General features: G+C 47.1%; 2 protein-coding genes across 12 annotated transcripts; both read left to right on the top strand.

The window, feature by feature from the left end:
• The first annotated feature begins 41,789 nt into the window (after positions 1-41,789).
• Opn4 (opsin 4) lies at positions 41,790-52,850 on the top strand. Its single transcript, XM_042690335.1, has 10 exons — positions 41,790-41,933; positions 43,328-43,470; positions 45,222-45,355; positions 45,682-45,885; positions 46,515-46,686; positions 47,330-47,485; positions 48,338-48,445; positions 49,385-49,565; positions 50,300-50,443; positions 52,812-52,850. Exons 1-10 carry the CDS (start codon positions 41,790-41,792, stop codon positions 52,848-52,850), a joined length of 1,425 nt encoding a protein of 474 aa, XP_042546269.1.
• A 3,164-nt stretch (positions 52,851-56,014) lies between these two features.
• Positions 56,015-130,685, top strand: Ldb3 (LIM domain binding 3). Of its 11 annotated transcripts, XM_042690291.1 has the most exons (15): positions 56,021-56,113; positions 67,973-68,124; positions 68,584-68,659; positions 75,455-75,477; positions 77,070-77,273; positions 79,712-79,726; positions 82,854-83,023; positions 83,774-83,810; positions 100,078-100,260; positions 102,259-102,401; positions 111,714-112,206; positions 114,750-114,930; positions 116,267-116,387; positions 124,716-124,831; positions 130,596-130,685. In XM_042690291.1, the coding sequence occupies exons 1-15, from the start codon at positions 56,021-56,023 to the stop codon at positions 130,683-130,685; spliced, it is 2,097 nt and encodes a 698-aa protein (XP_042546225.1). The 11 variants fall into 11 exon arrangements, with proteins under 11 accessions (XP_042546230.1, XP_042546225.1, XP_042546224.1 ...); XM_042690290.1 differs by lacking the exon at positions 79,712-79,726; XM_042690293.1 differs by lacking the exon at positions 100,078-100,260.
• Positions 130,686-142,165: the final 11,480 nt, after the last annotated feature.

Here is a 142,165-nt window from a genome sequence, read left to right as displayed (position 1 = left end):
CTATCCTGGACCCTTGGGAACCGGGGCTCCTGGAAGGCGCGTGGCTCGGTGGACCCCCGGGACCCAGGTCGGCAACCCTCAGTTCTCATGCACACTTCCTCCGCCTGCACACGCCGTCGCCTTCAGCCCCTCGGTGGGCCCGAGTCTGCAAAGCCCTCTGCGCTCAAGCCCTTCACACCGGGAGATCCGAGCCCAGGTGGCGCGGGCGGATCCCGCCGAGGCTGGCCGCTCCGGCTGGCTGCAGGGCGGGCGCGCCGCGGAGCGGGCCAGGCAAAGCCTCGGGCCCTGCAGTCTGGCTAGGAAGTGCCCAGGAGGTCATCGGCACTACAAAGGCGGCCCCTGTCCGGCAAATACCGGATCTGTACCCACCCCTAATTCGTGCCGAGTGGTACCCCAAGAGAAGCAGGCGGGGGGTTCCCTTCCGCCCGCGGCACCCCAGCGTTCATTGAAATGTTAATGTTCAGAAGCGTCTCTCTCCGCCCAGATCCCTGACCTTCGCCCGAAACCTGGGGGGGGGGGGGAATAAAAGAACCACCCGCTGGGTTGGGAGTGGGGTTAACTGTGGTTGCTATGGGGGGGGGGGAGGGGCTTGGGGTCTCCCGGCACACACGCCGGGAGCTCGTTACACGGCCCCACTGTTCACTTTAAAGCCTCCTCCGTGCAGTGATCCCCAAAGTGGAAGAAGTTTCCCCAATCCCAGACCCTTCCTCGCGTCTCCCCAACACCGGACAGCTAAATCCCGGGACTCCCACCGTCCCAGGCGCGCACGCAGCAGCCCAGGCGGAATCCAGGTCGCTGGCGGAGGGCGGGGCGGGCTGGCGACCGCTGGAGCTCCAGCGGATCTAAACTCAAGCCCCGCCCAGGCGGCGGCCTCGCCCGGTCCCGCCCGACCTGCACTCCACTCCAAGGTCGTCCCCAGAACTGCCAACGTCCTTGGCCTTCCTTCCTCGTGGCGGGGTTGGGACAGCAGGCCCCGCGCCCTGGGGGAACTCTGGAGATTTGCACCTATGGAGATTTGGGGGGGGGGAGGGGTTGGGGGAGGGCGAAGGTTTGGCGTCCGCTTTTCAGTCCACACTCTGCAGTGTGTGGAGTTATCTGCCCAAATTATCAAGTCGAATTCTTTGCCCAGTCCAGCTGCCAGTGATGGTGTAACAGTAGCTGCGAACGCCATGGGAGATGACACCCTGCCAGATGCTGTTTGAAGCCTGTCACCGGGACTCATCGAGGGTGAGGCGACAGGATCTTTCTGTTGTCTTGAACGCGTGTGACATTTGTTCTGCACTTCCCTTGTTGGGTGACAGCAAACTGGAAAAAGAGCGGATCCATTTGCACGGATTTGGCTAGGAGCAGCGCTAGGCTGTCTGTGTCGTGAGTGGGCTGCTGTAGGTCACCAGACTTCATTGGGTAGTGGAAAGTGTGCAGGCTCCCTCCAATTCTCCAACTTCATCGTTCTCCAATCCACTAATTTCTCCAAAATCCTTTGCCTAAAGCTGGGAAAACCCAACAGAATATGATCCCCACCTCCCACCCCCGCGCCCCCCCCCCCCCCCCCCCAGCGAGAAGCCCATCTCATCCATAATGAAGCCAGTCACAGGAAGGGCAGAATTCTTTTCCCACTCTCCTGGGAGAGAGAAGCTCACCCGCTGGGACTCCACAGAGCAGGTCACACTAGCCAAGGTATGGGTCAGGCTGGAGGTGGAGGGGCTGGGGGCATACTCAGTGACCCTTCCACACACGGAAGTCTCGCTTTGTCACCTGACGAAACCTCAGTCTTAAGGCTGGGAATGCGGCTTAGGTAGAGTGGTTGCCTAACATAAATGAGGCCCTGGGTTCAATTCCTCAGTACCACATTAATTGATTTTTTTTTAAGATAGAAACCTCAGCCCTAGTTATTCCTAAGTGTTTCTCAGAAGTCTCAATGCAGCGGCTCACATCTGGAACCCTAGCTACTAGTGATGGGAATGTTTTGTTCTTTTTAGGTCAAAGTTGCATGCTGGGCTTGGTCCAGGACAACCCCCCCTCCCCCCACACTTCCCTAACCCCAACATTCTGGTGTCATATCTAAGAACCCTACTTCAGTCCCTCCACCCTCGCCCCCAGCACCGGGTGGGGTTGGGGGTGTGTTGGGGGGGGTGTGGTATCAGGAGTCTCCAGACTCTTCTCTGTTCACCTTTAGTCTCCCTTCAACTTGCCATTAAAAATGGTCTGGCCGGGTGTTGGTGGCTCACGCCTGTAATCCTAGCTACTCAGGAGGCTGAGATCTGAGGATCACAGCTCAAAGCCAGCCCGGGCAGGGCAGGAAAGTCCGTGAGACTCTTATCTCCAATAAACCACTAGAAAACCGGAAGTGGCACTGTGGCTCAAGCTGTAGAGCACTAGCCTTGAGCTGAAGAGCTCAAGGACAGCGCCCAAGCCCAGAGTTCAAGCCCCACAACCGACAAAAAAAAAAGGGTCTGATCCTTTGAATTCACTTTCTGCTCTTTCCTAACAACTCAGGAAGCTGAGATGTGCAGATTGCTGTTCGAAGCCAGCCCAGGCAGGAAAATCTAGGAGACTCTTATCTCCAATTAACCACCAGAAAACCAGAAGTGGAGCTGTGGTTCAAAGTGGTAGGGCACTAACCTTGAGCAAAATAGCTCAGGGACAGCTCCCACAGCTGATAACAACAAAAACATCTTTTTTATTCTCATGCTTTGTTCTTAGTGGCCCAGCTGAAGGACCCTGGAGCAAGAGGAGCATCCTATTCTGGGGACAAGCTCCTTCTTCATCATTAAGATACATCTTTAGGGCTTTTTGTTTGTTGCTTTTTTGTTTGTTTTGTCAGTACTAGGTCTTGAACTCAGGATCTGAATGCTGTCCCTTAGCATTTTTGCTGTAAGCTGGTGCTCTACCACTGTTCTACCTCTGCTTTCGGATTTTTTGGTGGTTATTTGGACATAAGACTTACAGACGCTCCTACTATAAGGGTTGGCAAAAGGAGATTGCCATGCAGGTCAGGCAGAAAAGAGTTTATTAGGGGAACCTCAGGGCTTGGGGGAATTCCCATTGTCCCCATGTGCACCAGTTACCTGGCTTACAGGTGCTGGGCAGGGACTTCTAGCATGGAAGAGAAGAAAGGGAAGAGACTATTTTTCCTGGGCAGACCTAACACCTACCTGGCTGGTTTCAAGCCCTAATGGTCACATCTCAACTAGGATTATAGGCTTGAGCCACCAGGGAACTGGCTGAGATACTACTGAAAAGATGAGGAGAAAGGGTCTTCAGTAGGGTGATTTTTCTCCATGGGTCAAGAAGTATGGAACAGGGTGCTGGTGGCTCACACCTATAATTCTAGCTATTCAAGGGTCTGTGATTTGAGGATTGTGGTTCAAAGCTAGCCCAGGCAGGAAAGTCATATTGAAGTAAGGATGTCAGGTTGTGCTGGCGCCATATTGGCCTCGGGTCTGGCATCTTGTATTCATGCCTGGGGAAGGAAACCCCGCTGCCCATCACCTGCCTCCCAGGTGATGAGTGTGCCCCGTTTCCTGGAGACAGGGGTGGGCACCTCACTGATGGGTTACTGAATCTCAAGCCAGTGATTGGGACTGGGAATTTCCTGTGGACCTACCTCCTGCTTGCACCCTATTTAGGTCCCACCCAGCCCAGCCACCATTATACCATGCCACTGTCTCCTGGCTTGTCTCTGGTCATCCAGGTGTCCCGATTCACCTCTCCATCGGAGCTAAATTGGTTTGTTGGTATTATTTTTGTTTTTTCTTTCTCTCTAGCCTGTTTCCTAACCTTGTTAAATGTATTTGGGGGTGGCAGGCCTTATAATAACTGGCTGCCTGCTAACTGTATAATAAAAACCCCAATATTCCAATCTTCCAAAATGTGGCTTCTAGGATGATTCACCTTACAACATTTTCTCCAACTAACTGCCAGAAAACAGGAAGTGGAGCTGTGGCTCAAAGTAGTAGAGCACTAATCTTGAGTGGAAGAGCTCACTCAAGGTCAGTGCCCAGGCCCAGAGTTCAAGCCTCACAATTGACAAAAAAAAAAAAAAAAAGAAAAAGGCTGGGAAGGTGGCTCAGTGGTAGAGCACTTGCCTTGCATGCATGAGCCCCTGGGTTCGATTCCTCAGCACCACATAAACAGAAAAAGCCGGAAGTGGGTGCTGTGGCTCCAGTGGTAGAGCACTATCCTTGAGCTGAAGAGCTAAGGGGTAGCACCCAGGCCTAGAGTTCAAGTTCCATGATGGACCAAAAAAAAAAGGAAGGAAGGAAGGATTATTGTGGGGCTTCTCCCAGAGAAAATAAAGCTCTTCAGTAGAAGAAATTTCCACATGATAGGTTTGGAATTACATATTGGTTCAGGCTCAGTCATACTGAAGTAACAAATAGCTCCATATGTCAGAATTTTATAAGAATAAAAGTTTCTTTCTTCAGTGTTCACCTTGAGTGGCTTCCAGGTCATCTTTGTTTACATACCAAGGCCGATGGAGCAGTCCCAATCTGTATTTTCCATAAGAGAAAAAAAATTTAAAAATCACACATTTGCTCTTAAAATCTTTGCTTAGAAGTGACTTGAAGCCTCTAATTTATCACCAAAAATCTGGACATGGAACTATGGCTCAAATGGCAGAGTGCCAGCCTTGAACAAAAAAGCCAGGTGAAGTCAGGTGCTGCTGCCTCATGCCTCTAAACCTAGCTACTCAAGAGGTTCAGATCCAATCATCAAGGTTTGAAGCCAACCTAGGAGGAAAATCCATGGGACTCTTACCTCTAATAAACTACTAAAATAGCTGGAATGGAGGGCTGGGAGTGTGGCTTAGTGATAGAGTGCTTGCCTTGTATGCATGAAGCCCTGGGTCTCAGTACCACCTAAACAGAAAAAGTTGGTAGTAAGTAGCACTGTGGTTCAAGTGGCAGAGTGCTAGCCTTGAGTAAAAGAAGATCAGGGACAGTGCCCAGATCCTGAATTTGAGCCCCAGAACAGAAAGAAGGAAGGAAAAAGAAAGAAAGAAAGGAAAGAAGGAAGGAAAAAAGAAAGAGAAAGGAAGGAAGGAAAAGGAAGAAAAGAAGGAAGGTAGGGGAAAAAAAAGCTGGAATGGAACTGTGGCTCCTGTGGTAGAATAAACACTAGGCTGGGGCTGGGAAGGTGGCTCAGTGGTAGAGTGCTTGCCTTGCATGCTCAAGGCCCTGGGTTCGATTCCTCAGCACCACATAAGCAAAAAGAAAAAAAAGCTGGAAGTGGTGCTGTGGCTCAAGTGGTGGAGCGCTAGCCTTGAGCTGAAGAGCTGAGGGACAGCGCCCAGGCCCAGAGTTCAAGCCCCATGACCGGACCCAAAAAAAAACCAAAAACACTAGGCCTTGAGCAAAAAAGCTCAAGGCAGCACCTAGACCTGAGTTCAAGCTTGAGTGATGCAAGAGACAAGAGCATGGTGGGTTTTTGTTCTCCAGTAATATTGAAATAATAGCAGGAAACATGATCACTGTTTAAAAGAGCTTATTTATTTATTTTTGTCGGCCATGGGGCTTGAACTCTGGGCCTGGGTGCTGTCCCTCAGCTCTTCAGCTCAAGGCAAGCGCTCTACCACTTGAGCTACAGCGCCACTTCCGGTTTTCTGGTGGTTTATTGGAGATAGGAGTCTCATGGTCTCTCCTGCCCGGGCTGGCTTTGAACCGCGATCCTCAGATTTCAGCCTCCTGAGTAGCTAGGATTACAGGCGTGAGCCACCAGCGCCCGGCGAGAGCTTATTTAGTAAGGAAAGTAAAGACCACTCAGAAGAATGAGCAGAGGGACCTAGAAACCAGTTGTCCTTCCTTGGTTTATATTGTATCTATCCTTCCCCCTTTTTCTCCTTCCTTCAGACAATCTGTCAGATTATGATTGATCTGTTTGAATCAAGGCAGACTTTCTTCAGGGCAGTAACCACAGAGTAGCTGCCTGGCCTAGCTCAGATTGGTTTGTTTGAAACAGGCCAGACCAGCTGGTCACCAGTGGCTCAAGCCTGTAATCCTAGCTTCTCAGAAGGCTGATATCTGAGGATCACAGTTTGAAGCCAGCACAGTCAGAAAAGTCTCCAATTATCCACTCACAAATCCTCAGTGGTACTGTGGCTCAAGTGGTATAGTGCTAACCTTGATCACAAAGAGGCTTAGGACAGTGCCCAGAACCATTTTGCTAATGTCCTCCACCAGGACCAGCCTCCCTCTGCCCCCACCCCACTCCAAAAGCCAAGTGGGAGCTCAAGGCTCTATGTTCAAACCCCAGTTCTGGAATAAAAAAAATAAATAGGGCTCTAAAGGTAGCTCAGTGGTTCAGTGCTTGCCTTGCATGCATGAGGCCCTGCGTTCGATTCTTCAGCACCATATAAGCAGAAAAAGCCAGAAGTGGCACTGTGGCTCAAGTGATAGAGTGCTAGCTGAGGAACAGCGACCAGGCCCAGAGTTCAAGCCCCACGACTGCCAAAAACAAAACAAAAACAAAAAGTGACAAGCCACACACACACACACACACACACACACACACACACACACACATGTACACACACACATATGTATTTCATTAGCCAATGGGTGCTCTATAATATATCACAATTGGCATTTCTAGACTAATATTTGGCCAGTTTCCAGCTTAAACACCATTAGTGTGGGGAAGACCTGATGGGTCAGAATCAGGCTAAAGCACCATTTATCAGCTGACCACCAATAAAGAAATATTCTAACTCTCAGAAAAATTTTTTGGGTCGGGAGGACTGGTCCTAGGGCTTGAACTCTGGGCCTGGGTACTTTCTCCAAGCTTTTGTACTCAAGGCTAAAGCTGTACCACTTGAGCCACAGCTCTAGTTCTGGCTGTTTGTGGTTAATCAGAGGTAAGAGTCTCATGGACTTTCCTGCCCAGGCTGTCTTTAAACCTTGATCTTCAGATCTCAGCCTCCAAAGTAGCTAGGATTACAGGCAAGAGGCACTGGTGCTTGACCGGAGAAAGGGTTTAGAGCTCCTAGCCTATGTCCAATTATCTCAGTTAAAATTATTCTCAGCTAACCACCTCACAGTTGCTATGGGAAGAGCCTGTAGGTGTACAATTTCATTTTTCCTGTTAATATTGAGTCTTAAACTCAGGGCCTAGATGCAATCTCTTAGATTTTTTAACTTAAGTGTGGTGCTCTACCACTAGAGCCACACCTCCACTTGCAGATTTTTGGTGTTTAATTGGAGATAAGAGTCTCACAGACTTTGCCTGCCTAGCAATCCTCAGATCTCAGCCTTCTGAATAACTAGGATTTACAAGAGTGAGCCACCAGTGCCAGCCTCTTATTATTCTTAGTATGTTTCCTTATGCATTCAGATCTTTTGTGTAACGCATCTTCCAACACTGCCACTGCCACAATAAGTGCAGATGCCCAACTCAGACACACTCCAAATCCACTCATCAGTCTGTCTCTCATACCTACCTACAGGATTTGTTCATTTTACTCTGGCTCTACAAACCCACCCAGATTGGTCCCTCCGTGTGGATGCCCTTTGTAGTGGTCTGAAATAGTTTAAAATTCGTTAAGACTTCTCCCATCAAAACAAAAGGTGTAACCTAATTCCCCTCCCTTTTACTGGGGGCTGGATTTGGTGACTCACTTTGAATGAATAAAATATGATGGAAATGATGCTATCTCACCTGGGTTAGATTGCACCAGGAGATAGCCTCTTCCTAGCTCGCCCTCTGGGATCAGCCACTATGGGAGAAACCAGTTGTTATACTGTGAAAACACTCAGACAGCCCTTGGATGGGGCCACAAGGGGAGAGACCCAGGGGAGAACAGCCAGCTTGCTAGCCTTAGCTTTCCAGGTATGAATGAAATGAGTCACCCTGGAAGCAGATCCACAGCCACTCATCAACACTTTTGATGATTTCATCTCTCCCAGCTCTCTGCCAGGCAAGGCCCAGATCTTGCAAACCAAAGACAAGCTATTCCTTCTGTTCACTGGCAGAGTTCTTGACTCTAAGAACTTGACAGAGTAAAAGATTGGTGTTGTTTTGATCTGCTACATTTCTGTGTGTGTGTGTGTGTCTTTCTGTCTGTCTGTCTGTCTGTCTGTTTATCCTGGGGCTCAAACTCAGGGCCTGGACACTGTCCCTGAGCTTTTGTGCTCAAGGCTAGCACTATACCACTTGAGCCACAGCTCCACTTCCAGCTTTTTTTTGGTGGTTAATTGGCGATAAAAAAGTCTCACAGACTTTCCTGCCTGGGTTGGATTCAAACTGTGATCCTCAGATCTCAATCTCCTGAGTAGCTAGGATTACAGAGGTAAGCCACCAGTGTCTAGCTTGATTGGCTACATTTTGAGATGCTATTTTTCCTTTTCTTTTGTTTCCCTCCCTCCCTTCCTTCCTTCTTTCCTTCCTTCCATCCTTCCTTCCTTCCTTCCTTCCTTCCTTCCTTCCTTCCTTCCTTCCTTCCTTCCTTCCTTCCTTCCTTCCTTCCTTCTTCCTTCCTTCCTTCCTTCCTTTCTTTCCTTCTTTCTTTTTCTTTCTATATTTGCCTTTACTAGGGCTTGAACTCAGGGTCGTGCATTATCTATTAGCATTTTTGCTCAAGGTTGGCACTTTACCGCTTGAGCACAGACCTATTTCAGGCTTTTTAGTGGTTAATTGGAGATAAGAGTCTCCCAGAATTTCCTGCAAGGACTGTTTTCAGTTCAAGACCTCAGATCTTTTTTCTGAGTAGATAGGATTATAGGCACAAGCACCTGGATTCTGGTAATTGCTTATGCAGCAAGAAATAATAAATATAAGCCAGACATTTGTGGTTCATGCCTGTAATCCTAGCTACTCAGGAGGCTGAGATCTGAGGATCACAGTTGGAATCCAGCCCAGGTGGGGAAGTCAATAAGACTCTTTATTTCTAGTTCACCACAAACACACACACATACACACACACACACACACACACACACACACACACACACACTTTCACCACCCTGCCCAGGCTTTTATGCTTCTCGATGTTTTTCTGTGATTCCCATATTACATACTTAATCATCAGTGCTATAGTGTTAAATGGGTCTTCTGAGAGTCTTCTGAATGAATAAATAATGCCATTGGAAAAAGGGTTTGAGAAGTCCATCCCTTCTCTCTTGCCTTTCCACCTTTCACAATGTAAGGGAGCTACAGGAGGGCCCTCACCAAGTGCTAGCCCTGGATCTTGGACTTCCAAGTTGTGGGGTTTTTTTTGCCAGTCATGGACCTGAACTCTGGGTCTAGGCGCTGTCCCTCAAGACGAGAGCTCTACCAGTTGAGCCACAGCACCACTTCTGGCTTTTTCTGTTTATGTGGTGCTGAGGAATCAAACCCAGGGCCTCATGCATGCAAGGCAAGCACTCTACCACTGAGCCACCTTCCCAGCCCAAGTTGTGTTCTTGTCATCCCTCTCAGACTCACCCACCCTTATTTTGGATCAGCTTCCTGTGCAGATGCCCCTTTCCCCATGCTTGGATTCTGACTCTCCAGGCCAGGCAGCCCTCCTGACCAAATACCCCATCCCCTACAAACTTATAGGAACTCATACTTATTATCTCACTACACTGATGGATTGGGTGTCTGGGCCAAGGTTATCTGTGTTATCCATGCCAGAGTCTTTCATATTAGTTGAGGCTGTGATCTGATATGAAGACTTGACCAGGGAAGAAGCCCATTTGCAGTGTTGTTCATAGAATTCTGCTCCTTATGAACTGTTGGTCAGTAATCACCCTTAATTTCTTACCATTTAGAGCTTTCCAACAGGCCAGTTTGATTTATTAAAGTGGGCAAACATAGAAGGCCAGACAGGAAGGTGGAAGTATGTTGTAACTTAACCTGCAAGTGATATCTCATCCCTTCTGCCCTATTCTATTTGTTAAGAGCAAGTCTGGATTACACATGAACATGAATACCAGGAGGCAGGGATCTTAGCTATATTAAAGGCTACCTACCCCAATTACTCTCATCCTTATCTAGAGAGGACAAACAGCCTCAGATTTTTCTCCATTTCCCTGAGAATCTGTTGCTCATACGTCATTCTGTATATGAATTGCAGGTCTAGTTAAAATTCTTGGTTCAAAATTAAGAAGTAACTCTGGTAAACTTAAGCAAAATAATCTTTATAAAATCAAAACTGGGGTTTTTAAAAGTTCTTTTATTCTCAAAAACAATCACTAGAAGGATTTTTATAAATGAATGAATGAGAAGAGGAATGTATAAATTAATGAATCAAGAAATTATCCAATAGTTGGTGCATATTATCTGCTGGCATATTCATTTTGAGAAAACTTTAAAAGTAGAGATCAGTGAAAATTTTTGGGGGGATGGGATTTAATTCAGGGCCTGGGCACTATCCCTGAGCTTTTGTGTTTAAGGCTAGCGCTCTCCCACTTGAGCTATAGCTCCATTTCCAATGTTTTGGTAGTTAACTGGAGATAAAAGTCTCAGGGTCTTTCTTGCCTGGACTGGTCTTGATCCCTGACCCTCAGATCTCAGCCTCCTGAGTGGCTAAGGTTACTTCATGAGCCACCAATGTTCAGTTCAATAAAGATGTTTTATTTTACTTTATTTTATATCGATTGTGAGGCTTGAACTCAGGTCCTGGGCACTGTCCCTGAGCCGCTTTATGCTCAAGGCTAGTGTTCTACCACTTGAGCCACAATGCAGCTTCCAGTTTTTGAGTGGTGAATTGGAGATATTGTTAGGTAAGAGTCTCACAGGGACTTTTCTGCCTGGGCTGGCTTCAAGACTGATTTTCAGATTTCAGCCTCCTGATTAGCTAGGATTACAGGTGTGAGTCACCAGCACCCTGCTAATAAAGATGTTTTAAAAACCAGAATATCTTTCTTTACTCACTTGGAAAGTTGTCAATAACATAATACTAAGTGGAAAGCACAAAGAAATTAAAATACATTTAATTCAACAAGTTAACTTTTCAAGTTTCCAAGAGCATAACCCAGGGCAAAGTCATACTGTAACTATTTATCAATTGATGATTTGGAGAGGTGTGTGTGTGTGTGTGTGTGTGTGTGTGTGTGTGCGCGCGCGTGCGGGCACGCATGTAAGTGTGCGTGTGAGCCCATACACTGCTACTGAGGCTTGAACTCAGGCTCAGGTCCTGAGTACTGTACCTGAGCTCTGTTGTTCAAGTCTACCACTCTACCACTTGAGCCATACCTCTACTTCTGTTTTTTTTTTTGTCAGTCGTGGGGCTTGAACTCTGGGCCTGGGCGCTGTCCCTCAGCTCTTCAGCTCAAGGCGAGCGCTCTACCACTTGAGCTACAGCGCCACTTCCGGTTTTCTGGTGGTTTATTGGAGATAGGAGTCTCACGGTCTCTCCTGCCTGGGCTGGCTTTGAACCGCGATCCTCAGATCTCAGCCTCCTGAGTAGCTAGGATTACAGGCGTGAGCCACCAGCGCCCGGCTTACTTCTGTTTTTTTGATGGTGAACTAAAGATTCAAGAGTCTCAAGGTCTTTTTACCTGGTCTGGCTTCTAACCAGATCTCAGCCTCAGCTCTCAGCCTCCGGAGTAGCTAGGATTCCAAGGTGAACCACTAGCACCTGGCAAAATTTGGAGATTTTTAAAAAGAGGATTAGAGAAGAAAAGTCATCTAGAAAACAGAACATCCAAAAGGCAATCAATATTGTTGGCTCCGCCAGTCTATAAAGAAGAGAACTAACCAACTTTTTATTGCTGTGCACACATAACTATAGAACTTGGCAGCTTAAAAGAACAATCAGTTTCTTTTCTCCTCCCCCCCCCCCCCCCCCCCCCAGTTTCTTTTCTTTCTGTCCCCGACATTGACTGGGCTCAGCTGGCAGAGCTGGCTGGGAAGTCTCATGAGGTTGCATTTAAACCCGTAGCTGGGCCTGAAAGCTTGTTTGCAGCTGGAGAGTCAGCCCAGGTGTCAGCCGCATTGCTTGTGTGGTGCATGTGGTCTCAGCATGGCAGCTGGGCTCCATCAATGAGTGTGCCAAGAGGGGAGGGCCAGGTGGAAGATGGTCAGCCTTTAGGACTGAGCCTCATACTTATACTGCTTCAGTCCTTTTGTATTGCCTATTACAAGCAAATTATTGGGGAGAAAAGGAATTAGATTCTACTCCTGATGGAGGAGACTGATGTGTGGACACCTTTTTAAAAAACCTCAAAGCATCTGGTGCCAGTGGCTCAGACCTATAATCCAAGCTACTCAGGAGGCTGAGGTCTGAGGATTGCACTTCCAAGGCAGCCTGGGCTTGGATTTCCCTAAGACTCTTATCTCCAGTTAGCTACCAAAAAAGCCAGAAGTGGAGCTATGGCTTAAGTGGTAGTAGCGCAGGGATAGTGCCCAGGCCCTGAATATAACTCAGGATCAGTACAGCACCAAAACAAATAAAAAATTGTAGTGAGCTGGGCACCAGTCACTCATACCCTGGCTACTCAGGAAGTTGAGCTCTGAAGATGACATTTGAAGTCAACCTGGGCTGAAAAATCCATGAGACACCATCTCAAATTAACCACAAAACAAAACAAAACACCCATAGCTCAAGTGGTAAAGCACCAACTATGAATGGGAAAAAGCCAAGGGAGAGCACCAGGCTTTGAATTCAAGTCTTTCCACCAGAACAAATAACAATAATAAAAACATCATAGGGCTGTTAGGTTAGCTGCTTCTTGCAAGCAGAGGTTTGTAACCAGGCAAGTACAATGCCAGTGAATATAGGCATAGTTTGTTTTATTCTATTTTGCAAATAATACGTTGTTCACAGACTGAAGGTTTGTGGCAACCCTATGCTGAGTAAGCATATTTTCAATCAGCTCAGATGATTAAAAAATATATTTTTTTTGTCGGTCGTGGGGCCTGAACTCTGGGCCTGGGCACTGTCCCTCAGCTCTTCAGCTCAAGGCGAGAGCTCTACCACTAGAGTCACAGTACCACTTCCAGCTTTTTTTTAATGTATGTGGTGCTGAGGAATCGAACCCAGGGCTTAATGCATGCAAGGCACACACTCTACCACTGAGACACCTTCCCAGCCCTCAGATGATTATTAGATCTTAAAAAAAATGCAACACCTGTAACCCTCTGTATATTATCTTTAATAAAAAGGAAACAAAATTCTAAAAATCTAATAAAGCAATAAAGTAGTTCAAAATCAAGGTATGTGTTGGTAGCTATAATATTATTACACACTTAATATTCTTCAGTATAGTATAACTTTTATGTGCACCAGGAAAAAAAATCACATGACAGGCTTGATTGCAATATTTACTTCATTGCAGTGATCTGGGACTGAACCCGTCCATAGAATTTTCAAGATAAAAGACTACAGTGAGGATGATACATTACCAACTATAGGAAAAACAGACATAAGAATCCTCCCAGGGCATGCTGTGGTCCAGGACATGGGACAGAAGGGTTTAATTTCCAGCCTGTAATCCTAGCTACTCAGGAGGTTGAGATCTGAGGATCGTGACTCAAAGCCAGTCTAGGCAAGAAAGTCTATGAGACTCATCTCCAATGAACTACCAAAAAGCCAGAAATAGCTCTTGGCTCAAAGTGGTAGAGCACGAACTTTTTTTTTTTGGGGGGGTGTCCAGTTGTGGGGCCTGAACTCTGGGCCTGGGAGCTGTCCCTCAGCTCTTCAGCTCAAGGCTAGCACTCTACCACTTGAGCCACAGCGCCACTTTCGGCTTTTTTCTTATGTGGTGCTGAGGAATTGAACCCAGGGCCTCGAGCATGCAAGGCAAGTGCTCTACCACTGAGCCACCTTCCCAGCCCTAGAGCACGAGCTTTAAGCACAAAAGCTCACAGACAGTACCCAAATCCTGTGTTCAAGCCCCAGGTCCTGAAAAAAAAAAAAGTTTATTTCCTGAATCCAGTGCTGGATTTTATTCCAAACAGCCAACCTTGCTGGCTCCTCTAGCAGACTCCTCGGGCAATACTGTCTAATCTGGCAGAAGCAGCAGGCTTTGAATGTAGAGAGACCTGTTTCCAAGCCTGCTTATGCCACCCACTAACACTGAAGCTTGGGTGAGCCATTCCCATCTCGTTAGGGAGCCTATCAGTCAGGTTCTGGCCGAGGACAGATGACACACACGATTGAGTAATCTGAGGAGAGTTTAATAAAGAGACTATTTGAAAAGGTGAGGGCAAGGTATAAAGTAACCACTGGGGAGAGGGCAATGTTCTGGGACTCAGGACTAGGGACAATAGATCTGTCACATCCCCTGGGCCTGAGGGCGCCAGAGAGAGAGAGAGAGAGAGAGACAGAGACAGAGAGAGAGAGACAGAGAGAGAGACAGAGAGAGAGACAGAGAGAGAGAGAGACAGAGACAGAGAAAGACAGAGAGAGGAGTCATTTCTACAGCATGGAGACAGGGAGGGTGGGTTAGGACCTGCCAGGTGGAAATGGGACATTTGGTGGCTCCCATAGCCAGTCAGGAGGAGATTCTTGGACGGGAAGGAGGGGACATTAACTGTCTTCTACTTGTCACCTCCTGTTGGAGCTTCCCATTGGGCAATCTCAAGGGGAAGCCAGAGGGGGAAGGAGCTCACCAAAGCTATGGCAACTGCTCAGCTTACAAAGGCCACACAGTGGCTGCAGAGTGGTTGAGGGTCAGTTTATCTCGACAGGTAAAACAAAATGTTCCACACAGAGATTAAACAAAAAAGGACCCTGGCATGATGGCTCACAGCTGCAATACCAGCTACTCGGGAAAATGGTGGATGGAGGTCAACCCTGGCGAAAAGTTACCAAGACCAAGGCTGGAAAGGTGGCTCAGTGGTAGAGTGCTTGCCTTGCATGCATGAGGCCCTGGGTTCAATTCCTCAGCACCACATAACAGAAAAAGGCTGAAGTGGTGCTGAGGTTCAAGTGGTAGAACACTAACCTTGAGCTGAAGAGCTGAGGGATAGTGCCCAGGCCCAGAGTTCAAGCCCCACAACTGACAAAAATAAATTAATTAATTTATGTGTGTGTGTGTGTGTGTGTGTGTGTGTGTGTGTGTACAGGGGCTTGGAATGTGGCTTAGTAGTAGAGTGCTTGCCTAGCAGTCATGAAACCCTGGGTTTGATTCCTCAGTACCACATAAACAGAAAAAGCCAGAAGTGGCACTGTAGCTCAAGTGTCAAATGCTAGCTGTTAGCAAAAGAAGCTCAGGGACAGTGCCCTGGCCCTGAATTCAAGCCACAGGACTATCAAAAACAAAAAAAGGTATTGGGCTTTATTTTGCATTAGAATGTATCAAAAATAAAGGTGGCTAGTCACCTTTATTTGGGTTTAACTTCAGGGAAAAGAAAAAGAAAGAGGCTGGGAAGGTGGCTCATCAGTAGAGTGCTTGCCTTGCATGCATGAGGCCCTGGGTTCCTTTTATCAGTACCACATAAGCAGAAAAAGCTGAAAGTGGCACTGTGGCTCAAGTGGTAGAGTGCTAGCCTTGAGCTGAAGAACTCAGGGACAGTGCCCGGCCTAGAGGCCAAGTCCCACGACCAACCAAAAAAAGAAAAAAATCCACATCTCTGTGTCTGTGTGTGTGTGTGTGTGTGTGTGTGTGTGTGTGTGTGTGTGTGTGTGTTCAGTACTAGAATATAAAGTCAGAACTTCAGGATTCTAGGCAAGTGCCCTGCCACTTGAACCACTCCACCAGTTCCTAAGTATGTCTTTTTTTTTTTTTTTTTTGTCAGTCCTGGGTCTGAACTTGGGCTAGGCCCTGTCCCTGAGCTTTATTACTCAAGGCTAGTGCTCTACCACTTTGAGCCACAGCACCACTTCCAGTTTTCTGGGGGTTAATTGCAGATAAAAGTTTCATGGACTTTCCTGACCAGGCTCGCTTTGAATGGTGATCCTCAGATCTCAGTCTTCTGAGTAGCTAGGATTACAGGTATGAGCCACTGGTATTTGGCTGTAAGTATGTCTTTTTTTTTTTTTTTTGTTGGTCCTGGAGCCTGAACTCTGGGCCTGAGCACTGTCCCTCAGCTCTTCAGCTCAAGGCTAGCACTCTACCATTTGAGCCACAGCGCCACTTCTGGCTTTTTCTGCCTATGTGGTGCTGAGGAATTGAATCCAGGGCCTCATGCATGCAAGGCAAACACTCTACCACTGAACTACCTTCCTAGCCCCTCTATGTCTTTATATTTATTTATTTATTTTGGGTCTGGTCGTGGGGCCTGAACTCTGGGCCTGGGGCGCTGTCCCTCAGCTCTTCAGCTCAAGGCTAGTGCTCTACCACTTGAGTCACAGCACCACTTCCAGCTTTTTTTTTTCTTTTTGCTTATGTGGTACTGAGGAATTGAACCCAGGGCCTCAGGCATGCAAGGCAAGCGCTCTACCACTAAGCCAACTTCCCAGCCCCTAACTATGTCTTTATACAAGCATCTTTCTGTGAATTTCTGACAGTGCCTACTTCAAGGAAGAAAGGCAAACAGATCTTGTTTGGGAACAGATCATAGTCTATAGCAACATCTAGTGGTTGTTCAATAGATGTTGGAAATCATGAAAATTGGGGGAACTCAGGATATCCCAAACAAATGTACTGCTCCAAGGAGTTTCTAGCTGAGTGCTAAGGGCTCACAAATATAATCCTAAACTACTTGGGATACTGAGATGAGAAGATCACAGTTTGAGGCCAGCCTGTACAGAAAAGTTCGAGAGACCCCCATCTCCACTGAGGGAAGTTGGATGTGGCGTCTGTCATTTCAGTGATGGTGGAAAACCTAAAATAGGCAGATCGAGATCCAAGTGTGTGCTTGGACAGGAAGTGAGATTTATAGTAAAAAATAACCAGTAAAATGAAGACTAGAGATGTGGCTCAGCAACACAGTCTAGGCAAGCATGAGACTCTGAGTTTAAATCCCAGTATAGAAAAAAGAAAAAGAGGGCTGGGAAGGTGGCTCATTGGTAAAGTGCTTGCCTTGCATGCATGAAGTCCTGGGTTCGATTCCTCAGCACCACATAAGCAAAAAGAAAAAAGCCGGAAGAGCTGAGGAACAGCGCCCAGGCCCTGAGTTCAGGCCCCATGATCGGACCCAAAAAAAAAAAAGAAAAAAGAAAAAGAAAAAGGAATGGTTTTCATCCAAATGTGACAGGCTTGTGCAAGATTTTAGAATTTAGATGCTATAATTTCCACGCCTTGCACATGTTAGCCATGTTCTACTACCAAGTTACATTCCCAGCTACAGATACCATGTTTTTGTTTGTTGGTTGGTTGGCTGGTTGATTGTGTGTATGTGTGTATGCTGCTACTGGGGCTTTAACTCAGACCCTTGCACTATTGGCTTTTTCCTCCTTCAAGGCTAGCACTCTATCATCTGAGCCATACTTTCATTTTCAGCTTTCTGCTGGTTAACTGGAGACAAAAGTTTCACTTTTTTTTTTTTTGTTGCACAGGCTGGCTTTGAACTGTGATTCTCAGATCTCAGCCTCCTAAGTAGGTAAAATTGCAGACATGAGCCACCAGCCTGAGTGGGGCACAGTAGTGGGCTTGAGTTCAAGTTTCAGGACCAGTGCAAATAAGTAAGCAATAAATAAATGGATGAATAAAGAAAGAAAGATTTTTGTGTGTGTATGCTCATCCTAGGGCTTAAACTCAGGGTATGGGTTTGAGCAAAAAAGCTCAAGGCTAGCACTCTACAACTGGTGCTTCACTCCTAGCTTTCTGGTGCTTAAGTGGAGATACGTGTCTCACAGACTTTCTTGCCCAGGCCGGCTTTGAACCATAATCCTCAATCTTAGACTTCTGAGTAGCTGGGATTACAGGCATGAGCCGCTCAGCTATAAAGGATGTCACAAAGAATACAGATGAAGAGCCATATGGAGTAGGTGATAGAGTAGGAAGTTAGGGGAAGCTTCTACATCTTCCCCAGGTACATAATTCTCTAGGTACTCCACAGGTCTGCTACCTTGAAACATTCTGAAATCTGTGCTTTGGGGATTATATAAAGGCTTTATTACATAGGCATGATTGATTAAATCATTTTATATTGTTGATTAACACATTAACACATTAGTAGGGTTGGAGCTGACAATCTCAACCCTCTAATACTGCTATGATTTCTGGTGACCAAGTTATCTAGGACTGGGGCCATCAGTCAGCTTATTACTATACAAGAAGACACATTACTTTAAGCATTTCAAGCTGGGCACCTGTGGCTCAGGCCTGTAATCCTAGCTACTCAGGAGGCTGAGATCTAAGGATCATGTTTTGAAGCCAGCATGGACAAGAAAGTCTATGAGACGCTTATCTCCAATTAACCACCAGAAAACCAGAAGTGGTGTTGTGGCTCAAAGTGGTAGAGTGCTACTCTTGCACAAAACAGCTCAAGGACAGCACCCAGACCCTGAGTTCAAGCCTCACAAACAACAACAACAACAAAATTCCAATGTTGTTGGGTGCTGGTGCCTCATGCTTATAATCCTAGCTACTCAAGAGGCTGAGATCTAAGAATTGTGGTTCAAAGCTATCCAGGGCAGAAAAATCCAGGAAACTCTTATATCCTATTAATTAGCAAAAAGCTGAAAATGGAGATATGGCTTATGTGGTACAATGCCAGCCTTGAGGTAAAAAGCCAAGTGAGAATGTAAAGTCATGAAAACCCCAGAACCATTGTGTAAGGAAGGAAGGAAGGAAGGAAGGAAGGAAGGAAGGGAGGGAGGGAGGGAGGGAGGACAAGAAAGAAAGAAAGAAAGAGAGAAAGAAAGAAAGAAAAGAAGGAAGGAAGAAAGAAAGAAAGGAAAGAAAAGAAAAGAAAAATTCCAAGGATTTTAGGGAATGAAGATGCTTGGCATCTTCATGAAGACCAAATATATAATTTCACGGTATTATATATTTGAGGGTGCAATCAGTCAAAAAACCCCAGCAAAGGATTGGGAATTTCAAAATCACCATGGGACACGTGGTCTGACATAAATAAGAACTGATGATGAGTGGTCACGTATCAGCTGACCTCAGTGAAGTAGCTATTTCACTGTGTCATCTCAGAGATACAATAAATATGTTGTTGAAGAAAATAGTGTTATTTAATTGCAGCTACGAAAAGTTAACAAGGAAATTTTTTGAAAAAAAAATTGGGGGGGGGGGGAGGGGAACTGGTGCTGGGGCTTGAATTCAGGGCCGCAGCATTGTGACTAAGTTTTTGTGCCCCAGACGAGTACTCTACCTTTTGAGTCACAGCTCCACTTGTGGCTTTTGGTGTTTAATTGGACGTAAGAGTCTCATAGACTTTCCTCCCTAGGTTGGCTTTAAACTCTGAGCTTCAGATCTCAGCCTCCTGAGCAGCTAGGATTACAGGCTTAGAATCTAGTATTGGACTCTGTTGAATTTTTCTTAAGAACTGGGAAAAGGAAAGTGATAGAGAGGGTGAGATTGATTGACATGTACCATAAACATGGGTGGAAATATAACAGTGAAATCCTTCTTTGTATAACTAATGTAAGCTAATAAAAAAGTGAATTAGATTAGCTAACTTTTTATTGAACTGAATTCGGTTATTAACCTAAAAAAAAGGAAGAAAATCATAGCCAGGCATGATGGTGCATACCTGTAATTCCAGCTATTCAGGAAGCAGCCAGTACAAAGTTATTTAAAAAACAAACTAAAAACAGAAGAACTGGAAGTGTGGTTCAAACAGTAAGCCTGATTAGCAAGCACAAGTTCTGAATTCAATTATCAGTAATGTAATAATAAGTAAAGAAAGAAAAGAAAATCATCTATAATTATCTATCTATCTATCTATATATATATATATATATTTTTTTTTTTTTTTTGTCAGTTCTGAGGCCTGAACTCTGGGCCTGGCCTCTGTCCCTCAGCTCTTCAGCTCAAGGATAGCACTCTTCCACTTGAGCCACAGCACCACTTCCGTTTTTTTTCTGCTTATGTGGTGCTGAGGAATAGAACCCAGGGTCTCATGCATGCAAGGCAAGCACTCTACCACTGAGCCACCTTCCCAGCCCAAGCCAGCATTCTTGTAAGGAAAAAATAGATTAGCAGGACAAAAGTGTAATATACTTATTTGATTATGATTTGATGTGGCAAGAGAACCTTTAGACTGAAGACTCTGTTATCCAGAGTAAACCATCCTTCTTTTTTTTTTTTTTTTGGCCCAGTTGTGGGGCTTGAACTCTGGGCCTGGGCGCTGTCCCTCAGCTCTTCATCTCAAGACTAGCGCTCTACCACTTGAGCCACAGCACCACTTCCGTTTTTTTTCTGCTTATGTGGTGCTGAGGAATCGAACTCAGGGCCTCAGGCATGCAAGGCAAGCACTCTACCACTGAGCCACCTTCCCAGCCCAACCATCCATTTTTTTTAACCTAGGTTTGATGACACAGGGACAGCTGAGAGGAAATACGATTGGTGAACAAAGGATATAATCGGAACAAGAACAGAATGAACTAGGGAGCAGTGGACAGGGCCCCAGCAAGGCTTCTGGGACTGGATCTCTTCTCCCCTCTCCCTCCATCTCTTGTTCTCACACTGGTCTCAAACTCATGATTCTCTTGACTCAGTCTTCTGAGTGCTGGGATTACAGACAATACCAACCAACCTAGAAAAGGAAGGATTCTGGTTTCTATGAGCTACTTTGGAGAAGCAGTTTGGGGAAGAGGAATTCTAGTTTCTAGTGGCTCAGGAAGCATTAGCAGTGAGAGACAGGAAGGCAACAGAAAGTCACAGAAAAAGAAACTTTGTTTCTTGGGGTTTCATTTTAGGGTACAATTTTCTGAGCTTCAAAGAAGTTTCAACAGAGTTTATAATTACCTTTTTTTTTCTTCCCAATGCTGTTCTGGGGCTTCCAAATCAGGGCCTAGGTGCTGTCCCTGAGCTTTTGTGCTCCAGGCTTATGCTCTACTACTTAAGCCACAGCTCCACGTCTAGCTTTTTGGTGATTACTTGGACATAAGAGTCTCATAGAGATTTTCTTAACTGGGTTACTTTGAACTGCAATCCTCAACTCTCAGCCTCCTGAGTAGTTAGAATTACAAATGTGAGCCATCAGCACCCAGCACCAATCTTTAAGCATTGTCTACTAGATATTGAAAGAATATGCTGCCATTTTTCAGCATTCTCCTTTTTTTTTTTTTTTTTTTGTCGGTCGTGGGGCTTGAACTCTGGGCCTGGGCGCTGTCCCTCAGCTCTTCAGCTCAAGGCGAGCGCTCTACCACTTGAGCTACAGCGCCACTTCCGGTTTTCTGGTGGTTTATTGGAGATAGGAGTCTCACGGTCTCTCCTGCCCGGGCTGGCTTTGAACCACGATCCTCAGATCTCAGCCTCCTGAGTAGCTAGGATTACAGGCGTGAGCCACCAGCGCCCGGCCTGCATTCTCCTTTTGTATATTTATTCTACATGAGTTTTGTCTTGCTGTTTTGTGTTACTATTTTTATGAAAAAAAAATGTTCTCTTGGAGTGCTAGTACTCCAAGAGGATTGAATTATTGTTTTCACTTAGCTTTTTCTCTTAAGGCTAGCCCTCTACCACTTAAGCCACATCTTCACTTTCAGCTTTTTTTTTTGCTAGCTAATTGGAGATAAGAATCTAGTAAGCTTTTCTGCCCAGGCTGGCTTTGAACCTCGACCCTTAGATTTTAGCTGGGATTATAGACATGAGCCATTAGTGCCAGGTTTCATGGACATTTTGATACAAACAGTGCGCTTAGAAACTTCTTTCCCAAAGTGCCTAAAGTGGGATTTCAGGGTGTGGACCAGCTTTAGGGGTGGCTTCTGTATTCACCAACCCTTCCCGTCCCCAACCTCAGCAGTCATGTTGTAATGTGGAACCCACATTACAACAAAATTAGCTCCTTAATCTGGGAACTGCAAACAAAATCTTTATTTGATTTTACATAAAAGGAGCCTAAAATCAAAAGTTATATCAACACACTATCCTCTCCTTGTATTTCCAGAAACCTCTGCAAAGCAAAATTGAAACCTGGGGTCCCCTCTCCCTAGCAACTTCACTTGGAGTTTCCCCAGTCTTAGTTTTCCTTCCTTCCTTCCTTCCCTTTCTTTCTCTCTCTCTCTCTCTCTCTCTCTCTCTCTCTCTCTCTGTCTCTGTGTGCATAAGCACCAGTACCGAGGCTTGAACTCAGTTTAAGGAGGGTGCTCTACCACTGAAAACATGCCTCCACTTCCTGTTTTTTGCTGGTTAACTGGAGATAAGATTCTCAGGGATTTGTGTGCCTGGGCTGGCTTCAAACCTTGATTCTCAGATCTCAGCTTACTGAGTACTAAGATTTATAGGCCTAAGCCACTGACGCTTGGCTTCTTTTCTTGTCAGTACTGAGGATTGAACTCAGGGCCTGGCACTTGCTAGGCAGTTGCTCTTCTGCTTGAGCTACACCCCCAGCCTGAATTCAGGTTTATGATTTTCAGCCTTCAGTGGTACTTGTGAGAAAGAATCCAGGCTTAGGGATCCCTGAGTATTCTGTTCTCAAGTTCATGCAACAGAGCTAAGCTGCATTTGTTTCCATCACAGGTTTTTCCTAGCCCTGCTGCTGGTGAGTACCTCAAAAAAGCTAGGTTCTGAAAGCTTCATACTGTGAGGATGCAGGGGTGAGGAGGTAAAGGTGGAGGACCCTTCCTAGGCTGAGTCTAGATGAGCTAAAATAAAAGTTTTTAAAGAAAAATAGCACAAAAAGTATTACATAAGATTATATTTGGCCTAAAGTTGCCTTCAAAAAAATGAGTGAGAGAAGTATGGGAAGGGATGGGAAAGGGAAACAAAGGGGAGGCAACAATGCTTGATAAGAAATGTACTGGTTATCTTGCCCATGTAATTGTAACTCCTCTGTACGGTATTCTCACACACAAAAAAAATGAGTGAACTATGACATAACTCTGTGTGTGTGTGTGTGTGTGTGTGTGTGTGTGTGTATGTTTCCGGAGACTAAACCCAGGTCCTCATGTGTGTAGCCTTCACTGGGTTATACCTCTAGCCTGTAATCCAATTTAACCCAATACCGGTTGTGCCAGAAGCCGGTAGCTCATGCCTGAAATCCCAACTACTTAGGAGGCTTAGACCTGAGGATCGTAATTTGAAGCCAGCCCAGGTAGGAAATCTATGAGATCTTTATCACCCATTAAATACCCCAAAGAAGTTGGAAATAGAGCTGTCACTCATATGGTAGAGTGATAGCCTGAGCGAAAAAGCTAGGGGAGAGCACTTAGGCCCTGAGTTCAAGACCCAGGGTTAGCACATAAACATGCAAAAAAAAAAATGCCTGTGTATTTGCAGGGATAAAGACTATTACAGCCTTGCACATGCTAGGCAAGCCCTCTACCACTGAGCTACAGCCTCACCCCCAACCTGAGTGAATATTGAAACAATCTATAAATTGTACTTGGCAGAATAGAAAGTCTTTTTCCTCCTCGTCAGATGGGTCATAGCCAATACCTTTATAAGTAAAGACTTCGTCAACAAGAGAAAACCATAACAAATTTATTCAAACTGTTTTTTTTTTTTTTTGGTCCGGTCATGGGGCCTGAATTCTGGGCCTGGGCGCTGTCCCTCAGCTCTTCAGCTCAAAGCTAGCGCTCTACCACTTGAGCCGTAGCGCCACTTCTGGCTTTTTTCTTTTTGCTTATGAGGTGCTGGGGAATCGAACCCAGGGCCTCAGGCATGCAAGGTAAGCACTCTACCACTGAGCCACCTTCCCAGCCCCTGTTTTGTTTTTTGTCTCCTGGTACTGGGGCTTGAACTCAGGGCCTGGGTAATATCCTGGAGCTTTTGTTGGTTAATTGAAGATGACTCATGGACTGTCCTGCTCAGCCTGGCTTCAACATGTGATCCTCAGATCTCAGCCTCCTGAGTAGCTAGGGTTACAGCTGTGAGCCACTGGTGTCCTGCTGAATTTTGGTTTCTATGACTCACTTTGAGGCAGAATGAGTAAGAGGCAGGAAAGCAGAAGGTCAAAGAGGCTATGGCTGTGACATTTCCAAGTGCCATACTTCTGGGGTACCATTTTCTAAGTCCCAACAAAACAAGTCACTGAGTCTGTTCCTCACAGCAGCCAAACTTTCAGCCAATCACAAGCTGCAAACACGGACAAATCAAATAAGGCAAATGCTGAGATCTAACCAATCAAGCTATTTCTGTATGTCACTTCCTTTTTCTCTTTGTAAGTACTCCTAGTCCACCACTAGGTGGCGCTCTCTTGAGCTTTACAGGTACTAGGTGCTGCTTGATTCATAAACCATTTCTTTGTTTAAATAAACTTTGCTAAGATTAATTTGTCAAAGTTCTTTTACCAGAAGTAAATAATGCATATCCCAATAGGCAAGTCCAAGGCACCCTGACAGGGCTAAGATACTTGTCTGATTAAGAATGTCACTGGTTGGTGCCGAAAACAAGCAAGAGCTCACTGTAAACTGCATTTAGGGACTGTCCCTGTTCCTGAACTGCCTGGCCCTAACCTTGACTCAAAACTGGCTCCTGGCCAAACCTGCACCCAGAGTAGTGTTGAGGTGGAGCTGACTCAAAAGAAGTCCATAGTCCCAAGATTCTTGTGTGTGTGTGTGTGTGTGTGTGTGTGTGTGTGTGTGTGTGCATGGCTTGAACTCGCTTGGGCACTATCCCTTAGCTTTTTTGCTCAAGGCTGGCACTCTATCACTTGAGTTACAGTGCCACTTCCATTTTTTTTGTTGTTGTTGTTTTTGCTTGTTAATTGGAGATAATAATCTGCAGGCTAGCTTTGAACTGTGCTCTCCATATCTCAGTCTCCTGCGTAGTAGGATTACTGGCATAAGTCACTCACATCTGTCTTATTCTTTTATTTTTTGTTTTAATATAGGTAATTGTTATATAAATGAGCCATTGGCTTACTTAACCAAATACCAATAGACACTTAGAGGAACTTCTGGGATTTTGTTAGAAAAACAATCTTTTTTTGTTGTTGTTGTTGGCTGTGGGGTCTGAACTCTGGGCCTTGACACTGTCCTTCAGCTCTTCAGCTCAAGGATAGTGCTCTACCACTTGAGCCACAGCAACACTTCCGGCTTTTTCTGCTTATGTGGAATCAAACCCAGGGCCTCATACATGCAAGGCAAGCACTTTACCACTGAGCCACCTTCCCAGCCCTAGAAAAACAAACTTAGAGTTAATAAATTTTGCCTTATAGTAAATAAACCATAGTAATAGAGTAAGTAATCTTATGGTGGGTGAATCAAATTTAATTACTTTATTTTGACTGTATTGATAGCTCTACTGGTATAGGGTCTCAGAGGTGAAATTGCTGGGTTGATATACACGTGCATTTTTCAATTCTGTCAGAGGTTGCCCAATTCTTGTCTATGGAAGAGGTCCCATGTACCTGGACCAACTAGGTGTGTGTGTGTACCTGCTTTCCCACAGCCTTAGTGAATGTGTTCTCAGCCTTTTGAATTTTTTTCCAATCTGATATATGAGGAATATGATCTTAGCATGGTTTAGACTTGTACTTCTTTCAGTGAAGCTGAATATTTTTTCATATATTAAAAGGTAATTTGTCCTTTATTTCTTCTTTCCTTCCTTCCTTCCTTCCTTCCATTAATTAGGACTGGGACTTGAACTGAAGACCTTGGATTTGCTCAGCTTGCTTGGCTTGCTTGCTTTGCTGGCACTCCACCATTTGAATCACACCTCCATCCCTGCTTTTTGCTGATTATTTTGGAGATGGAGTCTCACAGATTTTTCTTTCTGTGATAGCTTTAACCTGAGATCTTCCAGATCATAGCCTCCTGAGTAGTCAGGATTCCAGGCATAAGCTACAGGGCTCTTGGTAGTATTGCTTATTTTGAAAACTGTGCATAACCATTCTGCATTTTCCTATTATATTGTTCTTGGAATTCCTGATTTCTAGAGGTTCTTTACTATTAGAGAACTTGTGGTTTGAATTATACATTTAAAAGAGAAAATTTATAATCAACTTGAAGTATAATCTATGAAACACGCCTATTTCAAGTGTACAGTTTGATGCATTTAGGGAATACAATTCCGTAAACAAAACAGCACCACAATCAAGATGTAGAACATTTTCATCACCCCTAAAGATTCCCTGTGCTTGTTCTAGGCACTACAGATACCACTTTCTTTCTTTCTTCCTTCTTCCTTCCTTCTTCCTTCCTTCCTTTCTCTTTCCTTCCTTCCTTCCTTCTTTCCTTCCTTCCTTCCTTCCTTCCTTCCTTCCTTCCTTCCTTTTGTTGGTCAAGGGCTTGAACTCAGAACCTGGGTGCTGTCTCTGACCTCTTTTGCTCAAGGCTAGCACTTTACCACTTCGAGCCACAGCTCTACTCCAGTTTTCTGAAGGTTAATTGGAGATAAGAGTCTCATGGACTTTCCTACTTGGACTGTTTTTGAACTGTGATCCTCAGATCTCAGCCTACTGACTAGCTAGGATTACAGGAGTGAGTCACCAGCGCCTGGCTCAGACACTACTTTCAAGCCCAGAAAAATTATTTATCTTCTATTTCTGACTATAGATTTGTTCTTGCTGACTTAGGATAGCCAAAGCAATCCTAAGGGGATAAAAAAAGAATTTCTGAAAATCTAGTAATCCCTGACTTTGAATTACACTACAGAGTTGTAGTGACAAAAATAGCATGGTATGGCTCAAAACCAGGCACAGACCAATGGAACAGAAGACTCCACCCAGATACAAGCCCATACAGCTACAACCATCTGATTTTTGTACAAGGCACCCAAAACACACATTGCAAAAAAGGTTTTCAAGCAATGGTGCTGGGAAATTAGATATCCACATGTAGAAAACTGAAACTAGACCCCTGTCTCTTATATTGTATGAAGATCAATTCAAAATGGATCAAAGTCTTAACATAAGATTTGATTTTATTAGCCGGGAACGGTGGGTCACGCCTGTAATCTTTGCTACTCAGGAGGCTGAGATCTGAGAATCGAGGTTCAAAGCCAGCCCGGGCAGGAAAGACCGTGAGACTCCTATCTCCAATAAACCACTAGAAAACCGGAAGTGGCGCTGTAGCTCAAGTGGTAGAGTGCTCGCCTTGAGCTGAAGAGCTGAAGGACAGCACCCAGGCCCAGAGTTCAAGCCCCATGACCGACAAAAAAAAAAAAAAAGATTTGATTTTTTTTTTTTTTTTGTCAGTTGTGGGGCTTGAACTCTGGGCCCATGTGCTGTCAGCTCTTCAGCTCAAGGTGAGTGCTCTATCGCTTGAGCCACAGTGCCACTTCCAGTTTTCTGGTGGTTTATTGGAGATAGGAGTCTCAGATTTTCCTGTCTGGGCTGGCTGTGAACTTGATCCTCAGATCTTAGCCTCCTGAGTAGTTAGGATTACAGGCATGAGCCACTGCCAACCAGCTTATTGTGGATTATTTTAAAGAAAATTCTACATATTATGCATCTATTGAAGAACTTTTTAAAAACATAGCCACAATGGGCTGGGAAGGTGGCTCAGTGGTAGAGCGCTTGCCTTGCAGGCCTGAGGCCCTGGGTTCGAATCCCCAGCATCACATAAGCAAAAAGAAAAAAAGCTGGAAGTGGTGCTGTGGCTCAAGTGGTAGAGCGCTAGCCTTGAGCTGAAGAGCTGAGGGACAGCGCCCAGGCCCAGAGTTCAGGCCCCACGACCGGACCCCCCCCCCCCAAAAAAAAAAAACATAGCCACAACACTTATTTATAAAATAAACAATGGCTCCTTAAAAATATCTCATGTCCAAAGCCTGGCACTGGTAGCTCATGCCTGTAATCCTAGCTATTCAGGAGGCTGAGATCTGAGGATGGCTGTTAGAAGCCAGCCTAGGCAGGAAAGTCTATGAGACTCTTATGTACAATAAATTACCAAAAAGCCACAAATAGAACTGTGGCTCAAGTGGTAGAACACTAACTTTGTGCAAAAAAGAAGCTTGGGGCAGTGCCTAGGTCCTGAGTTCAAGCCCTAAGACCAGCAAAAAAAAAAATTTCTAATATCTAGACAGGGATCAACTTTCCTTGATTGTTGCCAAATGTTTATTTCATTTTGTAATTAAGACTTACGTTTATTTTCATCTGTCAGATTTCACCCCTTTTTTCTTGTATAAACAATCCTTTTAGATGCTCTGTGAGCAGTGTGTGTGTATGTGTGTGTGTGTGTGTGTGTGTGAGAGAGAGAGAGAGACAGAGATAGAGAGACAGAGACAGATAGAGAGACAGAGAGACAATGTCACAAATGCCAGGGTTATTTGCTTTTCCCACCCTTTAGTATATGTTGTTTGGGCTTTTCCCTCAGTGCCACACTAGCCTTACACCTCTGCTGAGTGGCAGCTGGTTCTCCATTTCCATCCACGATAAGTGCATCATGTGAACACTTATTTCCTCCAGACCTTTACCACAGTAAGTAGGGAGTTAGACTGCTCACAGCTTTCAGTCTTGGAGTTCTCAAGAAATGAATTTGTTTTACTTTGTGCATGCTAGGTAGGCACTCTTCCACTGAGGTACACTACTAGTTTGAATAAATGAGGTTTTGCCAGGTGCAGGTGGCTCATGCCTGTAATCCTAGCTACTCAGGAGGCTGAGACCTGAAGATTGCAGTTCAAAGCCAGTCCTGGCAGGAAAATCTGTGAGACTTTATCTCCAGTAAACTACTCAGAAAAAGTCAGAAGTGGAGCTGTGGCTCAAGCAGTAGAGCAGTAGCCTTGAGCAAAAGAAGCTTAGGGTCAGTGCCCAGGCCCAGAGTTCAAGCCCTAGGATCAGAAAAAAAAAAAAAAAAGCATGCATTTATCTACCCAGGATGGCTTTGCATTGTAATTCTTAGATCTCAGCCTCCTGATTAGCTAGAATCACAGGATGGAGCCATTGGTGTTTTGGCAGGCAGAGGTTATAGAAATCAAATTGCTTCAGGAAATTGTGGGTTCTGCTGAAAACTTCCTTTTCACTTGATGCTGTTAAATTTGTGCTCTGGTTTAGATATGACTTGTGTTCTCTAAGCAATCACTGTGAAGGTTTTGTCCACATGATGGCACTGTTGAGTCAATGGACCTTTTGAGAAGTGGGAGGGGCCTTCTTTACCCTCCCCCCCACCTTTCTCTTTCTCCACTTCCTTTAGTGGATATTACTTGTATCAAGAAGTTTCACTGTGGTATTCACATATGCACACACACACACACACACACACACAGACACACACACACACACACACACACACACACACACACACACCCTGGAGATCAACCTGTTATATGAGAAAAGGCAAGCTCAAAGAGCTAAATACCACATAATTTTGCAGAATCCAGATTTCAGGGGCATACATGCATACCTGTCTGTATATATACTTGCAGGTACCTAACCTGACTTTAACTAGAAGGCTTAATGCTAGGATAACAGGTGTGTGCCACTGTGCCCCTCCCCAAGTATTGACACTCTTTTATTCTAGTATTTTCCCTTCTCTTCTGTTTGGATTTTGAGTTTGAGCTCAGGATTTTATGCTTGCTAGGCTGGTGCTCTATCAAATGGGCCATACCACCAGACCTTTTTGGCATTGATTATTGTCTGGATAAGATCTCACTTTATGTCTGGGCTAGCCTGGATGGAAATCCTCCTTCTTCTGCTTCCTTGAGCTACTGTGATGGCAGGCATGTGCCACTGTGCCCACCCATTTGTTAAAATAGAATATCTCGATGGGTACTCTACTACTTGAGCCAAGCCCCAAATTCAATATAGAGTCTCTCAAACATAAGTTGTTTTTTTTTTTTTTTGTCAGTTGTGGAGCTTGAACTCTGGGCCTGGGCGCTGTCAAACATAAGTTTTTGGCCCTGGGATAGCCTTTAATTATGATCTTCTGATATAGCTAGGATTATAGACTTGAACCATTGCAATTCATTCAGTTATTTTTATTTTTTGCCAGTCCTGGGGGTTGAATTCAGGACCTAGGTTCTGTCGCTGAGGCTCTTTGTGCTCCAGGCTAGCTCTCTGCCACTTGAGCCACAGTGCCACTTCCAGCTTTTTCTGAATAGTTTATTGGAGATTAAGAGTCTCATGGGCTTTCCTGCCTAGGCTGACTTTGAACCCTGATCCTCAGATCTCAGCCTCCTGCCTAGCAAGGATTACAGGTGTGAGCCACCAGTACCTGACAGTTTAGTTAATTTTTATGGACTGTCTACAACTGCAGATATTATATATGCTTAGTCGTAAAATTTACATTTGGCTCCTTTCCTCTTTTCCCCCTTCCCTCCACTTTTTTTTTTTTTTTTGGTCTTGGGGCTTGAGCTCAGTGCCTGGGCACTCTCCCTGAGCTTTTTTTGCTCAAGGCTAGCGCTCTACCACTTTGAGTCACAGTTTCACTTCTGTTTTTCTGGTCACTGATTAGAAATAAGAGTCTCACAGACTTTCCTGCCCAAGCTGACTTTGAATTGTGATCCTCAGATCTCAGCCTCCTGAATGGCTAGGATTCCAGGAGTGAGCCATCAGTGCCGAGCTTTGGCTCTTCTTTTTAAAAATTATGTTGCTTGGCACCAGTGGCTCACGCCTGTAATCTTAGCTACTCAGGAGGCTGAGATCTGAGGATGGAAGTTCAGAGCCAGCCCAGGCAGGAAAGTCCGTGAGACTCTTATCTCCAATAAACCACTCAGAAAATCAGAAGTGGCACTGTGGTTCAAGTGGTAGAGCGCTAGCCTGGAGCTGAAGAGCTGAGGGACAGAGCCCAGACCAGAGTTCAAGTGCCACAACCACCACCACCACCACCACCAAAAAGTTTTTTTGGGGGCCTAGGCATTGTCCCTGCACTCTTCTTTTTACTCAACGCCAGTGCTTCTTTTTACTCAACGCTAGTGCTCTACCACTTGAGCCACAGCTTCACTCTTGGCTTGTGTGTGTGTGTGTGTTTAATTGAATCTCACAGACTTTCCTGACCAGGCCCTCAGATCTTAGCCTCCTGAATAGCTAGGATTATAAGTGTGATCTGCCAGCACCAGGCTAAGATCTGTCCTTTTCTTTCTTTCTTTCTTTCTTTCTTTCTTTCTTTCTTTCTTTCTTTCTTTCTTTCTTTCTTTCTTTCTTTCTTTCTTTCTTTCTTTCTTTCTTTCTTTCTTTCTTTCTTTCTTTCTTCCTTCCTTCCTTCCTTCCTTCCTTCCTTCCTTCTTCTTTTATCTTTTCTTTTCTTGTTTTTTGTTTTTTTGTTTTTTTGTTGGTCGTGGGGCCTGAACTCCATGCCTAGGTGCTCACTCTCAGCTCTTTAGCTCAAGGCTAGCACTCTACCACTTGAGCCACAGCACCACTTCTGGCTTTTTCTGCTTAGGTGGTGCTAAGCAATCGAACCCAGGGCCTCATGCATGCAAGGCAAGTGCTCTACAACTGAGCCACCTTCCCAGTCCCATATCTGCCCTTTTCTATCCCCCCATACACTGTGGCCCAGCTCTTCTGGGGTGTAGTGGGAAAGTGAGGGTACCATGTTCAAGATACAAATGGGTGGCGACACCTGGAAACAAAGAAAGCAGGAGGTAGGAATTTGTGGAGCAAATCTTCTTCCTCCTTCAAGTCTGACTCAGGGGAGCTGTGATGGTTCATCCACACTCTCTGGTGACATCTCAGTAGGTCAAGTTGTCTTGGTTGCTGCAAAGCTGTGTCTAGCTCTTTCCTTCCCTTGCGGCCTCCTTTCCCTTTTGCCTGCCTCATTGTCACTTCCCTGGGATTTGCACGCCCACAAAGTGTTAGCATTTAAGCTTCAGGGCCTATTTTCCAGGGATTTCAGGCTAAGGCAGAACTCTGTCTTCACACCTTAAAAATAAGAGTCTGTGTGCCATCAGCTTGGCTCATGGTTGCTCAGCACTTCCTCCTGTGTGGGGAATAGTGGGGACACAGTCTCCAGACCCTCAGGAATGGAAACAGCATGGAGGAAAACAAGGTGGACAAAGATCCCATTACATTACAAAGCAAGGAAAGGCCAAAAAACAAAAAGACCCCCCAAAACCTCCCAAAACTTAGAAGCTTCAGGCCTTTTCTATTGTTAGAGAATCCTCAAACTTTGTGAGCCCCAAATAAGTAGATTCTTTAGAAATTCTACATACAAGCTAGGTGCTGCTGGCTCATGCCTATACTCCTAGCTACTTAGCAGGCTGAGGATCACAGTTCAAAACCCCAGACAGGAAAGTCCATGAAATTCTTACCTGAAAAAAAAAAAAAGCTGGAAGTGGAGCTCAAGTAGTAGAGCACTAGGTTTGAGCATAAAAGCTCAGAGACAGTGCTCAGGCCCAGAGTTCAAGCCCCCGGACCAGAAAAAAAGAAAGAAAAAGAAAATTCTACATAGGAGGCTGAGGGCTTGTGGTTCATGCCTATGATCCTATGTATGGGGGAGACTGAGATAGGAAGTATCATGGTTCAAGACCAGCCAGGCAAAAAATGTTCAAGAGAAGTTCACTGACGTTCATTCAATGAGAATTTCCTTGTCCCTTAGGCTGTGGGCTGAGCTAGAAGAGCCTGGCTTCTAACCAGGCAGCTTATCACAAAGAACTGCGAATGAAGGAAATCTCAGCTCCCTTGCCTTGACACTGGCTCAATCTTCAAGGGTAATTAACACTCCAGAAGTCCCAGGCTGGGACTTTGCCTAAAATTGCACCTTCGGCTGCTTTCCCTACTCTGCTCCTACCTTGCCATTTCAGTGTTCTTGAAGTCCTGAAAGTTCTGAATGAAAACTGGCAGAGTGTGGGACCCTCTAGACCTGGTACAGAGCACCCCACCCCCGCAGTTCTGTGTAGGCAGCCAGAGGGCAGGACTAGGCAGCCAGCAGAGTGCACTAAGGGACTACAGCAGTGCCAGCCACAGGTCATCACCTTGTAATACTGCACAGCCCAGGCAAGAAGGCTCAGGGAGCCACGCCTGGGCCTCTCCCAAGTCAGTCCCACTCACACTGCTCCGGAAGTGGATCTGGATAGCGCCAACCCCAAGCCCAAACTCAGGGCTGGGAGAAGATGATGGAGCAGAGAACTCCTGCTGACGTGGCCTTTCATGGGGGAACATGCATGCTTAGGTGTGCTCTTCTCAATGCCTAACATCCCCTGAAGAGAGACACCAACTCTTTTGGTGTCCCCAGCTCCTGAAGGTCCTTGTCACTGTGTCATGGGCAGGTACTGACTGAGGAAGCCAGCCTTGACCGGGCACTTACTGGGGACAGGGTGGGTCTCAGAGTCCTTAGCATTTTCCCATCTCAGCAGAAGATTGGAGGAGTGTGTGTGTGTGTGTGTGTGTGTGTGTGTGTAGTGTAGTGTGAACTCAGGGCCCTGTGCTCTCACTTGGCCCTCGACTGCACTCACACAGGTAGAGTGGTAGCACTCAACCACTTAAGCAACAGCTCATCTGGCTTTTTGGTGGTTAATTGGGGAAAAGTCTCACAGATATGTCTAGCCAGGCTGGCTTCAAATCTTCTGGAAGATGACATTCTAATGTCTCAATTGAGGTCACATCTGCAAAGTAAAGAAACAAAGAGACATTGTTACAGAAGCAAGAAACAGTCAGATACAGAATCTAACCAATATTGAGATACATAAGCAAAAAGTTGTTGTTGTTGTTTGGTTGGTTGTTGGGCTTGATAGTGCCTGGGCACTATTCCTAAGCTCTTTTTGCTCAAGGCTAGCATTGTACCAGTTTGAGCCATAGTGCCACTTCTGCTTTTCTGGTGGTTAATTGAAGATAAGAGTCTCACTGGGGGCTGGAAAGGTGGCTAAGTGGTAGAGCGCTTTCCTTGCATGCATAAGGCCCTGGGTTCGATTCCTTAGCACCATATAAGCAGAAAAAAAAAAAAGAAAAGCCGGAAGTGGCGCTGTGGCTCAAGTGGTAGAGCGCTAGCCTTGAGCTGAAGAGCAGAGGGACAGCGCCCAGGCCCAGAATTCAGGCCCCACGACTGGACCCCCCCCTCCAAAAAAAAAAAGAGTCTCACTGACTTTCCTGCCTAGCCTGGCACTGAACTGTTATTTTCAGATCTCAGTCTCCTGAGTAGCTAGGATTACAGGTGTGAGCCACCAGCACCTGGCTAAAAAGTGTTTAAAATTTTTCTAAATTGTTATTATAAAGGTGATATACAGAGAGGTTACAGTTAAAAAGTATTTACAAAAATTTTTATATGCAATTACAATTTGTGCTTGTCATGTGCTGACGTTATACACATCCATAGAGGAAAGTGTGAGCAATGAATTTTGAGGATCTGCGAGATCAGGAGGAAGAATGACATTTGCAGTGTTTTAACAAAGTTGGATCACTTGGCAATTGTATAATACTTAGTAATTTGTAAGGCAGGCAAGCTACATGAACAAAAACATGGTGTGTGTGTGTGTATGTGTGTGTGTGTGTGTGTGTGTGTGCGCGCGCGCGCGCCAGTATCAGGGCCTGGGCATTGTTCTTTAGTGTTTTTGCTCAAGGCTAGCACTTACCTAACTCCTTGAGCCACAGCTCCACATCTGGATTTTTGTGTTTATTTTGTTTGTTTGTTTTTGGGTCCGGTTGTGAGGCCTGAACTCTGAATCTGGCGCTGTCCCTCAGCTCTTCACCTCAAGGCTAGCGCTCTACCGCTTGAGCCACAGCACTACTTCCGGCGTTTTTTTTCTGCTTATGTGGTGCTGAGGAATCGAACCCAGGGCCTCATGCATGCAAGGCAACTACTCTACCACTGAGCCACTTTCCCAGCTCTGGAGTTTGTTTAATTGGAAATAATAATCACCCAGACTGTTCTGCTCAAGCTGACTTCAAATCACGATCCTCAGATCTCTAGCCTCCTGAGTAGCTAGGATTACAGGTGTGAGTTGCCAGTGTCTGGCATTCCCTTTTCTTTTTAAAAAAGTTTGTGGTGGGTTTCATTATGTTGTTTTCATACAATTTATAATGTGCTCTGTCATATTCATTCCCTCCATCATCCCCTCCTTTCCCCTTCCCCACATCTACTGGTTCACCGCCCCCCTGCCCCCGCCACCCAACAATTCCTCTTTTACAATTATATCATATTTTTAGGTCTACATTCTACATGTGCATAAAGACATATAGTATTTGGCATCCTAAATTTGGCTTATCTCACTTTAATATGCAGACCTCCAGTTCCATGCATTTTCCTGCAAATGACATAATTTCATTTTTAATGATTTTCTGTTGTAAATATGTACCACATTTTATTTACACAATTATTAATTATTTGGCACCTAGGATAGTTCCATATTCTGGCTATTGTGAATATATCTCCAGTCCTGGGGCTTGAACTCAGGACCTGACTACTGTCCCTTTTTCTGCTACCACTTTGCCACTGGAGCCACAGCTCTGCTTACAGCTTTTTGGTGGTTAGTTGGATGTAATAGTTTTTTTTTGTTTTATTTTGGTCCGGTTGTGGGGCCTAAACTCTGGGCCTGGGCGCTGTCCCTCAGCTCTTCAGTTCAAGGCTAGCACTCTACCACTTGAGCCATGGCGCCACTTCCAGCTTTTTTCTTTTTGGTTATGTGATGCTGAGGAATTGAACTCAGGGTCTCAGGCATGCAAGGCAAGCGTTCTACCACTGAGCCACCTTCCCAGCCCCTGGATGTGATAGTTTTATCTTCTTTCCTGTCCAGGTTGGCTTTGAACTGTGATCCTCAGATTTGAGTCTCTGAGGATTACAGGGGTGAGTTGGACTTCCACTTATTAAACTCTTTCCATTTTTCAAACTCTTTTATTGTCGGTCGTGGGGCTTGAACTCTGGGCCTGGGCACTGTCCTTCAGCTCTTCAGCTCAAGGAGAGTGCTCTACCACTTGAACCACAGTGCCACTTCCAGTTTTCTGAGTGGTTTATTTATTTATTTATTTATTTATTTTGTCGGTTGTGGGGCTTGAACTCTGGGCCTGGGCGCTGTTCCTCAGCTCTTCAGCTCAAGGCGACACTCTACTGCTTGAGCTACAGCGCCACTTCCAGTTTTCTGGTGGTTTATTGGAGATAGGAGTCTCACAGTCTCTCCTGCCCGGGCTGGCTTTGAACCGCAATCAGATCTCAGCCTCCTGAGTAGCTAGGATTACAGGTGTGAGCCACCAGCACCCCGCTTCTGAGTGGTTTATTAGAGATAAGAGTCTCATGGACTTTTCCTGCACAGGCTGGCTTTGAACTGCGATCCTCAGATTCTCAGCCTCTTGAGTAGCTAGGATTATAGGCGTGAGCCACCAGCACCTGGCTTCAAACTCTTTTTTTTTAAACTCAAGTGCTTCTACTTTTGAACTCTCAGGTGAAATCACCTGCAGGGTTTGCCATATAAGCAACACAGCCCCAGAGGCCCAGGGTGACACTTCCTGTTCTGGCAGTCCCTGGAACTCTGGAGCCCTGTAAGGCAAGGGTGTACCATTCATGTTCTTGCTTAGAAGGCACTTGGAAGCTACATGAGGCAGATGACACTTCAGCCTTGCATTATTAATGCCATGGATGCATCCTAAGAAGTGTGTCACTAGGCGATTTTACCATCATAGATTACACTCCATCAGAAGGGATACTGTCACCAGGTGATATGATCTCAGAAGCCCACTGTCTTTTATGCAATCTCTTGCTAATCAAATAATCACATCATGTAACTCATGACCCTATTTTCATTCTCTGGACTAAGGACAGGTCTCAGAGACCTTGTGGCTCTTTGTCCCTTCCCAGATACTTGTGGCAGATAAGGGCAAGGCTGGAAGACCAGCCAAGGTCAGCCTTACTGCCAGGCCTGATGAGAAGGAATTTGCCCTGTTCACTGTGTTGGAATTTTACTGGAGAGCTGACGTGTCTGCAGTCACACCACGAGGTAAGAGCAAAGCTTCTACTCAGAATGCCTCCAGGACCTGTGGGGTGATCACCCAGCACATCCAGCCACACATTTATAGCATTGCTCCCCACCTAGGATGTCTCTGGCATTCCCTGGAGACTTCCATTCTGTTCTTTTTTTCCCTCTCCTGATTCTTTTGCTCTTACAGCCACCAGAAATAGCTCTGGGCTGTCATAAATGGAAGAGGAGAGCTGGGTGCCTATGGGTCACGCGGGTAATCATAGCAACTCAGGAGGCTGAGATCTGAGAATCTTGATTCAAAGCCAGCCCAGGCAGATAAATCCAAGACTCTCATCTCTAATTAACCAGCAAAAAGTTGGAAATGGAAGTATGGTTCAAGTTGGAGAGTATCAGCCTTGAGTAAAAAAGGCAAGCAAAAGCACAAGTTTCTGAGTTCAAGCCCCAGTACCAGCACAAAAGTGAAGAAAAAGGTAACTTTCTTCCTTCTTCTCTTGCTCAGACAAATGCCTACTTTGTAGAAAATAACTTGGATATTTGGTTAGAGTCAACAAATATGTTATTATATTATAATATATAAAACATATGTTAGCTGATTATATGTTATGTAGTATATACCATATAATATCTATTGTTATTGTATATTATATATAATATATATGATTATATATATGTATATATTTGTGCCAGTACTAGGGTTTGAACACAGGGCCTGGGTACTATCCCTTAGCTATTTTTTTTTCTCAAAGCGTGTGCTCTACCATCTAAGCCAGCTCTACTTCCATCTTTTGATGGTTATTTGAAGGTAAAAGTCTCATGGACTTTCCTGCCCAGGCTGGCTTTGAACCTTGCTCCTCAGATTTCAGCCTCCTAAGCAACTAGGATTACAGGCTTGAGACACTGGCTTCTGGCTCAGCTAAAATACATTGAGGAGGAAAATGACTATTCCTGTTGTTCCAGTGTGTTACCAAAGGATCCTTGGAGTATCTCAGTTCAAGCCAGCCCAGGGGAAATTTAACTCCCCTCCCCCTATCGCAACAAATAAGCAGGCATATGTAGGAGGATTATGATCTAGCCCTAGGCAAAAAAGCAGAAGACCTTAATCTGAAAAATAACTAAACCCAAAAGGTCTAGATGAATGGCTCAAATGGTAGCATGCCTACCTAGCAAGCACAAAGCTGTGAGTTCAAATCTCAGTACTGACTCAAAACAAGTAGACCATCCCTGGGTATAGAAAACTCTTGGCCTATGTCAGGAAGCTCTATGCACAAACAAGGAAATACAAACAATGAAATGTCTAAGGCTCTAAGGAATGGACTGCATTTTTTAAATCCAGTAGCAAGTGATCACTTTCAATGGGGAGCTGGGTGTGCCCAAAGTATGTGAAATTGGACCTCATACGTGGAAAATTCTTCTACTTTCACATGCCTCTCTTTGGTGTGTAATTAAGTTTCAAGTTAAAATTTGTTCTTTGATCCTTTCTCCTGCTTTCCCTTGATTTTCTATTTCCTACGTCATCCATCTCTCCCTCTCTCACCTCACTCCCTCCACAGAAGCCCGGAGCGGGAGTGAAGAACTGACTGCTTTCTGGGGACGACTCTGTCACTCTTCCCAATTAGATGTCACATTCACCTGGGTCAGAGGCTGCATTTGATGCCAGCCTGGGCTGTGGCATACGGCTAGGGGTTTAATGAATGCTCACCTTTCACAGGGGATGTCTCAACAGGATTCATTGAGACAATATATGCAGTAGGGTAGGACCAACATCAGAGACACATCTGAGTGCCTGGGGCCAACACTCCAGGCACTCATGGCTCCACCATTAGATGCCACAGGTGTTCTGTGGGACCAGAGCACAGATGTATAGACTGCAAACTCTGCCATTCTCTCTCTCTCTCTCTACCATATTCTCTCTCTCTCTCTCTCTGTCTCTCCTGGGAACCACAGATGTTCCTGGTCCCTTTTGACTAGTGAAGGCTCCAGGTGACTCACTCATAACAGGATCTCTGGGTCATGTGTCTAGGCCTGATGGACAGGATGACCTTGGGCTAGGGTTGGAGTTTGGCATCTTTAGCCCAGAACAAGTTTGGCATCTACCAGCCCAGCACAGGGCTGGTACAGATTCAATGGCATGATCAGCCACACCGTTCTGTTTCTGTCTCTAAACCTCTCCCCCGCCCCTCCCCGCACTGCCCCAGGCCATGGGAGGAGATCCCATTCTGATGGGTGTACCAGATTGCAGGTAAGGGAGGCCCCAGGTGGGTGACTGGCCAGGTGCCCTTCAGGACTAAACCTGTGAAGGAGACATTTAATATTCCCCTGGCAACAGCTCCTGGGAGTTTCCCAGGAGTCTCTAGGTAACTCAATCTTACAGCCCCAGGATGAGGAAGCAGATCCAATCTACAGAAGAGGGCAGGATAGCCTGGGACCAGAATTACAGTGCTGCTGTCTGTGCTGGGCCAGCGGCAGAGAGACCTGACTCAATGGATGCTATGGATATAGATGCAGATGGAGCGTGTGTGTGTGTGTGTGTGTGTGTGTGTGTGTGTGTGTCTGGGGGGGGGGGAACCCTCCTACCCTCCTGGCTTTCTTTATCAGCTTGCCTTGCAAGGGCTTTTAGGAATTTATTATAGAATTCTGGGGGCCTTGTGCCCCCCAAGGATGGCTGCTTGATTCCCTCTCCCAAAAGTTCAAGTTATGTGTCGTCTGTCCAGGCCCTGCTGTTGAGCTGCTTCAAACACTTGGCCTACTTAACATTAGATGGTATCTGTCCTCTGTGCTGGCTCCTTTCAGACCTCCTTCTGCCTCTGTCCCTGCTAAATCCTCACTCCCCAGTGATGAGGGATCTGGAAAGCTTTTCCCACCTCCAGCCATGCCGTGGAAGTGTGAAGAGAAGATGCCCTGGATGCCTTGGTGCAGAGTGGTGGACAGGGCCTCTGGGTACCATGGAGGACACTTAGTCCCTGGTCTCCTAGGCGAAGTGGATGGGGATGGGGTGGGTGGATGAGTGAGGGTCGACAGATGTGCAGGCCAGGCTGAGCAAATGGGGTAGTTGGAGAAGTTCCAGGGACCCCACAGAGATCAGGTATGGGAGAGCTGGCACCAGTGCTTCTTCCAAAGCTTGGGCTACCATTCCACTACTCCCAGCCCCTGCACTGGGGTAAGGTGCAAGGAGTAAGGATACCTGAAGGTCCCCAGGTGCTGGTGGCTCATGGCTGTAACACTAACCACTCAGGAGGCTGAGAGCTGAGGACTGCCATTCGAAGCCAGACTGGGCAGGAAAGCCTATGAGACTTTTATCTTCAATTAATTACTAAAAAGCCAGAGATAGAGCTGTGGCTCAAGTGGTAGAGTGCTAGCTTTGAGCAAAAAAGCTCAGGAACAGTGCCCAGGCTGAGTTCAGATGTAACAAAAGAAAACAAAAAGCAAACAGGGAACCCCATCTTTGAAGGCCACTCAGACTTTGATGTAGGTTTGGTACCTGCCAAAGCTAGGATAGACCAGAGAGGAGAGCAGGGACCCAGAAACCCCAGGCCTCTTCAGAGTGCCCTCCTCTGAGGCTCCTAGCTGGACAGCACTAGCCCCTAGAATCATTTATTTTTATGTTTTATGTTTTTTCGGTCGAGGGGCTTGAACTCTGGGCCTGGGCGCTGTCCCTCAGCTCTTCAGCTCAAGCTACGCTCTACCACTTGAGCCACAGCACCACTTCTGGTGGTTTATTGGACATAAGAGTTTCATGGACTTTCCTGCCCGTGCTGGCTTTGAACCGTGATCCTCAGATCTCAGCCTCCTGAGTGGCTAGGATTATAGGAGTGAGCCACCAGCATCCAGCGTCCCTAGAATCATGAAGACTCCCTGTAGTCCTTCCAGCCTGAGGCATCCTGCTCTCACTAATCTCTGGTGGCTACAATATTCCTTCAAATCAGCATTCTATCATGTATTACCACCCTATAAAGTCTTCTGCAGAGTCCTGATCAGTCCCATACCGCGCCCTCTGCCCCCCTCCAGACATGTGATGTTGGGAGAGGGCTGGTCTGGATTGCAGAAGAATGCTCTCTGTGTGTATGTGTATGTGTGTGTGTGTGTGTGTGTGTGTGCGCGTGCGTGTGTGTGTGTGTGTGCGCGTGCACGTGTGTGTGTGTATGTGTGAATCCGTGTATGTGTGTACACCTGTGTGCTGGTCCTGGGGTCTGAACTCAGGGCCCTTTTGCTCAAGGCTAGCACTCTACAACTTGAGCTACAACTCTACTTCTGGCTTCTGGTTAATGGACGGTAATTGTCTCACAGACTTCCCTGTCAGGGCTGGCTTTGAACTTCAATCTGCAGCTCTCAGTCTCCTGAGTAAGTAGGATTATAGGTATGAGCCACCACCACCCAGCTCAACTCTTTTATTTTTATATTACTACGATTTGAATTAAGGCCTCATACATGCTGGGCAACTGCCCTATCACTTGATATCCCCATTCCCCTTTTTCTTGGGTTATTTTTGAGATAGTGTCTCATATTTTTGCCTGGACTTTGATCCTTCTATTTATGCATCCCACATAGGTGGGATGACAGGCATGAGACAGGTATTATTTTGTTTTTGAGGTAGGATCTTTCTAACTCTGTTTGGGCTGACCTTGAATTGCCGATCCTCTGGCCTCTGCTTTCTGAGGAGTTGGGGATTATGGGAGTGTACCACCACATCCAACAGAAACTGTTCTTGATGAACCCAGGGAAAAAAGAACAGAGAGGGCTCAGTGCAATACCCAGGTGCCAAGCCTAGCAGTGCACACGCACATACATACCCCATCATTATATCACCAACATCAGACCTTAGGGGGCAGACAGCAAAGACCCATGTCTGAACCTAGAGACAAAGAGTCACTGAGCATGTGCAGCCCTTCTGTTTAAAGGTGCAGGGGGACTCTGTGGCTGTGATGGTTTTAACTGTAACACTCATTCTTCCCACTTCACTGAACACGGAATAGCCATCAGCTCCAAGAGCAGCTCTAGGTTCAGCCTGCACTGGGAGAGCAGGCAGCAGGTGGACTGGACCACAGCACTGAGTATGGAGGAAAGCTAGGAGGTTGGGCACAAAGTCCTGAGCTCCCCAAGTCCTTGACTTCTCTGTGGACTTGAGCAAGACCACTCTGTCTCGCGATGAACCCTCCGTCAAGGCCAAGAATCTCTCCAAATCCAACCCAGGAGCCCAGCTTTGCTGCCACCCCAGCCTCGCCTGGCAGATGGGACAGTACCCAGAGCAATGTCTCCACCCCCGGCCAGCTTCCACCCATCAGCACCACGGTAAGCCCACAGAGCAGGTCCATGCTCAGAGCCTTTCCTCTCCAATTCTTCGTCCCCTTCCTCAGCTCTGCTATGGGAACCTGGGCAAGTCGCTGGACCTCTGAGCCTTTTCTACATACTGGCTGAAAAAGAGAATACAGGCCATTGCCGGCCACTCCCCCCTCTCCCCTTCAAGAGTGCTGGTGGACCAGAAAGGCTGGCCCTGATCACAAAGGGCTGGAAGAACCAGGCTTGCCCTTGGTTATATCCACTTCTTTAAAAAAGTTGGCTAGATGCCCAGTTGAACCTTCCAGAGAGGAATACAAACTCTGGGCCCTGGGCATCTGGAATTGTTATGGTCAGAGTAAGATACTGGGCAGGACAGAGATCAAACCACAACATACCCATACTTCCTTGGAAAGGGGCTAGTGTGAAAGGGATCCTCAGATCCCTCTAAGCTAACCTTACCAGTGATGGTTTTCTAGCATTCTTTATTTTCTCATTCCCTCCCTCCCTCCCTCCTTCTCTCCCTCCCTTCCTTCCCCTTCAGCTAAAGAGCTCAGGGACAGCACCCAAGCCCAGAGTTCAAGTCCCATGACCAAAAAAAAAAAAAAAAAAAGAGTTTCATGGCTTTTCCTGCCTGGGCTGGCTTTGAACCTCAATCCTCAGTTCTCAGCCTCCTGAGTAGCCAGGATTACGGGCGTGAGCCACTGGCGCCCGACTCTAAAGGACATTTTTTCTCTCTCCCTCTTACCAAGGTTCAAGATCAGCATCACCCAGTTCCACTATGGGGAATAAAATTTCTCCACTGAGATTTGCTAAGCATTGTCCTACTTTTAGAGAAAGATAGACAGATGGGTTGGCAGGAGGAGTCAGTATCTAGGAGTTGTCAGAGTTCCCTAAACATCTCCCTGTTTTTCAGGCACATGTTTGTCCCACCAGCCTGTCAAGTGATCTGAGCCTAGCCTTAGAGCCCCAAACACCTGTTTGTACTGGAGCTTGAGTTCAATTTTAGGAAAGTATGTACTTCTATTTCAGTTTGGCCACTAGCTTCTCTGTGGTCATTTCCTTACCTGCCCACAAGGACCCTACCTCTTCATTTTCAGGGATGTTTGCAGGTGATGGGTATAATATAATCGTTTTCTCCTCTTCCTTCTCCCTCCTCCTCCTCCTCCTCCTCCTCCTCCTCCTACTCCTCCTCCTCCTCTTCCTCTTCCCCCTCCTCTCTCTCTCTCTCTCTCTCTCTCTCTCTCTCTCTCTCTCTCTCTCTCTCTCTGTATGTATGTGTGTGTACTGGTCCTATGGCTTGAACTCAGAGCCTGGGGGCTGCCTCTGAGCTTTTGTGCTCAAGACTAGGGCCCTATCACTTGAGCCACAGCTTCCACTCTAACCCTTCTTTTTCTGTCTTTCTATAGATGGCTGGCACTCAAGCTGCCCAGGTCCCCTTCCCTACAGTTGATGTTCCAGATCACGCTCATTATACCCTGGGCACGGTGATCCTGCTGGTGGGGCTCACGGGGATGCTGGGAAATCTGACCGTCATCTATACCTTTTGCAGGTATCTGGCTGGTCGAACCAGCCTCAGGGCATCAAGAGTGGGGGCCTGGCCGTGTGAAACAGGGCTGAATGCAATGTGGAGATGTTGTGTCATTCTGCTCAGTTGAGACTTAGGTGAGGCCAGGGACAAGTGTTCCATAGTCTTGGGGCAGAAGACTCAATCTTCAAGCTTAGATCTGATTCTTATTGTATTGTATTGTATTTTTGTCAGTCATGAAGCTTGAACTCTGTCAAGGCCTGAACATTGTCCATGAGCTTTTGAGCTTAAGCATTCTACCACTTTGAACCATAGTTTCACTTCCAGTTTTTAGGTGGTTAATTGAAGGTAAGGGTCTCACTTACTTTCCTGCCCAGGCTGGCTTTGAACTATAATCCTCAGACCTCAGTCTCCTAAGTAGCTAGGATTATAGGCACGAGCCACCAACACTGGGCTTAGAACTGAATCTTTAAGCTCAGGGAATGGTGGAGGCTGGGAGGGAATGGTCCAGGGAAGTTTAAATGGTACCTGCTGGTTGTTGGATTCTGGCACACCCTGTATGTGGAGCTGGTACCCTAAGGCCCTCAGATCTCTGCTCATTTTGTCTTGTTCTTAGTTTACCCCTGTCATCACCTGCCCCCAGGGAGCATCCTTTTTGTGCTTTGAGGAGCAGCCTGGACACCCAGATGCTGAAACCTGATGCCCTCAGCAACAGTCCCCAGACTTCCTTCCTCATCTTCCCCTCTGGAAGTCTGATGGCTGAGACAGGCGGATGGGGAAGTGAACAGACTGAGGGTCTCACAGTCCCTGGCTCCACAGATTAGCAGAAGGGCTGGGCCAGTCATTTATTGTCTTTGAGCTCACTCTTTGTGAAAGAGATTTGTGATTTCTTCCTTGGAGTCCAGGGGATGATTGAGTAAGCGAACTGGCTGACTGTGCTAGTTGCTGTGTTGTGTGACTGAGAGTGAAGTCACTTTTGTAAAGGCTTCCGTGATCTCCCCTGGAAAATGGCAACCACATGCCTCCCTTCGGGTAGACGCAAGGGTGGCTGTGACAGGAGATGAGCTGTGTGGTCACAGTCACCATTCCCTTGGCAAAGACACTTGTTAAAGAGGACAAGTGGGGAGCCTGAGGAAGTAGGAGCTGGGAGGGCAATCAGGACACATGGGAGGAGCTGCTGGGGAAGCCACTGGAGAGACGAAGTCTGGAGAGATTTGTCTAAGGAGAGAATGTGAGTCATACAGACGCAATCAGAAGGTGAGAAGAGGAACCCAGTCTCCCCTGGGTGGCACAGCACACTGTAGAGAGACATTATTCATTACCTCTTTCTGAAGGAGCTTCCATAGGCATCCCCTTCAACCACTGGGGTTAACTGTTGCATAGGTAACACCTGCTGGACAGACGGCTAAGTCTGTGGCCCAGCAACCTTAGCCTGTCTGAATGTGCACGTACATACATGCATGTACATGCAGGTGAACACATACATGTATACTAACAGGGACATGCATGTATCCACACATGCAAATACGTGCATATGTTGTGTGGATACACACACATATGCCCACATGTATTCATGAATGTGAACATATGCATATGTGGTTGCATGTGCATTGCACACATGTGCTATGCATGTGTTAACTGGTGTATAAATGAATGCATTTGTGCATATATGGGTGTGGGGTGTGTGTGCTTATGTGGGTGTGCGTGTGTGCATGTATGAATGTGTAGCATGTGTGTGCTGGGAATCATCCCTTTACCACTTCTGACCCTTACAGGACCAGAGGTCTGAGAACCCCCGCCAATATGTTCATCATCAACCTTGCAGTCAGCGACTTCCTCATGTCCTTCACCCAGGCCCCTGTCTTCTTTGCCAGCAGCCTCCACAAGCAGTGGCTCTTTGGGGAGGCAGGTAGACACTTGGGGATACCTTTTGCTGGATGGATGAGGGATGATTTGACCCAAGGATGCCCATGGAGAAGGGTGGCCCAGGGGAAGCCACCTTCTCTGCCCTTTGTGGGCGGAGAGAGTGAGCAACACACTCCATCCCAAGAGTAAGCAGGGAAAAGGGAGGTTCTGGGCTTGAGAAGCTTGGCCAGACAGGGTGGAGAAGGCTCAGACCATTTTCTCTAGAGGGCAGAGACAGCGACTAGCTTTCCCCATTTCTAGCCCTTCCTCTCATTGGGTAACTGAGGGGCTCCCTTCTCCAAGAGCTAAAGGCAGGGGCTGTACCCACAGGCTGCGAATTCTATGCCTTCTGTGGAGCTCTCTTTGGCATCACCTCCATGATCACCCTGATGGCCATTGCCCTGGACCGCTATCTGGTGATCACACGCCCATTGGCCACCATCGGGGTGACATCCAAGAGACGAACTGCATTTGTCCTGCTGGGTGTCTGGGTCTATGCCCTGGCCTGGAGTCTTCCACCATTCTTTGGCTGGAGTAAGTGGTTTGGTGGAATTGGGGGAGGGGCAGATATGCTGGCAGATATAGTTGAAGGGGAGAGAGATGACCTCGGGGGGAGATCAGTGAACTTGGGTTGGCAGGCTGGCAAGGACCTCGTCAAATGGACACCTGGAGGGTAGCACGAGCAGTAGGAGAAACTGAGCGATCCCTCAGGGGCTGGAGAATCATCTGGGCAGCCTGTGCTGCAATATGGGAGTTCTCAGATACAGTGAAATGACTGCTATGTCTGCTGCAGGGTTTGCAGCAAGTCAGATTAGACAGGGGGCTGTGATGTGAGGTTCCACAAACAGGAGGGGAGGCAGCAAGGCCCTGGGGCTACCTGGAGGCCTGGTTTACCACTGGGCCTCTACTCTAGCCAATCAAGAACAAGCAGCAGCTGGTTTTGCCTGCTGTCTCGTCAGTTGATGTCACAGCCAGAATCAGGTTGGAAAGTTTCCTCCACATCCCCACCCTGCCACAGGATTTCTCAAAAGTGGGCAGCTGGGAGAGTTGGGGGACTAGGGTTGTTTATAGGAACCCCAAGCTTCACACAGAAAGCCCCTAGTGGACAAGAAGCTTTAGGCAGTGCCACCATGAAGGCTGAGCACTTGGCCCTTGGCTTCCAGGTGCCTATGTGCCCGAGGGGCTGCTCACATCCTGCTCCTGGGACTACATGACCTTCACCCCCTCTGTGCGCTCCTACACCATGTTGCTCTTCTGCTTTGTGTTCTTCCTCCCCCTGCTCGTCATCATCTATTGCTACATCTTCATCTTCAGAGCCATCCGGGAGACACGTCGGTAAGTACCTAGCACAAAGGAAGGGCTAAAGGAGCAGGCTTTGTTTTGCTTAGTAGAGCATACCCAGCTCCAGGCAGGAAAAAACAAGTGAATAGGCACATGTGATTTGAAGTTTTTTGTTTTTTGTTTTTTAATTTTTGGTGCCTGTTCTGGGGTTTGAACTTAGGGCCTGGGGTTGCTGTCTTTGAACTTGTGTGTCTGAGCCTGTGTGTGTGTGTGTGTGTGTGTGTGTGTGTCTGTCTGTCTGTCTGTCCTTGGGCTTGAACTTAGGCCATGGATGCCATCTCTGAGCTCTTTTGCTCAAGGCTAGTTCTCTACTACTTTGAGCCACAACTCCACTTCTGGTTTTCTGATGGTTAATTGGAGATAAGAGTCCCATGGACTTTCCTGCCTAGGCTGACTTTGAACCACAATCCTCAGATCTTAGCGTCCTTAGTAGCTAGGATTTCAGGTGTGAGCCACCAGTGCATGCTTGGAGACCATCTTCTAAGTCGGGACAAAGAAGGCATCCACATAGAACCACAGGAAACCTGTTGAGACTTTGTGAAACGAATACTTTGTGGAAAGGATGGACAGTCCAGGCCCATTCTGGCACAGTAGCTGTGGCCCTGTATTTGCTACAACATGGGTTTGCCTTTCTTAGGGCCTGCGAGGGCTGTGGTGAGTCCCCACGGCAACGGCAGCAGTGGCAGCGGCTGCAGAGCGAGTGGAAGATGGCCAAGATCGCACTGCTGGTCATCCTCCTCTTTGTACTTTCCTGGGCCCCCTATTCCACTGTGGCCCTGGTGGCCTTTGCTGGGTGAGCAGGGACTGAAGGGATTGGAAAGGGGAGGGACCCCTAGGCAGCCTCTCCTACCTAGGTCAACCAATGGGACGGCATAAAGCTAACCTCCCAGCCCTGCCTTCTCCCAGTGTGGCATGCCCCACCCCAGCGGCCCTGCTTACTTCTGGAGCTCCAGGGTACACATTCAGATCCAACCCCTCTGGGGAACACACAGCTGTTCCTCAGGTCCCAGTCCTCGCCTTGCCTGGGCCATGGATACATAGCTGGGGTGCTGTCACCTCGCATGGATTCCTAAGAGCTGTCCTCTAGTCCTTTGCAGCTATTCTGGGAACTTTGATATCTCCAGCAGCGTGGCCAAAGGCCAGACTTCAGAAGTACTTTGGGGACAGTGAGAACTATGACATCTTAGAAGTGTCTGGGTCTGTATCTACTTGTGTAGGAATGGCCTGGATCCCTATAGAACCTACTGTGAAGTCTCTCTCTCAGAATGCAGGGGAGCAGGGGGCATGTCATGGTGTGAGAATTGCTGCACAAGAGGGCCAGGGCCAATGGGGAACAGGGGGAGGTACTACCAGCATCATAGGATCCAATGGACAATGAGGCCTGGCAAACCCCACCTCAAGCCTGGTGAATCTTCCTCCCAGAGCCCCGTCCCCAACAATCTCATAGCTCCATTCCCATTCCATCAGAATTCTCCCTAGCACTGCTGGGTTGAATTATTTATGTTGGTTTGGGCTGGGCTAGGATTTGGGCCTTGACAGGTCTGACCCAGAGGAAGAAGGTTCATGGGTAAAAGCTAACTGGGGGTGGTGGGGAGAGGTGAGGGGTGTGGGGTAGGGATGAGTGAAGGAACCTCCTCCCTCCTAGGTATGCACACATCCTGACGCCCTACATGAACTCAGTGCCAGCCGTCATCGCCAAGGCTTCTTCCATCCACAACCCCATCGTTTATGCCATCACCCACCCCAAGTACAGGTGCAGTACCCTCCAGGTCTCCAGGTTCCCTCCATGTGGGCGTGGAGGGCTTGGGCCTGCAGATATGTGTGTGTGTGTGTGTGTGTGTGTGTGTGTGTGTGTGAGATCTCTCGTAGGTGAGTTGAGCAAGGGCCATAAGCATCTAGGAGCAGCCAGTAGGATCCAGAGTTGACACAATTCTTCTCTGGCCTTAACTTCGCAGAGGGCTCTATTTGGAGGAATACCAGGAATTTTTTTTTCTGGGCAATGTCTAGCTTTAACTCTGGGATCTTCAGAGTTGGTGATTAAAGGTAGGCAGGGTTACTGATAAGCAGTGCTGCTACCCACCCTCAAAAAAGACACTGACATCCCAGAAAGATCCCATCTAGGAGTTCTTTGACTCTGCCTAAGGGGCCCTGGCAGGGTCCTGAGTGGTTGTGGCCAGCACAGCTCTACTGATAAGAATCCCAACAAGGTACTTCTCCCTCGAGGCCCCCAGTGCTTCCTATAGCTTGGTGGTATCTATCACTCATCACCCTCCTGAAGTTGGTTGCAGGTCTCAGTCAGTCCAGCCTAAAGGACACAGGAAGTCCCTGGTCCCTATCAGCCAGAGATGTCCTTTTGGCCAGCCATATGAGGGCTGGAAGCAATGTCCACCTGGTTGAACCTTCTATTCCAGGTTCTCTCTCTCCACATGCATGAATCCAGGATCTGTTATCTGTCCTAACATCCCTGCAAGTCTGTCAGACTCCTGTCTATCTGTTATCCATTCCATTATTCCTGGGTCCTGTCAGACTCAGCATCTATCTGTCCCCATCATCCAGCATCTGTCTGTCCATCTTCATTACCTCCAATGACTCCTAGTGGCTATCTGTTCCCATCACTAAGCATCTATCTGTCCACTCATCCTGTATCAGCTTGTCTTTCCCTTCATCCTAACCAGATGCATGACTCCTCCAGGGTGGCCATTGCCCAGCATTTGCCCTGCTTGAGAGTGCTACTGGGTGTGTCAGGCCAGCATGATCACCCCTCACTCAGCTTCCGCTCTACTCACCGCTCCACACTGACCAGCCAGACCTCTGACCTCAGCTGGATCTCTGGACGGAGACGCCAGGAGTCCTTAGGCTCTGAAAGCAAGATGGTAAGACTTCTAGGCCTTTGTCAGCTGATACCTTACCACCCTTTCCCTATGCAGCCCCAGACCTCTAGGAAGTCCTAGGTCCTGGCCAGGCTGCCACTGAGATGGGGTGGGAGGGGTGGTCAGCCCCTCCCAACCTTATGGGTGTCACTCTCTTGTGACTAGCAGAGGAATTGGGGTGACACAGGAATGTATCATTCTACACATGGGTCTTCCAACTCCAGGGCATCTCTTTTTCCATGCTAACACTATCTCCAGAGCAAAGATGGAATCGATTCGCATTCTTGGCCTTAGATGGGCATCTAGAGACAAGGCATGAGCCAACTTAGACCCCTTGGTCCCTCAGCACTAAGCTCTCTCGCATAGGGAGAAGGGGTGTCTCAAAGAATCACAGGGGCTGGGATGTAGCTCGATGGCAAAGTGCTTGCCAACAAGTGCAATGTCATGGATTCGATCCTCAGTACCAAAATAGAAAAGACAAAAAATACAGCCAAAGAATCACAGGATACATAATACATTCATAGGAAGGTGCATATCAATCATAACACTAACATGCACTCTGGTCCAGGCATGTGAGGTTTGCAGGGACTTGGTGATTGAAACTTTACAGTTAATGGCGCCATGAAACTGCCATAGATACCTGTGGTAATGCTGGGGAAGGACTTGTCAGGGGGTTGGGGAGGGGCAGGCTGCAGGGGGTCAGTCTTTCCTCACAGTTACGCTCCCTCTTCCCCCAGGGCTGGACAGACACAGAGGCAGCAGCTGCATGGGGGGATGCCCAGCAAATGACTGGACAGTCTCCCTGCAGTCAGGACCTGGAGGATGGGGAAGTCAAGGTTCTTCCCAGAGCCCAGAGAAAGGAAGCCAAGACACCCAAGAAGGCGATTGGATCCAGTACCTGCCAATCTATGAAGGGGAGGGGAATAGGGAGAAGTAGCCCAGAGAGTGGCCAGGAACAAGGCTTAGTTTAGCAGGCAGCATAATGTCCTCTGGGAATCACCCCTTCCCCAGACATTCCAGCTTTCCCTCAACAGCTTCAACTGAGTATAGGCTGTGGCTGTTCTTGGTGTGTTGTGCATGACTGTGTGGCTCTATGAACACCTCTAGCAGTTGGTGTCCCTGGTTATGCCTTAGTAAGGTATGTGAATAATTGTGTGTGTCCATGAATGTGGGTGATCTGTGCAGCCAACAGAGCATATAAGTCATACATGAATGTGACCGTGTGTCTGGCATATGCTGTCATTGTACCACATGCAAGTGTGTCTTTGTGTCTGTCCGTGGGTGCGACTGGGTGAGGACAGTGCATACCTCTTTGTGTGATTTGACGTTGGACATACCTGGGAGAGTGGGTTAAGGGCCATGAAGTGCTCACAGAGAACACCCTGAGACCAGGATGCCACCCAGAATACTTGTGGCTATTAAAAGAAGACCAGCTGTCAGCCCAAGTGCCTATGGAACGCAATGTTGATGGTGATAGAGAAGGCTGGAAATGCTGTGAGCACAGGCAGCCCCTCCCCTCCCCTTGCAGCTCCCCACCCGGCCCTTCTCTTACCCACACACACACAGCTCAGGACCTGTCTTCCTCTTCCTCCTGCTGGCTCCCCATAAGTTCACAAGAGGCAAGCACTCCCTGCCCTCCCTACCCCTACCCCATTCCCCAGTAATTTCACCATCTGGAAGCACCACTGCCCAATTTGGAACCCAGGGACTCTATAGCCACTAAAGCAAGGAAGGAAGCAGTCCTGACAGTGACCTCCAGGCTGGCCAGGCAATGGTGAAAGACACTGCCTGTCCTGGAGGGAGGAGAGGCCAAGGAGGGACGCAGGGAAGGGGCACGGGCAGGGAGAGCCAGCCACCAGTAGTCATCAGACATTCTTTATTTTATTTTGTGCTGTTCTTAGGGCTTGAACTCAGGATCTGGGCACTACCCCTGAGCTATTTTTTTATTGTTATTATAAAAGAGATGTACAGAGGGGTTATAATTACGTAAGTCAGATAATGAGTACATTTCTTTTTGAGCTATTTTTTGCACAAAGCTAGCACTCTACTATTGGAGCCACAGCTCTATTTTCAGCTTTTTTTTTTTGATAAGTAATTGGAGCTAAGAGTCTTATAGACTTTCCTGCCTAGGCTGGCTTCAAATTGTGATTCTCAGATCTCAGCTTTTTGAGTAGCTGGGAGTACCAGCAGAAGTCACCAGCACTCAGCTAGAGCAGATATTCTTGATAAGTGCTGCCATTGAGTTAAGAGTACCCAACCTGCCGGAAACGGAGGCTCATCCCTCAGGACTGTCAGGGAAGGTAAAGGCCACAGGGGGATTCCAAGATGCTGGTGGGCACTGAACAGTACTGTCCATGATCTTGGGTAGATACAGAGGGTACAAGAGAGGAAACTTGGTTTGTCCTGGAATAGGATGTCTCTCTGGGACCCTGGGACCCTCTGTGACCAGTGGGACCCTGGGGATGGCTGAGGAGGCATAGAAGAGAAGAGGCAGAGAAAGTGCTGGAAGCCTGGGGGTGTTTCTAGACCTGACCCTGGAGGACAGGGAGCCTTGGGAGGAGATTTACAGAGTAGCTAGGCTCCTTCAATGTATCTTGAATAGTAAATTGAGTTGAGTGGAATAATCAAGTAGTGACTCAGGGCAGGAGGAGTGAGAAGAGACACACATGTTCAGGAGTGCAGAGAAGAGATGCACGGAAGTGTATACGAGGAGCTCAGTTCATCAGATCAAACCCCAGGAGTGCCAGGTGCTCGGGGCTCACCCCTGTGATTCTAGCTATTCAGGAGGCTAAGATCTGAAGATCCAGGTTCAAAGTCAGCCCTGGCACAAAAGTCTGCAAGACACCTCTCTCCACATAACTAGTAAAAAAAAAGCCAGAAGTGAAAGTGTGGCTCAAGTGGTAGAGCACCAGCCTTGAGCAACAAAGCCAAGGGAAAGCAAGAGTCCCTGAGTTCGAGTCACCCTACTGGCACATATAGACACCCACATACCCACACACCTACACATGGAGCTTAGGAAGTTGAGGATGTCCTAGGAGTCATCCCTAAACCAGTGATAGATATTGTCTCTGGCTCCCTTTCCAAGATCTGAACCTCACTCAACAAGATCTGTCCTCATTGGACCTCAACCTGGCCCTGCCACTCACCATGCCTTCATCTCTTGGTGACCTCAAACCTGAAGGGTCATTGGGGGAGTGGTCCCTTTGGGATGCTCCTCAGGGTAAACAGATGCATGCTATTTATTTTCAGACCAAGGGAGAACTCCCCAGCCTGGACCCCACGATATAGGATATTCCTCATTGGCTCTTTCTTCTGGGACATGTCCAGCTTCATCTTCTCTCCTGTCACCATCACCACCACCAGCACCACCAGCACCACAGGATTATTCCATGAGCCTTCAGGCTCTACAAGTGGTCTCATTGCCCATGCTACTCTGGATTCACAACCACAGCCCCATGTTCCCCTTCCCATACCTTAAAACCCCTCCCTGCAGCATGGTCTACACCCACTCTTCAGCTCAGAAGTCACGTCCAGCCTGGAGCGTGTATCCTCAGGCCCTCCTCTTTCTGGCAGTTGCCTGTCCTCAAAGGCTGTGTGCTAGGGATTGTCTAGGCATTGACAGCGATGACAATAGCAATGGCTCCAGGGAACACATCAGCTGTTTATGAGCCAAGCTTCTTGGCCAGCCTGTGTGCCTAGGCTGGGCATTTTACTGGCCAGCTGAACACAGTCCTACCTGTGCACAGAACACACACACTCATCTCTGGCTTATTTCCCCTCACAGGCATGCCTGTACTGCTAGACACCTCCCCTCCCGCACCAGGTACCTATTTATTTACATGCACTCAGAACACATGATGCACGTTCTGCTCCTGTGGTTTATTTTGCATGAGTGGTCTATATTCCTCCTGGATTATGCCTCTCATAAGGGCAAAGGAAAAAATAAAAGGCAAAGAAGTTCTCCTCTGACAACTTTGCTGTCTACCTGTTGATGCTGTGATGGGAAAGAGAACAGAGCCTGGCCGTGGTGCCTTCTGTTGCTTTTTTGCATTTTCTTGCTTGCTCCCTGCTCTCAGTGAGAGCCTCTGGGTCACTTCTGAAGACCCATCTCAAACGGCAGCTGGGAAAAATACAGGAGGGACAAAGACCAGGCATGGCCCATCATACTCCTCAAGGATATTCTGAGCCCTGCCCAGCCCATGGGTACCAGCTGCTCTCTGGCTTCACATCTCCCAGGGGAGGCAGATGGAGGGAGGCTGGCTTTCCCCTTTAAGAGCATCTTCCCTGCTGCTCCTCCCTTCCCCCAGAGGCCACATCAGGCAGGCAAGAGCCAGAGTCCAGAGAAAGAGCCTGCAACAACAGGTACAGCCTTGCCTGGGTTCCCCAAGAAAGGTGTCCCCCCTCCCTCGTCCTTCTGCAGCCTTTTCCTTTCCCACACTGTTTATCTCCTGCTTCTGAGACCGTACCAGCCTGGCAGGACAGACACTCCTACTAAGACAAGGCTAGACTTATGGATGAGGGCGTGGGGCCCATAGGGACAGTGACTGGTATGGATGCTGGCTTTCTGGGCCAGGCCAGATGGGGTTCTGGGTACAGGGGAGAAGGGTTGTTGAAGTTGGGGAGGGAAGAGCACTGTTCCCTCCCTGGCTTCTTTGACTTGCTCTTTTTGTGACCTTGGATAAATCACCAAATAGTCTTGTAACATGCACATTTGTAGCACATACCTTGCATGTGCCAGACCCTGGGTATTAGGCTGGAGTCCTGGCACATTAGAAATTACTCACACCCAGGCCTGCATCTAGTCCTCAGGGTCCAGCCCAACTTCAGGCCAGCTCTCTGAGAGAGCGAGCAAGTAGCCAACTCAATCTGATCCTATTTTCCAAGCCTCAGTTTCCACAGCTAAAAACCAGAATGGGGGGCTGGGAAGGTGGCTCAGTGGCAGAGCGCTTGCCTTGCATGCATGAGGCCCTGGGTTCGATTCCTCAGCACCACATAAGCAGAAAAAGCCGGAAGTGGTGCTGTGGCTTAAGTGGTAGAGTGCTAGCCTGGAGCTGAAGAGCTGAGGGACAGCACCCAGGCCCAGAGTTCAGGCCACAAAACCAGCAAAAAAAAAACAAACAAAAAAAAATAGAGTGGGCTTCAATCTGTCTCTAGATCACATGGAGCCTGAGATCGCTCTTGGAGGAGGGTTTCTAGGGTCACTCTGATCAAAGACCACACTGGCAGGAGTCTCATGGGGCCAGGGTCCCCAGTGGAACACACTGTCTCTGGGGTATGGATGGAACATGCTATGCATGCTTCTCCTCCCTGCCCCTCTGGCATTGTGTCCCAACAGCTGAGCAAATGGCACTTCTTCCCTCCTCCCTGCCCCCTGCCATTCCTGCGCAAAGGGCACGGGGCCTGGCGTGCAGTGCTGGCAGCTGGAGATTTCCATGCTACTGTCAAGTTTTCCAGGGCACAAATGAGACAGGAGAGCCAGGAATAACCAACTGGGCCCCAGAGGGTCTAGAGGGATGGGCCTGCCTTAAAACTGCTGTCAGACCCTGTGCCAAGGTGGGCAGGCAGAAGTCCCGGTGCACCCCACCCCCACCCCCAGGCAGGGCTTTAGGAGATGCCTGCAGCCACTGACAGCCCATTGTCTGTCATGAATCCTATTGGAACAAGCCCAGGTTCCATCCAGTAGGCCCTCGTCCATTCTCTGTGTGACCTTGGGGAAGTTATTTAACCTCTCTGAACTCTCGTCTTCCAAGGTAGCAGTTCTTGGGACCCCAGGGACAGTGGCATGAAGGGCACCATTCTGAACTTGACGATGCCCAGTTATTATGCTATTATATGATCATTTTTATGACTGGACAAGCCCAAAGCCAATCGCTGGCCTTCTGAGTTAAATCTTTTCCCAGACTTGCTGAGAGCTGAACTCAGCCCTAGGCACCCCCAGGGCCTCACACTCGGTAAGGCATCATCTCAGGGTCCCTGAGAGACAAAATCCCTGCCTAAGGGAGCCCAATCTACAGCCTCCTGGGCTGGAGGTGGGTCTGCTGAAGCAGAGCAAGGGTGTATGGGTTCTGTAGAGGGCAGAAGGCAGGCAAGTGCTCCCTTCCTGCCCCCAAGGGGGGGGGTGTTTCTGGGTGCCCCTCCCCAGGGGCTATATTAGCTTGGTGAGTCATGGTGGACGGCTGGGAGGCCGCAGGCGGGCGGGCCTAGTGTAGGGTTACAGTCCATTTATGGGCTCAGCAAGGCAGATATCAGTGTCGATGGCATTCACTCCCAGCTATTCTTAGGAGCCTCCCAGGAGCTCCACACAGCTAGGCCAGGCAGTAAGGGACACAGCAGGCAAGACTGGGAGTCCAGGGTCGGGGGTCGGGAGCTGAGGCGCGGGCTGGGGAGGCGGGGTGCGCTCGGGCTCTCTCACCTGACTTTTCCCTTTCTCCACACAGGTGACCTCTGTCAACACCAGCATGTCTTACAGTGTGACGCTGACCGGGCCTGGGCCCTGGGGCTTCCGTCTGCAAGGGGGCAAGGATTTCAATATGCCCCTTACTATCTCCCGGGTGAGTGTGCCCTGCCATACAGCCCAGCTCCCGAAGGGGCAGGGAACTCTTGGAAGAGGGCATGTGTATGTCTGTGTCCCATGTCTGTCTGTCTATCTGTCCTTACCAGGGAAAAACCAGAGCATGATCCATCCCATCTGAGGACTGAACTGGTTTTCTGGTCTTGGCCACAGCCAGGGCTGGCCCACTCAAGCTTGTACCCCCTGGAGTTTGCCCACCTGAGTGAGACGTGATGGGCAAATGGCAGGTGTTTTGAGCAGAGCAGGAAATGCTGAGTTTGCAGGGTGGAAGAAAGCACAGCGCTTTCTTTCTGGCAAGGTGGGCTCAGGTTGCCTCCAAGCCTGGAAGCAAGCAGAGGTTTTGGGAAAAGAATGCTCCTAAGAAGGGGAGGATGGGTGACAAGTAAACAGATGCATGGGTGGACAGATTGCTGCCCCTGCTATCATGATGTGGATTGGGGTTGAACTGGTTACTGGGTTCTAGTACTTGTTCTATCCTAGATCCAAAATACCAAGCCTGGGTTATGAGTTTCTCCTCCTCCTGCCACCCGGGTCTTCCAGGAGCTCCCTTACTGTCTGGCTCACAGAGCTGGACCTCCCTCCTTACCTGAAGCAGGGGCCTGCCTGTCCTGCCTGACAGTGTCATGTCTTTTCTCTCCATGCTTACCTGAGAAAATGAGGTCCTCTATTGCCAGGCTGGAGACCCCAAAGCCCAGGGAAGCCAAGAGGTAGACATGCTTGAGAAGCAGAAAGGAAGGACTTTATCTTAACTACCGTACATTCTCAGCATATAGGTCACAACTAGAACACAGCAGGTACAGTCAAGGTCTGTCATAGAAAGGTACTGTCCAGCAGTCCTGGCAGAGCTGGAGCTGGAAACCGCATGTCTCAGAGAGACTGTGAGGCTTTCAAGGGGCAAAGACAACATGGGTTGGGTGGCTGAAAACCTGCTGGTATTTCCCTGGGCCTGGGGGCAGGGTGAAGCCTCAGGCTGTCACTAGAGGATCATGGTTAGACAGGAGAATCTCCTGGGTGGCTTTCTCCCTAAGAAGAAAGGACAATTTCTTCTCCAGGGCAATAGAAACTTGTCTTGGGCCTAGGAATAGCACTTGGTGAGTAGTCCAAATGGTGGTAGGCAGAGGGCAGAGGGTCTCACTTGGTTGTTGAACCTGGCTTGGGCACTAGGAGTAGTCCTTGGCCTTCACTCATCAGCTGGAGGTGTGAAGGCTCCACCTTTCAGATCTCCTACCCCGAAGACTATAGGGTCCCATACTGAAAGGATCATATTGGTGGTATGATGACAGCTTCATAATGTGGTAACAAATGCCTATGAGTATTTAAGCCCAGTGGCTACCCCAACTCCATCTCTTTGTACAAGGCAGAACTGCTGTCATAACCCTTCTAGCATCCTATATCTAGAGCTGAACCCCTACCTCCCCCAGCCCCACCATTCTTGAGACTTGCTGCTGGTATTCTCTGCCCCATCCTGTAGACACTAACTCGTCTTCAGGCTCAGTGACACCCAGGATAGCCAATGACCTCACCCAGGACCTATGCAGCACCTGGCCCTGGATGGCCAGGGGCTTAAATGGCAGTACAGAATAAGCTAGACAGCAGGAGGAATGTACTCACTTGGGGAGGGGGTATGTTGGGATGTACTGGAGCCACTGACAAGCGGGGATTAAAAAAAAAAAAAAGAATCCAGATAGAGCACTGGATGGAGGATGGGCATGGTGAGCTTTTAGCTTCCTTCTGAGACAAGCCTTGAATCACCTGGAGAGGGAGGACTAGACGCCGGAGCCCTCCTCAACACTGGAGGTCCCTTGAGAAATGCCTCTGGCAGGTGACAGATCTCACGGGCTCCGTGCTTATGGCCAAGCAGATCTCATGGGCACCAGGGCTGTGATATTTCTGGCTGAGGCTCACAAGGACCTCTATTACCAAGAACAAACCCTCAAAGGGATGTAGGACCAGAATTTTCTGGAAGAGACCTATTCTACTTCAGATACAACCCACGTCTCCTAATGGTCAGTAGGCATCACTTGGAGTCCTAGCTTAAGCCTTTGCTGTGGAGACACCACAGGCAGTGGGCAGTGGGGCATGTGGGAATTAGCTAGGCAGAGCCTGCTTATATCTTCAGCAGGTACCCACAGTACTGGGGCACATTCACTGCCTGACCACTGAGGGGGAGGGGTCACCGTCTCACCTCACAGCCAGGCAGAACTGCAGGTTACACTTATTTATTTATCTATCTATTTATTTAGTTATTTTCTACTAGTGCTAGGGCTTGAAATTTCTGGCCTCCCACTTTGGCTTAGCTTTTTTTTTTTTCCCCCCTAGACCTGGGCTTGAACTCAGCTGGGAACTGTCCCTGAGCTTCTACCACTTGAGCCACAGCACCACTTCTGGCTTTTCTGTTTGTGTGGTACTGAAGAATCTAATCCAGGGCTTCATGCATGCTAGACAAGCACTCTACCATTAAGCCACATTCCCAGCCCTATTTATTTATTTATTTATTTTATTTTTGCCAGTCCTGGGGCTTGAACTTAGGGCCTGGGGCACTGTCCTAAGCTTCTTTTGCTCAAGGCTAGCACTCTGCTACTTGAGCCACAGTGCCACTTCCGGCTTTTTCTGTTTATGTGGTACTGAGGAATTGAACCCAGTGATTCATGCCTGATAAGCAAGCACTCTACCACTAAGCCACATTCCCAGCCCTTGCTTAGCTTTTTTGCTCTATCACTTGAGCCATTGCTGTACTTTGACTTTTTTTTTTTTTTGGCTGGTTAACTGGAGAGTCTCATAGACTTTTCTCTCCAGGCTGATATAATCCTCATATCTCAGCCTCTTGAGTAGCTAGAATTACAGATGTGAATCACAGGTGCCCAACTTGAGACTTGCTTGCATTTATACATGGGGCAGAGGGGGCCATGAGTGGAAATTCCTGTGATCTGCCTCTTCTTCTCTCTGACCAGGGACTGCCACCTGATGGCAGAGTGGCAGCCTGTACCTGAGTTATACTGGCCCCAAGCGTCAACCTGGGGCAGCCCCTGGGGGTCTCCCTTCAGCTGAGCTGATCCTCAGAAACTGCAGAGAAGTGATTCAGAAGGGAGACCCAGACAGTTCAGGGAAATGCCTTTATTTATCCTGGACAGGTGCAAAGGACCTGCAACCTGAGCTGCCCTCTCACCCTGCCCCCTCTGCTCCCGGAAGCAAGGAAGAGTGAGAACAGGCTCCTTTCCCCCACCCAGGGAGCAGCTCTATGGGCCTTGCCCCCATTTTTTCTGAGCCACTGGCCAGAGATTGGTGCCAGGCATAAGGTTCATCTTTGTTACTGTAACATCTCTACCATAGGAAGAGGGACATGCCTTCATTCAACTCTGCTATTCTGCCCAGTCTCAGTGCCTTACCTATAGGAGGGAGACGATGCCCTCTCCAGGTATGAGAGTGCAGGTGTGGAAAGATGCCTCAACTGGCTGGCTGGAGGTTAACAGAGCAATGGGGAGTGGGACTGAGCCAGGCCCAGGCGGGGGCCTAGCCTGCAAGGTCTCAGGCCCCACCTGACAGATCTTGGGCCACCAGCCCAGAGGCCTCTAAACTCCCTGGTGGTTTCAGTTTCTGTATTTACCAAACTCTCTCCTAGCTAATGGGGACGCTGAGAACAGAGGGTCCCTGGGGAGAGGAACCGGGTAGGCAGGGACTATTCAGGGTGTGAGTGGGGGTGGAGTGGGGGTGGGAGTAGCTGTGCTGGCAATTCCTGGAATTTTGAGGCTACTGGAGCACGTTGTGGGGCTGTTCTTGGGCAGTGCCTATCAGTGCTGACAGGTCTTGCTGTTTATAGCAGCGTTGAAGGTCAGGCAAGCCTTAGAGGCTCCAAGCATCTGTCTATCCATCAGTGGAAGATAAGGAGGCAGTGACACAGTGGGGGGAATGCTCTTAGACATACCTTCTCTGGGCCCTCCCAAGGCTCAAAGCTGCCTCTGACCCTTTTGAGGGTACTGAAAGAAGAGGACCAGAGTCTGTCCATTGAGGTCTATCAAGGTCCCAAAGGGTAAATCCTCACAAGGCAAGGGCAAACTGCACAAGTAGTCCCTGGGCCACTTGAGGAAAAGAAATGATGGGCCTGGAGCTGATGGCTCACATCTGTAATCCTAGCTACTCAGAAGGCTGAGAACTGAGGATCGTGGTTCAAAGCCAGCCTGGGCAGAAAAGTCAGTGAGACTTATTTCCAGTTAACCAACAGAAAACCAGAAGTGGTGCTGTGGCTCAGGTGGTAGAATGCTAGTCTTGAGCAAAAGAACTCAAGTACAGTGCCCAGGCTCTGAGCTCAAGCCCCACAACTGCCAAAACAAAGGAGGAGGAGGAGGGGGAGGAGGAGGAGGAGGAGGAGGAGGAGGAGGAAATATGGTAAGGTAGATGTCAAAGAAGGCAGAGCCTAGCAGAGTCTACTAGTCTGGTAGACTGATATCTTCCAATTCCCTTGAGTCTCCTTTCTTTCTCTCTGGTCTTTTTTCATTCCAGGGGCTGCCCTTGAGTGCAACGCCTCTCCCTCTTAGACCTTACATGCCCAAACACAGCTTAACCACAGGAGTGATCCCAGGAAGTGTAAAGTTAGCCCGATACATACAGGAGCATACACTGGCCACATCCAGGATCAGCTAGAACTGTGGGCCTGGACAGGAGGAGGAGAGGAGAGAAACAGCAGCTGGGCTGGACAGCAGGAGAGGGCAGGGTCAGCTAGAAAACATCTGGGATCCTTCGAATTTGCACTTTCGGGTGGTTGTTGGTATGTGTGGAGGATGGGCACTGATGGCTGAATGTAGAGGGGTTGAAGAGAATGGAGTCAGGATTTTCTGCTTTCTTGTTAGGGAAATCTAGAGATGAAGGGAGAGAAAGGAGCCAAGAGTCAGTTGGAGCAATCAAGACAGGACATATATATATATATATATATATATATATATATATATATATATATATATATATATATATCTGTCTGTGTGGGATGTGGGTGAGGCCATAAGACAGAAGGAGGGAGGGAGGGAGAGAAGGGGGGTGTGCATGGGGCAAGGCCCCAGGGGAGGCCAGATGGGGAAAGAGCCTGCCAAGCTCAGGGGTAATCTAATCACACAAACTTAAGTGTACTCGAGGCTCCAGGACAAATCCTGGAGGGCCGGAAGGAGGCTGCACTACCTGCCTTCAGCCTGCCCAGCACTCCTGAGTAGAGAACCAGAAGGCAGAGGCCTGTCTGCTTCTGAGTATCAGTAGAGATGGCTGGAAACTTCTGGAGAACCTAAGCTGCCAGATGCCCTCCCTACTGTCAGGGAACCAGAGACCAGGAGGCCATTGCCTGGGGGCCTCTGGAGTCCCACCTGGCATCCCATTTCCCTGGGAATCATGGTTGGAATCTAGGAACAGCAACTGGCTCAGGACTGGGCCGTGGGGGCTGAGTCCTCATCTCTCTCCCTCTGCCAGCTCTCCAGTGGAGCCCAGGGAGGAGGCCTGCCAGCCTGGGTCCTGGTGGCACCTCTCCTTGGAAGGGTGTGGGGTCAGCATTTGAGATTTTGTTTTGGTTTTGCAAATGTTCTGCTCCTTTCTCAGCTCTGTACCCGTCTTTATGTGAAGCTTTGTTGAATAATGTAATCCTTGTGACAATCCTGAACAAAAGGCATTGTTGTACTGTAGTTACTCAAGCTTTAGCCAAGGATGCCTGAAATGTGGCTCATTTCAAAGCCCATGCCCTCTTTCCCTTTCTGTCTCCCTCCTAGAGCAGGTGGCCCTGGCACCTTTCTCTTAGGGAGCCCCAGGACTTCAGGCCAGCAAGACAGACAGGCTTCTCTGGGCAAGGTGGCTGATCTTGGCCTCCAAACACACAGAGCCTGTCCTCCGTATGCACATCTGAGGTCTTTGCAGGTTCTGCTGGAAGCTGAGGTTCAGTTGGGAGGTGGCTATTGGCTGGAGAAAGCTGAAAAGGGAAGTAGGCATGAAACTCATTCCAAAGAGAATTTTATTTATGTTTTAATCTTTTCATTTTATTTTGTTGTGCTGGTACTGGGGCTTGATCAGGACCTCTTTGGAGTTATTTTGCTTCACAACTGGTGCTCCACCATTAGAGACAATGGTCTACTTCTGGCTTTTTTTGCCGGTTAATTAGAACTAAGAGCCTTCTGGATTTGTCTTCCAGAGCTAGCTTTGAACCTTGACACTCTGATCTCAGCCTTTTAAATAGCTAGGATTATAAGTATGAGCCCTAGGCACTGGGCTCCAAAGAGAAGAATAGAAAGATAAAACAAAAAACAAACAACAAACCCACTCTCAGGTGAAGGTGGCTCAAGTCTCTAATCCTAGCTACTCAAGAGGCTGAGATCTGAGTATCATGATTCAGAGCCAGCCTAGACAACAAAGTCTGTGAGACTCTTATCTCCAATAAACTACTCAGAAAAGGCTGGAAGTGGTGCTGTGGCTCAAGTGGTAGAGCACTAGCCTTGAACAAAAGGAGCTCAGAGACAGTCCCCAGGTCCTGATCAAGCCCTGAGTTCAGGCACAGAAAATAAAAAAACAAAGTTAAACAAACAAACGAACAACCCAGTCTCCAAGAATTTGAGTGCTTTGAGTCTTTTCTGGGACAAAGTCAGCAGGGGAGTGGAGAGTCAGATGAGGGACACACGTCATGCTTACACGTCATGCCTGCACTACTCTTTCCATGAGCTCTGAGTCTGGGCTCTGGGCAAGGGTCCCAGAGAGCCTCTCCCCTCCCCCTGGCCAGCTTGAACTGTTTCTGTGGCAGAAGGAGAGGGATCTGATGGCCCTTTAGGCACCCTGGCTCCATCTGGCCTCCTTGTCTAAGGACACTTGAGTGGAGTACAAGAGGCCCTTCCTATAAGAAAATATCTGTACCCCACCCCTTTGTACTCTGAGGGACATTGGGCCCTGATCAGGGCAGCCAAAGGCCAGGCCAGCTGCACCCTGATGGGCAGACACAGGTGCAGGGAAAGAAGCGCCAGGGGCAGGCAGGAGCCAGATTGGCAGCTTCCTTCTGGAACATTTGGCTACTGACCAGGCCCTAGGGAGGCTGAGTTCTCCCCAGGAATAAGAATCACCCCAGCCCACACCTGAGGATGAAAGGGAGTGAGGCAAGACCCAACAAAGGAAGGATGGGCACAAGCTGGCCTGTGCCTGGGGGACAGAGATGTCACCAGGCAACTTTGAAGGGAGGGCGTTCTAGATGGCCTGCAGCTGGCCCTCACTCATTGGGCCCAGCCCCCCTTGGATGTCATTCTGGTGCCCTTGGTCATAGTGTTATCCTGATCTTCTGGCTGTAGCCTCATTGCCCGTGTGAGATTTGCAGCTACCCTGCCCTACTCTACCCTAAGCTTCCAACTGCAGGGTCAGCCCCTTCTCCATGGATGGTTAGTGTCCTTTTGTGGGATAAACTGCTATGGCAGGGGCCTGTTGTGGGGTGACTGCCATGGGAGGGGGTCCACTGTAAGATGTTTTTCTATGAGGCTGTTCTGCTAGGGGGGTTGCCTGCAATGTACTCTAATAGACAGCACTGGCATGTCAAAATGAGGGAGAGGGGGATGGGACCCAAAGCAAAATGTAACAAAAATTTATCCTGGACAGAGGTACCTAGTATTCACAATGTTTCTTGAATTGTCTCTAAAGTAAGATAGAATTGCAAGATCACCATATGATGAATGAAATATTACAGTGAGATTTCACAGTGGTGATAGGATAGGATAGTGATGAATATTTGGGTACTCATAGTAGAAATTTTCACTCCCTTTCTGTCTCTGTCTCTGTCTCCCTATCCCTGTCTCTGTCTCTCTGTCTCTCCCTGTCTCTGTCTCTGTCTCCCTGTCTCTGTCTCTGTCTCCCTGTCTCTGTCTCTCTATCTCTGTCTCCCTGTCTCTGTCTCTCTGTTTCTGTCTCTGTCTCTGTCTCTCTCTGTCTCTGTCTCTCTGTTTCTGTCTCTGTCTCTCCCTGTCTCTGTCTCTGTCTCTGTCTCTCTCTCCCTCCCTGTCTCTGTCTCTCTCTCTGTCTCTGTCTCCCTGTCCTTGTCTCTGTCTCTCCCTGACTCTGTCTCTCCCTGACTCTGTCTCTCCCTGACTCTGTCTCTCCCTGTCTCCCTGTCTCTCTGTCTCTCCCTGTCTCTCTGTCTCTGTCTCTCTGTCTCTCTCTGTCTCTGTCTCTCTGTCTCTCTCTGTCTCTGTCTCTCTGTCTCTCTCTGTCTCTGTCTCTCTCTCTCCCTGTCTCTGTCTCTCTGTCTCTGTCTGTCTTTCCCTGTCTCTGTCTGTCTCTCCCTGTCTCTGTCTCTCTCTCCCTGTCTCTGTCTCTCTGTCTCTGTCTCTGTCTCTCTCTCCCTCCCTGTCTGTCTCTCTCTCTGTCTCTGTCTCCCTGTCCCTGTCTCTGTCTCTCCCTGACTCTGTCTCTCCCTGTCTCTCTGTCTCTGTCTCTCTGTCTCTCCCTGTCTCTCTGTCTCTGTCTCTCTGTCTCTCGCTGTCTCTGTCTCTCGCTGTCTCTGTCTCTCTCTGTCTCTGTCTCTGTCTCTCTGTCTCTCCCTGTCTCTGTCTCTCTGTCTCTGTCTCTCCCTGTCTCTGTCTCTGTCTCTTATGTGTGCCAGTATTGGCACATGCTCCTCCTTGGCTTTTTCACTCTTGAGCTATAGCTCCATTTTCAACTTTTTTACTAGAAAATAAGAGGTAAGAGTCTTATAGATTTGTCTTCCCAGGCTGGCTTTGAACCTTGATTCTCAGATCTCAGCCTCTTAAGTAGCTAGGATTACAGATGTGAACCACTGATACCTGCCTCAACTGTTTTTTGTTTTATTTTGTTTTGTTTAAAAATGTCTGTGATGTTTGCTGGGGATTCCCTAACCAGCACAGGAAAGCAGAAGGTGGAGTGGCTTTTCCAAAGAACACTGTTGCAGTTAGGCAACCCTATTTGCCCTCAGGAGTCCTCTCTCCCTTGGGAAGGGCTTTGTGTTTCTTCTTTGTTCCTGGGTCAAAGCCCTTGGTTCACTCTCTGCATCCAAAGATAGTAACATACTCCTGTCGTGGGAAGAGGCTCCCTCTGGCAATGATTTTGGGGGTGAGGATGTGTTTGTAGAAATCTCTAGGGGTATACATGTCTCCTGTGAAGTCTTGGCAGTGGGCTGGGCTATGGAGTATGGCTTCTTGGCCATCCGGGCCTCTGCTTTTCCACTGTCCCTGCCTTAGCCCTTATATCCAGGGGTTGGGGGAGGGGTACTCTTGGAACAAGAGAAGGCTCTTAGTGAGCTGGAGGCCTGGTGGCTCACACCTGTAATTCTAACTAGTCAGGAGGCTGAGATCTCAGGATCATGGTTCAAAGCCAGCCCCTGCAGGAGACTCTTATCTTCAATTAGTCACACACAAAGCGCCAGAAGTTGTGGCTCAATCTGAAAAAGTTTTAAGGACAGTGTCCAGGCCCTGACCAGAAACTGGCCAAAAAAAAAAAAAAGGCTCTCAGGGCTGCAAAAGCAGGTCAGCAGTCACTGGCCAGGGAAGAACTTACAAGTCTTTCTGTTATGGCTTACATGATGTGGGGTAGTTTCTGGGACCAGTGAGGGGTTAGGAAAAAACCTCTGTTCCTGGGTATACCCTATCGAATAGGTTCGACAGACTGGAAGTGGTTAAGGTGGGGCACTCTGGCCTGGTAAGAGGCCACCATCCATGTCTACAAGCCCAAGGTCTGGCTGGAGGCCTACCCAGGCTTGGCACATGAAACTTGGGACTATCTTCCAGTCCTTTCTGGGCTCATAGGATGGACCCTAGGCCTTGGCCAGAATCTGGCTTCTGCCAAAGTAAGGAACTGGCCAGGTGCCTAGATTGGATCCCAGAAGGTGACTGGAGGGAGCCCAGAGAAGTTTGAGCTGGCTGGAGGGTGCGTTGGGGGAGAGACAGCAAAGGGACACCCTCTAGCCATAGCTGGAGCCTCCTCTTTCCAATAATATCCTCAGGGGTGAGCCTGAATGGCATTCCATGAAGGGCAGGTCCTAAAGTTATTCCCGTGTTTCCTAGGGGACTGGAGTGTTCCATAGGGAGCCATGAGGCGTGGAGCCCGTGTCTCCAGGACATCCCGTGAGATATCTTTAGGGGTAGGACTTCTAATATTAATTGGGAAGGTCCATCAAGCCATTTTAGGTGATATCCTTAGGTCCTCTGGATTATTATTATTTATTTTGTGTGCCGATCCTGGGGTTTGAACTTAGAGCCAGAGGGTTTTTTTTTGTTTCTGTTTTTGAATTAAATGCATCTCAATTCATCCCAGAGCTGTGTTTCTAACCTACTGCAACGTGGCACACCCCAAGGTATGGAGCCCACCAAGGACTCATGTCGAGCTAACCTAATGAGGAAGCTGTAGAGTTGAAGGCCAGGACTTCAAAGCAGAGTCTGGTTCATGTGCCCATCCTGTCACTGACCTTTCCCAGGGCCACATGGTGAGGAATAAAGGAAAAGGTGTTTAGGATGGAGCCGGGCACACCGAAGGCTGCTCCTGTGTGTCCTTGTTAGCACCATTACTGGGCTCCCCCATTGTTGAGGTTGTGGGCGTGGCCTGGGAAGCACTGAGGGAAGGACAGTAGACAAGGAAACTAGGGCAAGATGCTCATCTTTGCAGCCACTTGGTCTTTGAACATTTTTGCTCAAGGCTAGTGCACATGAGCCACCACTTCACTTCCAGCTTTTTGGGTGGTGAACAGGGCACTTGGTTGCAATTTTTTAAATATATTTTTTATTGTAAAGATACTGTACAGAGGGGTTATAGTTTCATGAATAAAGTAATTAGTACATTTCCTATAGAACATTGTTATCCCCTCCTTTGTTTTTCCCCTACTATCCCTTCTTTCCCCACCTCCCCAACTCCTCCCTCCCCCACCCCTGTGCAACTTTTGTTTTACTCCTGTGATGTCACTGGGGTAGGGCTTCCCACAGCATTTAGCATGGTATGACTGGGATCCAGGCCTGCAAAATTCGCCATTGTGTATGATGTCACTGAGAATGCCGTTTGGATTCCAAGTAATGTGCCAAGGGGAGCGTGGTCTCACTGAGAGCCCTATGGGAGTTTTCTAGGTAGCATTTCAGTGGCATTCTGTGCGGCCACACTGCACCTGGTGCCTCCAGACTCTAACATGCTGTGACATCATTGGGACATGTCATTTGGGAACTAACTCCCCCAACTGCATTCCCCCTTCTGAAGCTATAAAGCCACAAACCTTGCCCAATTTCCTAGCTGGCTTTGCCCATCCAGCCAGGGTTCAAGGATTCCTCAATCCTCTGCACCTTTCATGGTAGAACAAAGCTCCTGGCTCTAGTCAGGTTGTGTATGTGTGTGTCCTTAGGCTTGAACTCAGGGCCTAGGTGTTGTTCCTGAGCTTTTTTCCCCTCAAGGCTAGTGCTCTACCATTTGAGCCACAGCCCCACATCTGGATTTTTGGTGCTTCATTGGACATAAGAGTCTCACAGACTTTCCTGCCTGGGCTGGCTTTGAATTGCAATCCTCAGCTCTCCCGAATTGCTAGGATTACAGGCATGAGCTACTGGTGCTCAGCAAGGCCCAACCTTCTTTTTTTTGTGTGTGTGTCGGTCGAGGGGCTTGAACTCTGGACTTGGGCACTGTCCTTGCACTCTTCACCTCAGGGTGAGCGCAATACTGCTTGAGCCACAGCGCCACTTCTGGGTTTCTAGTGGTTTATTGGAGATAAGAGTCTCACGGACTTTCCTGCCTGGGCTGGCTTTGAACTGAGATCCTCAGATCTCAGCTTCCTGAGTAGCTAGGATTACAGGCGTGAGCCACCGGTGCCCGGCCCAACCTTCTTATGCTCACCCCATTTCTGCTGTCCAACCAGATCACCCCAGGAAGTAAGGCGGCCCAGTCCCAGCTCAGCCAAGGAGACCTTGTGGTAGCCATTGACGGTGTCAACACAGACACTATGACCCACCTGGAGGCCCAGAACAAGATCAAGTCTGCCAGCTACAACCTGAGTCTCACTCTGCAAAAGTAAGTGGAAGTTCTTCAGAGCAAGGGCAGAGGCTTGGGTATAGGCTGGGGCAAAAGAGGGATGGTCTCAAGCCATTGCCTGGGCCCAGCTTGGTGTTATAGCACTGTGCTGGAAGTAGTAGGCCTAAAATTGCAGTGCTTTACTTTACAGATGAGACCCAGAGAGGGTGGCTGCTAGTAAGATTGGGCCTGGAAACCTGGATCTTTCCTACTTCCCCTTTGCCCAGGAGCCCTCTAAACACATAGCAGAGGTCCACAATGGGTACTGACTCCCACATGCTGATCAGACCTAGTACTTTCTTGGGGGAGACTGAGCCTATAGGGTGGACAGTTAACTTAAGGGGCCTTTTGGCCTGGCCACCAGCTCTCTTACTCTCCCCTTGCCAGGCCCTGCCCAGGCAGGAGCTCCTGCCCCCAGGGATGATCATCCTCACTTGGTCTCATTTCTGCTTTTTCCAGGTCAAAGCGTCCCATCACCATCTCCACATCAGCGCCTCCAATCCAGTCCCCTCTGCCAGTGATCCCCCACCAGAAGGTAGGTGTTCATCGTGAGCCCTGGATCCTGCCCTTCAGTCTGGCCTTCCTGGCCCTGCCACGCTCGCTCCTTGGAGAGGCATTTGAGCACCCATGAAATACCAAGCTGTGAGGTTGCTTGCTTGGGGGTCAGGCACCAGCCCACCCTCCATCAGCTGGGCTGATAGGAAAGCAGCTTGGACAGCCATGGTCTCAGAAAAGGGCCTTCCTTCCTTCCTTCCTTCCTTCCTTCCTTCCTTTTTTGGCAGGGTTGAACTCAGGGTCTGAACACTGTCCCTGAGATCTTTGTGCTTAAAGCTAACACTCAACTTCCAGTTGAGCCACAGCTCCACTTCCAGTTTTCTGGTGATTTATTGGCAATAAGAGTCTCATAGACTTTCCTGCTTAGGCCGGCTTCGAACCACAATCCTCAGATCTCAGCTTTCTGAGTAGCTAGGATTACAGGAGTGAGCTACCAGCGCGTGGCAAGGGGCCATCTTTTTGACCAGGCAGGTAGGCATACAGAAAGCTCTGATGCTAATCAAACTTGATCTCACTGAGTCCTGCTTGCGTTGGCCACACTCCTCTGGCTAGCAAGGTTTGCCCCTTTATCCTGGGCTCTTCTTCCCATTCACATTTCTTCTGGTTTATTTCCGGTGTGCCTCCAGTAACTGCACACCTTTATTGCCCATCAGAAGTGTTGGTTGCTGGGTGCTGGTGGCTCACACCTAGCTACTCAGTAACCTAGCTACTCAGGAGGCTGCAATCTGAGGATCCTGGTTTGAAGCCAGCTAGGGCAAGAAAGTCTGTTAGATTCTTATCTGCAATTAACCAGCAAAAATCCAGAAGTGGATCTGGGATTGAAGTAGTAGAGTGTTAGTCTTAAGCAAAAATGCTCAGAGACAGTACCCAGGCCCTGAGTTCAAAACCCAGAACCGGTATTAAAAGAAAAACCCAAAAACTTGTTTGTTGCGGAGAGGCAGGCACAGCATGGGGAGAGGACAGAATACTCTGGCCCTAGACCTCATCACTGTGCCCAAGGGCCCTTCCCAAACTTGCTCTAAGAAGCTCAATCCTGTGGGCCTAAAGGCCTCACCCAAAGATTGGGAGATCCACCCTACTGCTCTTTCTACCCCTGCACAAGTGCAGCCTGGCTTTCTGTCCTGTGGGAAAGGCTGGAGAAATGGGAAGAAGAGGCAGCCTGGGGAAGGGTGGGTCACAGACTGGGTATTGGGCAGGGGACTTGTGGGGAATTCACAGAAGTGGACAGGAAACCAAGCAGCCTGCCTGCTTCTTTAAATTCTTCCTCTCCATCTCAAATGCCACGTCAGTCATGAGGCCTTTGTCTCCCTGGCCGCAGGGGTCTTAGTCTCTCAGTGTGGGGTCAACAGAGCAGGAAGTTGGGCTGCATTCATGGGGTGCCCACATCACGGGAAAAGGGGGCCGGACACAGGATATGGAGGGCCCCAGGGACAGACAGGCCTGGCTTTCTATGCAGAGCTTTGCATTCTGTCCTGAGCTATGACAGCCCCCAGACCCATGCCTACCCCGGGCAGAGCACCCCAGAGAGCTGTCTGCCAAGTGTGGGTGTGGGGGCATGGGTACTTACACTAACACATCTGTTTCAAGTCCATGCAGAAGCGTGCCCACCATGTGTGGCTTCTAACCAATCTTTTCTTTCTCCCCTGCATGGCGCTGCCCTGTGCCAGGACCCTGCTGTGGACACGAATGGCAGCCTGGCGGCGCCCAGCCCCGAGGCGAGGGCCAGCTCGGGCACCCTGGAGCTCAGGGACACCTTTAGCTCCTCCTTCTCCCAGGCCTCTGTCTGCTCCTTGGACTCCAGTCCTCCAGGGGGCAGCCCAGGGGCCAAGGCCAGTCTGGAGGGCACCCAGGGCCCACTCAGCCCCAAAGTCCTGCCAGGTCCGAGCCAACCAAGGCAGTATAACAACCCCATTGGCCTGTACTCAGCAGAGACCCTGAGGGAGATGGCTCAGATGTATCAGATGAGCCTCCGAGGGAAGGCCTCATGTGCTGGACTCCTAGGCGGGTAGGTAACAGGCGGGCCACTGGAATCCTCAGTGCTCGTGGCAGAGGCCTCATCAGGTGGTCAGAGCAAGGCATTGGCCTTAGCCCCAGCTCAACAAGGCAGCACAGGTTTAGAGCAAGGCCGGCAAAGAGCCTATTGACATCTGCCCCACACTGGGCACATCATTGATTTCTGTAATCACTCTGGGGTGACAGGTCAGCTTCTTTGCAAAGAGGAAACTGAGGCACAGAGAAGGTTAACCTGAGGTCCAGTGCTTCAGCTACTAAGAGGCAGAATCAGGCCTGCATGTAAGAGACTGTCTTCCCAAATTTTCAAACCAGGTCACACACCCCTCTCTTTGGGACCCACAGTTTTCTGCCGTTAGCACTCAAGGAGACAGGCTAGCTTCCATCTCTCTAAGAACTCTAAGCCAGAAACAAGGAAATATCTTCAGTGAGTTCTCTAGGGCTAGGAGGAATCTGAGAAAGCTGCCTGGAGGAGGAAGTACTACACATTCTCCATTCAAAGACTGGGCAGTGGTGTGAGGGGAGTGGGTTTGCTGGACTGACCTTGACCAGGGTTGTTAAGACCCTGAGGAGGAAGGGGCTCTGGAGGTAGAGGAACCTGGAGCTGGGACATCGTGGAGGGGCGAGTGAAGGGGGCACCTAAGCTAAGCATTGACCTCTAGTCCCTTCCCACCTGCTCTTCTTGGAACCTTTGCTTAAATCTCTGGCTGCTAAAGGCAGAGCAGGCTGAGGTAATGAAGCATAGTCTAGTGGCTCATGGGAAAGGGGGTATCCACATCTTGGGGTTACTGGGGGTAAGGGATAGAGAGGAACAGCACATGTAAAGTGCTGAATTCCATTCTGCCACTCTCACATGGTACCCACCTCCTGGAGTCTGCCACCAGTCCGCAGGAGGTCAGTCAGTCTGACCCCAGCTCACTCCCTTCTTTCCTCTGTCTTGCAGTGCTATACCAGCTCAGTGCTGCATGGATATGCCAGCATTCCCCAGCTCCTTCTTTTTCCCTTTTTGATTTCCTTTTGTGCAGATACTGGATCTCACTTAGCTTTTTGTCATTTTACTACGTAGGCCACAGTTCCACTTCCAACTTTTTGCTGATGAATTGAAAGTAAGAGTTTCACGGACTTTCCTGCCCAGGCTGGCTTCAAACGGAGATCCTCCAATCTCAGCCTTCTGTGTAGCTAGGATTACAGGCATAACCCCCCAGCACCTGGCTCCCAGATCTTTCTGAGTATGCCTGGCCTTGGGCATGGTATGGCTTCCGTGGGCTAAGGTGGCAGAGACACATATAGCTTCCCAGTGAGGGGCTTTTCTCAGAAAACTCAGGATTAGCAAAACCTAGAATGGCCTCCTTGGTTTTAATGAGCTGGTAAAATCTTGTTGGTCCTTTCTGGGACTAACCCCAGACAGAAAGACTGTCCCACTCTCGGTAATGACAACATCACTGCTAGTTGAGTTCTGACTCTTGGGTTGGGGCTGGCTTTAGCTCAGTAATTTCACAGATGGATTTTTCCCCCTTGCCTTACAGAAGCTCAGAAAGGGTGAGTGATTTGAATAAAGTAGTAGAGACTGTATGTAGCCTATGGGATGGGTACCTTGGCCTGCCTGAATCATCTTGCTTGGTGACAGACAGCAAGCTACCTGCTAGGTTTCCTTGACTCCCAAGGGCCATCCCATTGACATAGGTACTGTCCCAAACCTGGCAAATGTATGAATTATGACTTGATACCCAAAGAGGAAGAACTCAACAGTTCTCTTTTGGGAAGATAAGCCAGAAAGGAAGAGAGTGTGGTGTTTCATCCAAAGGAAAAACCAAAGAGCCAGGCACTCGTGGCTCATACCTGTAATTCTAGCTACTCAGGAGGCTGAGAGCTGAGGATTGTGGTTCAAAACCAGCCCAGGTAGGAAGGTCCATGAGGCTCTTACCTCCAATTAACCACAAAAAATGCTAGAAGTGGAGCTGTGGCTCAAGTGGTAGAGTGCTAGCTTTGAATTCAAGTTTCAGGACCAGCACAAAACCAACCAACGAACCAAAAACCAAAACAAAACCAAGGCTATTGTCCAGGAGCAATATTTGGGAGGGGAAGGAGAGAGGGGGTGTTTCTGTGGACAGAGGTCACCATCTTTGCTATGTTCTAACTGCTCCTAGGCTATAGAGGTTGGCAAATGCTAAGCTCTTCATCCATTGTACCCTTATGCTAAGGGCTTTAGACTAAGGGTCTTGTTTACTCTGCATTAACCCATTTGTGGGGCTGGCACCTCGGTCTCCATCTGACACTTGAGAAATGGAAGCCTGAGACAGGCGAGTCACCTGTCAAGGAAGACACAGGATCAGGAAGTAATTTCTGTCCTGTTTGGCTCCAAAGGAAGTCCTGTCCCCAACTCCACCTGGAGAGGCAGCTTACAATGTGATTTATTAGCAGCTTGTTATCTGCTAGGACTAGAAAGGGACTGAGGGAGCCAGGCACCGATGGATTACACTTGTAATCCTAGCTACTCAGAAGGCTGAGATCTAAAGATCTCTATCTGAAGCCAGCCCAGGCAGGAAAGTTGATGAGACTTTTACCTCTAACAAACTACTGGGAAAAAAAAAGCCAAAAGTAGTAGAACACTAGCCTTGAGAAAAGGAAGCTATTAGCTCCCCTCTGAGTGCAGTCTGTGGCAAGCACCCTAGCCTTGAGTCCTCAGAAGGGACGGGAGTCAATGTCAAAGGAATTGGCTGCAAGGCTACACAGAGGCAATTCCCATCCCCACCGGGGCAACACTGCCTCCTGCTGGGGGACACTGTGGTGCTCAGGGCAAGCACTGACCCTGCAGCTGTCAGCACTGGCCAAACATGGAGAAGGAATGGAAGCTCCAAGCTGGTCCTTACCTAATATAGCTCAACTTGTGGCTATTTTGAGCCTGGGAGGACAGAGGGAATTTTATCAGCTCCAAGACAGTGGGGGGCCTGGGGTTGAGCAAAGCCAGGATCCTAGCTAGGGGGTGATCAGGGTCAAGTTAGCTGGGCCCAGACTTCCCCCAGCCAGAACCCACCGTGAGCAGACCATAGTGGGTGGTAGAATTTGGAGACAGAGCCCGCTGGCCTCCACACTGGGTCTCAGGTTTCAGACAGAGTCACTGGCCTCAGGGTCTGCAGTGCAGGGAATCTGATTTTACAGAACCTAGATGTGCCAAGTGCCAGTGGCTCATGCCTGTAATCCTACCTACTCAGGAGGCTGAGGACTGAGGATTCTCATTCGAAGCTAGTCTGGGCAGATAAGTCTGAGATAACTCTTAAAAATATGATTTTATTATTATTATTAAGATGTTGTACAGAGAGATCATCATTTTATAAGTCAAGTAACAGAGTATATCCATTTTTTGGACAATGTCACACCTTTCTTCACTTTCCCCCAGTTCTCCTCTTCCACCCTGGCCACAAGTCACATAGTTCATTTTCTACATAGTGTATACTGAGGAGCATGATTGCATTTGTTCACCTTTCCTCCACCTTTGTCCCTCCAAAAAGAAAAAAAAAAATACAAAAGCAAAACCAACAAAAGAAGCCCATGTTTCCATTTCCTGGATTTCCTTTTGACAAATAGTATTTTAAATGTTCAGAGGAGTTATACCTTTCCTCCCCACAGACTATCCTCCTTCAGTATGTTTGTGTGTGTGTGTGTCTGGAGTCTGGTATAAGTTATCATTCCGAGTTCTATTTTAGATCTAGCTTCCACACATGAGAGAAAACATGTGGCATTTGTCCTGGGAGAGCTCTTTTCTCCAACTAAATAGCTAGAAGTGGAAGAGTGGCTCAAGTAGTAGAGCAGCAGCCTTGAATAAAAAAGCTAAGAAGAGCACAGGCCTTGAGTTCAAGCTCCAGTATCAGAAGAAAGAAAGATAGAAAGAAAGGAAGGAAGGAAGGAAAGAAGGAAGGAAGAAAGGAAGAAAGGAAGGAAAGAAAGAAGGAAGGAGTAAACAATGCTCTCCCAAACACCTTGAGTTCCAGGGGTTGGCTCTCAGGTCAGAGGGAAGGCAAGGTCCCTCAATGGTGTCCACGCTGGGCTGCCCCAGCTGGTGCCTCTCCTGTAGCAAACCTTGGCCCCTTCCTCCTCCTGGGCCTTGTGAGTTCTCTCTTGTTCACTGCCATCCACTGCATCCTTAGGAAGAGTCACTGGGGATTGCATCCATCTGTCTGCCTCTGTGTTCCATAGAGAGCTGCCAGAACTGCTTACTATCCTCTGGGAGGGAGAACAACTCCCAGGGGGCCATGGGACACCATGGCTACCCCTCCCCCCCCCAAAAAAAAATTACTGCAGTGGCTGCTCAGGGAGCAGAAACAGGGCTAAGTCCAGAGCTGCCTCTCCAGGAGGGGCCTGGAGCTTCTTGAAACCTGTCTTCAACCCATAGCTGCCTGTGTAATGGGGCAGATTGTGTAATGGGGGCGGGGCGGCGGGGAGTGTCTATGTGCGTGGAAGAGCTGCCTTCCTGATGGATGAGAAGAGTCCTCTCCCTGGCAAAGCTGAGGGCACTGGGATTCATCGCAGACAGAGCATGGCTGTAGTGGCATCTTTAGCCCAAATCAGGGCTCCTGGAGGCCGTGATTCCTGAGTCGGGGCGCTCTCCTCCATTCTCTCATCTAGTATAGCTTGGCTGGTTCTGTCTCAGTCTTGATCAGACAAAGGGTGATGCCAGTCCTCAAATCCTCCCCACCACCACACATACACCCTGCAGGAGTCTCGCTCTGACTATTCTTGTCTTCTTTGCCCTTTCTCTCCTTCTCAGGTGGTAGCCAACTCTCCTGCCAAGTTAGTATTCAGACAGCATGCGTGTGTACCCGTGTGCCAGCCCAGCATGTGTCTATGGCCTGTGGCATGCGGATGTGTGTGCATGTGTGAGTAGGGGTGCATTTGTGGCCCTGGGTGAGCCTGCGGAGGTGCAACGCGGGCGAGCAGAGTGAACGCATTGCAGGGCAGGTGTTCGTCCATTCGATGGTGTTGATTTTGTCCCCCATTTCCGGCTTAAGCTTGGCAGGCTGACTCTGGTTTGGGGGGAAGGGGAAGGTGGGGCTGCACTTTGGCTAGGGCCTGCGTGAGCCTGAAGATCTAATGTCCTGAAGGGACCCCAGAAAGACTGCACCTGGTTTTTGTCTCTTCCTTGGGGAGCACACTTACCTGTTGGAGGAAAGAGTCCCCAGATGGGTAGAGGCTGGCAGACAGAACTAGAGGTGCTTAGACAGCCTTGCTGTCCCTGCTCCCAGGAAGAAACACATGTATGGAAGCATCTAGAAGAATAGAGAGCCCCTGACCACAGAGGGGTAGCTGGCACAAGGAGCCAGCCCCTTTCATGGAAGAGTCTCCTTCGGAAGCTCTCATTCGGGTGCCCACGGTGGCTGCTTTTCACCTTTGGGACACTTTGGACTCGTTTTTGCTACTGCTGCTTTTCTCATGAACCCAGCGTTTGTCCTTTCCTCAGTCCCTGCTCACCTAACGCCTTCGTTTCTGCTTTTCCATTAGGACTGTGTGTGCTGGGTGCGCTTCTTGTGTTGGGCGCCACCTGCTGGCTATGGGAGGACGCTCAGGCTTAGCCAGTGCCTGCTGGGGGATCTGGGAGAGCTGGGATGGGCCAGAAAAGAAAAGAAAAAAAACAACAACAACAAAAAAAAACTACATAGGGGCTTGGGGGAGGTGCTGAGGAGCTGCCTGACCACTAGACCACAGTGGGGTCTACTTGGAGAGAGAATCTCGGCTCTGGGAGGTCTCTTTTAATACCCACCACCAGTAGACTAGCTTTGACCTCCTCTCCTTGACCTCCTCCTCTTCTTCTCCTCTCTTCTCTACTCCTTTCCTCTCTTCTCTCCTCCCCTCCCTCCCTTTCGTCCTCTCTCCCTTCCTTCCTTCTTTCCTTCCTTCCTTCCTCCTTTCCCTCCTCTCTCCCTCCTTTTCTTTCCTTTCTTCTTCCTTTCCTTCTTCCCTCCTCCTCTCCCTCCCTTCCCTTCCTTCTTTCCTTCCTTCCTTCTTTCCTTCTTCCTTCTTCCCTCCTTCCTTCCATACCTTCCTTCCTTCTTCCTTTCCTCCCTCCTCCCCTCCCCTCCTTCCTTCCCTTGCTTCCTTTCTTTCCTTGCTTCCTTTCTTCCATTCCCTCCCTCCCTCCCTCCCTCCCTCCCTCCCTCCCTCCCTCCCTTCCTTCCTTCCTTCCTTCCTTTCTTCCCTCCTTCCTTCCATACCTTTCTGCCTTTCCTCCCTCCTCCCCTTCCTCCTTCCCCTCCCTCCCTCCTTCCTTCCCTTGCTTCCTTTCTTCCATTCCCTCCCTCCCTCCCTTCCTTCCTCCCTCCTTCCCTCCCTCCCTCCCTTCCTTCCTTCCTTCCGCCTCACTCCTGCCCCTCATGTGCTGCCTCCAGTGCTGACTACCAGGAACGTTTCAACCCCAGTGCCTTGAAGGACTCAGCCCTGTCCACCCACAAGCCCATTGAGGTGAAGGGACTGGGTGGCAAGGCCACCATCATCCATGCGCAGTACAACACACCCATCAGCATGTACTCCCAGGATGCCATCATGGATGCCATCGCCGGGCAGGCCCAGGCTCAAGGCAGTGACTTCAGTGGGTAAGCGCCTGTCCATCTCCACCTGCCCGCCGAGGCCACCGGATGCCATCAGGACTGACTTTTTCCCTCACCTTGGGCCTCTTCCACACAGACCTTTGGGGGTGGGGGTAAAGTCAGCCCTCACCAGGGCCTTCCAAAGTATAGTTGTCTTCCACGTCAGAATCTACTCCATGCTCAGCTTTAAGGAGAAAGGTGAAGGATGCAGAATGTGGCGATTTCTCAAAGATCTTTTCACAGTCTCTATTTTCCTGGCATCATACAAAGGCTGCTTTAGACTTCACTGGAGAGCCCTAGGCCTTTCTCCACTAAGCCATTCTTGGGAAAGGGAGCGGGGTTGCTTCATTCTTGGTTCTTCATTCAGGTTTCTTATTGGGAAGATGCTTCAGATCAGCCATCAAAGCTAAATCTGGCAGCCAATCCCCAGCTGATGGGCATCCCCTCATTCCCTGTCCCACGAAGCCTGGTCTCAGAACAGTGGAATTTAAGATTTTCTTTTTTGTCGGTCGTAGGGCTTGAACTCTGGGCTTGGGCGCTGTCCCTGTGCTCTTCAGCTCAAGGCGAGTGCTCTACTGCATGAGCCACAGCGCCACTTCTGGTTTTCTAGTGGTTTATTGGAGATAAGAGTCTCACGGACTTTCCTGCCTGGGCTGGCTTTGAACCGCGATCCTCAGATCTCAGCCTCCCAAGTAGTTAAGATTACAGGCGTGAGCCACCGACACCCACCAAGATATTTTTGTTCTAACAATTTGTTAAGACTGGAATTAGTTAAGACTGGAAATTTCAAGGTGGATTAGGAAGGCAGCTGCTGAAACTCTTGCAGATGAAGCTACTAATTGTGCAAATATTAATGTCTCTCTCATTCTCTCATCCTCTCTCTCTCTCTCTCTTGCTCTCGCTCTCACTCTTTCCTTATTTACTCATATTCTTTTTGCCAGTGCCAGGGCCTTGCCACTCCTTTAGCTTGCTTGCTCAAGGCCGGAGCTATATCCTTAAGCCATGCCTCCAGTCTGGCTTTTGGCTGGTTTATTAGAAATAGAATCTTGTGGACTTTTCTGCCCTAGGCTGGCTTCAAACTGCAACCTCTGAGTCTCAGCCTCCTAAGTAGCTAAGATTACAGGCGTGAGCTACTGGCGTTGGCTCCTTTCTTGTCTCTTTCTCTCTGTGTCTGTCCTTCTATCTCAATTTCTGTCTCTCTCTATTTCTTTGTCTCTATCTCTTTCTCCCTATTTTCTTCTCCCTCTTATTATCTTCCTGTGTCTCTGTCTCTCTCTCCTAGCTTTTTTCCCCCTAGATAATCATATACACACAGAGTTCCTTGTGTTTTTCTGCTTAGGAATGCCATAATGTTGACTTACAGTATTGGTTGATTCTCTCTTCAACCAATATCTTATTCCTTGGACAGTATCCTTAGCAATCAGAGCAAAAAGTCTGGATAGTAATTATTTTTTAAGTTATGAAAACATGTTTTAAGAGGAATATAAGGTTAAAATCCCAGGAAGATCTTATAGGGTTTGCCTTTGCAGATCCAGTCCTTGTGGCTCAGGAGAGGCTCCAGAGGCCAGGGAATGGAATCCTGGGTGCCCTGGAGAATTTGGGTGCCCAAATTCTTGGGCTTCCTGGTCTTGGGGAGCTGTGGTGTCCTCTAGGGAATGTAGTACTTCATTGTCACCACTAGGGGGTGGAGATCACCAACTTTGGGGCTACAAGTCTCAAACCAGCTAGACTCAGGGTCAGATCCTTGGGCAGCACTGATGGATTTAAATCCATTATTCAAAGCAGGAAATATGACCATGTAAATTAAAAACAACCAATATCTCACATATACCAAGAAAAACAAAACTTCCTGATTGAGCCCAAGAACCATCTGAGATTTCCTGTTAACTATTTTTTTTTTGCTAACTGGTCTTTGGTATCCTCTTAAATGGGGTAGCAGACACCAAAATAAATAAATAAATAATAATAACGGGAAACAATGGAAGAACTACTCTTCACACTTTGTATTTTCTGCACCTTGGAAGATTACTGTCAGCATCAGGGCGCCTATGATACACCACTGATTAATCTTGATCTTTCCCATGTCCTTCTCATTCCCTTCCCTTCCCTTCCCTCCCTCTTCTTTCTCTGGTGTTTCTGGACAGGATTAGTTGTTCCCCTCTTCCTTTTTAACTCAGCCACGCTGGATTGTGGCTGCTTTGGTGCCAATGGGGAGCCCTCCTGGCCCTAATGAGCTCTTGTTGCTGCTGTTCACTCCCAAGATCCCTTCCTCACTGACTGTGTTCTCTGTTTCTTTCTCTCTCTCTTTCTACCTCTTCTCTTCCACCCATCCCACTCCCCTAACTCACTTCTGATATCCTAACCCCGCTCTCTTGTATGTGCTGCCCCTCTGCCACCCCCTGATGGACGCCCAACCCACGGCTGGGTTTCCCTCTGCTTGGCAGGGCATCGCCGCTGGCGTAAGTAGACCTGCAGTGTGTCTGTCGCGCCGTCTTGTCTGTCTGGTTGCGGGATGGTGTGTGGGTTTTGATGGGATGTGTCTGAGGACCAGTGGTCAGTGCGTGTGCTCTGTCCACATTCTTCCTCACACCCACCTCGCAGCCAAACGACATCCCCTGCAGCCTACACAAGCTCTGAAGAATGTCAATGTGGCTACAGAAATCCAGAGTAACCACACTCACACTACACCCAGCCTAAGGCCATGCTTTAGGGAAGCTCCTCCCCACCCCCAGCCTCCTCTCTGCATTGCACAGTGTGGACCTGGGGTCACATTCCACAGTGGGTCATTAGTCAGCGCCCGAGGGTGGCAAAAGGACCTCTTCACGGCTACTTCCCAGAATCCTCCTGAGAGAAAGATCTGTGGGGGTCTGTGCCAGCTAGGACTGTTCCAGGAAGGTGAAAGATGAATCAGATCTGGGAAGAGTACTCAGTGGAGTAAATGTCAGGGGTGATCTTGAACTTTCATAACTGAAAAGTCTTTTCTGTGGTGAGAAGCAGAAACTCTATGTGTCTCCAGAGAGCAGCACCAGGTTCTGGGACTTGGGAGCCTGTTCTGTCCTCCCTTACACATGTCTTTCCTTGCTAGAAAGGCCCTGTGATTGATTCCCTTACCTCCCTCCCGATCCTTGCGGCAAAAGAGACACCGATCTCTGCTCCTTGCAGTTTGGTGGGAAAGAAAGACATCACTGCTGAGTTCTGAGGAACTCAATCTTGGAAGCTTTCTTGAGCCCTTGGAGCTGGGGAAGACACAGAACAGCTCTACATACATACATACACACAAACACACACACGCACACGCACACACACCCCAGGGAAATGGAAACAAATGCCTCTAATATGCTTTCTGGATCATAAATGTAGACAGGCTGGAGGGCAAGGCCTTGGTTTGCATCTACTCCTCCCTTCCTTTCCTCTCAGCAGGGCAGGAGTCAAGAGCAAGGAAGATCGGGTTGTGGGTTTGTGTGTGTGTGTGTGGTTTTTTGTTTCTGTGGCACCGGGGACCAAACTCAGGGCCTTGCACTTACTTGCCAAGCAAATACTCTTCTACTGAGCTAACTTCCCAACCCCCTTCTTATTACCTATTTCACCTAAAGATCTTAGGAGACCTAGGGATCCTTCCTACCTTGCAATGCACTTCCTGGCAGCCCAGCCTACTTCCTGGCTAGATCCTAGAGGGGTCTGTAGAGCCGCCCTATCTGATTTTAATCCTCAGCCCACAATCCTCACAGCTCTCCAGGCCTAGGCAGGACTGGAGACATTGCTATCTACCTTTGATCCCTTTTTTCATCTCTGCTGGCCTAGTCCAATCTGAGCGAGGCCCAGGGAAAACAATCATGGAAGATAGAGTCAATTCTCTAGCTCCTTGCAGCAAGGAGATCCTCCCTAGCCAGCCAGTCTTCTGTGGGCCAGAATGGAAGCAGGTAGAAGGATGTTGGGTAGATCATGTCATCATCCAGTCAGAGCATTGTCAGTAAAGGTTTTGATGGCCAGGAGTGGCCTTCTGGACCTACCATGACTATGCAGGGCCTGATAAAAAGGACACTGGGAGCAGGGCACCAGTGGCTCACGCCTGTAATCCTAGCTACTCAGGAGGCTGAGACCTGAGGATCGTGGTTCAAAGCCAGCCCGGGCAGGAAAGTCTGTGAAACTCTTATCTCCAATAAACCACTAGAAAACTGGAAGTGGCGCTATAGCTCAAGTGGTAGAGCGCTCACCTTGAGCTGAAGAGCTGAGGGACAGCACTCAGGCCCAGAGTTCAAGCCCCACGACCGACCAAAAAAAAAAAAAAAGGACACTGGCTAAGTACCAGTATGCCTGAATTCTAGCAGCTGCACTCTCTGGACCTCAGTTTCAATGTTTCTGAGAGAAGGCTAGACTGGCAGCCATTACTGTGAGTTTTGCATGGGCTTCCTCCCCTGACCTCAAGAAGGAAGCCGGTCAACATAGATCCTTCTGCCTTTTGCCTGACCCATAAACCTTTGGATGATTAGATCATTGCCTAACCTGCAGCAGAATCCAGGGGGAAACCCTAGACTTGGGGCTCTTTGGAGCTCCTTTGGATCTAGGATTCACTCATTCAACTAAAAGGTTGTTTTCGTTTTTGTTTTTGTCTACTATTTGTGTGTGTGTGTGTGTGTGTGCGTGTGTGTGTGTGTGTGTGTGTGTGTCCTGGTCCTAGGACTTGAACTCAGGGCACTGTCCCTTAGCATTTTTTGCTCAAGGCTAGTGTTCTACCTCTTGAGCCACAGCTCCACTTCCTGCTTTTTTGGTGGTTAATTAGAAATAAGAATCTCCTGGACTTTCCTGCCTGGGCTGGCTTCAAACTGTAATCCACACATTTCAGCCTCCTGAGCCGGAACACAGGCATGAGCCACTGGTGCCCAGCTTCTACCAAGTTCCAGATTCTAGAAGTCCTTCCTCAAAGGACTGTTCTGACCTGGGGCAGAGGACCTGAGGCCTTCCCCTACCGGACTCCCAAACTCCCCTGTCCTGACCTTCAACCCTAACGCCCTATGGGTTGTGCCAGGCCCTCATGGGTCTTGTTGCCTTGTACCTCACACTTCTTACCTGGGTCTACCTGTCTATTGCTGAGCTCCAGAGCCCAGGGCCCTCTTCTAGGCAGCACAGTATTGCCAGCTTCCTGTAGGATCCAAAGATGGAAGGAGGGTGGTAAGGGGACCTGGGCCCCAAACTCAGGGCTCCCTGAGGGAGATCAGCATTACCTCAGAGTGATCAACATTACTTCAAGGAAATCTGCCCAGGATTCTGCAAGAATTCACCATGGGATGGGGCAGGTGACTTCAGGACTGGAGTTAGCACTAGGGAGGGACAAACAGGAGAGATGGAAGCTCCTGACCCCTGGTAGGGAAAAGGAGGCACTGCTTCGCCTGGACCACCCTGAGCACTGAGGATCCACTGTCTCAAGTACCCAATAGCACTGGGAACTGAACTGTGGCCTGGTGGGGCCTGAACAGTAGTATCACCAAGGGGCACCTGGGAGGTGGGAGGACATGGTGGGGGGAGGCACAGTGAAGGGGAACCTGAGTTCCACTCCAGCCCCAGCCCACACCTATTTCTACGCTGCAGGAGCCTTCCTGTGAAGGACCTGGCGGTGGACAGCGCCTCTCCTGTATACCAGGCTGTGATCAAGAACCAGAGCAAGCCGGAAGACGAGGCTGATGAGTGGGCTCGCCGGTCCTCGAACCTGCAGTCTCGCTCCTTCCGTATCCTGGCCCAGATGACGGGGACGGAATTCAGTGAGTGAGGGCTACCAGGGTGGGACCAGAGGAGGGTGACCCTGAGGCCCAGGAAGGTCCTTGGTCCTAATGCACAGTGTGTGTGTGTGTGGGGGGGGGGGGGGTGTATACCAGTACTGGAGCTTGAACTCAGAACCTAGGTACTATAGCTTTTTTTGCTCAAGGCTGGTACTCTACCACTTGAGCCACAGCTGCATTTCCAGCTTTTCTGGAATTTATGATAAGAGTTTCATGGATTTTCCTGCCTGGGATGCCTTTGAACCATGATCCTCAGATCTCAGCCCACTGAATAGCTAGAATTATAGGCAGGAACCACTGGTGCCCAGCCTACTGCACAGTCTTAAGCCCTATAGGAGCCAAGGAGCCAAGCCACCAACCCTTGGAAACAAATTAATGGTGATGAACTGCTAGCAGTGGGCAGAGCTCCTGTGGGACCCTCTGGGTGGGCTGTCCATTCATAGCAACCTTCCACCCCTAGCAACAAGGTGTCACACAATTTTCAGGCAACATGACTTCCAGGGCTGGGACAAGAGAACATTGCAGGCTGGGCTATGATCACTCTCCCTCAACTGTACCATGAGTTCCAAACCCCTCCTGGCTCTCTGCCGAGCTCCTTTCTCTAGTTGACAGGCATGAGGCAGGAAGTGTTCAAGGCCTGGCTGAATTCTGGGGACTTACTCTGCACAGAGCATCAATGGTATTTCTTCTGTGCTCGGTGAGACCTCCTGACTGGCTTCTTTCTGCCCACAGTGCAAGACCCGGATGAAGAAGCTCTGCGCAGGTCAAGGTAGGTGCCTGCACGCAGGCTCCATGGCCTTACCCTCTAACCCCATCCCTCCCCAGGCAGCTCCCAGGCCACATGACTCATGGAAGGAACCTGCCAAGTTCATGTATTTTGGAAAGCCCGGCCCACAAAGGATGCCAGCCTATGCTGGCTTGGATGCCTATTATAGATCCATAAGGTGGGTGCCTGGAGCTGAGTGTCCATACCCAGGCTGCAGCAATAAGGACTCTAGGCACGCCTGGCTCTGTCCCTGGGCAGGAGCAGGGCTGCTTTGATCTTTGCTGGGCTACAGAGAATGAGGGCACCTCTCCCTGTGAGGGCAGCCGGCCAGTGCTTTGTCTGCCCCTTCATCGCAGGGCCTGTCTCCCCTGTGAGTCTGAAGGCTGGGCACTGGGAGAAGGCATGTGGAAGGCCATGTTGGGCATGCACGCCTAATCTCTGAGCACACTTATCCATATCTACATAGAGATACCAGTTCTGGAAATTGCTCCACAATCATAAGAGTTGCTGGAAGGGAGGACAAGTCCCTGGCACCAAGAGGGTCTTGTTTAGGGCTAGAGGTTGCTGATTGCGGTCACTCTTTGTCTTGGGACCTCCCAAGCCATAGCTGCTTACCTACTCTTTGCAGACTGTCAGGTGCTATAGCCCTGGGCATGAGGGTGGCATGCTTTCCTACAATCCACTGGAACCCCCAGAGGGGCCTTCCATGCAGAGGCATGGGGCCGAGTGTGATTGTTTACTTCTGGTAGCAAGTATGTCATTTGCATGCTTCTCTTGGGAACTTCTGCCTGTGGCATCCTGCAGTCTCTCTGTGAGGGCCTGGAGCTCAGAGGCATGCTTCCACCCTGAGCCAAGCTTCCTGTACTTGCTAACCAGTGTGTGGTGACCACAGGTCTTGCCTAGAGGAGGACTCTGGGGCCAGCTGGGGTTTCACATGGATGTGATTGTTGTTGAACTTGTATTTTTTTGGGAGGGAGGGTTCATCCACTCCAGTTACCTCTACCTTTTGTCTGGACATCTAAGCCCAGGTATGGTCCTCCCAGCTCTTTTGGATGGCATGTAGCCCCTGTAATGGTCATTAACCCTTTCGTGCCTGCAGTGCATCTGCCAAGGGAGATGATGCTGGGCTCCAAAGTAGAGAGCCAGCTGTTTTAAGTGGGAGGAGCGTCAGCTAGTCCTTCCTCCCAGACTGTGCTACTTCTGTGTCTGTGACACTCTCTTCCTCCAAGCCACCCACATAGAGAGTTTGGAGAGGAATGAAGACTTTCTCAAAGACTCCACAAATGGTTTTTCCCCAACCCCCTCATCCCCACCCCAACAGCCTAAACATCCCAGGTTCCTTCCATTAAGAAGTCAGCAGGGACCTTTTTACTCCTTCCCATAAGACCTAGAGCCTTGCCCTCTCGGTCCCTGGCACCTTTTTCTGATCATTTTGTGTTCCTTCCCATCAGATACACACAGGGGCTATGCTAAGCTTGGGGCTTGTCATTCAGCTGCCTTAGAAGGGGGAAGGATACTAGTAGGGATTATAGAAAACATTTTTTTTTCTTTTGCCAGTCCTGGGGCTTGAACTCCGGAACTGGGTGCTGTCCCTGAGCTTTTGTGCTTAAGGCTAGTGCTCTACAGATCCACTTTCTGCTTTTTGGAAATTAATTGGAGATAAGAGTCTCACAGACTTTCCCAATTGGTCTGGTTTTGAACCGCAATCCTCAGATCACAGCTTCCTGAGGAGCTAGAATTACAGGTGTGAGCAGCCATGGCTGCCTGGCTTACAGAAAACTTTTATTTTTCCTATTTGCCCTGGAATATTCCCAGGGACTACCTATCACAGTGTTTGATCAGGGAAAAATCTGGAAAGAAAGCCCAACAAGGGGCTCTAGCCTGCTTCCTCCCCCTGTCTCAGGCAGCTTCTGCCAATCAGCCCCTCTTCTGGGATCTCAGGCCCCGAACTGGAGGCTCTGAGGAACTAGTAACCTCCTCCTTGGACTATGGGAACCAGGATGTAAGCCCCCTGCCCCTTCCTTCCTATCCTGTGTTACTGGGGTTGAACTCAAAGCCTTGTGCTAATAAGTAGGCACTGTCGCTTAAGTTAGCACTTGAATCATATCCTCAGCCAGAGGATTTAATTTTTTCTGCTTTAGTTATTTTTTTTTTGATAGAATATCATGCTTTTCTAGGCCCAGGCTGGCCTAAACCATGATCCTCCTATCTATGCCTCCTTCATAGTTGAAATCACAAGTATGAACTACCACACCTAGTTTGTTGGTTGAGATGGGGTCTCATTAAACTAACCTTTTGCCCAGCTGGCATTGATCCATAATCTTCCTTATCTCTGCCTGTTGAGTAGTTGGTATTACAGGATTGGGCTACCAAATCCAGCCATGACTATTAATTTCTTCAGGTCATCCTCATGGACAGCCTCCCACCACTAAATCCAGGGCAGGTGCGATGGATGGGTGAATACCATTCTTCTTGTGATTAAAGCCTCTATAAACCTCTGGCCACTGGTTGTAGCTGGGACCCACACTTACCCAAGTGGCCATCTGAGCAGAATGGAGTGTGCTTGTCCCCACCCCCAACCCTTACACTTCAGTCAGAAGCTGTACCCCCAAATCCAGTTTATCCAACTTGTTGGCTGACAGTATCCAACTAAACCCTTCCTCTTTTCTTTTTCTTTCCTCCTTCTTTTTTTTGGGGCAGGGGGCTGGCCCAGAAGTTTGAACTCAGGGTCTGGGCAGTATCCCTGAGTTTTTTTGTTCAAGGATAGTGCTTTACCATTTGAGCCACAGCTCCACTTCCAGCTTTTGCTAAGTACTTTATTGGAGATAAGTCTCACCCACTTTCCTGCCCAGGCTGGCTTTGAAGCATGACCCTCAGATTTTAGCCTCCTGAGTAGCTAGGATTACAGGTGTGAGCCACCAGCACCCAGACCCTCTTTTTCTCCTATTACATCATAGTATTCTGCCGCTCTACTGAGTATGAGAATCAAACTTGGAGACACCAGGATATACAAATACCACAGTCTCAGCAGCCCTGGTGGGCCTTCTCTTCCTTTCTTTTGCTTTTCTCTCTTTTTTTCTCTTCCCTTGTGCCTTCTTCTCCTTGCTCCTTTCTTTTGGCTAATGGAAATTCTAAACAGCACCAAGTAGAGAAACTTCAGGTTTGGCCTTCGCCTTGCCCCCAAGCAATAATGACAAATCATCACCCAGTCTCAGTAAGCCTTACAAGAAAATTGACAGTTTACCGGAAATTTGCTACATCTAATTTTGCATTCCTGTGTCCTGGATAGGCTGGTCATGATTGTAGAGCTGTGTGGGCCTTACCACAGGGTCTTTGCTTATACGGGCTGCACTCCTTCACCCTGACCTCAGAGGGACAGAAGTGGAGCAAGAGAAGTTGCTCAATTCTTTAGAGCATGGTTTTGCTGCTGGGGCTTCAGATCATTTGTGTGACCATCTCTGGGCCTGTTTTGTCTTGTTATAAGGAAATATTGCTTTAGACCAGTGGTTTTCAACTATGTCAGCATTCAGCCCCTTTGGACAAACAGTTGTACACAGAGACCCAATATGGTAGACTGGAGGGGTAGAACAAATGTTTGCCATGCAGATGGCAAAGTGGACTTTTGTAAATGTTAGGATATAGGAACAGTAAGGACTGGCACCTGAGGATGGTTACTATACAGAATGGTAAGCCCAGCACTATCATGTCTTCTGATCTTTTCAGTACCTAAAGTTGACCTTCTGATTCTTATGTGCTGGCAATTCTTTTTTGTTTTTTTAATGAAACTTTGGTTTACTTTGAGAGAACTGTCAATTCAGCTTTTGTCAGGCTTAAGAAATAACACAGAGCTATCCCCTTGGGCCTTTTACTCCTTTACCCCAGTAGTAACATCTTGCAACACATGACAGCAAGGCTACAATCAGGATAGGGAATATTCCATCACTCTAAGGCAGCTCAGGCCATGCCTAGCCCAGACCTTTTCCCCCAACTTTTGCCCCAAACTACAAATCTATTGTTGTCTGCTCTCCATTTCTTCATTTGCAAGAATGTGCTAAAGATAAAAGCAAACAGCATGTGATTGTTTAAGGATTGGCATTTTCAACTGAGAGATATAATCAAATTGTCCAAGGTACAAGTCAAGCTTCCCTAATCTAAAACTACAAATCTTCCCTGCTTCAAATTCAAAACATTTTGAGCATCCACATGATACTACAAGTGGAAAATTCCACAATTGACCTTCTGTAGTAGGTTGACATCAAAACACAGGTGCAGGTAGCTCAAGCCTGTAATCCTAGCTAGTCAGGAGGCTGAGATCTAAGGACTGAGAATAAAGCTAGACCAAGCAGAAAAGTGAAACTCTTATATCCAATTAACCTGCAAAACACTGGAAGTGGAGTTGTTACTCAAGTGGTAGAGTGCCAGCCTTGAGTAATAAAACCAAGTGAGACATAAGGCCCTGAGTTTAAGCTCCAGTACCATCACACACACATGCGTGCATGCACATGCACACACGTGCTCACACACATACACACACCACATGCACTAAAACATAGGTTGGTATATAAAGTATTTCTGAAATGTAAGTAGTGTTGTGTTTAGGTTTGGGTCTCTAAGATTTCTTACTATGTATATGAAAATATTCCAAAAAAGGAATTTGAAAACCTGCAGTTCTGGTGGTTCTTTTCATTGCTAAGTAGCATGAGTACAGCAATTTATTTTTGAATCCTATACTTCTTTTTCTTTATTATTATAATAGTGATATACAAGTAACTTTTTTTTTGGGGGGGGTCTGGTCATGGGGCCTGAACTCTGGGCCTGGGCGCTGTCCCTCAGCTCTTCAGCCCAAGGCTAGCACTCTACCACTTGAGCCACAGTGCCACTTCTGGCTTTTATTTTTTTGCTTATGTGGTTTTGAGGAATCGAACCCAGGGCCTCAGGCATGCAAGGCAAGCGCTCTACCACTGAGCCACCTTCCCAGCCCCATATAGGTGACTTTTTTACTTTAAATTTTTCTCCTTTTGGTCCCAGTCTTGGAGCTTGAACTCAGGGCCTGAGTGCTGTCCTGAGCTTTTTTGCTCAAAGTTAACACTTTATCATTTGAGCCACAGCTACATCTCCAGCTTTTTGGAAGTTAATTGTAGATCAGAGTTTCACAGACTTTCAGACCAAGCTGGCTTTGAGCCTCAATCCTCAGATTTCAGCCTCCCTGATTAACTAGGATTACAGGTATGAGTCACTGGCACCTGGCCTTTTTTTAAAATTTTAATTAATTAATTAGCTATTTTTGCCATCAAACAAAAGAAACTCAGGCACACTAAACAGGTGCTACCATTGAGCTACATCCCCAGCCCTATTTTGTGTGCAATCAAATTTCCATACAGGTTAAGCCTACTGTGTTTCTCACTAGGTATGACTGAGCCTTGGCCACTGGTTTACCTTTCTGGTCTGGAGGGTGTTGGAGACCCGACTGCCCCTCTCCCTTAACCCCAGCCTCTGGTGGGGAGGGCTTAGGATTCTAGAGTCCAGGAATACCATTCCCCTGGCATAGCAGATTTTCTACCATTCTGGCTATTGCTTGTTCCCTCTGTGCTGTGTCCTTAGCTGAACAGCTGTGGGTTGAGTTTCCAGAGATGTCATTGTCAGGAAGTGTCAGGAAGTCCCCATCCCCATTTCTGTGATGGTGGCCTTGTGAGTCTGTGTGCATGTATACTCTGTGTGTGTGTGTGTGTGTGTGTGTGTACACTCACTCCTGTGCCGGGTTAGGGGTAGTGTGGAAGGTGCAGGCGATGCAGGGAGGTGACAGGTCTATTCACCAGGTGTCATCACAGGGAATAGGTGCTCCTTCTTCTTGGTGCCCAGATAGAGGACAGAGACAGTGCTAGACCCACCCATCTGATGGGTTCAGTCGCCAAAGTCAAGGCCAAAGCAGCCCTGCCCAGCCTTAACCAGATAGATAAGCCCCAAATAGGGAACCCCCCAACCTTTGCCAAATCAGCCCTTAGGCCCTCTAGCTAGGCCCCTTCTCCATGACCCCTTACTGGTTGAGGCAGGGACTTTAGTCCCTCCTTCCTTCTCTAGTCTTACCCCACCTGACCCAGACCTGACCACCCACAAAGTACCCCATGGATGGCTGTGCTATTCCAAGCCAACTGCCCCTCCCAACCCTCTGCCCCCACTGGAGACAGGGGAATAGTAGATATGTCCCCTAACTCCTCTCTTTCTCTCTCTCTTCTTCTCTCTCTGTCTTTCCCTCTGTCTCTCTCTCTCTCTTTCTCTGTGCCACAGGGAAAGGTTTGAAACGGAACGTAACAGCCCACGGTTTGCCAAATTGCGCAACTGGCACCATGGCCTTTCGGCCCAAATCCTTAATGTTAAAAGTTAAAAAGCTGCCTGGACCCCTTCCTTATCCCCCAACCCCGCACAGATCTGGCATGTGAGCCCTATGGTGATGCTTGACGATGTGTAACTGTGCCGGGGCGGGGCGGGGGGGGGGGTCACCTTGGTACCAACTATAACATTGCTGCTCTCTGCCCTCCTCCTCAGACTTGACAGCCGGGGTCTGGTCCTACCCCTTGCACCCCTCTCCACTCCCACCCAGCCTTAAGTAGAGTAGAGAGGATCTGATGGGTTTGCTGACATAACACTCCAGAACCAATAGAATAGTTGCTGTTCATCTCCCCCCTCCTGACCTTGTGTCATCCTGGAAGAAGTTGCTTGTAGATCAGGGTCCTGGGAAGGGGACAGTTTCCTGGCTCTTCTGGATCCCTCGTTGCCCTCTGGAGCCCAGGGCAGGTAGATTCTTTGCAGATGAAGTGGAAACACAGGCTAGATGAGGCAGAAACCCCTGCAGGCTGTGGTGAGATGTGGGGTGGGCGCCCTCTTCTCTGTATGTGTGTGTTGGCTCCATAGTTCTCTCTTCTGTACATATAAGCATGTTTGTTCTGAAATAAAGAGGATTTGAAGTGAACCAAAACAAGTGCCAGTCATGCTGTGCCTGTGCGTGTCTCCCATGTACCCCTCTCCCCAGGGAGATTGCTGTGAGGGATATATATGGGGCAGAGAGCAGACAGGCATTGCCAGCAGAGGGACGGGGACAGTGGGGACCCAGCACAGCTCTTCCTCATCCAGTAGACCCTAAGGAATATGGTGAAGGGGCGTGTGGCCCCATCAGCAGTCCAGTCTTAGTCTCCCATGGGGTAGTGTGGATGGGGCTCCTTCAGGGACCCCTGCCTGCCCCCTTTACTCTGCTCCCACTGGCAAGCTGAGCCATCCTGTGTCAGGAGGCATTCTGAGCCAGGCGCTTGTAGCTCATACCTGAAATCCTAGTGACTCAGGAGGCTGAGATCTGAGGATGTGAGGCAAAAGAGTCTGTGAGATGCTTATTTCCACGTAACCAGCAAAAAGCCAGAGGTGAAGCTAAGGATCAAGTAGGAGAGAGTGAACTTTGAGCAAAATAAAAAAAAGCGTAGGGAGGGCTGAGAAGGTGGCTCAGTGGTAGAGCTCTTGCCTTGCATGCCTGAGGCCCTGGGTTCGATTCCTCAGCACCACATAAGCAAAAAGAAAAAAAGCCGGAACTGGCGCTGTGGCTCAAGTAGTAGAGTGCGAGCCTTGAGCTGAAGAGCTGAGGGACAGTGCCCAGGCCCAGAGTTCAGGCCCCACGACCAGACCCCTCCCCCCCCCCCCCAAAAAAAAAAGCTTAGGGACAATGCCCAGGCCCTGAGTTAAAGCCTCAGTACTGGCACCAAATGAAACAAAACAAATAACAACAACAAACACATGCTGTAAGCCCTTTCCCCCCAGGCAGGCAGTACTCATGCTTTGCCTTGTCCAGGAGGTAAAAGAAGAGCTCTGGGAGCTGGGAATGTGGCTTCGTGGTAGAGTGCTTGCCTAGCATGCATGAAGTCCTGGATTCCATTCCTCAGTACCACATAAATAGAAAAGGCCTCAAGTGGTGCTGTGGCTCAAGTGGTAGGGTGTTAGCCTTGAACAAATGCAGCTCAGGGACAGTGCTCAGGCCCTGAGTTCAAGCCCCAGGATTGGTAACAACAACAACAAAAAGAGCTCTGGTTGACACCTCTGGCTTAGGAAGTGCAAGGGTTCACTGGGGAGCTCAGGGACAAGCATAGGGCTCAGAGGAGGGTGGAAGGCAGCCTTAAAAAGTTTTGGTGGCAGGAAGGTAGGCAAGGCCTCCACGGTGGCTCTTGCTCCCTGCCTTGCCCTGTGGCTTTGTGCAGGGCAGTTAGCAAGGGCAGCAGCATGAGAAAGGGTGCCAGTCAAGACAAGGGGCAGACATCTTTCCAAAGCCAGTGCCCCGCCCACCTGCCTGGTTCCTGATTGCATAGACTCTCAAGGCTGAGACCATGAGGACAAGGACACTTGGGACCCCTGTGGATCCCTGACTTCTGTGAGGCTGTTCCACTCTCTGCCTGTCTCTCTGCCTCCAGAGGAGCTGCTCTCTTTTGCCCACCTGCCCCTGAGGTGCTCTCCAAGGTGCTGTGCTGAGGTGTTCTCCACAACTCCTCTCACCCCTTCAGTCTGATGCCAGAGCCAGGCAGGCATCATGAAACTGGCTGTAGGGGTCCACTCTGGGAAGGAAAAGGGACTCCTGACTTTATGTAGGGAACCTGGAACACAGCCATATTTGATGACCTTTTACTGAGAACTTGTAAGGCCGAGGGATGGACTGTGGGGGCAGCAGGGAAATCCCAGGTACTAGGGGTCCTGGGCAGTGAGTATCTATTGGCTGGTAGGCTCTGCCTTGGAGCCACTCAGCTGAAGCCTTAGAAGGCTCTTGCTTGCTTTCTACTTTTCCTGGTGCCTTCCCAGTTACACCAGACCCTGTGTGTAGAGCTGTGTGTGGCTTCAGATCAGGGCTCCAGGTAAACCCCAGCGGAACTGGGATGCATGTGGGGTTGGAGGCATGGCTCAGTTAGTGCACTAGCCAATGAGCAAAGCATCAGGTACTGAGTTCAAGTCCCAGTCTCAGAACAACAACAACAAAAGTAAGATGGATGTCCTCATTCAATCCCTATATCTGCATGCAATTATTGAGGCACCTGGTGGCTATGGGCACTAAAGGCATCAGAAAGCACAGGACGAAGTGCTGTGACTGCCAAGCAAGGTCGATCGTGTGGAGTCCCTCCAACTGGAGGATCAAAAAAGGCTTCCTGGAAGAAGAGGTCAGTGTGTTTGATCTTCAGTAATAGTTAGGGCTGGGGTGCATACAGATAAATGAGGCTGGACAGACAGCCAAAGAGAGAGCAGAGATACTGATGAGAAAAGATGGTGTCCTAGACCCCAAGTTCATCATTTACTGGTATGGAGGACGTGCAGATGTGTTCATGGTTAGTAGTGGGCTAGATCTAGACTCCCAGGTTATGGGCTTTTGAATGAATTCTTAAGGCAAAATGGAATGAGAAAGGCTCCAATCTCAATTGTGGCTGATACACATCTTTTACGTAGACCACAATGGCAATGAGGACTGCACACTGATACAGACAGAACTTCCATGTGCAACAGTCATTAGACTACAAGATAGAATGTAGATGTGGGGAGGGGGCAGCAGCACGAACAACTTCATGTTGTTCATGGCTGGTCAGCCATGGGCTGATATTCTGTTATCATCTGATATTGAACCGAAAATTTCATGTTCTACTGGTTTCACTAACACAGATAGCATCTATACAGTTCCATCCCAATCCCAATCACCCTAAGACCCAGCACCTCCACCTGTTCCATGCCCACATTTTTTCTTTCTTTCTTTCTTTTTATTGTGAAAATACTGTACAGAGGGGTTACAATTACATGGGCAAGATAATGAGTACATTTCTTATCCAGCATTGTAGACTCCTTCTTTGTTTCTTCTTCCCATCTCTTCCCATCCTCCCCCCCCGCCCCCATCCTCCCCGCCCCCTTTCTTTCTTTCCTTCTTTCTTTCTTTCTCCTTCCTTCCTTCCTTCCCTTTCTTTCTTTCTTTCTTTCTCGTTTTCTTTCTTTCTCTCTTTCTCTCTCTCTTTCTTTCTTTCTTTTTCTTTCTTTCTTTCCTTCTTTTTGTGTCAATCCTGGGGTTTGACTGTGAGCTTTCCCTGAGCTTCTTTTGCTCAGGGCTAGCACTCTACCACTTGAGGCACAGCTCCACTTAAAACTTTTTTTTGGGGGGGGGCAGTATTAGTTTATCAGATGCAAAAGTCTCACAGACTTTCCTACCTGGTCTGGCTTCAAACCACGATCCTCAGATCTCAGCCTTCTGGGTAGCTAGGATTACAGGCATAAGCCATAGGCGCGCGGCTCATACCCACATTTTCCAGATACATCACTGTCATCAGTTAAGGCACCAACTGAACCCCACCATTCTCGTCCCCACTACAGAACAAAGGCCCAAGGTCAGTGTAGTCTGCCTTTTTGCTGCCTGGAGAGAAGGAAGAGATGAGCTCTGAGAGTCTAGCTTTTCTCCCATCATCCTGAACATTGGAGTCTCCTTTGGTTTGCTTTGATTTTTTTTCCTTAGACATTTAAATTATGGGGCTGGTGCTGGAGCTCAGGGGCAGATTGTGTATTTAATATGCATGAGGCCCTAAGTTTGGATCCCTCGTACCAAAAAGAAAAGGAAAACTAGTGACTCATATGATCAAGGTGGGAGGCAGCTGAGAATCCTACACCAGACCCATGATCTTCATGGATGCTATCTTTAGAACTCAAGCCAGGGCCATGTAAGTTCTCTGCAGTGCTTGCTCACTGGTACTTTTTTTTTTTTTTTGTGGGGGGAGGACACTTCATGGAACTCCCTACAGGAACTGATCTTGAATAAGATCCCCAGATCCACTGGGCACCAGTGGTTCACACCTGTAATCCTAGCTAATCAGGAGGCTGAGATCTGAGGATTATAGTTCAAAAGCCAGCCTGGGCAGGAAAGTCCGTGAGACTCTTATCTCCAATAAAACACTAGAAAACCGGAAGTAGCGCTGTGGCTCAAGCGGTAGAGTGCTCACCTTGAGCTGAAGAGCTGAGGGACAGTGCCTTCCATGCAAGGTGGTGATGCTGTGCTCCTAGCTACTTAGGAGGTTGAGATCTGAGAATTACAGTTCTAAGCCAGCTTTGAGCAGAAAAGTCTGTGAGACCTCTTATTTCCAATTATCTAACAAAAAGCCAGAAGTGGAGGTGTGGCTCAAGTAGTAGAGTATCCACCTTAAGTGGAAAAAGCCAAGTGAAAGCAAGAAGCTCCGAGTTCAAGGCCATGTATCTACCAAAAAAATATCCCTAGATTCTTCAACATGCTTTTAAATATCGCCTTTCCTTTCCCTGTGTGGGTAAACACAGACCAAGAACCCAGAGCAAAATGTTCATGTGCATACCTGTGTATCCTGGTGGGAACCTTTGTGCCAGGCCAGTGAACAGTGATGAACTTTCCAAGGGCCCATATTTAGTTCCAACTTCATCCCCAACAACCCAAGGCTCATATAGAGCTATGGAGGGCAGCTTGATAGCCAGTTTGACAGTGAGTTGAAGCAAACAAGAGAGCACTAGGTTCAAAATTTCCATCACTCTTGCCTTGTGTGGTGTCCTCAGTCCCCAGCAGGCAACTAGAAAATGTAGGATGGGGCCAAGGACAGGTAATCAAAGACTAGTGCCCTGCAGAGGGCTGATGGCTCATGCCTATAATCCTGGTTAAACAGAAGGCTGAGATCTGAGCATTGAGATGTAAAGCCAGACCAAGCAGAAAAGTCCATGAGACTCTTATCTGTAATGAACACACAGAGGTGTGACTCAATTAGTAGTACATCAGCCTTGAGCAAAAGAGCAAAGTGAGAGTTTGAGAATCTGAGTTCAAGCCCCAGTACGGAAGAAAGGAAGGAAGGAAGGAAGGCAGGAAGGAAGGAAGGACTCATGTCCTGTGTCAGCCTGGGCCTTTTTATACCTGCCACCTGTGAGGAACCAGCTCAGCAAGCTTCAGGGTTTGTAGTTTCTTCTCTGAGGCAGCTACACCACAGGCAAGCTTTTTTGTTTTTGTTTTTTGTTTTTTTGGTCAGTCATGGGCCTTGAACTCTGGGCCTGGGCACTGTCCCTGAGCTCTTCAGCTCAAGGCGAGTGCTCTACCTACCACTTGAGCCACAGCACCACTTCCAAAGCAAGGTTTTTCACAGAGGCTGGGAAAGTGGCCTTGTGGAAGAGCCAGGGCCACCCCTGTTGCAGGCTTGCAAACTGGAAAAAGGCCCAAGGCCTCCTCTCTGACCATTAAACCAGGGAAGTTGTAGGCAGAGCGTGTCTGCTGGAGGAGAGAAATTGGGTGACAGTTTGGTAAATAGCTCATGATTACCTTGCATAGAGATACATTCACTCCAAGTGTGGGCCAGGGATCAGTACCACTAGGGAGTTTGATGGAAAAAAAATACCGGACTCAGCCCCACCCTAGGCCTGCTCAACTAGAAGCTGCAGTTTAATAAAATCCCTATGTGGCCACTATGCTTCAGGAACACTGCAGTGATTAGAGCTCAACCCCCTTTCTACCAGTTGGCAGTGGTGTGATGTACAGATATGCAATCTCTTAGGAATGCAGATTCCTCAAAAAGGGTTCACTACGTCTATCATTTAGGAACACTGGAAAGATCAAACAAAATAATAAGGTAACATTGATGCTATTAGGGAAGCACTCAGTAGAGGGAAGTATTGTTAACTCTCTTTCTAATAAGAATAGCACCCTTAGTTAGCCCAGTGCCAGTGGCTTTACACTGGTGATCCTAGCTACTCAGAAGGTTGAGATCTAAGGCTTAAAGTTCAGAGCCAATCCTGAATTCAATCCCCAGTTACTAGCAAAGAGAAAGGAAGAAACAAAAAATAAAAAAGAATGAATGAAAGAAAGAAGGAGCCAGGTGCTGGTGGCTCATTGCTTGTAATCTTAGTTACTCAGGAGGCTGAGATCTGAGAGTCATGGTTTGAAGCCAGGCCAGGCAGGAAAGCCTGTGAGACTCTTATCTCTAATAAATTACTCAGAAAAAGTTGGAAGCAGCACTGTGGCTCAAGTGGTGAAGCACTAGCCTTAAGCACAAAGAGGCTCAGGGACAGAATCTAGGCCCTGAGTTCAAGCCCTAGGATGAGAAGAGAAAGGAAAGAAGGAAGGAAGGAAGGAAGGAAGGAATGAATATGGAGCCAGGTGCTGGTGACTCATGCCTGTAATCTTAGCTACTTAGGAGGCTGAAATCTGAGGACTGGAATTCAAAACCAGATTGGGCAGTTAAGTCCATGAACCTCTTATCTCCAATGAACTACCAGGAATTCCAAAGTGGAGCTGTGGCTCAAAGAGGTAGAGCACTAGCCTTGAGAAAAAGAGCTCAGGGACAGTGCCCAGGCCCTGAGTTCAAGCTCTACAACAAAGGAAGAAAGGAAGAAATGAAGAAAGAAAGAAAGTAGGTAGGAAGGAAGGAAGGAAAAACGAAAGAAAAGAAAGAAAGAAAGAGAAAGAAAGAAGGAAAGAAGGAAGGAGAAAGGAAGGAATGAAGGAAGGAAGAAAGAAAGAAAGAGAGAGAGAAAGAAAGAAAGAAAGAAAAAGAAAGACAGGAAGGAAGGGAGGAAGGAAGGAAGGAAGGAAGAAAGAAAGGAAGAAAGAGAGAGAGAGAAAGAAAGAAAGAAAGAAAAAGAAAGACAGGAAGGAAGGGAGGAAGGAAGGAAGGAAGGAAGGAAGAAAGAAAGGAAGGAAGGAAGAAAGAAAGAAAAAAGGAAAAAAGAAAGAAAGAAAGAGGGAGGGAGGGGAGGGAATAGCACCCTTTGCCAGTCAGTGTTGGATCACACCTGCAATCGGAGCTACCCAGGAGAATGAGATCTGAGGATTTTGGTTCAAAGCCAACCCCAGGCAGAAAATTCCTCTTATCTCCAAATAGCCAGCAAAAACCTGAAAGTGGGACAGTGGCTTAAATGGTAAAGTGCCAGCCATGAGCAAAAAAGCCAAGTGGTACTGTGAGGCCCTGAGCTCAAGCCTTAGACCCAGCACACCTCCACCCCCCACCCCCCCCAGAAAAAAAAAAAAGAAAAAAAAAAGTAGCATACTTTATTGGAGACAGAATCTACTTGGCTGACATAAAAAGAGGCTTCTTTCTTCTCCCATGACATACTGGTTAAGGTTTCAAATCAAAATGACCCTCAGTCATTTTGTCCTTATGGGTAAGCTCTAGAATCTTGAGCAACTGAATTCTGTTTCTGTTTTCCTTGTGTATTAGAGTTGATAAAACCCATATTAGAGGGATGTTCTGTAAAGATAAGGTGGTAGAGGTGTGGCTCAAGTGGTAGAGCACTTGCCTAGCACATGTAAGCCCCTGAATTCAAACTTCAGTACAGGAAAAAAGTAAATAAGTAAATAAAACCAATAAAACCAAGAATATCTATGTATTTTTACTGTATAATAATATATATTATATACATATATTATTATATATATTTTATATATATTATTATATATATAATAATATATATTCTTATTATCATTAAGTAGTTGTACAAAAGGATTTCAATTCAACACATCAGTTTATAAGTACAGTGCGTCTTGATCAATGTCACCCTTCTATCATTCTCCCCATCTTACCCAACCCCACCTGTCCCCTCAAGTTACATGGTTCTATTTTTACATATGTACATTAAATACAATGACTGTACTTGTCCATCTTTCCTAAGTCCTACTCCTGGCTCTCCCCCCCTTCCCCAGCGGGGTCCCCTCCCCCCTCCATTTCCTATGAGTGGATTTTTTGTTCTCTGCCCTATTTCTCAGGTAGCAGAAGTCTAATCCCATCAGTGCAGGCCCTGCCTGCTCTTGTCCTGGAGTAGTCCCAAAATGAGGCATTTATAGAATTCCTTGGCTTTTGAAGTATCATGTAGGCATCTGATGGAGATCTCTATCTTGTGATCCTGCTGGCTCATAGTGACAGAGTAGCCTCCCTTCTTGTTCTATTTACAATGCCTTTGAGATCCACAGATGTGCAGGGCCACATCTGTGTCACTCTTGGATGTGTAGGAAACCCACTTGGGTATTAGGCCATGTGAGGATCTTTAAACTGTGTTGGCTCTGCCTGTCACTTTTTAGGGTTTACACTGAAAAGGGACACAAGTGATTCTTTCCGTAACTCCTGCCCCCACTGATCCAGATAAGCTGATCTGCCTGGATGATAACTTTTATCCTTCTGGCTTATGTACTATTCATGTCCCAAGTCCTCCTCACAGCTCCAATCTCTATGATCTTGCCATTCAAACATTCTTCCTCAGCTTTTTAAATTCTTTTAAATATTACAATATCCCCTAAAGTAATGAATAACTTCTCTGGCTGAATGGACAAAAGAGAAAGAGGATGGTTGATAATTAATTTACCTTCCCACTGAGCTATATTTTGCTGAGAAAAAAAAAATTTAGCAAGTACAACCGGATGCTCATGGCTCACACCTGTAATCCTAGTTACTCAAGTGGTTGAGATCTGAAAGTCCAGGTTCAGAGCTAGCCCCAGCAGGAATGTCCGTGAGACTCTGATCTCCAACTAACCACCAGAAAACTGGGAATGGAGCTGTGGCTCAAAGTGGTGGAGTGCTAGCCTTAAGAAAAAGAGCACAGGGACATCACCCAGTCCCTGAGTTCAAGGCCTATGGACAAAAATATAAAAGAGAGAGAAAGAGGGAAGAAAGGAAGGAAGGGAGAGAAAGAGAGAGAGAGAGAGAGAGAGAGAGAGTTATTAGTGAAGCTATTGCCCCAGTGGTAGAGCATCAGCCTTCAGTGAAGAAGCTAAGGGACAGTGCCCAGGCCCTGAGTTCAAGCTCTAGTACCAGAGTGAGAATATGTTTTAAATTCTCAGGTGTTGGGACTGGGAAGGTGGCTCAGTGGTAGAGTGCTTGCCTTGCATGCCTGAGGCCCTGGGTTCGATTCCTCAGCACCACATAAGCAAAAAGAAAAAAGCCAGAAGTGGCGCTGTGGCTCAAGTGGTAGAGTGCTAGCCTTGAGCTGAAGAGCTGAGGGACAGCGCCCAGGCCCAGAGTTCAGGCCCCATGACCAGACCCTAAAATAAAATAAAATAAAATAAAAATAAATAAATTCCCAGGTGCCTCTGTGTGTTCTGTCTCCTCCTATGTTCCCAGAGGAGCACTGGCCCTGCCCGTGGAAGGTATAAGTGCTGGAGATTCTGCTGGTTTTGCTAAAATGGTGCTTTCCTAGACCAACCACTGCTGCCCCCCCTGTGCCCCATGCAAAGGGCCCAGGGGCATGGGTCCTCCTTGACCGGTTGTCTTTTTTGGTCCCACCTCATCAGCACCCCCATTGAGCATGCTCCGGTGTGCACCAGCCAGGCCGCCACCCCACTGCTGCCCGCTTCTGCCCAGCCGCCTGCTGCTGCCTCTCCCAGTGCAGCCTCGCCACCCCTGGCTGCAGGTGCTGCCCATGCTGCCACCGCCTCTGCTACAGCCCCTGCCTCAAGCCCTATGGATGGTCCAAGGTAATTGGCCTGCAGGTGTCTGCCATCACTATGGGAAAGGAAAGCAGAAACGGCCTCACCCTGGAACCATCTTCGAACAGCTTGGGCCCATTGGTTGGTGTCCTGCAGAAATACAAGCAAGCCCAGAAAGGGCAGTCATTGGCTTCATTCAGCCAGAACTTGGCACAGAGACAGAGCAAGTGTGCACAGCCCTTAAGTCTGAGATCTTGGTCCCTATGACTATTTTATCTCTGCCTTGACTGAGGCAGCTCCTAGATCCTCTCAGTGCTTGGCGGTAGGTTTTGTCCTTGGGCTATTCCTGGCCAGAGCCCTAGAGAGGTAGCATCTCTCCTCCTATAGTTCTGCAGGGTTGGGTACTGCACCCATGGGGAGCAGGTAGAAGGAACACAGGAAGCCAGAGGCCAGGAAAGGTCAGTTTCTAGGAGTTCACTTCTCCACACCCCCCCAACCTATAACCCATTTGCCTTGGGTGTTGATTGTGTGTTCGCTTTAGGATCTGAAAGATGCAGAGACATGTTCTGCAAGGTGTTCATTAATTTTAAGTGAAGAAAGGGGTTTCAAAAACAAATGGAATTGAGAAACATGGAGTCAGACAAGATTAAACAAGCTACTGAACTCTAGAGTTCCTGGAACTTTCAGCTCCTCAAGACAGAGGCCAAGTTCAGCATTTCCTGAGGGCAATGAACTAGGACACATTTTCCCCCATCCATTTGCTCCCATGGTTTCTGGGCCACATGTGGAGAGAGGCTGTTCAAGTCAGTGGGAAGAGGCAGCAGGAATTCTCCAAGTGGACCGGATTTGCTTGGGAGAGCTGCTAGGAGCCTCATGGCTTCTTCCTCTGAACCCTTGCTGAAGCATTCTTGCTCAGAAACCTGAGACCATTGCATGGACCAGCAATGACAAAATAATAGGACCCAGACACCAATGTCTCACACCTATAATCCTAGCTACTCAAGAGGCTGAGATTTGAGGATTGCAGTTTGAAGCCAGCCCTGGAAAGAACATTTGTGAGACTCTAAGAAGCAGAAAGTAGAGCTGGAGCTCAAATAGTAGAGCAAAAAAGCTAAGGGGTCAGCACTTACGCCCTGAGTTCAAGCCCCATGACCAGCACAGAGGAGCGACAGACAGACAGATAGACAGATAGACAGACAGACAGACAGACAGACAAGAAGTAGGAAGAAGAGGCCAGGTGGTGGAGGCTTTGAAGTCCATGGAAGTATTGGGGAATGGAGGACCAGGTAACTCTAACCACATCTATTTCCCTCCTTTTCCCTCCTTCTGCCTCCATCCTGGATCCCACCACAGCATGGCAGTCCTATGGGGGAGTAAAGGCTAGGACCTTTTCTCCTTTCCCTCCAAAGGTGGTAGGACTAAGCACAGGGTGTAGTTCCCTACTCCTGCAAGATTCTGACTTCTTCACAGCTTCTGGCATCTCCCCCAAGAATCTTTTTTTCTTTTGGTCAGTCATGGGGCTTGAACTCTGGGCTTGGGCACTGTCCTGCGATCTTCAGCTCAAGGTAAGCACTTTACCACTTGAGCCACAGTGCCACTTCTGGTTTTCTAGTGGTTTATTGGAGATGAGTCTCACAGACTTTCTTGCCCAGGCTGGCTTTGAACCGTGATCTTCAGATATCAGCCTCCTGAGTAGCTAGGATTACAGGTGTGAACCTCTGGTGCCCAGGTTCACCAAGAACCTTTTGGTGTGTGTTCCTGTAATGGGGCTTGAACCCTGGGCCTCACACTTGCACTCAGCTGGCGCTTTAACCTTTGAGACATACCTCCACTTAGTCTTTTTGGTTAATTGGAGATCATTCTCAGATTTGCCATCTGGGCTGACCCTTGAAATCAGATCTCAGCCTCCTGAGTAGTTAGGAGTATAGGTGCAAGCCCAAGTATATTTCTATCAGAATTCCTCCTCGTGGAGGCTTCTGGAGATCAGGGAGCCAGTTTGCCATGGCTGCCAGGTCCCTGATGGTAACTCTTTCCCCTTGGTTCCAGGCCAGGCTCTGCCTACAGCTCTTCAGCGGCTGCCTCTCCAGCACCAGCTTCTCATACAAGCTACAGCGAAGGTCCAGCTGCACCTGCACCCAAGCCCCGGGTTGTCACCACTGCCAGCATCCGGCCTTCTGTCTACCAGCCAGGTGAGAAGCAGAATGGGAGGGAAGGCTGTCCAGGCTGCACAAAGGGTGAGCTCTCAGGTCACATCTCCTGAAGAATGGTGGCCAGTGAGGCCCTGCGGTTGAATCTCAGCCCTTCTGAAGCCATTTGTGGACAAGAATTCTTTGCAGCCTGTATCTGGCCTTAGAAGACAGGTAGACAGTGCCAGGTAGGGATGGGATCTCCTAGCTCTTAAAAGTGATGTTTCAGGGTTTGGAGGCATGGCTTAGTTGATAGAACACTAGCCAATGAGCAAAAGAGGCAGGTACTAAATTCGAATCTTGGTCTTGGACCTAAAAAGTAGAAAAAAGAAAAGCAAAGAAAGAAGCAGATGTTCCTGGCTGAAACATTTATGTTCAAGGTGAGCATTAGAAGGTTTGGAGGAATGAGTAAGGGAAAAAAGTACCATTCCTCCATGAATCTGGGTCTGGCTCAAGCTAGAAGACAGGTTGCTGTCACAAAAAAATGTCACAGGTGTGGGACTTACTGCATCACAGGGGAATCTTTTTTTTTTTTTTTGGGTCCGGTCGTGGGGCCTGAACTCTGGGCCTGGGCGCTGTCCCTCAGCTCTTCAGCTCAAGGCTAGCGCTCTACCACTTGAGCCACAGCGCCACTTCCGGCTTGTTTATTTTTGTTTATGTGGTGCTGAGGAATCGAACCCAGGGCCTCAGGCATGCAAGGCAAGCGCTCTACCACTGAGCCACCTTCCCAGCCCCTCACAGGGGAATCTTAACTGTTCTGTCTGTTTTGTGGTTCTGTGGTTCCTAAGCAGAGGCAGTAAATCTGCAGGTACATGGCCTGCTCAGGATGGGTCCAAGCACAACTCACTGGCCTTTCTGAGCTCCCGTCTTCGTCAGTGCCCAGGGTGGCCTAGCAGGGACAGCAGAGTTAGCCCATGTCCCCTTGCCTTCCTAGCCAAACTTGGGTCTACTCTCTAAAGCCCAAGGGCAATTATTTAAGCTAATATGAAGCCTACGTTTCTGTGCCAGTTGGTATTCCTGGCATCCCCTCTTTCCCATTGGATTCTGACTCTGAACTCTAGCAGAGCAGGGCTATGGTGGATTTTTCCCCCTTAGTACCTGACTTGGGCCTGGTATGAGGAGATATAAAGCAAAAGCAAAGAAAATGGAAGAACAGGACTAGAAATGTAGCTCAATGGTAGAGGACTTACCCAGTATGCTCAGGGTCCTGAGTGTGTGTGTATGTGTGTGTGTGTGTGTGTGTGCGTACGCATACGCATGCATGTAAGTGCTGGTCCTGGCGCTTGAATTCAAGGCCTGAATGCTGTCTCTTAGCTTTTCTGCTCAAGGCTAGTGCTCTGTCACTTGAGGCACAGTTCTACTTCTAGCTTTTTGGTGGTTAATTGGAGATAAGAGCTTCACTGACTTTCCTGCCCAGGCTGGCTTTAAACCACAATCCTTCTGATCTCAGCCTCCTGAGTAGCTAGAAGGTGTGAGCCACCAGCACTTGGCTAGACTTTTTTTTTAAAGAGCAGTTTTAGATTTATAGCAGAACGAAGTGTGGAAGGTACAGCAACTTCCATGTCCTTCCTGCCTGGCATAGACACACATGGTAAACTGATGAAGACAGGAAATCTGCAGACTTGTCTGGGAAGGAATGAGGTGGGTCATTCTAAGGAAGAGGGAAGGGGCACAGAGAAAGCCTTCTGTGCATGAGTGTGAATTACCCAGGAGCCAGAGGTTAAGAGCAACACTTGAACATCTAGACTCTGGGGCATGTCCTGTTCAGGCACAAGAGAGACTCCACTGAGTTTTTCTCCTGGGGATGGGGCACAGAGGAGCTTGGCCCGGTAAGGCCTTGTCTGGGGGAGATTGAGCTTGGCCTATGGGGCAGAGGTGCCATGATCAGTCCTCAGTTTTATAAAACTCATTCTGATCGCAGTGTTGAGAGTGCAGGAAATACTTTAGTATCAGATTGACAATTCCCAGGCTGCTCTGGAAAGTAAATCTACCCCATCTCTCAGACTCCAACTTCCTCATCTGAAAAATCAGGATGTGTGTGTGTGTGTGTGTGTGTGTGTGTGTGTGTGTGTGTGTGTGTTCATGTATGCCAAGTGCAGCAAGTTTTGAAGTTAAAACTCCAGGGGCTGGCCAGACACCGATGGATCATACCTGTAACCCAAGCTACTCAGGAGGCTAGCTTGGCAGACAAGTTCATGAGATTCATCATTTCCAATTAATCACCAAAAAGTGGGAGTGGAGCTGTGGTGCAAGTGGTAAAGCGATAGCCTTAAACAAAAAAGCTCAGCACCCAGACTGAGTCCCAGTTCAAGTCCCAGGACTGGCTCACAACAAAAACACTACAAAACAGAAACCCAACAACTCTCCGGGGTGGAGTGGCATTTTGTATAGGGCTGCAATGTGACCGACCTTGGGTGGAAAGTATGGAAGTGGCCGCGCCTGGGAGACCGGGAACAGTGGCGGGAGCTCGTGGATGCGAGGCTGCGGGTGTCCCTGCGAGGGCTTTTCTGCCCCCTGGTAGTGACAGAACCTCTGGGCGCTTTCAGCGTGGCCGCGGTCGTTCCCCGAGGTCCCGCCAGGGGGCAACACGGCTCCAGGGCGCGCACCGCTGGGCGCGCACCGCAGGCCGGGCCGGCGTCGTGCCTTTCCGCTCCAGTCCGGGACAGGAGCCCAGGCGGGAGAGAAGGGGTCGGAGCCGCGGGTCTCCGCGCCGTTCCCAGGCGCGGCAGACGTTAACTCATTGCTGCCTGGAGGGGAGAAGGGCGGGCAGTTCCCCAGCTTCCCGTCCCGGGGAGGCCCGGCCGCCGAGGGAGGTCCGGGGGCGGCTGGCTGGCGGCCCGGGCGAAGCAGGGAGCGTGGGCCCGCGCCCCACCCGGCTGCGGGGACCCGGGCAGCTCCCTGCGGGCCTCCCCCGGGCCCAGGGCGGCATTCGTCGTGCCTGATCTTATCGTTGGCGCAGTATACCGAACACCTGGGGCCCGGGAGGGGCAGCGGCTCGGGGTCCCGGGAGGACGGGATGGTCCAGGTGGCCACGTTGGCCCGGGGGTCGGGCCTGGGGCCGGGCCGGGCGGCGGCCGGGGAGCTCCGGGAGAGCCAGGCCCAGCTCGGCCCCGGAGTGAGTCAGAGATCAACCTTGTTTAATTACACAGTCTCGAGACCTCCGAGTGCGATAGGGAGCCTTTTGAACTTGCCAATTAGAGATGAAATATCACCTTCTAATTTGGACGTGCTGAATTCCATCATGCAGAAAATAGCAACAGAGCCCCGAGGCTCCCAGATGGATATCGTGTCTCTGGGCTTGTCGCGCAGCGAGGCAGGCTAAAGGGCACAGGGGGAAAGGGGACCGGAAAACAGCTCCAACCCACCCCACCCTGCCACTTCCAGGGAGTCGGGGGGGGGGGGGGGGCTCCAAGTAGGGGGTGGGGGTGGCCCACCCCGCCACAAGGAAGGGCTGGGCCTCCCTGAGAGCTAGGAAACAGCCAAACCAGGAGGCTGATCCTAGTGTTAGGGAAGTTAGAAAAGGAGGGTAATCCAAGGGGTCCCAGGGGCTTTCACATGAGAGGAAGGGGGAGGGAGGCAACAGGAGGAAGGGGGGCAGGAAAGGTGGATCCGCAGCAAGGTTTGCTGGGACAGGCGGGGCCTAAGCCTGCTCAACAGTTTAGGGTGTGGCTACGCCGGGGTGTTGAGCTGGACCGGGTCCTGGTTTTTGCTAGGCAGCTGGCTGGCCAGATGGCTGACTTTGAACTCTCCAAGGCTCAGTTCCTCCTCTGTAAAATGGACTATCAGTCTGGTTGCGCTGTGTGGAGTATTTATTTCCTGAGCTTATGCATACCATCAGCCTGCATGTGGAAGCCACCCTGGTAGCCATTGTTTTGATGAGAGACACCAAAATCTGAGAGCAAGAAATATTCAGGTAGTCAAAATTGCCTTGTGAAAAAGTTGGTGGACTTAGTTTTAATGTATTTATTTACCTCTGCCAATAGCATAAATAGCTGTCGCAATCCCGGGAAACCAGAGACAAGACAATAACAGACACCAGACCATGAAATTGAGGTTTGGGAACCAGGGGCCTGAAGTCTCTGCCAGCTTCACGTGTCCTGGGTCCATTTTACAAGGTATTTATTGAGTAGGGTACAGGTGCATACACAGAAAGTGAAGTCGCAATTTCCTTGAAGTCACAAGCACCAATCATGTGGTATATTTTTACTCAAGTGACTAACTTTTTTATCTTAAGAAGCAGGTGTAAGTAGTAAATGACTTATGGTTAACATAGATTTTTGTCTATCTCCAAATTCCCAGAAAGATTGGTGTGGAAATAGCCTACACTGGGATAGAAATCTGAATTCCCTCCAAGCCAGGACTGATTGACCTTTTCGGGAAACTCTCAGTGTTCTGAGAGTTCATGTTGGGAAGAAGCATTCCATCCTCCCAGTCCTTTCAGGTCTCACAGCTCGGTTTTTGGGGGCTCTCACAAAGACCAACAAACCTCTGGGCTCCAAGATGGATATTCTATTTAAGCAAGATGACAGCAGAGCACCTAAAAGGTCCAGGAGAGTTAGCCAAGCTTGTGTAAGACACTAGGAGTTTCCATGTTAACAACCAAGGAAAGCTAACAAAATGGTGAAGATGTGGTCCCCATAGAAAGCATATAACCTTTCACTCACTCTGGCTTCTGGACAGTGGAATCTCCAGGCAACAGAAAGTCATTCATTCAGATGTGGACCCCCAAGGAACTTACTTCCTCCTCTCACCCACGATGCCATATGACTAAGAGCCAGTACCTCTCTGGGTATCCCTCACCTTGTGGGGCACATTCATTGACCAATGAGAAGACATTTATACAATTTATTCTCACTACTTTTTCCCTGCCTAGGCAGGGCTAGCATCAAAGCTCTGGCCTACTAGAGCATTGGGCAATCAGAAAATACAGAGTTCTTTCTTGCAGATTTTCTCTCTGTGTGGTTACATCTTTTATGGGACTGGTAGGTATGTTGGATTTACTTTTTTATCAGACCTGTTTAAACCTGTAATTTGGAGTGGGGGGGCATTGGAGACTTTCTTGCCCAGCTAGCTTCAAATCTCCATTCTCAGCTCTCACCCTCTTGCGTGGCTAGGATTATAGGTTTGAGCCACCAGTGAGTGCCCAGCTGAAAGGCTGTCCCTCTTCTGAAAGAAATCAAGTGGTGTTGCCTGACCCCTAACCCTCTTCCCTGCAATGGAACTAATGAGTACAAGTCATAGAAGAAAGAGCAGCCTTCACTTCAAATGTCACCACACACTTGGGCTTGTCAGGAAGACATTCCATGCTATCCCCTCTCCCCAATCCTAGGTGGGCCCAAACCAATGATAGTGAATAGAGTTAGACCCCAGAGACAATAGAGACAACGATGACTAGGCCATGTTACTCCACTTCTTGAGGCCTAACCAAGGCTTGTCCAGGCTTAAGGATGGGAGGTGTTTTAGGTTGGAAAAAGAATATCATTTGGTGGGAATGTAACCTTGCTGAACCATTCTGAGACCCAGGTGCCACCCTCCTTGCCATCTACCCACATTTAGTGACACACACATGATATCAGCTACTAAGTTAAATACTTTGTATTTCCTATTTTTTTTTTTTTTTTTTTTTTTGGGTCTGGTCATGGGGCCTGAACTCTGGGCCTGGGCGCTGTCCCTCAGCTCTTTAGCTCAAGGCTGGCACTCTACCACTTGAGCCACAGCGCCACTTCTGGCTTTTTTCTTTTTGCTTATGTGGTGCTGAGGAATCGAACCCAGGGCCTCAGGTATGCAAGGCAAGCATTCTACCACTGAGCCACCTTCCCAGCCCTTTCCTATTTTCCTTTAATCCTTATAATAACGTTATGGAGTATTATGGGTTGTTTATCACTTTTTTTTTTTTTTTAATAAGGAAACGGAGGCCCAGGAACTTGCCCAATGATAGAGAGCCAGGAAATTGTAGAGTTGGGACATGAAGCTAGACTTTTTGAAGGGCACTGCTGGGGGATCAAACCCAAAGTCTTTACATGGTAGACAAGCTAGCTACCACTGAACTATAATCCCAACCCCAGGCTCTCCCAAGACAGGGCTCTCGATGGCTGTGCTACATTTCAGAACATGGGGTTTCCTCTGTGCGGGAAGTATCAACTAGGGACAGTGGTAGAGCAGCAAACAAGACTTTGGGTTTCAATTCTTAGCATCAGTTGGAAGGAAGGAAGGAGAAGGGAAAGGAAGGGAAGGGAACAGAAGCAGAAGGGAAGGCGGGAGAAGAAGAAAAAAGGAAAGGAAGGAGGAAGAGAGGGAAAAAGGGAGGTAAGTGGGAAGGACAAAAAGAAGGGAGGAAGGAAGAATGTCTAATAGCATGGAATACTAAATAGAACTGGACTTGTGTTCTTTTTTTTTTTTTTTTGGGTCCGGTTGTGGGGCCTGAACTCTGGGCCTGAGCGCTGTCCCTCAGCTCTTCAGCTCAAGGCTAATGCTCTACCACTTGAGCCACAGTGCCACTTCCGGCTTTTTTTCTTTTTGCTTATGTGGTGCTGAGGAATCGAAATCAGGGCCTCAGGCATGCAAGGCAAGCACTCAACCACTGAGCCAACTTCCCAGCCCCTGGACTTGTGTTCTTTACAGAAGCAGCTAGGGGGAATTAGAAGGTTTTAGAGACTTTCTGAGTTTCTCTTCCTCCCTCCCTCCCCTCATGCCCTTGAGGGTAAAAGATATTGTAAACCAAGGACTAGTGGCTCAAGTCTGTAATCCTAGCTACTCAGAAGGCTGAAATATGAGGATCAAGGTTCAAGGCAGCCAGGTAAGGAAAGTCCACAAAACTCTGGTCTCCAACTAAGCACCAAAAATCAATCAATCAATCAATCAATCAATCAATCAATCAATCAATCAATCGGGAAGTGGAGCTGTGGCTCAAATGGTAGAGCACAAAGAGTACAAACAAAGAGTGGTGTACAACAAAGCTCAGGGCCAGTACCCAGATCTTGAATTCAAGCTCCAGGACAACACACACACACACACACACACACACACACACACACACACACACACACACACACACACACACAGCATTTTACTTATTTATTTTGCTGGTCCTGGGCTTGAACTCAGGGTCTGGGTGCTGTCCCTAGCTTAAGGCTAGCGCTCTACCACTTGAGCCACAGGGCCACTTCGGGTTTATTGGAGATAAGAGTCTCATGAACTTTCCTGCCCAGGCTGGCTGTGAACCACAATCCTCAGATTTCAGCCTCCTGAGTAGCTAGGATTACAGGTGTGATCTACCTCATTTAATAATAATATTAACAATGTAAGGATGATGATCTGCTGATCTGCTGCGTACCTATCCCACCCCCTTCTCAGTAGGTGGGACAATTTCTTATGGAGAAGGTCCTTCTTCCTTTTAGGAGCCAGTAACACTCCCACTATGACTGATGACTCCTGGGTAAGCTGTGGGGGAGTTTTATGCCTTCCTATTCCATTATCCCTTCCAATAAGGGATGTCTGTGTGTTCCACATTTGCCTGCTGTGAAGGGCCATTATCTGGGAATCAAAGATGCATAGTTAGGGAAAGCTGGCCTCAGTCTACCCAAGATGGCCCAGGCATCAGGTAGGAAAGAGAGACCAGAAGTGGGGCCAGGGTCCTGAGGCCAGCTGGTGTGTGTGTGTGTGTGTGTGTGTGTGCGCGCACACATGCATTAGCACACACAGATCTAGCTCAGGAGGAGGCAAGAGGTCCTGCCAGGTCTCTTAAGAGAAGCAAGCTGGCAGAAGAGGTGAGGCTTCCAGAATCTTTTTCACTGAAGTCAGAGGTAGGATGAACCATGTCTCAGGACACAGCTAGGTCAGCCTAGCTAGGTCCACAGTGAGAGGTGGGAGAAACTTGGGTTCTAGCCAGGTGCCAGTGGCACACACCTGTCATCCTAGCTACTCAGGAGGCTAAGATATGAAGATCAAGGTTTGAAGCCAGCCTGTGCAAGAAAGTTTTTAAGACTCTTATCTCTAATGAACCATACAAAAAAAGCTGGAAATGGAGCTGTGACTCAGTGGTAATAGTGCTAGCCTAGAGCAAAAAGTTCAAGAACAGTGCCCAGGCCTTGAGTTCAAGTTCCAAGACTGGCACCAAAAAATAAAAATAAATAAAATAAAATAAAATAAATGGGTTCTGAGGGCTTTGGGGGTGGCAGCTGTAATGGCCTGTGTGTTGTGAGTCCACAGCTTCAGTGAGTGGCAGGAGACAGAGCGTATTCCCTTTCCTGTTCTCGGATTGCTTTCACTCCATTGGTACCTAGGATGTTGGAGAGTGGGGGTCCTGAGGGAGGTTGGGGAGCAGCCAGAGACCAAGTGAGCAGCTAGACTTGGGCTGTGTTATACCTATCGCTCTGCCCAGACTCACTCTGAGTGATTCCTTCAAGACCCTTCCCCTTCTCAGCCAGAATCCTTCCAGGCCACCTCCCCCCCCCACACACACACATATACACACACAGTACAAAGCAGTTGTAGCTAAACCTGAAATATGAACTTGAAAACCCAAAGGCTGGACTGGATTCAGGTGTAACAAGAATGCAACATTTCAGAGTCCAATTACTGATCCCAGTGGCAGATGAATGCTTCCTTTGGTGCATGCTAAGTCAACTCACTTCAACCCTCTTCCAGGCCCAAGAACCCTCACACCCTGGCTCCCTGTCAGCCCCTGTAGGGCTCAGGCAGTCTCAGCCTGCTGGCTGAGCCCCACCCTGCACAGCTGCAAATATTTATAGCTACATGCCTTTCCCAGCCCTGTGCAAGCTCCCCAGGGCTCTGCTGGGCTTGCTTGCTATTTATTTCTCTAGGTTCCCTGAAGAGAGTTAAAATCTGAGCCTGAAAGAAGTTCAATAACATGTCTCCCAGTGGAGTGTTGGTGGCTCACACCTGTAATTCTGGCTACTCAGAAGGCTGAGAGCTGAGGATCGTGCAGTTTGAAGCCAGCTAGGGCAGCAAAGTCCAGGACACTTTTATTTCCAGTTGACTAGCAAAAAACTAGAAGTGGAGATGTGCCTCACTCAAATAGTAGAGTTCCAGCCTTGAGTGAAGAAGCGAAGGAACAGCACCCATGCTCTAAGTTCAAGTCCTAGTACTGGCACTGGCAAGTGCGCGCGTGTGCACACAACACACACACACACACACACACACACACACACACACACACACACACAATGTCTCCTTTGCCAATGTGAATTGAACTGTTTTCTTATCCCAGTGACCTTTTGTACTCCTCTGGCTGGCAGCAGGGAAGGAGGGGGAATGGATTCCTGACACATTTCTTTGGTTATTTTTGGTTTACAGTGCCTGCATCTACCTACAGCCCTGCCCCGGGGGCCAATTACAGTCCAACTCCCTACACCCCTTCCCCTGCCCCTGCCTATACCCCCTCTCCTGCCCCTGCCTACACCCCTTCCCCTGCCCCTGCCTATACCCCCTCCCCTGGCCCCACCTACACCCCTTCACCTGCCCCCACCTATTCTCCCTCCCCTGCACCAGCCTATACCCCCTCACCTGCTCCAAACTATAACCCTGCACCCTCAGCGGCCTACAGTGGGGGTCCTGCAGAGTCTGCCAGCCGTCCCCCCTGGGTGACTGATGACAGCTTCTCTCAGAAGTTTGCCCCCAGCAAGAGCACCACCTCCATCAGCAAGCAGACCCTGCCCCGGGGAGCTCCAGCCTACACCCAGATGGGTCCCCAGGTGACCCCCCCTGCCAGAGGGACTGTCCAGAGAGCAGAGCGATTCCCAGCCAGCAGCCGGACTCCTCTCTGTGGCCACTGCAACAACGTCATCCGGTATGGCTTCTGGGGCGCTTGAGGCGTGGCAGCATGCTCACCCAAGGGCTGAGCCCTGCAGGTGGAAGGGCAGGTGTGGGGAGATAAACCAGCCAGGCCTAGCAGCCTCAGGTCCCTCTGGATTGATATCTGTGTGGCCCTCTCTGGGCTGTAGTTTCCTTTCCTGTGTGACACCTACAGCCCTGGGGAAGATGGGAGGATCCAGTGAGGTAAGCGTTGGAGCTCCCAGCTTGGTGCCTGGTGCCTGGTGCCTGGAGCTCCCCCTTGGGCTAAGGTTGGGTTCTGGGAATCTCCAGCCTTTTCAATAGGTTTATTGGGCATGCTGGCTGATGGTGCTGGCTTTGACTCTACTTTCCTTTAGGGTTGCTTCTGGGTCTTTCTACAGACAGGCCTGTGGCTCTCAAGGCTTTGGTAGACACTGAAATAAAAACCTAGCCTCTTTGCAGGGAGCTGGTGGCTCATACCTGTAATTCTAGCTATTCAGGAGACTGAAATCTGAGGAATGCAGTTAGAAGCCAGACCTGGCAAGAAAGTCTGTGAGACTCTTATCTCTAATTAACCACCAAAACAGCTGGAAGTGGAGCTGGGGCTCAAGTGGCAGAGCACTGGCCTTGAGCAAAAACGCTGAGGGCAGCACCAAGCCCTGAGTTTAAGCCCAAGACCAGAATGCACACACAAAACAACAAAAAACAAGTCTCTTTAAACTTAACAGCCAGGAGTCATGAATTATGCTTGTTTAATACTCTGTGTGTGTGTGTGTGTGTGTGTGTGTGTGTGTGTGTGTGTGTGTGTGTGTTATGAGCCTATGTATATGAAAAAATATACTATCTTTTCTTGGTGGTACTGAAGTTTGAATTCAGTTCTCTGCACTTGCTCGGCAGGTGCTCTATTGCTTAAGCCACACTCCTGGTGAAAAATACACTCTTCTCACTTGTAGCAGCACACTGCCACTCAAAAATACTTTTGGATTTTGGAGCATTTCAGATTTCTGATTTTTGGATTGAGGCTACTAATCAATCTTAGCTAGAAAAGAGCCTTGAATCTGTAATTTAATGAGTTTTTTTTTTTTTTTTGGGGGGGGGGTCCGTCGTGGGGCCTGAACTCTGGGCCTGGGCACTGTCCCTCAGCTCTTCAGCTCAAGGCTAGCGCTCTACCACTTGAGCCACAGCGCCACTTCCGGCTTTTTTCTTATGTGGTACTGAGGAATTGAACCCAGGGCCTCAGGCATGCAAGGCAAGCGCTCTACCACTGAGCCACTTTCCCAGCCCGATGAGTATTTATTCTTGATGATTAAAATTATAGGTAAATGCTTCCCCTATTCTTCCTCTTATTTTCTTTAAAATCTAGTCAAGAAATTGAGCAGGTTGTCAAATCCCAGTTCCCTCATCAATACTCCCAGTTCTTCTTGGGTAGGCCCTACTGTCATGGCAATATAGTGACATGATTTCAGAGGTAACTTAAAGTATTTGCCTTTCCACTTGGATAAACTAGGAAAGTTAGCATTAGTGATAATCTGGTGGTCTGATAACTTTGACTAATGACATTTTCATTTGTGGTCATAATCTAATGCCAAGAAATAAGACTGTGTCTCAAAAATGTCAAAGCAAGCCAGGTACCAATGGCTCACACCTGTCATCCTAGCTACTCAGGAGTCTGAGATCTGAGGATCATGCCTTCTAGTCAGTCCAAGCAGAGAAATCTGTGAGAGTCCTATCTCCAATCAATCAGCAAAAACTTGAAGTAAAGGTATGGCTCAAGTGGTGGAGTATCAGCCTTGAGCAAAAAAGCCAAGCAGGAGCATGAGGCCTGAGTTCAAACCCTCATACCAGCACACATAAAATGAATACTGAACACGAAAAGAGACCATTAAAAAGGAAATAAATTGATTTTTAAAGACCCAAACTGGTTTTAAATTAGGATGCAGAGGGAGAAAAAATTGTGGCTGATACCCTAAAAACTATTATAAAAAACTACACTACAAAATGATCACTCCCTTAAACCCATAAGAGAAATGTGAACAGCTGTCAAGCAGCAGAGCCAGGCAGGTCAGGTGCCTGTGAGGAGAATTAGACCAGAGCCCAGGCAAGGCTTGGGAAGATGCTAGGCCTATTGTCTGGGTTCTTTGCTCCTTTTGTCAGAGATTTGGGTTCTACACCCCATAGTGTGTGTGTGTGTGTGTGTGTGTGTGTGTGTGTGTGTGTGTGTGTGTGTGTGTATGGGCTTCTTGCTGAATAACTAGAGATAAGAGTTTCATGGAATTGTCTGCCCAGATTAGCTTTGATCCATGATCCTCACATCTCAGCCTCCTGAGCATCTAGGATTGCAGTTGTAAGCCCCCAACACCCTGCCCCTACAGTGGATATTTGAGTTGCTTCTGGGTTCTTTTTACTGTGAGTAAGACAACAGCAGACACCTTTCTTTATGGAGCTTTCTCAGAATTTTCTATGCTTCCAGTCAAATAGTCTCAAAAGTGGGAGGTTCTTGAACTAGTGAGTTCCAGGTTGGGGATGCTACTTATCAGGTACTGTTCTCTGCCTACCCAGGGGTCCTTTTCTGGTAGCCATGGGCCGTTCCTGGCACCCAGAGGAGTTCAACTGTGCCTACTGCAAGACCTCCCTGGCAGATGTGTGCTTTGTGGAAGAGCAGAACAATGTTTACTGTGAGCGGTGTTATGAGCAGTTCTTTGCCCCACTCTGTGCCAAGTGCAACACCAAAATCATGGGGGTAAGTGGGCAGCACCCCTCTCCATTGACCCTTGTCTTTTTTTCCCTAATCCCACTTTCCTTTCCCTCTAAGATTGTGGGGTTCCATTTGGAAACTAAGAAATGACCAGGTGCTGGTGGCTCACATCTGTATTCTAGTTACTCAGGAAGCTGAGATCTGAGGATCATGGTTCAGAGCCAGCCTGGGCAGAAAAGCCAGTGAAACTCTTATCTCCAATGAACCACCAGAAAACTGGAAGTAGAGCTGTGGCTCAAAGTGGTAGCGCACTAGCCCTGAGCACAAAAACTCGAGGACAGTTCCCAGGCCCTGAGTTCAAGCCCCATGACCAACAAAAAGAAAAAAAAGAAAGAGGGCTGGGAAGGTGGCTCAGTGGTAGAGCGCTTGCCTTGCAAGCCGGAGGCCCTGGGTTTGATTCCTCAGCACCACATAAGCAAAAAGAAAAAAGCCGGAAGTGGCGCTGTGGCTTGAGTGGTAGAGTGCTAGCCTTGAGCTGAAGAGCTGAGGGACAGCGCCCAGGCCCAGAGTTCAAGCCCCACGACCGGACCCAAAAAAAAAAAGAAAAAAAAGAAAGAAAAGAAATGACTGCTAAGAGAATGAGCAACTCTTTATTTTTCTCCCACAAGGAGTTTGGTTTGCCATCAGTGAACTAGAGAGCAAATGAACTTGAGACAAGAAATAATTATGGAAAAAAAGGAGAAATAATTATGGGCCTGGACCGTGCAGCTTGGAATGATAGGGGAATTCTGTAAAGCTAGTTATCCATTCATAGCCTGTTCTCACCATTCACCTGCAGGTGGCCTTGACCCTCAGTGCCCCTTGGGAATAGTGGCAGTAAAAAGCAGGACCTCCCTTCTATGTTTAATGGGGGATTAAGCATCATAGCTTATGGAAGAATAAACAGAACCTGGCACCCTGCAAACTCAGGACACTAGGAACCTTTCCCATGCTTTCCTTGGCTTGTCCAAGATCTGCTTCCTGGGCCCTTCTGCTCTGTTTCCTGATCGCTACTTGGGCAGAGGCAGGGCCCTGATAGGGAAGTCAGAAATACCTCTTTTCCTTGGCTGGGTGTGGCTCACACCTATCATCCTAGCTACTCAGGAGGCTGAGATCTGAGGATTGCCCTTTGAAGCCAGCCCAGGCAGTAAAAGTTCTTTGGATTTAGCTTATCTCCAGTGAAAGACCAAAAAGCCAGAAGTAACGTTGTGGCTTACATGGTAGAGTACCAACAAAAAGGCTAAAGGACAAGTGCCCAGGTCCTGAGTTCAAACAATACCAGCGCACACACACACACACACACACACATGGTTGCATCCTGAGTTTACATTTTTTCCCCCAGGAAGTGATGCATGCCCTGAGACAGACATGGCATACCACCTGCTTCGTCTGTGCAGCCTGCAAGAAGCCTTTTGGGAACAGCCTTTTCCACATGGAAGATGGAGAGCCCTACTGTGAGAAAGGTAGGAGAATGGGAACCTATTTGAGAGATGGGGACAGGCACCGGGAACTCCCTCCTGCCTATATCCATTTATACCTGATTATCAAAAGGCTTTCCTTTCTGGGAGAAAGATTTTTTTTGGCAGGAGTGGGGGTGGGGGAGCGGGGTGGTGGTGGTTGTCTCCTGTATACTGCTGGGAATCAACCCAGGGCCTCACACATGCTAGGCAAGCACTCTATTGCTCAACCCTTGTTTTGTTTTGTTTTTCCCCTCCAGCACTAAGGTTTGAACTTGAGCCACTCTCTGACTCTACCACTTGGGCCACCCCCTAACTTTCAGTTTTTTTGCTGATTAATTGGAAATAGGAGTTACATGAACTTTTCCTGCCTGGGCTGGCTTTGCATTTGGGATCCTCAGATCTCAGCCTGCTGAGTTCTAGGACTATAGGCATGAGCACCAGTCCTTGGCTCTTCCCTTGTTTTTAATTTTGTTTTAGTGGTAGAATCATAGCTAATATTATACAAAGGATGCTAGTTGATCTATTTCCTCTGCTCATTTGCAGTTTTTCTGGGGGAAAGGGAGTTGTACTTTACAGTTTATTTTACACATCCAGTCTCTTTCTCCTTTCCATACTTCAAACATATGAGTCACAAATTAGTCTTGTAACTGCTTTGGAAACCTCTCAAGTTATTGTCATGTAAAGACCCAGGTCTAGTCTAGTCTTAACTTTGAACTCCATCCTAGGTTCTATTCTTTTTTTTTTTTTTGGGTCCGGTCGTGGGGCCTGAATTCTGGGCCTGGGCGCTGTTCCTCAGCTCTTTAGCTCAAGGCTAGTGTTCTACCACTTGAGCCACAACGCCACTTCCGGCTTTTTTCTTTTTGCTTATGTGGTGCTGAGGAATCGAACCCAGGGCCTCAGGCATGCAAGGCAAGCGCTCTACCACTGAGCCATCTTCCCAGCCCCCCTAGGTTCTATTCTTGTTTCCATCTTGGACTAACTTTGTGACCCTGAATGAGCTACAAAAATTTTCTAAGCCTCACTTTCCTGATCTGTAAATACCGATCTGTGGTATTGAGAGGAGGAAATCAGAGAGGGTATAAAACATGGAATGGAAATGTGTATGTCCATTCCTCTGTACTTACAATGTATTTCAAAGTCCTATAGTATCAACATCTGAATTCAGAGTTGCTGTATATCCCAAAGTGTAATGTATTATCTAAAATGGAAGAAATTATGGTAAGTTTAGGAATCACAGTACTTCGTTTTTGTTTTTTTTTTTTTTTGGGGGGGGTGGCAGTTCTAGGATTTGAATTTAAGATCTTCTGCTTGCTAGGCTGGTACTTTATCACTTAAGACCCCTCCCCCAGCTCTGTTTTTTGCTGATCATTTTTGAGATTCTCTCTCTTTCTGCCTAAGCACATGCCTGAGCTACCATCGAACTACTTTAGGTTTCACTTTGTTGCTGGGATTATAGGCATGTTCCACTGAGGCCAGCTAAGGGTTGAGACAGGGTCTGGTGAATTGCTGTTTGGGCTAGTCTCAAAGCACAAGCCTCTTGATCTCAGCTTCCAAGCAGCAATGATACTGGCATGAGTCACTAGTGCCCACTGAGATATGGCACTTTACAAGAAAGCTAGGTGTCCTGGCTAGCTGACCACTCACTCAAAGCCAGCAACGAGAACACAGACATGAAGATTGTAGCACCAGAAAATCAGAAGAAGAAAAAGAAAACATGCTGATTTTAAGAGTAATAGCAGCAGTGACTGGCCAGGCAGTCAATATGAAGTAAAAAAGGGAAACACAGTTAGTTTACTTTAAAATCCAGAAGATAAACATCATTCTCGTTCTTCTAGGAGAAAAGCAAAACAAATTATGTCTTCCCCCTGACAATAAATTATAAAAAGAAATGTCTTGAGTTCTTATGCTGGAAGATCTTTTTAGCTCTGAATTATTTCAAATGAAATCACTTTGTCTCTCAGTTTCCATACCCGTTTCTTTTGATCATATGGTAGTGATTGATGATGAACAAAATTGTTCTTCTGCTTAGACAAATTGCTTCTATTCTTCAACCAACAGCATTATAATTTGCATCATTTGTAAAAAGTTACAATTTGTGTCTGAGGCTCAGGAAAAGATGACAGATTTCCACTCTGACCACTGCTGCTTTCCATGGCAACCTCTCCCCCTCAAAAAAAAAGGTCATAAACATGACATTCTGAGTAGAAGGTACAAGCAGCAAGGGGACAGACTAGTGTTATGGGAGGACAGAAGGGACAGAAGTTTGCCTCTGGATCAAGAAACTCTGAGGACTTAGACTTGAATCCAGCGGGGCCATTTCTAAGCTATGTGATCAGGGACAAGACACCCACCTCTTCTTAGTCTGTTTCCTCATCCAGACTCCATCCTTCAGAGGCTGTTGTATGAATTAATTGAGATGGTATATGCAGCCCATCTGTCCTCAGAAAGTAGAGAATAATTTAAAATCTACTTTCTAGCTGGTACCCATGGCTCATGCCTGTAATCCTAGCTACTCTGGAGGCTGAGACCTGAGGATTGAGGTTCCAACCCAGCCTAGATAGGAAACTCCATGAGATTCTCATCTCTAATTAACCACCAAAAAAGCCAGAAGTGGAACTGTGGCTCAAGTGATAGATAGAGCACTAGCTTTGAGTGAAAAAGCAAAGGAACAGTGTCTAAGCCCTGAGTTCAAGCTCCAGTGAAGATACACATGCAATATAAATTAAATCCATTTCCTGAGCTGAAGGGATGGCTCAGTGATAGGTGCCTCAAGTCTGGCATACTCGAGTACTTGGTTCAGTCCCTAGCACTAGATTTAAAAGAATCCTTTGCTTTAAGCAGCAGTCATTGAAATGTTGAAGGCAAAGTATTAAGAATATAATCTTTGTTTTAGAAAAAGTACTAGAAATCTAGTATATATGTTAAATACACTAATGAATGATCTTTTTTTTTTTTTTTTTTTGTGCCAGTCCTAGAGCTTGAACTAAAGGCCTGGACACTACTTTTAGCTTTTGTGCTCAAGGCTGGCGCTCTATAATTGAACCATGGAAGTTAATTGGAGATAAGAGTCTCATAGACTTTCCTGCTTAGGATGGCTTTGAACCTCTATCCTCAGATTGAAGCCTCTTGAGTATCCAGGCATGAGCTCCTAGCACCTGGCTCATGAATGATATTCTTATGAACAAGATGAAGGGTTAGGTGACCCAACAGTTAAGCCAAACTTGGTTGATAAACCTGCCTTAGAGTTAATAAAATATATCAGTGCTAAGGATATACTTCAGTGGTAAAACACTTGCCTGCTATGAGAGGCCTTGGTGTCATCAATCCCAGGTGTCATTTTGATGAAGGTGGGTATGTTAAATAAAACAAAAACTGACCCAACAACACCCAATCCATTTTAAGCATACAGTTCAGTAATGTATTCACAAGTTGTGGAACCAATTTTCAGAAGCCTTTTGTCTAATCTGAGACTACACTTCTCTTATGGCCTCAGCTCCTGGCAACCACCATTCTATTTTCTGTAACTATGAATTTTATTCCTCTAGGTTATCATCTAAGTGGAATCCTATTTTTTTAAATAATGTTTTATAAAGGTGATGTACAAAGAGGGACAGTTACATAAGTCAGGTAAAGAGTACATTTCTTTTTGGACAATGTCATCCCTTTCCTAGCTGTCTCCCAGTTTTTCCTCCTATCTCCACCCACAAGTTGTATAGTTCATTTTCAACATAGTGTCTAGTGAGTACCACTGCTGCATTTGTTCACCCTTTGTCCCTCCATTTTTGCGCCTCCCTTTACCCTCCTCCCAAAGACGGATAAATAAACAAGACAAAAAGAAAAGAAAACAAAAATAGCAACAAAGGGGAAAAAAACCTCTTGTTCCTATTTCCTGGAGTTCATTTCGGTCAGAAATTCTATTTGGTATGATTTTTCTTGTATTGTATTGCCCTGCTGGGGATTGAAATCAAGGCCTCACACATGTTGGACTCTACCACTGAGCTACACTCCCAGCCCTATTGTAATGGTATAAGAGTAGTCACACCATTTTGCAATCTCATTAACAGGATACAAGACCTCCAGTTTCTCTACATCCTTGCCAACATATATTCTGGGTTTAAAAAAATACATTGTCATCATAATGATGTGAAGTGTTAGCTGATTGTGGTATTTTGTCATTACTTCTGTGGACAACTTGGAGGAAGACCATGAAGAGAATCCTGTTAAATCTTCAAGCCAAAATCTTAAGCCAAAATGATAGGGTTTAGACCCCAAAAGACATTTGGTAACTACAAAGATGAGCTGAAACATTAAGACACAAGTAAGACAGGTGTGAAGGTCAACCCTTTACATCTGAAGCTACACCTGAGCGATTTGTAAGGTGGAGGTGCAGCACAATAACCTAAGGAGCTTTAAAAACTAGAGAAAAGCCAGTGCTGGGACCTCATGTCTGTAATGTTAGCTACTCTGGAGGCTGAGATCTAAGGATTGCAGTTCAAAGCTAGCCTGGACAGGAAAATATGTGAGACTCTTATCTCCAATCAACCACCAAACAAAACAGAAAGGAGTTATGGTTCAAGTGGTAGAGCACTAGTCTTGAGAAAAAATGCTCAGGATAGCACCTGAGCTCTGAGTTCAAGCCCCAGGACTGGAACCAAATAAGTTTAAAGAAGAAAGCTAGAGAGAAGAAAAATTTCTAGTCCTACCCCAGACCTACAAAGACAGAATCTCATGGGGGTACTTTACTCCATTAGACTGAGTCTAATATTTTATTAGGTTTGAGAATTGAATTTGTTTCTCAAGGTATGTTCGCAGCGCCACCAGTCTCAATATCACCTGAGAACCTGTTAGAAATGCAGGTCTTTGGGCCATACCTTCCATCTGTGAATGACAAACTCCAGATGTGGAATTTGGTGATCTGTGTTTTAATAAGCCTTTCATGTGATTATGTTTGAGAATCAATGCATGCAAGAAGCACTAAGCCCTTTTTCAACATAGAGCATCTGTGATTTGATGGATAGAAATCCTTTTACAATAGCAATAAAAATCCATCAAATAGAAGGAATATATTAACTCAACCTGAGACATAAGAGAGTTATTCAAAGAAAATTATAAATACCTAAAGGGAGAAATAAAAGAAGAAAAATGAGGAACTAGGTTATGCTCATGGTAGCAAGGTTCATGTATGCAGGCTTAATTCGAAACCAATGTTATTCTCCTTTTGTAGAATAAACAAACAGAAACACCAACTTTTTTAAAGAAATACATTAGAATCAGATTCATATTATTAACTTTTATAGCAAAGTGGCAATTCTCCAGATCATAAACAGTCAGATTTAAAAATGGAAAATGTATCCGTAGTCAAGGCAAATCAATTCCACAAATAGATTCAAGCCCTTCTGAGGGCAAAATATGTGAAAAACTGGTAGGAAAAGAAAGGACTTATTTAATAAGGTTAGGTGAAACATTTCTTTAATATATTTTATCTTTTGCCTATAAAATGTGAACTAAGAATGTAGTGTATGCAAGTCACTGTGGGAAGCCTTGAGCATAAAGGTAAGCATGGTAGAGATTTTGCTCTCAATATCCTAAAGCAAACTATCATCTTGGAACATGCTGGGCTCCATATGTTCATTCAAGAATGAGGCATGGAAGCTGGGTGCTGGTGGCTCATGCCTGTAATCCATCCTGTAATCACAGTTCAAAGACAGCCCAGGCAGGAAAGTCTGTGAGATCTTATTCTTATCTCCAATTAACCACCAGAAAACCAGAATGGAACTGTGGCTCAAAGTGGTAGTGTGAGAGCCTTGAGTAAAAAGCTCAAGACAGTGCCCAGGCCTAACACACACACACACACACACACACACACACACACACACACACACACACACACACACACATACACACAGAATGAGGGATCCATAGATGAGTTTTTGGAAGAATGGATGACACATGAATGAATGGTGCATGGTGGATGGATGGATGCAAATGGGTGGATGGATGGATAAATGGAAGGATAAAGAAGGGCAACCCAGAGTAATCTCACCTCTCTTGGCTGAGGTGGAGCATGAGGGCTTCCTAGTAGAAAGGTTTGACCCTAAGGATTACAGACATTCAGGTAGAGAATGTGGGGAAGGGCTTTCCAAACTCATGGCTTGGTTAATACAGAAGCATGGAGGTTTATGAGAGAGCTCAGAGCATCTGGAGATGAAGTGGGAGTAATGAAAGCAAAGTCAGAAGGAGGGTGTGTAAGGCTTGGCCAACAGTGGAAGTGAGTTAGCTGAAACTTGCACGAGTAAATTCCTTTTACTAGGCATCTGCAGTAACTTTCTAAAAGAAGCAGAGTAATGTTTTCTTAGTTTAGGCAAGGTAATACAGTTCTGCCTACTGAAGAAATGAAGTATTCTGTCAGAGACAACATTGATGGACTGAGATATAGTACTATTTTCATGACAGAGTGTTATTAAAGCACAAAAGGGGAAATCACAGGAAAAACTAAACCAGAGATCAATAAAACTCACCAAAGCTCAATGGTAAATAGGAGCTAGCAATAGAATAAGTCATGGAAGGAGGTTGAACTTTGGAGTTCATCAAGTCATATGCTACTCATTATGACATGTAATGGACTCTCTCCAGATTTCTTTCTTTCTCTCCCTCTCTCCCTCCCTCCTTCCCTCCCTCCCTCCCCCCTCTCTCTTCCTCCCCCTCTCTCTTTCCATCCCCACCCCACTCTTTCTGGTTTCCGTCCTGGGGCTTGAACTCAGTACCTAGTGCTGTTCCTAAGCCTTCTTGCTCAAAGCTAGTGCTCTACCACTTAAGTTACAGCTCTACTTCTGGTTTTTGGGTGGTTAATTGGAGATAAGAGTCTCATGGACTTCTCCTGCCTGGGTTGGCTTTGAACACTGATTCTGAGATCTCAGCTTCTGGGGTAGCTAGCAGGTGTGAGCTACTAGCTTTCCCTCCTTTTAATAGGAATATTACCTCTTTATGGCTCTTCACGGAGCTGCTGTGAGGATTTAGCAGGAAACGTAGTGCATTCTTCTTTCTTTCTTTTATCAGATATAAAGACTTCTAAAATAAGAGCAATGTTTCTGAATGTTTGTGCTAAATACTTCATATTAAATTATATTATTTCATTTGTTCAACCATCCCATGAGTTGGTGCATCATTATTTCCACTCTATAGATAAGAAAGTTGAAGGCCTAAGAGGTAAATGAGTTGTTCCCAGATTGGAAACCAGCTTTGAATGAAAAAGCTAGGGGACAGCACCCAGGTCATGAGTTCAAGACCCCTCTACCCCAAAACTTGGGAAAACAGGCCAGAAGCATGACTCAAATGGTAAAATACTTGCCTAACAGGTTCAAACTAGATACTATATATATATATATATATATATATATATATTTATAAATATATATATTATTAGGGGCGGGTGCCAGTGGCTCATGCCTGTAATCCTAGCAACTCAGGAGGCTGAGATCGGAGGATCATGGTTCAAAACCAGCCTGGGCAGGAAAGTCTGTGAGACTCTTATCTCCAATAAACCACCAGAAAACCTGAAGCAGCTCTGTGGCTCAAGTGGTAGAGCATTAGCCTTGAGTGAAGAACTGAGGGATAGCACCTAGGCCCAGAGTTCAAGCCCCATGGCCGACAAAAAAATATATATATATATGTATGTATGTATGTATTAGGGACCCTTATTCTTTTGTGTGTGTGTGTGTGTGGGCGCATGCCCGCGTGTGTGCTGGTTCTAGGACTTGAACTCATGGCCTAGGAACTGTCCTTGAGATTTTTTGCTCAAAGCTAATGTTCTACCTTGAGGCACAGCTCCACTTTTGGTTTCTTTGGTAGTTTATTGGAGGTAAGAGTTTCATGGACTTTCCTGCCCTGCTGGCTTTGAACCAGAATCCCATCTTAGCCTCCTGGGTAGCCAGGGTTATGTGTTTGAGCCACTGGTATCCAGTGAGAACCTTATTATTACAAAAAGCTGCAAGGAACTATGGATTAAAAAATGGTGTTTTACAATTCATTTGTTTGGACTATTAGAGATGACAGAGTCAAAGGAGACAATCATCCAGCAAAAAAGCTGATGAGAACTTCAGAAAGTATTTGTAGATCAAATCAGCACAAGATAGTGACTAAACCCAAGTCTGTACAACTTCAGAACAAATTATTAAAAAAGAAAAACATATCAATCACAACATTTTATTTATGTAGTCTGTGCAATGACAAACCACTGTCCTCAAACAACTGCTTTGGGGGTTATTCTGGCCTTGGGTAGATATGGCTGGTTGTCTGATGGCTGCTCGATCCTCACTCTGACCTTTATTACAGACTACATCAATCTCTTCAGCACCAAGTGCCATGGTTGCGATTTCCCGGTAGAGGCTGGTGACAAGTTTATTGAAGCCCTGGGGCATACCTGGCATGACACCTGCTTCATTTGTGCGGTATGTTGTTAGCTTGGGGTTCTAGCTGATTGAAAGTGGGTGGCAGGAAGTAAGAAGGGGCGATGGCCAACCCTGCAATTCCCCTATAACTCAGGCATTCTGATATTTTTTTTCAAATCTTATAAATATCATATGCCTTAGTATGACACAGTTGAACAAAGTCTTGTTACTAATGATTATCTAAAAACCCAGTGGTTTTATTACTCCATTTTCTGATGGACAGAAAAAGTACTAGATGATCTGGAAATCAGCAGCTTGCTCGCTGGCTATGTCTCTGTAGGTGGGGGTGAAGGTGAGATAATGCTTAGATATAAGAGGGACAGATGGTTTCTTAAGGCTGTATGTTGCTTGCTTCCGTTATAGTGAAGTGATTTGATGGTTTCCACCAAAACTGTACCATGAACACCAGATTGCAGCTTATTGTTTAGTCTTATGAAAAACTGAGATAAAATTTCTCTCCTTTTTGGAAATGGGGGATAAGAGACTCACTGACTTTTCTACAAAGGCTGGCTTCAAACCTCGATCCACAGATCTCTGCCTCCTGAGTAGCTTAGGATGACAGGTGTAAACCACCAGTGCCTAACTAAAGATTTCTCTTGATGGAAACTTAAGAAGCAATAGTGAATATCCCTTTCTTTTCCTGTCCACCTTTTCTTGATATATAGATGCTAGGAGATAAACCTTAGATTAACTATTAACTGGGCTCAGTTTATTTTACTAGGAGACTGGTGTTTCCCCTCTCAGGAATCTGGGTTGGGGTAAGGACATGATCTTGGACATCCTGACATTTATACATTGAATTATAAGTAGGAAATAATCATCTCTGCTAAAGCCCTGTAAAGTCTGTCTTTAAATTAATGTTTGTGTATATGTGTGTATACCAGTACTGAGGCTTGAATTCAGGCCCTTGGCACTGCATCTTAGGTTTTTTTTTTTTTTTTTGCTCAAGGCTAGTGTTGGTGATCTATCACTTGAGCCACAGCTCTACTATCTGGCTTTTTGGTGATTAATTGGCTTTGAACTGGGATCCTCAGAGCCTCCTGAGTACCTAGGGTTACAGGCATGAATCATTGACCCGAGTGACCTCATTTTATTTTGGAGAAATTAATGTAATACTTTGTTTTGTTATTGTCAGTCATGGGGCTTAAAGCTAGGGCCTGGGTGCTCTCCCTGAGCTCTTTTTGCTAAAGGCTAGTGCTCTATCACTTTGAGCCACAGCTCCACTTCTAGTTTTCTGGTGGTTAACTGGAGATAAGAGTCTAACAGACTTTCCTGCTGAGGCTGGCTTTGAACCACTGGGATCCTCAGATCTCATCCTCCTGAGTAGCTAGGATTAAAGATGTGAGCCACCAGTGTCCAGATATCTATCTATCTATCTGTCTGTCTGTCTGTCTGTCTGTCTGTCTTTCTGTCTGTCTGCCTGCCTGCCTGTCTGTCTGTCGGTCTGTCTGTCTATCTCTCTCTATATATATATTTATTTATTAATCAGGGTTGCTCAAGGTAAATTTTGGGGAATGAATAAGATATATATGCAGATTAAATTTGAATAATGTTTTAGACACATATAATAGAAAAAAATCCTATAGAGTCCTCTGCCATATGCCTTTGGCTCTCCACTTTGACACCTCTACTATTTGTGGGATGTGTTATATTCACTCTGTATTAGTTTGTTAGGGCTGCTGTTACAAATTGATGGTTTAAACAACAGAAATGTATTCTCTCACAGTTCAGGGAAAGTCTAAAATCAAGTTTCCAATAGGCAGTCATGCCTTTTCTCCTACCTTTTGATGATTTCCAGCAATCCTTGGATTTCTTGGTTCACAGCTGTGTCATTCTCATTTCTGTCTCCATCCCTACATGGCTGTCTTCCCTCTGTGTATCTGTGTCTTCACCTGGCCATCTCTATGTGCTTGTCTTTTTGATCATAGTGGATTAAAGACCAACCTTCTTCAATCTGATTTCATCTTAACTTGTCTTTTTTTAATGTGTGTACTTTAAATGGAACTTGAATTCAGTGCCTTGTGCACTCTTACAGCTTTTTCTGCTCAAAGCTGGCATACTACCACTTGAACCACACTTCTACTTCTGTTTTTTGGCTAGTTAATTAAAGATAAAAGTCTCTTGTGTTTGTCTGTCCTGGCTCGCTTCTAACCCTGATCTTTAAGTCTCATCCCCCTAAGGAAGTAGGATCAGAGACATAACACTGGCACTCAGATAAAACAAAATTTTATTTTATTTTTATTTTTTTGCTGGTCCTGGGACTTGAACTCAGCCCGGGTGCTGTTGTCTCTGCACTAGCTCTCTATCACTTGAGCCACAGCTCCAACTCTGGCTTTTTGTGGTTAACTGGACCTAAGAGTCCCACAAACATTCCCTCCCTAAGGCTGACTTTGAACCACGATCCTCAGATCTCAGCCTCCTAAGCAGCTAGGATTATAGGCCATGAGCCACTGGCATCCAGCTTAAACTACATCTTAATTGTATCTGCAGAGTCTGTTTCCAGATAGGGCTGCTACTGTTACCATATGCACTGGGTAGTCTGGAGGTCCTGGGGTTAGGGATTCAACATATGAACTTGTTTTATTTAAGAGGGAGTATTACTAATTGCCCAGGCTAGCTGTGAACTGCTGAGTTCAAGAGATCTTCTTGTCTTAGCCTCCAAAGTAGCGGGGATTACAGGTATGCACTACTGTATAGTTTCAATTTATAAATTTTGAGGGACAAATTCAATCCCATAGACTTATTTTCCAGCTCTTTGAACACATTTTCTGCTTTCTTAGGTCCTGTAAATCTATTAGAGCTACCCCTCCAAAAACAGGCTGATGGTGTGAATATTTTGGCTTTAAGATGGTTGCTTGCAGAACTGGGGCTCAACCAGGCATAGCATAGGGTTCTCTGACCTTTACTGTCAAGCCATGGCTTGTTTTTTTTCCTGAGACACTGCTTGCTAGTTTGGTTACCCAACTTCTAGAAAGATCCAAGAGACCTGGAGAAGGTCCAGGTAGACAGAGCCACACATGGCCTCTTCTCTGAGAGCAGGCTGATGAGAGGGCTGTGTTGCCGCAGGAGGAAGTTGTGGCAAAGGTAATGGAGAGTCCTCTCCTTTGAGCCATTAGATTCTGCTCAATCACAACAGTGCAAGTCCTAGAGAGAGACTAGAAGAGATAAGATGGGTTCAGGCTCATAATACAAATGAGTTTCAGGAACTTATGTCCAGGGTGAGAAACTCACAGCACTGCTGAGCAGATTTGCTTAAAGAAACTAGGCAGAGCCAGGCACTGTGGCTTATGCCTGTAATCCTAGCTACTCAGGAGGCTGAGATCTGAGGATCAAGATTCAAAGCCAGTCCCAGCAGGAAAGCCTGTGAGACTCTTATCTCCAATTAACTACTAGAAAACCAGAAGTAGCATTGTGGCTCTAAGTAGTAGAGTATTAGTCTTGAGCCAAAGAGCTTGGGGACAGCACCTAGGCCCTAGTTCAAGACCTATGACCAACAAAAACAAATACGAACAAGCAAAAAAAAAACAAACAAAAAACTAGGAAGGTCCTGATCTTTGGAAAATACCATGGAGATGACTAGATCTTCTTCTAAATCAGCCTTGTGAGGCACTCTCTTCCCAGTGACATTGCAAAGTGGAACATAGTTTTAATGTTTTTGTGCTCAATATTGCTATATCCCCTACAGGATATCAAGATAACTCATGTGTCATCAAACAGTGCAAAAATAGATAGGCCTCATTTATTTTTTGGGGGATTACTGGCATTTATTTTTCTTGAGTACTCCTTCCTTCCTTCCTTCCTTCCTTCCTTCCTTCCTTCCTTCCTTCCTTCCTTCCTTCCTTCCTTCCTTCGTTCCTTCCCTCCTTTCTTCATTAAAGCCCTATTTTAAAGATAACAGAAAGTTTTATTTTGGTGGTTCTAGGTGGTTTGAACACAGGGTTTCACCCTTGCTAAGCTGGTGCTCTACATTTGAGCCAAGCCTCTAACCATGTTTTTCATTAGTTATTATTTATTTATTTTGTGTGTCGGTCCTGAGCACCTTTTACTCAAGGCTAGCACTCTACCACTTGAGCCATAGCACCACTTCTGGCCTTTTCTGTGATTTAATTGGAGATAAAAGTCTCAATTTCCTGCCTGGGCTTGAACTGCAATCCTCAGATCTTACCCTCCTGAGTAACTAGGGTTACAGGTATGAGCCACTGGTGCCTGGCTAATTGATTATTTTTGATATAGGGTTTCATTTCCCACCTAGGTGTGTGTCTGAGCCATGATCTGCCCACTTTATTCTTCCAGTTGCTGAGATGATAGGCATATGTTACTTTGTAGAGCTTCTTCTCGGTGGAGATGGGATTTTGAGGACTTTTTTGCTTAGGCTGGCTTGGAATCATGATCTTCCCAATCCCAGCCATCCAAGTAGGTAGGATTACAGCCATAAGCCTCCAGCACCAAGCCTATTGAGGGTTTTAGTCTCATATACTTTGCTTATTAATAGGGTTCTAGTGGCATCTCAGGTTGTAATTTTTTTCTTTTTTTTTGTTGGTCCTGGGGCTTGAGTTCAAGGCCTGGGCATAGTCCCTGAGCTTCTTTTCTCAAAGGTAATACTCTACCACTTGAGTCACAGCGCCACTTCCAGCTTTTTGTTTATCTGGTACTGAGGAATTGAACCCAGGGTTTCATACATGCAAGGCAAGCACTCTACCACGGAGCCACCTTCCCAGTCCCCTCTTTAATCATTATTAAGGATACTCTTTTCCAGTATTTTGTTAGTTTACTAATGTTATTTGCTTAGATGTTAGTCCTTTTTGTGGGAACTGACATATGAACTTGCATTAGCTCCTTACCCATGTAGGATAGCATGAGTTGGACACTTCATCACATACATTCTCTGTTCTGTTAGATTTGAGTTTTAGTCCATGTTCTCTGGAAGTCTTTATTTTTTGTTTGTTTGTGCTGGTCTTGAGGCTTAAACTCAGGTCTGGACAGTGTCCCTGAGTTCCTTTTACTCATGGCTAGCTCTCTACCACTTGAGCCACAGCTCCTCTTAGGGCTTTTTTCTTTTTGGAGCTTTCGTTGGAGATAAGAGTCGCACAGACTTGCCTGCCCAGGCTGGCTTTGAATCGAAATCCTCAGACCTCAGCCTTCTATCACTTGGCTTGGAAGTCTTTATTTTCATATAGCTCAACTGATCTATTCTGTTTCACTCATTAAAGCTAGTTTTGCCCCTGCACAAAGACATATAATAGAACTTTTTGTTATGGGGTGACTGAATGCTTTGTTGTTGTCATTTTGAGATATAAGATCTTGCTCAAATGTAATCCTTCATGACCATCCCAGGGGACCACTCGGATGCAAGCAGGCCTGGGAGAAAGATCATTATAAGGTTTATTAGAGGGGCCATATTTCCCAGGAGAGGGAGTACAAGGTATCCGTCCCTATTCTAGTGCCAGGAAGGTCTGGGGGCAGGTAATGAGTGCAGTAGGTCTGAACAGGGAAAGGGAGTGAACGGCTGTATGGCAGGAACTCTAGGGCAGGGAGGAGCTCTGGTACGGGTGGAGCTGAGGACCAATGGTAATAAATACTAACACCAATAATCTAGGCTAATGTCAACTCAAGATCTAGGAAGGTCTTGAGTCTTGGTCTTCCAAGTGCTGGAATTACAGGTATGCACCATTATGCCCAACTTGACTGAAATCTCTTTTGCTCATGTCTCGTTGCCATGTGGGCTATAAGACTCCATCTCATAGAACTCTTTTCTCTCTCCCAGGTCTGCCATGTGAATCTGGAGGGACAGCCATTCTACTCTAAGAAGGATAAACCCCTGTGCAAGAAGCATGCGCATGCCATCAATGTGTAAAGGCCCAGGGCATCTGGTGTGGGCAAGACCCCAGCTGCTCTTGCTACTGGCAACAAAAGATTCAAAGAGGCTGATGTTTCTTTGGGTGGGAGGGAGAGGAGAGGAAGCGATTGAGCTCTTTTGAAGTATAATTTTAATCTTTTCTTGTGTACACAGATCATGTATTTGCATAGTTCAGACTAAAAGCCAAATGAAGATTTTAAACCAAGCTAGTAATTAATCCAAGACTGGAATTGCACTTCAAACAGTTAGGACAGGATTACAGGAACTCAAAAGCAAAAAAATGAAAAGTAACTTTCTCCAAGTGATATACCTTACCTGCCACCCCCAGAGTAGAGACAGAGTTCAGAGTACTTACAGAGAACCCCAAATATTTAATAGAGCTCTGTAGAGCTCCTCCAGCAAACAAAATTAAGTGCCAAACAGTACTTGCTATGGGATATTTTTAGAGCCATAGCTGAGAGCTTGCTAGCTAAGACCAATTGGGCTTTCCTCACCAAAAAAGGAAGTGTTATTCTATTACTAGTGTCATGGAGCTACCTCTGCACATCAGACCTTGAACAAACTTAAAATGCCTAAAGGGAGCCCAGATGTCTGGAGAGATGTCTTCTGGGAGCCACTGGCAGAACTGACAAGGCTCTGAGAAGGGCTCTGCCTTGTACTGCTGAGACTGACAGGCTCTTCAAAGCATCTCTCTTACAGTTTTGAAACATCCAAGAAGGCTTATTGGCTCCTTTTTGAATTGGGAAGGGAAAACAGATTTGGATTCTTCCAGTTTTGCTTTGCAAGTGCATGAGGAGAGATATAAAAAAAAAATCTGGGTTGTATTTGGTCTGTGTTTCTAAGAGGTTCCTGAGCATTTGTCCTATGCATGTATTTTACTCTCTACTTACAACTCACCGCTCATGCATGACCTCTTTCTCAGCACACTCCTCATCCCCCATGGAAAGAAGAGAAGAGACAGTGTCTGACATGGGTTGGAGGAATAGCTGGCATGTCCAAACTGTGGGTGGGGAGGACCCTTCCTTTCTGCCAACCTCTGTGAGAACAGGCTGCCGACCTTCAGGGCCTCATTATTCTCTTTTTATTGTTCTTTTTGTGCTGGTATTGGGACCTGGGTGATGTCCCTGGCAAGGCTAGCATTCTACATTTGAGCCACAGCTCCATTTCCCCCTTTTTGGTGGTTAAATGAAGGTAAGAGTCTCATGGACTCATTCCAGGGTTGGCTTCAAACCAAGATTCTCAGATCTCAGCCTCTTAAGTAAATAGGATTACAGGCATGAGGCACTGGCGCCCAGCTTCACTATCTTCTTTATGTGTTTAAATACAGCACACTGATTATGCACAACCATTGTCACTACTGGAAGGAAAAAGGGATATAGTTGCCACTTGGGCCAATATCTTGAATGGAGCTAACATTATTTAAATATTTACTGAAGTAGAATGGGCCTTACAAACTGCTTTACAATGTAAGTGATAGTTTAAGCATGGGAATGTTTCTTTAGTAGTAAAGAAAGAAGTTTCTTTTTTCATTTTTTGGCGCTGCCCTTGAGCTTTTTTTGCTCAAGGCTGGTACTCTATCAGTTGAGCCACTGCTCCACTTCTAGCTTTTTGGTGATTATTTGGGGGTAAGAGTGTCTCACAGACTTTCCTGTCCAGGATAGCTTTGAACTGTGATCCTCAGATCTCAGCTTCCTGAGGAACTAGGATTACAGGGAGCCACTGGTGCTAGCAGAAGTTTCATTTCTGAGGATGGAGGTGGCAGGCACATTGAAAATGGCGTTAAAGCAGGCAGTCGGTGAGGATGCTTCGCACTGGAGCACAACAGTTAGGCACTCTTCCAATTCACTGCTACTTTCTCCTTGCTCTGGTTTGGGACTTTTCTCTTTACGCTTTAGAAATGTTTTACAGAAATGTGTTAGCACACTTTTTTTCTTCTGAGAACGGAGGCATTTCAGGGCTGGCCAACCTAACACAGTGTATAGGGAAGAAAAAACAGTTGGCCAAATCCTGGGGGGTGGGGTAAAGCCTACTGTCACTTCCAAGTGTGAAGCCACCAACTTCCCCCAGGCAGCATTAGGGAGGGGCATAAGGTGCCCTGTCAGAAGCCTAGCTTTACCTTTGATGCAGGGAGAAAGTGGATATATAGTCCCAGCAGAGGAATTCTGCTGGGACAGCCTGGAAATTTGTCAGAAGGTGCAAACAAATACCTTAGAGCATTCTGTTATTTTTGGAAAGTTCAAATATACAGGGACAAGGAGCTTGCTGATTATACAGAAAGCTCTAATCAGGTTTTGGTTTTTTGTTCCTTTTCTAAAAGTCTGTCAAATCATCGGAAACTGGTCTTGCAGAAAGAAAATAAAAGTTCCCTAGAGTTATTTCTAACATCTCTTTGTAAGGTTTTACAAATGCACACATGCCACAAATACAGAGGAGGAGAAGAGATATTAAAAGACAGCTTTATACCACTCTCTACCGAATTTTTGTGTATGTGTGCCAGTACTGGGGCGTGAACTCAGGGCCTGGGTACTGTTTCTTACCTTTTTTGCTCAAGGCTGGTATCCTACCACTTAAACTCCTCTTTCAGCTTTTTAGTGGTTAATTGGAGATAAGAGGCTTTCAGAGTTGTCTGCCTGGGCTGGCTTTGAGCCAAGATCCTCAAATCTTAGCCTCCTGAATAGTTAGATTACTCTGTGAGACAATTACCTGTCTTAGTTTTCTCCTTTCTTCCCTCCCTTTCCTCCTTCCTTCCTTCCTTCTTTTCTTTCTTCCTTCCTTCCTTCTTTCCTTCCTTCCTTCCTTCCTCACATCTCTGAGTTCATACCGTACCTCATTTTCTAAGAGACTCTTACCAAAAACCCAAACAATAAACATTTTAGGGGCTGGTGCTATAGACCAGTGGTAGTATGTTTTCCTAGCATGCACAAGGTCCTGGGTTCCATCTCCGGCGCTGCAAAAAAACAAAATAAAACAAAGACCACTTTAAAAGGAAAAGGAAGTTGTTTAAGTGGGGTTTATATTGTGTCCGTGAGTCTTGTGTAGTATCAAGATTAAGGCTGTTTGTAGTTCAAGTGAACATCACGGATGTCCTAGGACACCAAACACAATTTCTAATAATTTATATTGAGGTGTTCTCTTTGGATCTACAGTTCTGTCTGCTCATTGTTAACCTTAATTTAACATTGATAAACATTCACTTTTTGTAATGGAGTGACATATCTGCAGTGTCTGTTTTAGGAATCTAGCTTTTTTTAATGTTTTTAACCCTGGTACTCTTGCTTTATGATTTTTTTGGGGTTAAGTTTTCAGAAGTGAAATGTAGTATATTAGAGGTGTGCACAAAACTATTTTGCATGTTCTCTCTCTCTCTCTTTTTTTTTTTGGCCTGTGTGAATTCACTTATTAGCAAAGTAAAACTCAGAAGAGGATGTTTAATACAGATCTTTCTGTGTACTTTTTTCATGTAACATCAAAAGAAACCTACTTGTATATGGCCACAAATAAAAGTATGAGACAAAACTAAATGCCTTGTGAAAAAGAAACAAAATTCACTTGCTCAATGACAATTTAATCACTTCATTTAAACAGACAGAGTTAGGTGGGCACCAGTGGTATACATCTGCAATCTTGGCCACTCAAGAAGCTGAGATCTGGAGGATCAATACTTACAGTTGCCAGGGAAAAAAAAAGATATTTTGTTTGTAGGCATTCCTTAAAAATAAAGGAATGGGTGGACACTAGTGGTTCATGCCCATAATCCTAGCTCCTGAGTAAGCTGAGATCTAAGGATCACAGCTCACCCCAGGCAGGAAACTCTGTGAGCCAGTTAATTTCCAATTAACCACCCAAAAGCCATATGTGGAGCCATGGCTCAAGTTGTAGAACACCAACCTTGAATAAAAAAGCTAAGGGACAGCACCCAAGTTCTGAGTTCAAGCCTCAGTACTGGCACAATAAGTAATAAATATCACAAATAGCTCAGAAGCATGAACTGAACAATTGGAGTTGGTGTCATTAACTTCTACCAACATTTCTGACTGCTTTATTGAGGATTTATGGGCAGAATAAAAGTTGTTCATTTGTTCATTCATTCACTCTTTCAACAAATATTTATTGGGAATCTACCAGGTTCTAGGAATTGTTCTGGACACAAAGGACATGATAGTATACTCCAAAGACAGTAACTCTGCTTCCATGGAACTCCCATGTTAGTGAATTGGAATCAGAGAAACAAGTAACTAACAGAGGGCATGTTAATTCTTTTCTTTTCTTTTTTTCTTAAACAATTATTGTTAAATAGTTGTACAGAGTGGTTACAATCCCACAAGTCAGGTTATGAATACGATGCATCTTGATCAATGTCATCCCTTCCATCATTCTCCAACATTTCCTTCCCCCTCACATCCCTACTGTCAAGTTATATAGTTCAATTTTTATATACTGTATGATGAATATAATGATTCATTTGCTCACTCTTTTTGTTGTATAAGTGGAAACATATTTGAACTATTTAAAGCTGTAGATAACACTGACATGAAGCTGGACATTCAGAGTTAAGGGTATAGCATTAGGAAGGAGTTCTGGATTAGATATACTGGAAGGAGGTTGTATACACTTTTCCCTTTAGGGAGTTCCAATGTGGAAACACTACTTAAAATATTGGTTACACTTCACCAATGTCCAATAATCTTTCTCTATATTCCACTCACATTTAAACCTTCAGAGAATTTGGACAGCACAAATGCTTTCTGATTTTTGTCCCAATAAACCCATCGTAAATTGGAAATACTGTGTATGAAAAAATGTATTGAATCTACCTAACCTACCAAACATCACAGCTTAGCAACACAGCACACTGTTGAGTATAGTTATTTCCCTAGTGATTGGGGTTACTAAGAGTTGGAACACACTGTTACTGCCTTGTATGGAGAGACAAGATGATTGTGCACATGGCTAGCTCATAAAACAATCAAATTCAAAAACTGAGCTAGAATTTCTACTGAATTAACTTCATGTGTGCGCCATTATAATGCTTTCGTGTGTGTGTGTGTGTGTGTGTGTGTGTTTGTGTGTGTGTGTGTGTGTGTGTGTGTGTGTGATGCATACGCCAGAACTAGGGCTTGAATTTAGGGCCTGAATATTGTCCCTGAGCTTCTTTTGCTTAAGGCTAGCACTCTACCACTTGAGCCACAGTGCCACTTCCAGCTCTTTTTGTTTATGTGGTACTGAGGAATCAAACTCAGGGTTTATGTATGCTAGGCAAGCACTTTACTACTTAGCCACATTCCCAGCCCCTAATTGTTATTTTTAATTCACAAACATTTCCTGAATAGTAAGGCACTGTTGTAGGTGTGGAGAATGAAAACTGAGACATAGTTCCTGTTTTGGTAAAGCTCATAATTTAAAGAGATAGGCAATGAACAAGTGACACAAGCAACAGAATCTGAGTGCAATGGGGACATAAAACAGAGTCACATGTTGGCGAGAGGTAAGCTGTGCTGAATGTGGTCAGGATAGAACATTCTGAGAGGTAACATTTGAGCTGAGGTTTGAATGATAAGAAAAACTAACCACACTAAAGTTTGGGGTAGGGTGCTCCAGCCAGAGGGAAAAAGAAATGTAAAAAAGCTGGTGCCATAGGCTCACTCCTATAATCCTATTACTCAAGAGGCTGAGATCTGAGGATTGCAGTTCAAAGTCAGCCCAGGCAAGAAAGTCTGTGAGACTCTTATTTCCATTTAACTACCAAAAAGCTGGAAGTGGAACTGTAGCTCAAGTGGTACAGCGCTACCCATGAGCACAAAAGCTCAGTGACAGCATCTAGGCCCTGAGGAACAGAAAAGGAAGAAAGAGAGGTAAAGGATTTAGGGAGGAATCTTAGAATGAAGGTGGTAGAATAGATTAAGACTTTTCCAGAAAGCTACACAGACATCCAAGTACAAAGAACAAAGAAAACCTTTATTGCCAGCAATGGGACCAACAAGACTCCTTCTCACAGGGAGAAGTGAGAAGTATCAGTTATTGTCTGAGGTGACCTATATAACTAGGAGGGGCTAGGAGGCAGAGACCCTGGTGTGCAGTGTGGACCAGGGACTTCATCATAGTGGTCTAGGATTGATGGCTGCCACCCAAGTAGTAGACAAGGGACTCTGCAGCTGCCCAGTCATGAAGGTCATTCTAAGGGGCGCCTTATTTGGTGGTAGCTGCCCCAGAGGAGTGTCATAGGTAAAAGGGGGTTGGAGGCTGATTATTTACTGACTTTATTAAATGAACCTAGTGTTGCCTAGGAAGAGAGGATGCCAAGCTGTGAAAGTGGGGAAGGAGCATGCTAAGCTTTGGAAAAGGAGCTCACTGGGCTAACAGAAGGTAAAGGAGAGGACTTTGGCTACATGGAAGAATACCTTACAAAGCTTGATGACTGCAGAGAAGAAATAAATGGTTGACTACAAGTAAAAATAAAGAACCTTAACTGGTCATGGTGGCTCATGCTTATCTATAATCTTAGCTCTTCAAGAGGCTAAGATTTTAGAATCATGATTGGAAGCCAGCTCAGGCAGGAAAATCCTGAGATTCTTACCCCCAATTAACCACTAGAGTTGAAAGTGGAGCTGTGGCTCAAGTGTAGAGCACGAGCCTTGAACGAAAAGCTAAGCACTGGCACAAGATTAAAAAAAATTATTTTAAGGACGAAGAACCTAACTGTGATAAAGGTATGGATTTTATTTTTTTCTCTAAGGCTTTTCATTTGAAAAAATGTTCAAAGCTGCTGTTAAGCAGCTCTAGATAAATCTGTGAAAGCTATGCAGGTTGGAACATAATGGTCTAAAGCCTGGGAAACAGAAGTTCTACATGGATATGAAGTCTGGGAAACACAGATGTATGCTTGCATACACACCCACACACATTGTTTCACTTAATTGGAATCATACTATACATACTGTTCTGAGATTTGCTTTCTTTTAAGAACCATTTGTTTTCTAATTCTGCACTTCACTAATCCCAGTTACACCTCTATAAAAGGCATGGAAAGGGTTATCTGAGAGTGATCATGAGTTCATCTATTTACTCAGCTTGTGGGATATATCCTGTCATTAATTTTATCAAGGTATTTGGATCCTTTTCTGAGTCACTAAGTGTTTAGTTTTGTGCTCTCCTTGAAACCTCAGATTTCCATGCCTGGGTTTTGCTCTACTGTGTTACCTTCATGTCACATTGCCCTCCAAGTCTGCCTGGGTCACAGGTAAGAGGAATGGGTGCAGTCATTGGTTGTAGAGGTAGGTTTGTAAAACAAGCCTGACAATCAGGATCTTTCCCCAAGAATATGTATCTTGGACAGAGATACTCTCTTCCTTTCCTTTCCTTTTTTTCTTTTTTTTGCTGGTCCTGGGGCTTGAACTCAGGGTCTGGATACTGACCCTGAGCTTCTTTTTCTCAAGGCTAGTGTTCTACCACTTGAGCCACAGCTCTACTACTGGCTTTAAAAAAATTATTGGACACCAGAGTCTCACAGACTTTTCTGCCTGGGCTTGCCTTGAACTGTGGTACTCAGATCTCAGTGTCTTTAGTAGCTAGGATTATAAGCATGAGCCACTGGCACCCAGAGATATTCTCTTTTCTTTCTGGCAGTTGAACGGGAAGAATGAGTCCAAGAAAGTCTGTTTGAGTTAGGAGAGAAAGAAGTCAGCAAGCAGGGAGAAGATGACTAGAACCTAGAGGGAGAGAATGTCAACAGCCAACAGGCAGGCTCTTGGATATGTTCATTCTGAGGTTCCATACCTATCTTTTCTTGGTTTGGTAAATTTCTGCATTATTTTTAAGGTTGTTTGAACTGAGAATCAGCTGGGTTGGGGTGGAATACTTGCTTGGCTTAGTAGTTGCCTAGCATGTCTGTGGCCCTGGAATCCAAGCATGGCATAGCTAGTACTGTTGTACAGGTGTGAGCCATAGGCACCTGTCCTGAATCTGTCTTAAATCTATCTTTTTCTCTCCATCCTCAAAACCCTGCTTCAAACTGGTCTTCTCTAGAGCATTTCATTAGCTTTCTACCTGATCTCCTGTCTCCATTTGCTTTCTATGCCACCCCCACCTCAGTCCATCTCCTGTTTGAGATCTCTCTGAAAATGAATGTGACTGTCTACTGAATCTGTATAACCATTATAAATGACTATCCATTATCTTACAGTAGAGTACAAAATAACCTGCTAATCCTGTTCAGTTCTCTGGCCTGGCCTATCAACTCCTACATTCTCATAATACAGCGTCATTTCCGCCATTCCTTGGTAGTTCCATAATACTCCTGCATTATCACATTACTTAACAGTTGTCTATGTATATCTTTCTCTCCACTTTGTTCTGTTTTGAGACAGTTTCTCATTATGTAAGTCACCTAGGATAGCTTTGAATTCATTATGTACCCCAGACTGACCTCAAAATCCCAATCCCAGATCTTAACCTCTTAATTTTGCTGGGATTATAGTGGTTTGCCATGATGCCTGGATGTCTCTTTCACACTTTTACAGCAACAAGGAATGATTTTTTAGAGCACATTTACCTATTAGCCATTCATTCTTTCCTAGTGTATACACTAGATTACGCTTTTAGAATTTTATTTTTTTTTCATTGAATTAAGGTATTAGACTAGAGAGACTTGGAATTGATATGACAAAAGAATACCTTCATTGTTTTTGTCTACCTGAGAACCAAGTTCCTTTTTTCTGCAAACAAATTTTATTCAAAACTTCTTATTAAGTAAATTCTGACAGACTATACCTCCATTTGCAAGTCAGTTATTTCTCATGTTAGTTCAAAGTCTATTTAATGCATAAAGGGAATGAAGAAACTATTTCCAAGTTAGTTTTGTGTTTGCTTTTGTTGTTGTTTTTACAGTAAGAAAGAAGACCTGGAGCTTGAACTCAGGGCCTGGCACTTGAACTCGGGGCCTGGGAACTGTCCCTGAGCTTTTTTTCCCTCAAGGCTAACACTCTACCACTTGAGCCATAGTGCCACTTTTTGTTTGTTTGTTTTTTTGGTGGTTAATTGAAGATAAGAGTCTCTCAGACTTTGCTGCTTAGGCTGGCTTCCAACCAGGATCTTCATCCATTCTATTGTTTTAGGTCCCTTATCGAAGATTAGATGGCTATAGGTCTGTAGGTTCATTTCTGCGTTTTCAATTCTATTCCATTGGTCCTGAGGTCTGTTCTTATGCCATTACCAAGCTGTTTTGATTACTATGGCTTTACAGTAGAGTTTGAAATTTGGTATTGATATTCCTCCAGCAGTGTTCTTTCCGTTGAGGAGCGTTTTTGCTATTCGGGGTCTTTTATTGTTCCATATGAATTTTTGGATTGCCTCTTCTATTTCCTTGAAGAATGAGGGTGGAATTTTGATAGGTATTGCGTTGAATTTGTAGATACCCTTGGGAAGTATTGCCATTTTCTCGATGTTAATCTTTCCAATCCAGGAGCATGGGAGGTTTTGCCATTTTTTAAGTTCTGTGTTGATTTCCTTTTTCAAGATTTTAAAGTTTTCATCATAGAGGTCCTTCACTTCTTTAGTTAATTCCTAGGTATTTTATTTTTTGTGGGGCTATTACAAATGGAGTTGCTTTCCTAATTTCAGCCACACTTTTCTGTATGTTGGCATACAGAAAAGCCATTGATTTTTGGGGGTTAATTTTATAACCTGCTACTTTGCCAAAGTTTTGAATCAGCTTGAGTAATTTGGGAGTGGAGACTATGGGATTCTTTAAATACAAGATCATGTCATCTGCAAAGAGGGAGAGTTTTATTTCTTCTTTCCCTATTTGGATCCCCTTTATGTCTGCATCTTGTCTTATTGCTGTAGCTAGGCATTCTAATACTAGATTGAAGAGAAGTGGAGAGAGTGGGCATCCTTGTCTTGTTCCTGAGTTAAGAGGAAATGGCTTTAGTTTTTCACCATTGAGTATAATGCTGGCTGTAGGTTTGTCATATACAGCCTTTATTGTATTGAGGAATGTTCCATGGATTCCTAATTTTTCCAAAACCTTCATCATAAAGGGGTGTTGGATCTTATCGAATGCTTTTTCTGTGTCTATTGAGATAACCATGTGGTTCTTATTCTTGCTCCTGTTGATGTGATGAATAATATTAATTGATTTGCGTATATTGAGCCAGCTTTGCATCCCTGAAATGAATCCTGTTTGATCGTGGTGTATGATTTTTTGGATGAATTGTTGAAGTCGGTTGGCCAAAATTTTGTTGAGAAGTTTTGCATCAATGTTCATCAAAGAAATGGGTCTATAGTTCTCTTTCTTTGATGAGTCCCTGCCTGGTTTTGGGATGAGGGTTATGATGGCTTCATAGAATGTGTTCGGTAGTGAGCTTTCTCTTTCAATTTCATTGAAGAGTTGGAGGAGAATTGGTGTGAGCTCTGCTTTGAAGGCCTTGTAAAATTCCGCTGTAAAACCATCTGTTCCTGGACTTTTCTTAGCTGGGAGGTCTCTTATTGCTGTTTCTATTTCAATGCTTGATATGGGCCTGTTAAGATAGTTTAACTCATCTTGGTTTAGTTTTGGCATGTCAATATTTGCTAGGAAGAGGTCCATTTCTGTCAAGTTCTCAAACTTATTAGCATAAAGTTTTGAGAAGTATTCCCTTATAATGTTCTGAACCTTGGTTGTTTCCGTGGTGATGTTTCCATTCTCATCTCTGAGTTTATTAATTTGGGTGTGTTCTCTTCTTTTTCTGATAAGATTTGCTAAGGGTCTGTCAATTTTGTTAAGTTTTTCAAAGAACCAACTCTTTGTTTTGTTGATTCTTTCTATAGTTTTTTTGGATTCTAATTCATTTAATTCTGATTTAATTTTGATTATTTCTTTCCGTCTACTGGATTGGGGTTTATCTTGCTGCTCTTTTTCAAGGAGGTTTAGATGGATCTTCAGATTTCAGCCTCCTAAATAGCTAGAATTATAGGCGTGAGCCACCAGAAGCCTGCTCAAAGGTAATTTTAACACAGGAGGAGCCAGCTACTAGAGGTTTAAGTTTCTTTCTTAAAATGAAATCCTTGAGAAAACTGCATTTTGGACAGAGGGTACAAGAGGTCCAATTTGAGCCTGGGGCAGAAGCTTATTCTGTCTTGCCTGTGTCCACCTGTGCAGAGTCCCCTGCAGAGTCCCTTTCTAGTATTCTATGGGTTTCTGCTAATCTGTAAGAGGGAGGCATTAGAGAAAAGTAGGTACAGATTGGAGAAGGGTCTGGCCAACCTAGGATCCAGGTTTTTGGAGTTAATGGTAAGAAATAGGATATATCACCAGATTTGGGGGCCATGCTTGTAATCCTGGAATTATGGTAGGAAGGTTATAAATTTGAGGCCAATCTGGGTTAAATTGTGAGACCCTATCACAAACACATAGACAAAAACAAAAAGGAAAGAAAAAAATAGCAATGCAAATAATCAACTGGATATTTATTTAGAATGAGAAAAAAAATCTTGAACAAATA

This window comes from Dipodomys spectabilis, unplaced genomic scaffold, assembly GCF_019054845.1.
Source record: "Dipodomys spectabilis isolate Male_0828 unplaced genomic scaffold, ASM1905484v1 ptg000136l, whole genome shotgun sequence".
Classification (NCBI taxonomy): Eukaryota; Metazoa; Chordata; class Mammalia; order Rodentia; family Heteromyidae; genus Dipodomys; species Dipodomys spectabilis.
Note: the sequence above shows the minus strand (reverse complement) of the source record. Positions and strands in the feature narration are given on the sequence as shown.

Coding starts and splice junctions, on each gene's coding strand:
- Opn4 (XM_042690335.1), top strand. CDS start 41,790: ATGAACCCTCCGTCAAGGCCAAGAATCTCTCCAAATCCAACCCAGGAG. Junction 43,471..45,221: donor GTCATCTATACCTTTTGCAG/GTATCTGGCTGG, acceptor TGACCCTTACAG/GACCAGAGGTCTGAGAACCC. Junction 45,886..46,514: donor TCCACCATTCTTTGGCTGGA/GTAAGTGGTTTG, acceptor CTTGGCTTCCAG/GTGCCTATGTGCCCGAGGGG.
- Ldb3 (XM_042690287.1), top strand. CDS start 56,021: ATGTCTTACAGTGTGACGCTGACCGGGCCTGGGCCCTGGGGCTTCCGT. Junction 56,114..67,972: donor TGCCCCTTACTATCTCCCGG/GTGAGTGTGCCC, acceptor CTGTCCAACCAG/ATCACCCCAGGAAGTAAGGC. Junction 68,660..70,346: donor CAGTGATCCCCCACCAGAAG/GTAGGTGTTCAT, acceptor GCCCTGTGCCAG/GACCCTGCTGTGGACACGAA.